The 143,535-nt window shown below is 52.5% G+C and overlaps 4 protein-coding genes across 4 annotated transcripts; 3 read left to right on the forward strand and 1 right to left on the reverse strand.

The window, feature by feature from the left end:
- The first annotated feature begins 7,189 nt into the window (after nt 1–7,189).
- On the forward strand, nt 7,190–27,543 carry LOC119092193 (plexin-B-like). The gene is made up of 2 exons (XM_037215170.1): nt 7,190–7,231; nt 27,005–27,543. The coding sequence occupies exon 2, from the start codon at nt 27,055–27,057 to the stop codon at nt 27,541–27,543; it is 489 nt and encodes a 162-aa protein (XP_037071065.1). The 5' UTR covers nt 7,190–7,231; nt 27,005–27,054.
- On the forward strand, nt 27,543–79,541 carry LOC119092194 (plexin-B). Its single transcript, XM_037215171.1, has 20 exons — nt 27,543–28,165; nt 41,586–41,759; nt 49,257–49,385; nt 55,872–55,972; nt 58,666–58,798; nt 68,383–68,754; nt 71,401–71,625; nt 71,981–72,150; nt 72,384–72,471; nt 72,867–73,115; nt 73,443–73,701; nt 73,972–74,117; nt 74,605–74,778; nt 75,034–75,186; nt 75,869–75,964; nt 77,784–77,977; nt 78,047–78,110; nt 78,277–78,461; nt 78,809–79,001; nt 79,497–79,541. The coding sequence occupies exons 1-20, from the start codon at nt 27,671–27,673 to the stop codon at nt 79,539–79,541; spliced, it is 3,645 nt and encodes a 1,214-aa protein (XP_037071066.1). The 5' UTR covers nt 27,543–27,670.
- On the forward strand, nt 78,866–83,330 carry LOC119091435 (plexin-B). Its single transcript, XM_037214228.1, has 7 exons — nt 78,866–79,001; nt 79,497–79,653; nt 79,987–80,200; nt 80,513–80,692; nt 81,323–81,526; nt 81,761–81,920; nt 82,347–83,330. Exons 2-7 carry the CDS (start codon nt 79,558–79,560, stop codon nt 82,807–82,809), a joined length of 1,317 nt encoding a protein of 438 aa, XP_037070123.1. The 5' UTR covers nt 78,866–79,001; nt 79,497–79,557; the 3' UTR covers nt 82,810–83,330.
- A 550-nt stretch (nt 83,331–83,880) lies between these two features.
- On the reverse strand, nt 83,881–90,042 carry mh (DNA-dependent metalloprotease SPRTN). The gene is made up of 6 exons (XM_037215172.1): nt 89,746–90,042; nt 87,119–87,395; nt 86,484–86,712; nt 85,309–85,543; nt 84,679–85,004; nt 83,881–84,276 (listed from the first exon to the last, which is right to left on the reverse strand). The coding sequence occupies exons 2-6, from the start codon at nt 87,388–87,390 to the stop codon at nt 83,881–83,883; spliced, it is 1,458 nt and encodes a 485-aa protein (XP_037071067.1). The 5' UTR covers nt 87,391–87,395; nt 89,746–90,042.
- Between the last annotated feature and the right edge of the window lie 53,493 nt (nt 90,043–143,535).

The raw sequence follows: 143,535 nt of genomic DNA on the forward strand, positions 1-143,535 counted from the left end.
CTTTGCTGGCGAGAAACACCGAGTACGCAGGCAGGCATGCCTGTCTGCATGCACTTATGTATATATGCAATCAACTTCGACGATCCAGGGGCACAATAACTGAAGAGCTTTGAACTTGGCACCTTCACATCTTCTGCAAAACGATGACCCCAATCTCGGCCTCATCTAACGATGATGTGCGAAAGAGGGAAAAGAAGACGTCTCGCGACATGGATTAAGAGCTGCTATTTGAGGCTAGTTATGAACGCCCAAGAACGCCCGAAACCCACGAATGATATGAGTATCACTGAAGGAGGAGTCATTTAAATGACTGTGGGACGCCTCTTGGCTGGGTCCGTTTTACACCGAGTTTATTTTGTTTGTACTGAGTTAAGGCGGATAATAATGACGGCGTGGTGATTTCATGATTGCATCGAGAACAGTGATCCGGTTCTGCACCGTGATAATGGGATGGCAACTTCGGTGAACTGTGCTAATGGCGCTAGGGTAACCATGCCCATAACCCTCCATAGGTACTGGAACGATTACAGGAGTGGTGGGGTAGCTGCAGTTGCGTTTGGAGCCCAGAACTACCATTCTTGATCACCCCTGTTAAAAGAAGTAAACTATTTTTGCGATGTGCGAACAAATGTAACAAAGACCGCTGTCTTAAACACGCACTTCAAACTGCAAACATGAACACGGCAGACGCCCCCGCGTCTACGGCGGCGCCTAGCGACTCCCGTCACCTTGCCATAACACACCGAGCGCTTCGGTACATTTCTGTTTAGTTTGGCTGAAAGGGACGAGCGATGCGGCGCCGACAAGGTCTTTTTTCAATCGTCGCACGCCGTTCATTTTGAAGTGGGCTCTTTACGAGCGGCCATTGGGAGGCGTTACGACGCTTCCGCGCCGTTTCCAGCATGATGTGTTGTTGTCCTGTCGTCGGAAATGGTCGCCATTAGGACCCGCTGGCGGTCCGATATCACCTCCAGGGCGCTGGCGCTGGCGCTGCGCTGCGAGCTCCAACACTCTCCAGTGAGCTCGCGACGAACAGGCGCGGACGGACGGGCACCCGGCGGCGGGTGATGACCGGTAGACTGCGCCCAGGCAGCCGCAGCAGCGCGGCTGTGTGCCGCCAACGTCCCGATGACGCCGCGCTCCGGCCGTATATCGATCTACAGCGGATCGCTATTGACAGCTGTTTTGGCACTGCCAGAATCATTTCCACCGTTGAAAACAAACAGGTCCGACCGGGAGATATTGCACGCCCGCCAAGGGGTCTGTTCTGTGCTTCAACGTCAGGTGGGACGGAACAGGACCTAACGAGGCAGATGCGAATTGCTTCGGGAGTATGGAAGGAATCGGCTTTATCAAACGGCTGTTTGGGAGGTTAGTTTGCTAAGCGTCAAAGTAATCCAGACTCTACAAAAGCCAATTTTTTTACGGCTGGCCTTGGTCGTTACGCAAATATTTTACACAAGGTTTCGCTTTGACGTAGGTGAACTAGCCAAATGGTAGCTGTACCGCCACACTACATTGTTTTGGATTGACAAGCTGCTTTGGGGGATCGCAGGCGTGTTCATTATATAAAACGTAAATCTGAACAGCTACATAGGAAAGTTTAATCTGCCTGGGAAGATCCCTCGAAGATCCGTCGAGCCAACAAGGAGAACACTCTTAGTTCAAAAATAAACTTTCAGCCCCAACAAAAAGCGAATGTCTCAAAAATTGTCAATTTTGCATTATGTCGTCGGCCGCAGTGGTGCGGAGCAAAACGTTGCTAGGCTTTATACCAGTAACGGTTAACACCCTGTGGTGCACGGCTACAGTACACCCCGCACTAAGGCGAACACATTCCAGATTACCGCCGCTTACAGAGAAAGTTCTCGTTAGAAAGAGGAGCGCCCAATAAAAGGGAAATATGCCGCAACGTTACGTGCATTGAAGCCACAAAGAAGTTTGTTGCATGGCCCACTCTGCTTAATTGAAATACAATGACAAGGCGAACATTAGCTTTGGTGGCAAAGAATGGACCGAAAGGGAACGCCAAAGACCGTCCGTCAGATGGGAGAAAGTTTTTCAGAAAGGGAAGCAGTCATAGATTGGACTGATGCTCCAGAATCGCCTGACAGGTCCTGCTGAATTACATACTTACGTAGATGTCCGCGTGTTAAGAGGGATTTCTACAAGAAATTACGATACGTTTTGTTAGCTGGAACATGAGTTTATGCATCTATTATAAGTTACGGGAACCCACTGCATGTTTATACTGCTGTTACATGCGCTTTCTATTACTTTCGCCCTGAACTCCCCTTTACGAGCTGTGGAGTGCCAGCACGCAACATAACGTCAAAAAGTTGCTTCTCTTAGTTCTTTAAAAGTTGTTTGATGGTGTGCATCTCGGTACCGAAAAAAACACGATTCTGGCGCTTGCTTGGCGGAGAAGTGGCGAAAAGCAATGACATCGACGACTTGCCGTAATGTTGTCAAGTTTTTATGGCTTATTGACATATGTTACTTATGACAGATGTAACGGCTTCAAAGCTCAGAGAACAACCGTCAGCTTTGCAAACAAACTTGCTATCAGCTGAGTCATAAGCTCGAAAGGCAACTTATACGCTTGATCCCACCGCATTGTTAAGCTGATGGGTTCAGTTGGGTCCTCGCTAACTGAGGGGTTTCGATAAACGTTTGAAACAAAGGTTTCCCTTGCCTTGACTCATTATCTTGCAGCCTACTGATGCAATTAGTCGACTGTTTTTGCTTTAGCTGCAGATAGCTGCTTTTAGGTTAAGAAGCCTGCCTCGGATAAAAAGTGCCGAGAGAGAATCGGGATAATGATCATTCAGCTAGACAAACGCCCTACTCAAAGAATGCGCCGGTGTGCGAGCCCTTAAGCGTTGTGAAACTAATGCGCACCACACAAACAGCATTAGGCGATCTTATGACATATTCAGCATCAGTTTAAAACATCGGCATGGATTGATTGCTGACCTTTCGAAAGGTCAACGAACGGTAGCAAAGTCAACTGAAACGAATCTGTCGTTACTCTCGCTCGCAAACGTCACATCCCCAAATGTTTGCCGGCACCGACTGGATTTTACACTTGCATTTCGGATGTACATTCCGTGCGTTGCCATAAGCCCAACCTTAATCGTGAAATGAATGCGTAGCCCGGGCCGCAGAAGCATAGAGAAAGAAGCTCCTGCCCCTTATGGTGTGATACGCCGGGCTAACATAGTTCGCCCCATAGTCTAGTCATAGACGCTCCATAGTTCGCTAGGGCAAAGTCTGTATCTTGCAACCATAAATCAATATCTACGTCAAGAAGAAGATCTTTTGGATTGATTGCGTCAGCGTTGAAAGTCCCCGAAGCTCAGCTCCAGTTATGCTATTTCAGTTCACAAACGCGTTATAAATGTGAGCCTCTTCCTAATCTGTTTTATAAGACAAATGGCATGCTAACAACTGATTAAGACTTGTCACTGAGGTCAGACATTTCTTTTCCGTTGCAAACTTTCCCTTACTCCCTAACGTCTCACTGCGACATCTGCCTACGGATGGGAGGCAGGCACCGTGCCAGTGCCAATCAGCGTGCTCTGGTCGTGTCATTAGGGGCAAGGTGGCTCTGCCATCGGGCTCACTAGGACAACGGCCAGCGCACGAGCACACTGTGCCAAGGTTCGTCTCCAGCTTCGTGGCTCTGCTCCTCGATTCAGGATGGCCTTGGGGTTCGGAGCGTGCCATTGGGTCGGCTTGGGTCGGCCCCCGAGCGTGCTGCTCTCATCGCCGCCTGGAGCTGGTCTGTCGCACGGTCGGACGCAACAAGGGCTGCGTCCGATGCCATCAGTCACACAGTTTTCCCTCTCTTGATTGCTTCTCCGTCTGGCAGCCCTGTGCGTGGCCAAACTCTGATGACGAACCCGATCGGGTTACCGTCCCCAAAACGGACCATTACCGCGCCGTTTTCACCACAAGCGCCTCGTTGTCCCGGCTGCCCGGTCGTCTGCCACCGGCCAGCAGTGTTCGGACGGCGCCGGGCCGTGGGCCAGGTGGCGGGGCCCCGCGCCACCCGCCGCCGCGCCGCGCATGACGGCGCCGCCACCGGGCGGGACGCCATCCGCCAGCCTCCGCGCCCGCCCAATAAATCTTCCGCGTCGTAACGACCGGCGGGGGGTGGGCGTTTTGAAGCCGCCGCCGTGCCATTTTTGCGCCCCCGAAAGCCCCGTGATTAAATTTGCCAAGCGCGTCTGCGCACCACCCGGGAACGCGCCGCCCGGCCTCGGGGTCACAAGGGGGGGGGTATGATGGTCGGCGGTTGCTACCTCGGCTTGCCGCTGGCCCCCGGGCAGCGGGGACAAAGCTTGAGTGGTTGAGCGCGGCAGGATCTGTGGAACAATACCATTGCTGACGTCATGGTGCAACTGGGATCGTCTAATTTGGATCGTACATAATTGGGGTGGTGCAATAAGTGAATTAATATGCGTCACGGTTACCTGCCGCCCCCGGTCCCGGCAGCAGAGTGTCGGGGCAGCTCAGCTGCAGGGTATCAATTTAGCAGGATGGTGCACTGGCAAGTTCCCATGCATAAAAACAGCCTGGAATCGCGGTAAGCCACGTAGACAGCTGCAAACCGGCTGTATGCTGTATGCTCGGGCAAACTTACGGAGGGCATGTTTCCTGCAGTGTCCTCGAAAGGTTTCTTTGCTTTGGTAAAAGTTTATGGACGGTTTTGGTTACCAGTGCTTCGGTGCCACTTGCAGGCATATGATTTCGTGTATATTGTATAGACCCTGCTGTTATTTTAGGACGCGACCGGCTGGTACAAGTGCAGCCTTCTTCAATCCTGCGGTGTAGTCATGTTTTTCATAGCCGACATAAATTCGTGACAAGTGGTTGTTCTCAAAGCATCGTCAGAACAGTTCCATCTGCCCTTGGAAAAGCTTTAACGCCAGACATGAAATGACGGTTGATGGGATCACCTGTTCGTGGACATCGGGAGTATGGATGGATTGCGCTGCAGGTGAATGCCTCCCTCATCGTGTACCGCTGTCCTCACTTATGAAGGTGGCGCCGGGTGGGCATGGTTAGAGGCAATGCCTGCGGACCATTAAACAATCTTTAGCCAGGCCCCCCCGTAATCCAGTTATTCCTCCTCCCCCACATGCCCATAATTAGCTACGCCCACCCCCTGAAGGCCACACAATTTCGGCGTGGATCCCAAAACGCCGGCACAAAAAGCCGGTGCCTCCCGGTGGTTCAACCGTGCCCACCAGCAGCGGCTTCGCGGCCACCATCCTGTACGCTGCCAGGATTAATCGAAAGACCATAGCTGAGCGTTCAGACGACCGGCTCGACCTCAGAGAGCAAGGGGATTCAGGCACAACGCGCTTGTCACGCCGTCGTTCGCGGCCATCCTTCAAACACACCGTTGGCTATGTTTGGAAAAGCTGGCCATTGCGAGGCGACGGCTGCCTTTCGAACTCGCCGCCATGGTGCCCCGTATACGGTGCGTTTTATTAGGAGCGACGAGAGCGCCACGCCGACAGAGACGGTGTTGGCAGATCGACAGTGGCGACAGTCCCGCGACAAAGATGGACTTGCTCTCTGGCACCCCATGTTTGAATATTGATTTAAATCCCGGCAAATGGTGCGCCACTGTTCCTCGGTGTCTTGAATAATGGATGACTTCGGTGCACGCCGCGAGGGGCCACTTGTTAAGGTAGCGTAGGCTTAGCCGACACAATCACTTCCAAATCGGCAGAAACCATGCGCATTGCTCTGCCGACGGGCATTAATGCAGCGACCTTTAAGATGGCCGGAGATGTAGGGACGCTATGCTAGGCTCCTGCTTTATGCTGATTCTGAAGTGTGCGTGGTCGTAATGCCAGCAGTTTCCAGAAACTCGGTGTGGTTAACTACGGAGAAAATCTCTCAGCAGTTATCTTTCGACGAAAATGTTTCGTCTTTGTACCGTGTCGGTTTTCTATGCGGCGACGCACCTTTGTTATTCGAATCTTCAGAGACAGTCCAAGTGCGGTGAGCGGGCGCAACATGCATCCCAGAAAGCACCCTCAACTCTGTGGACTTGTGCCTTGCGTGGGCACACAGAGAGAAGCAAGTAAAAGTTAACTGGAAGCAACGGGACAAAGAGACAAAAAGGAGCAAGATAAGCAAGAGAAGCAGAGGAAAAAGCCGATGTGGAAACACGGCTGTCAGAAAACAGCAAAGGCAGTGCAGGACCGCTTTCTACAGCACAGAATGCGCCTCTGTATTTGTCAGTATGACTGCACGCGGCCGGGCGCTGTGGGGAGCCAACAGGTATTTCCACGAGGGCCAAACAGTTGGAAGCAGTGAGAACAGAAAAGAAAACTGATGCTCCAGCAGCGTTCGGTTTGGCAGTTCTGAACTTTGTGGGGGTTACGGTAACCAAAAAGTGCTAGGCTACATTTTCGTTCCTGCGGTCGTGGCATGCGTCAATCGAATAAGGCATCTTTACATTGTTATTATCAATGATATGATAGTACTGTTATGTGATGGATTTACCCGTGTGAGAATATGGAAGCGATCTATCTTTGTATCAGGTATGTAATGATATGATAGCACTGTCTTGTGACGGACTTACCGCGTGAGAATATGAAAGCGATCTATCTTTGTATCACAGGCCATGGCTGCCATATTGCCCTGCCTCCACGACATGTTCTATTTTCGTTTAGCAAAGGCATGAGGCGCTAGTTTTTGAGCAGCGACCGTGACAGTGAATGTGACCAACAGCGCAATTTATAGGCAAATTTATGATGACATATCCAGACCACAACAACCGACCACAACATAACTGGATGAATGCAGACCAGTCTCTCAAATTTCCGAAACCAAATAACAGCGAACAGGAAGCCACCTGAGCACTCTGCATTTATCCTCTATTTGCCTGTCATATTTCAATCGGTTCACGGCGGGCGTGCCGGCCTCCCAATGTCATTACGGTCGCGCTTAACGTCTGGTGGCCGCGGTGCATGAGCTTTAGCGGCTGGCCGGCGGCCGCCGGGTGCCGGCCGCCCGTGCGCCGGCCGGCCCGCCAGTCTGGAGTCGACCGTGGAGAGGGGAGGTGCGCCACGTGCGCGCGCGGGATCACGTGCCGTGTGACCACCAATTGGTGCCCGACGGCGCACGTGCAGGCGCCGTCGCGCGGTCAGGGCTCTGAGCGCGGGGGGGCAGTGAGAGGCGACAGGGGGGATTGGTTTGCGTTCAGGTGATGTTGGCGCCGGGGGTGCTCATTGCTGGTGGGTTTCTGATCAACGTTTGCGGTGCACGCGGGTCGACCTGTACGTTCACACCTACGCAAGCGCTTCGTGCCACGGCAATATTTGGATCGATCCGGGTGGGTTTTGCTTGCCAGGCATTGGTTGTTGAGTCACGACATCTGAAAGACCTTTCGGCCCCGCCTCCAAGTAAAAGTTTTGTTTTGCCATGTGAATCAAATGAGTCCGATCATCCAAACATGCACTATCAACACATGTCAGTTAATGCTGGCGATTAGTGACGACCGCTTAAAGGTTGCCTTCCAACTCAAACACTACGCTAAGCAAATGACGCTCGGTGATCGCGAAGCATGGCTTTCTGGTCGTGTCGAGACTTGTCTCGTTTGATCGGTTTGTCCCTGTTTTGCGCGCCTCCAAGTAAATTTATTTCCGATTGTATTATATCTGCATATAGTGAGGTTTGTTAGCGTGAGCTATGTAATATAATGATACAATTATTTCAATTAAAACAACGATTACCTCTCGCAACATCGGCCAATTACAACCCGAGGTCGAGGGTGAAGCTTCCCTTCATCTCTTGATGATACTTAGTATGAAGTCTTACCGCCTTCCGCCTTACCGCCTTGAAGTCCCTTGCCGCCAATCAGTCAGGACTTCGCAAAGGATTTGATTTTTTACCGAGCTTGAATGCCTGCGAAGGAAATTGAAGGCCGAGGACAAGGCTGAAGTGACCCGAGGCTGGTGCGACACCATGTCACGCTCCTGGTCGCATGTCAAATGACATGGTGTGGCAATGCTGCTTGTTGAGGTTGTACTTGCTTGCTACTGCTCAGCGCGCTGTGATTCCGCGATGCATTGTAATATGTGCGATGAATTTACAGATTTGAAGATTATTGGTTTTGGTCCTGATAAGTTTATCCCGCTATTTCTGAAGTCTGTTGATTGCGATATGGATGTGGAAAGGGCCCCATTGGCCCACGTGATAGACGTCCGATGATTAGGGGGATATTTATGTAATTAAGCGTGATACAAACTGGTGTTTGCTGGACTAGAAGAAATGAGTAAAACCTTCGTTAACACCCGTGTTTGACTGCTAATGAATCATGGTTTAAGAACGACGGTTGATTTAGAAGGAGAACAAAAATTAAAGCACTGAAATCACAGGTGCTACTGAAGGACCACATTCTTCAATCAGATAGCTGATGCTGGTTTATTTTGCACAACACCACATAACTTCTATCTCCACTAGATATTCAAATACCACCACCAACTCGGAGAGTCGATGGCTTTGTATAGACTTTATCGATAGCCTAATCGTCATCGTCGAGGTGACAACTTCACCATGCAGTGAGCTGCTAACCGGCACTCCAGCGGACGCCGACGACATATCGCTATTACGACGTCGGCGTCAATGTACCTCCAGCCCACCTGCGCCACCTCGTATTTAATGAAAGCGTGCAGGTGCATGACCGCGGGAGCGCAGCACCCGCTGGGGCGACCCTCTGCCTGCGCCTGTTGTTTCCAAGATCGCGCCGTCTTCAATCACGGCAGAGCGTGACTCTGAGTCATTAGAGCCCCTCGCCCCTCGCATGGTCGGCGGGGCGTTCCTAGGCCGGAGGATGCCGACTCCCACGAGGTGCATATTAATCAGGCTTAAATTTCGGATTGGTCGGTCCCGAAGCCCTGCTCCCACCGAGGCGAGGCATGTTTCGCCCGCGGTGGTCTCGGACGACGGAACGGAGTCTAACTAACCCGGCTAATCTGTTTGCCATTCCCCCGCCCCCGGACGGAGGTGCAGTGTTTGGAGTCATGGGACGAATTGACCATGCTCGTCATGCCACTGCCATGGAAAGAAGTGAAACCCGGACATGCGGTAACTTCCCCCGTCACCATGCGCACGGAAGCTGCGCTCGTTTTCGTATGGAGCTGACGCGGTGCTGTGGACCATTTCTCATTAGCAGTAATCTAAAGTTTATATCACGGGTAATGAAACATTTGACGTGATTGTGAGCCTTGGGCGAAGCGGAATACCCATCCAGGGTTGTGACATCCCCAACGTCATACAGAAGACGAACCCGTGCAAGTATCAAGTTCACTGGCCAGGCGAGACGATGAAGCGAAAATGTCGTGATGCCATCTGTCATTGACAAGAAGACAGATATAGTTCCAAGCAGCACGACTGGCCCTCTTAGTGATGTCCGAAAGCATTGAAAGCTTCACCCTTCGCATGAGGCATTTGGTTCGGAGACGGACTTCGAGGAGGACGATCTGAGTGAAGCGTCTGTTCAGCGCACGGTCTCATAACTGCATATCCATTACCCATGAACCACGTGACCTCCAGATCCAGCTCGGCGATAAATGCGGCGTTTTACGGTTTCAGAGTGTCTTTCTCGGTGTTGGTCCGCCAATGCAAAGGCTTCTTAAACGGAGCTGGCAGAACAACAGCGGATGCTGTCGGAACTGGAAGCCCAGATATGCGTCTACGTCGTCGTGGTAGCTTTGCGAAAGGCTGCAGGTCTTCTTGTCAGTGATAACTTATAAATGATACAAGCGTTCTATTAACAATAAATGCGAACATGATAACAATAAATGCCTGACATATACCTGGTTTCAGAGTCGCTGGGGTACTCTTTGCCCTCTGCTTGGCATTACGGGCTAATGCGAGTCATGACGCATGCGATACGGTGGATAAGCGGGTCGCCACATGACATTCTGACAGCCAACAGGCCCACGTGCGCTGTCGTGCTGGTGACCGCCCACTCACGACTCTAGCACGTCAGGTGGATGCTCTGCTGGGGCTGTGTCTCGGAGAGACTCGCGGCTCTCCTCGCGCCCGCTCTCAGATGCAGCGCTCGTTCGAGCCATCCTCGCTCGACCAGGTTGACTGGAGCGCGGGCCTCCTCCGGCCGGTCCTGAGGCGCCTGGCACCGCCGCTGGCACCGCCTCGGGCCATTTGGGCAAGTTGGCTCGTTGGCTGGCCGTTTTACGCTCAACTGGTGTCCTTGTTCCGGTGATTGCCGGTCGTAGAGGCGGCCGGATGGGGTCGAGGTGCTCGGAGCCGCCGCCGACCGGGCATTGATTGCCGTGCTCCTCGCATCCGCCACGCTCGTAGCACCAGACCACGCGAAGGGATCTCAGTGTCCGATAACCTTGCTGGGGGTGCCCGTATTGAGTATATAGACCGAAATCCTCGATTTATGAGTCCAGCTGCACCCGCACCAATCAGGTGTGCGTGAACATTAATTATTCCTTAAACAAGGGAACTGGATTATTCCGTATCCAATTAACTCGCTGTCTACACCTATATCTGCGTACTTGCTTGATTATCTCCATTCAAATGCTGCAGACCAGACAGCTAGAGCCGTAAGAGTTAATCCAAAATTCAAATACAGCGCATATCACTTCCTTGCATGTAGTGTCTTTTTCTCGTTTTTACATGGCCATAGCTGGACTCCGCCGAGCGCGGTTCATGTGCTGGGGCGTGACCCCCTGTGCAACTACCCACATTGTCTGTGACTCATGCGGCAGCGCTGAAGACGGCCCTCTCCACCTCCCCCGGCTCCTCTCGCGCGAGACCGCGGCGCGCCCTTTCACCGCCCCGCGGCTCCCTCCGCGCGAGACCGCGGTGCTCCCCGCCGCATCGGTAGTTGACCGCAGCCGGCTGGTGCTGGTGCTTCACTCTTAATCTTACTCCCACTCACACTCGCGGGGCGCGTCTGTAGAACATGCGTCTGCATACGGTTGGGTCTTCGATGGGTAACCCGTGGGGTCTCGGGCAAGAACTTCCCAGGAAACGCTCAACCACCGTCTCGGGGACTGTGAGGCAAAGCCATCAACGATCTGTAGCTCCGAAATCCGTGCAAGTCCGGACATCCAATACATAACTCACAATATTTACCAGAACAATATCTATCAGTGACATGCATGGCTTAAAGTAGCAGCAGCAATTACAGGATGCCAGTAAATCAGATGGATGCCAGATCATATTCGTGTGTCGGGGCTGATGGGTTGCTCTACAGCCACGGGCAAAAGTTTGCTGTGGCCTTTCCCGCAGCACAGATGCATTGGATAGACTCAGTATATAACGCATGAGGCAGAAAGCCTGGATTCATCGCCTAATGAGTTTCAGTAGCGGTCTGGCACATGAGCCATGGGGGTTGAGACAGGTGAAAGGAACACGAGGGCATTGAAAAATGACCGGTACCTCGTTAGCGCGGTCCACCAACGACCATTAACGGGCGTTAGCGCGACCACCAGCGGGGACGGCGGGGCACGGCGCGTTAGGGCTGACCATTTTAGAGAAATTACATTCACCAATGGGGACCGACCCCGTTGCGATTTGAAAACTATCTGAGCTGTGTGCTAACTATGCAGAGTGATCATTCGACGTACCCAAAGTCCCATTTCAGCACTGCGAGCCTCGACAGACTAACCGCAAAGAAATGCTGGGTTCGAAGCCGCCGCTCAAAGACAAGTCACTTCCTCTAGTCACTGATTAAATGTAAATTAGCAATGTCCTGGATGCTACGCTTCTTTCTTCGCCAGTCATGCGGCAAAGCGTGCAAGCATGCATGCATTAGGAGGAGTCAGGTGGCACGCCTCCCGTGCAGGTACGTATGCATGCACGGTTCCGGTCTGAAATGTGATTGTCCGTCAGGGGCGGGGCAGCCCCGGGGCACGTCATGACTTCCGCCGGCGGCAACTTCAAAGGCGGCCTTCGTGAGACATGGCCACGATGTATCACGCCGGCGCGCTGTTGTTCTTGGGCCCCGTGCCGCCCTGTATATTTCCTTGTCTTTTCATGCTCAGCTTTGTATTTTATGTCTTCCTTTTCTTTGCCCCACTTCGTTTCCGGACTTCCTCATGTTCGGTCTGCCTGTCCTCCCTCCCCACTCTCCGCTTTTATCGCGTTTCCCCTTTCTTCCCGTTTGTTTAATTTCTGCGTGCGTGTTGTTCGGCCTCCCGCCACTCTCGTGTCTACCTATCTCACCCGGTCTTCCCACACTAGTGCTACAACATTTTTATATTTGCAAAGCCCGCGCCCGCCCCGTACCCAGATTTGGAAACCTGCTTCCTCCCGCGGAGCAATTTTTGGGAAGAAAGCAGGCACAGGGCCGCAACCATTGTTTTTATTCCTGGTAAATATTTTCAATTTTACCATAATTTATTTTCCAGAGCCAAGAACTATAACAATGCCACAAAGTCATGTATTGTTTTAGTTGAGTTTTTCAAAACTAGCAATGAAAACTCTTTGTTACAATTCCTGGCACATATGCTGGTACATAACTTCAACATGCTAATTGCTTGTTTTAGTAGTTTTCCAAAGCAACAGTTGCTGTTGAGGTTATCACATCGCATTTACTTCAAGGCCCAGAAGTCTGACTCATTGCAAGGGAACTTCAGATTCTCAGAGGGGCCAAAACACACAGTAATCTTCGTCAAAGACATCAACTTCTCCAAAGCAGAACAACATCCTCATAGCTCTTCAGAAGGAACTTCAAAATAATGTAAAGACCCAGACATTGAAAGCAAGGAAATATGATAACAGCGCTACCCTGAAAAACATTACTTAACTTGCACTTACCTTGTTTCATGGGATTCCTTTTATGTCCTACACAGCATGCATATCTATGTCTTTGGTAAATACAAAATAACATTCAAACCTCAAAGGTGGTTGGTAGTTGGAGCCAGATAAGTGCGGTTCTCATAATAAAATAATGCTACATGTACTGAAAAACGGCCAGCCTCACAAATTCATACGTGTCACAGACATGTAACTAAAACATTGCTTAGCTGCGAACTCTCACTTCAATAACAACCTTCTCCATTGCATACACAGCAGAGACTGAACAATGGCTGATATGTACATACATATATATATATGTGTATATAAATTTATGATTTTTGGGTACATGCTTTTTTGACGCTCTCTCCCCTTGCCCTCCCTCGCTCTCTCTCTTTCTCTCTCTGTCTCTCTCTCTCTCTCTCTCCCCCCCTCCCTCCCTCCCTCCCCTTCACGTGCATTATTTTCGTCATTCTGCTCCTTGACGCCCGGACCCTCGACCCTTTCTGGCCTCCCTGACCTCGCTCCGGTCGCTGGCCGCCTGCCATGGACCCACGTGTGAAGAACACTGCGTTCCGGCCGATCCAGATCCGGCCCGGAGCGTGTGCTCGCCTACTGGCGGCTCGCACTGTTCCAACTGTGTTCAACCATTACCGATCCCAAACCCACTTTTCTTAGCCATACAGCTATAAGCGCTGCATATGTTGCGTTGTTTCCTCCTTTTCTATGTTTGTCACATCCGGTACCATACCCCATATACGCCATTTTTGCCGCAACGGGTTCGTTTTGAGCTTCCAAGTTATGTCTGCCATATACATGGTTGGAATGTTAATCACTGAATATCTTTTGTTAGATGTTTGCCACTAGGATTCCGCAGTTATTTCGCTCGCGTCTTTATCTTATCAAAATCAGATGAGAAAAGAAGGCAACCGACGGAGCTTCAAAGAGAACTCTGATTAGGTCCAACACATTGATTGTGGCGAGAGGCGTGGGCGGGTTCGTTTGTAAATCTAGTTGGGCCTCATTTCAGCGGTGCCCTTCTTCCTTTATTTTTTCCAAACCCACAGTGCTGGTTGAGCAGCTTAGGCTGGATGCTGTCAGAAAATGTGTGAGCCGTTTTGGGCGGAAATGTCCAACCCAGAGATGCGGAAGCCCGCGCCCAAGTGATTCTGCGAACCTAGCGAGGTTGTCACCGTAAAAAGCAAACGGGTTCAGCACTGGCTGCGAACCGTTCGTCCCTGCTCCCGCAGGGCGGCTCTCCGGCGGCATTAACCCTGGATGGACCGAGATTGACCGGGAAATTACCGAACCGTCCTGCAAATTGACTGGCCGACAAGTGCCGCTGTAACTGCCGCCGCGCCCGCCGCGTGATACACGGTGTTGTTTGCGGACAGCCAGCGATTGGTCCTCGTTCGACCACGCAGCGCCGGGGGGCCGAAGGCGACAGTCGGTCCGCACCCACTTATCCTATCGCCCTGCGACCGGCAAGTGCGCCTCTTTCCCACGCGCCGCTCGGCCGAGTAATTGTCTAACTGTGCTGTAAACTGCCCCCTGTAGGCTACTGCAGCAATGTGGGAAGACACCGGAAGGGGGCGTCGGGATAGGGGGGGGGGGGGGTAATTACACGGCTCTCATGCTCCCGGCGCCGAGGCGAAAGGGCATATCTGCTTCCCATCGCTCGCCGGACAGCACCAACAGCCGGCACTGGCCGATTAGAACTGGACCGAGATGTGTGCCGGACACGCTCCGTAAAAACTGGGCACCTCCCACCCGGACGGCCGTTTTTCCCAGGGCCGCGCTGCGCCTCTCCGCGGCGCGACGCCCCGTTTGAATACCGTGCATAAATCATCTCTGCGTCGTCCATCACCACCAGATATCCATCATGTCATTGAATGGCGATCGATGCGGGCCGGCGGCGGGCGCGGCCCCTCAGCAGGTGCCGGCCGACAGATCGGACGGCGCACAATGGCCCGGCCGGCGGCGGCGCCGGGCGCTGCCGCGTGCTGCTGGCGCGCGGCGGCGGCGGCGGCGGCCGGCCCGAGACGGCAGGCACCTGTGGCCTGCGACCGCCGCCAGCTGGGCCGGACCGGGATGAATGGCCGACTAGCGCGGCAGAGCGCCGCCGCGTGGAGATGGTGACGGATAGCTGGCCCGCTGGAGAGCCGCCGCGCTCACCTGGCTGAGAGCCGGCCGTGCCGCCCTGGCTGGGAGCCGGCCATACTGCCCCGGCTGAGAGCAGGCCGTGCTGCCCTGCTGACACGTGGTGTCTGCGTTAGGCAGCAGAGGTGACTTGTGGGACAGGAGTCGAAAGAGAACCAGATCGAATCGGAGAGAATGCCATTGTTTTTGTTTGTTTATTTGTTTTTCGCGTAGATGCGTGGAGCACGCTGGGCAAGTACGCATTATCATTATTTTTGCGTTCCCTGTTATTGCTGGCTATGAGCTTGCAAAGTTGCATCGACGTATGCGAATTCAGAAGGAACGGTGGCTCGCTTCGGCGGCTCACTTCGGCGGCAAGTTGAGGGAGGGGTGCCTCTCTCAGCCGCCGCCAGCTATCCGAAATAAACCTGGACTGCCATCAGCTTGGCACAGCATGTGGCGCCGGCGCCGGAGCTGTGGAGGTGATCTGGTTATCATGATGTCTGGGTGAGGTCACATTAGTGGCCATGTCGGTATCTCCGTCTAATATGCGTAAAATCCAGGCCCCCGGCGCCGACAAACACCGTCATTATTCATTCGAAGGGACCATTATTATGCCCGGCCGAGGTACGAGCAGGCTCGTTGGAAACAGTCAGCCGCGGCTCTCCGCGCGGACCGACATAGTAGTTTCTAATTGAATAGCAAGTGATAGATTCGCGGCCCACCCGGACCCCATGACCGACATTAACATGCCATCGTCCCTGGGGGCCACCGTTAAACCCCTCCTCCCCCCTCCCCCCCGCCACCATGGGGCTGGTACGTCAACAACGCACCCTCGACCCATGGATCCCGGCTTTCGGTGTTGTTGCTGCGGTCTGACGCCAGGCGGGAGCGTCTCGGTAGCCAGGGGTCCCGTCGGCATGACTTCGCCTGTCGAAATAAACTTGGGCAGGATATACAGAGAAATAAACACGGCGAGAACGAGAAACGCTGTAGGAAGAATGACGGGGCTGATATCGGTGTCTGTTGAAAAAGGGAGCAATGTATACCGCGAGGGCCGTTTTTGTTTGAAATATTCATCGTCGTAGCTGCCCAGGTTTACGCCGTCTACACCTTTTGCCATTATCCTGCCCCAAGCGCGCCGCTGCAGGTCAACGAAAGAAGATCTCGGCTGTCTGTTAATAGGGGCTCAACCTACCCCGCAGTGCGTCAGGTGTCGTCGGCGAAGACGTCTGGTCGATGGGAGCACTCGCCGGCTCAGCGTCGCCGTGTGCGTCTCAGATCTCACCGGCGTCTCCGTGTACGTCTCATATCCCACCAGCGTCTCTGTGCGCGTCTCAGATCCCGCCAGCGTCTCCGTGCGTCTCAGATCGCTCCAGCGTCTCTGTGCGTCTCAGATCGCTCCAGCGTCTCTGTGCGCGTCTCATATCCGACCAGCGTCTCTATGTGTCTCATCTTCCGCCAGCGTCTCCGTGCTCGTCCCAGATGTGAACAGCGCCCACGTCCGGTTCTTAGATTCCACTACCGTACCCCTACGGACCACTGCCACGATTCTGCGGCAACCTCGACATGGACGTGTCGCCGGACTGCTTCCTGTGATGCTCAGCTTTAATATGCGCTCTGTTAGCCAGCTTCCGGGCGGAGCCTCTCCGGACCTCGGGTCGGTGGGGTCATCGGTGTGCTCGCTCCTTTCAGCCCGTGATTCGGTGTGCTCCGCAGGCGATGATGCGTTGCGCCCCGGCACATCGGAGGGAGACGCCATCACTTACCACTAGCATGTCTGACGCCCATATCATAAACATTCCAGATTCAATTCCGGTATAGTGGTTGGCTGGCGGCTGCTGGTCAGCAGGGCAGCACCGCGGCGCATTGGGTGGGCTGGCATTTCTCAGGAATGAGATACAGCCCTTATCTTCTGCGGACCGGCCCAAATCAAAATTCTGATCCGGAGATAAGTCAAATTATTCATGGAAATCGTTGATTTGTGGCGAGGCCTATAGTGTCCGTTATGGAGCGCACTTTCAGGGGCCCGCTGACTCTTGAGCTCAAGTCCTTCCATACGACTTACATACAGAATGGGTTGCCGAATCACGCTTCAGCCCACCTTCTGTTTGATAAGCTTTCCACGGAAAGGACTCAAAGTTCGATGAACTGGCGAATTACCTAATATAATAATAATAATAAAAACATCACGCCAGGTGAATTCATGACGTACATTGAAATTATTTGTAATCTTGAGGATATTAGATGCCTTTCTCGTGAGAAATTTCAATATTTGAGCAGGCACACATATGCTGGATTACTGGTTTCCAACGGAACTAAACGTTGTTGATAGATTTGGTGAGGATCTGTTGGCAAAGGCAGATCACGGGAGTGTTTCTCTTGGGTCGTGAGGTCGAAATGGTGAACGAGGCATTATTCCTGTTCTGTTTTCGTGAATTTGCGCACCTTTCATGTGGTAAACCTAATTGTTTTGTAAATTCATGCTTTTGCGGCCACATTGCAATTAAAAAAGAAGATGCATAAAGACATTCCTGTTCTAGCTCATTAATGCCTACCAACGTGCAGTATCGGATGTGAGGCAGATTGTGTGAGACAGGCAGATTTCGTAGGCCTGCTGTGAGATGGCAAGCTCCCACATGACCTGGAATCCCTCCGAGGGGAAAGGGTTGAAACTAAGTTCGTGCTCAGACTGTTGGTTAGAAGAGCAACCAGGGAACAGTCGCTAACACGGATTTTCATTGCACTGGAAGCGAGTGGAGTTGTTGTTATTTTCAGGCCGACTTTGCCGAGGGCTTTTGTACAAATTGGACGCCTCTCGAAAGCCCATTCCCGAAAATAGCCACAGCACAGAGCGATAACTTCGGAAGTTACCCGAGAAAAACGAGGGTGCTGATCGGTTTGGCGCTGGAGATAGGCGAATCGAAGCGGTGCAGTAGCTCGTTGAGCGCCGACCAGTGGACCCCACGCTCGGCGACGCTGAACGGAGTGTCGCTTTCTCGGCAACAGGCAGCCATCTACAGCAGGTATGAAGGCACTGTGTTGATCAGCTGCAAAATTTACCGGCAGCATGGGCGTGTTGCGCAATCGGGAAAGGTGTGGGACGGATTCGGTTTCGAATATGGCCGCTCCATGTTTGAAAAAGGCGCACATATAGGCGGATGTGATCACCGTGATCTGGTGATGAGGTGCTCTTATGCAGTTCCTCTCATTACTGGCCGGCTCCAGTAGGCCAACGACTGAAGCTAGTCAGCCAGGGGCCTTCCTGTAATCCTTTTCGGATGGGGGTCAGGTTTCCAATCAGAATACTATGTCTTGTTATACTTGTCTTCGTTGCTATGTTATATATATATATATATATATATATATATATATATATATATATATATATATATATAACAAAAATGCATGTGTATCTAATTACATGCTTAATACCTATAATGATAAACAATCAACGAACGTCCAGAGGGAAAATGCAACAGCTATGGAGCAAAGATCCTCCCAAAGAGGGACAAAGCCTCGCCCACTCGGTCAGCAATGCGTGACACTGATTTGGTGCAAGATGCGCGCGCTCACGTGAAAATACGCCTTACCCGCATTTCTACGTTAAGACCGCGGTGGCTGCGTAGCCGTCGCGCAGGCCCACACGGCCTGGCGCATGACGCAATGGCGCATGCTGACTGTCCGCCCGCTGCGCAGCGAGTTCGGGGCGGCCATCAGCGATTGACGCGACTCATGCTGACACGTGACACGCGTCTGTCAACCTTTCCCCGCAGGGAACGCTGACACACGGCGCTTGTCAGTCGGCCGTCTCAGCGTGAGGGGCATTAGAACATGACACATGCCAGTCGGTCGTGATTAACTGCATGTGGTGTCTGGTAACCAGTGGTTCCCGCGAGAATGATGTGAGCATGCCGGGAGGGTGACACACGACACCTGTTAGCATTTAACCCCGCGTGAGCGACAGTGGCAGATAGCCGCGCGTCAGTTGAATGCGCCTCTCTCTCTCTCCTCTCTCTCTCTCTCTCTCTTCTCTCTCTCTCTCTCTCTCTCTCTCTCTCTCTCTCTCCTCTCTCTCTCTCTCTCTCTCTCTCTCTCTCTCTCTCTCTTCTCTCTCCATATATTCTGCCGTGGATCCATGCACAGGTTTGATAGGACCGAGTGAAAAATTTCACCAAAACGTAGTAGGACTGGACAGCATTTTCAAATATGACAGGTCACGCGGATTAACCGGATTGCGGGACAATAAAATGGAAATTATAACTAGGTAGTCCCTGAAGTGCTTAGTAAAGACATCAACTCAGAAAGAAACTTTTAATCAGTACAATGCAGCACTTTCAGTTTCAAGCAATGCATAAGCAGGCTAAATAGCACATAACGCAGCCATATTTTCCACAAACAGATTTTCTGATCATCAAGTAACATTTTCAAGTTGGCAATCAATGAGTGACACTCAGAAAGGTTGTTATTGCAGACTTCAAGCTCTCATTCTTTCAAGGCAACTAAAAAGGTCTCTTGACCTTATAGCATATCTTATTACAGAGCTGCCTTTAAACAATTCCCATGATCCCAAAAAAACCAATCTTTAACTTCAGTAGGTTAACATTACATGTCAGAGTAAAAATACGGAGTGACCATGCTACCCTAAAATTGACCACTCATGCCTGGAATGAATATTTGCTACAATTTGCAGTACCCCTGCGCGATCACCAGAGCCCCTTGGAGAGTGGCTAATTTATAGAAGAGATGTCCAAAGCGCCAGCGTCATGGGAGATATCGGATGACGGACGACATTGTACCGAACTCTCGCATCACGTTTTGTGAACATGCGATAATTTTCTTTATTTATCTGGTTCAGAAGCACTCGCGGCGCCCGTGAGACGTTCCAACCCTGACCTTAAAACGCTTGCGTCATCTATTAAATTATTTATGCTACCCCCCCTTAGCGTGCTGAAAACAAAAAAAAAGATGCAAAGTGACGTCATCATTGTCAGTATACATGACAAAGTTGGTTTTTGACTGCTCAAACCGAGGCCTGATGCCACTTTGCGATGCACGATTACAAAATAAAGCATTATCGCACCCTTTCGAGTATGAGGAACAAAGAGAGATTTTGTAGCATCTGACATTTCAGGAATGAGGTTCAAAAACGACGCGACTGTCCCATTCTCCTGGATGAAAGCTCCGCAGGCACCTACTTACAGCGACCAGTCGCCCGCGCGTGGATTGCAACTTTGACGCAGCCGGGAATCTAGCAGGAAATCACGACCGCAGTTTAGGTTGTTTCATCAGTTGGGGGTGTCCGGGAACGGATATACACCTGAACTTTCAGGTATGAGGTGAAATGGTCGTTGTAAGTTTTTTCAGAAGTCGTGCTCAGTGGGAGTCGTCGTATACTTGTGAACTGGATGCCGCTGAAACTGTCTGGCGGCGAGTGTAGGTGTGTTGCACCTAAGCTGGAGTCTGGAAATGATCGATAATGTGATCATGCCTTTGGTTGTTGAATCCGGATGCGACTTTGCCCCTGCGATGAGGTGGTGCTTGTGAACTGGTGGTTAATTATGCGATATGGTTAGTAATATGACAAGCCTTGTTTTTTCTGATCTTCGTGCAAAATTCGCATTGCAGCTGCGGTTAAGTACCTTAGCACCCACCGTTTTATGACAACTTATCACACATTTTTCCAATCGAAATTAGCAATCGACATAAAGGTTAGATACCCAGACGAACAAACATTTGCTGTTAATATCATAAAAAAGGCATTAAATGTGGAGCGAATTGGCCACGGATTCGTTTGCCAAATTTAAGCGCGGATCGGCCGGCGGATTGGATCTAGACTAGCCGAGCTGGACTCGACTGGATCCTGAAAATTTAATCCGTTAAGTGCTCTGATTGCTGGCTCGTCACAGCCGTAACGTGGCCGCCAGGAGCCCGGCCCCGTAACTGGACACCAGGGTCTGAGGACACCAGGGCAGGCTCCAGAGGACACCAGGGAGCTCCAGGGAGCTCCTGGTATAAACGTCCACCATTCGTCCCAGGCAGCTCTTGGGAATTACCATTCGCCCTCCGCTCATAGCCACACGTCCGCGTTTTAAAAATTCACCGCTGGTCCGTGCGCTGACAACTGAACCCGTCCTCCGAATGCTCCAACGCTGCGCTGTGAGGCGATCGCGTCCGTCGCGCTGAGGCGCGCCACACTGGCGCTCCGGCCGTCCGCCGCCGGCAGACCCGAAGGCGCCGCGCCGGTCCGGCGCCGCTCCATTTGAGCGGAGCCGGCCAGCCGGTGACCGGACACCGGCCGTCCAGCGGGCCGAGACAGCCGGAGCGCGCGTCTGTCAGCGGCGGTCCGGTCGGCGCGACGCGGCCGTTCCCAGGCCATGAAGGTCAGGGGCGCGCCGCGCCTCCGGCCGCCGCCCACCTCCCGTCCATTTGTTAGCGCCGGAGGTGGGCCGCGGCCCGCCGGCCCGCCCGCCGACGCCGATACCTTCCCATTAGCGCGATCGGGTGAGAGGTCAGGGGTGCTCGACCGCCGGTCGAGGCTTTATGCGCGGCTGGTGTGATTCGCTCCTGCCAATTCACATTTGATGAGGGGGTGGAAAGAAGCAGTAGTTGAGTTCACTGAGATCCCCACGCACGCTCTTAGCTCTTCGACAAGAACTCACTACGATCGGCATTACTGTTCGGCACGAGGGGGTGTCACCTTATATTCTCTCGGGGTGCCCGATGACATCCTCTCCTTAAATGTTCATGCACTTAGGCGCCTTTATGCAGACGCCACTATTAGTGTTATGTTAATGTTATAACCACACAGTAGCCTGTAAGTATCCTGTGTTCATAATGTACCACCCTACAGGTTTTCATTCCAACTCGTATACATATTAGGTTAACGTGCAACAGCTGCAGGGTTTTTTTTTCACGCAACAGCACCTGGATGTGTGCCAAAAAATGCACTGCAATATGCAATGCGTAGCTCTTAAGTAAAAGGTAGTTGGTCCGCAATCACCTGTTTGCATAGCTTGCCATCTATGACGGTAGTTTCACCCACAGAAATTGGTTTGTATCTCCTATCAACTACTTCGTGACCTAACCCGATGTACGTATTGCTAAGCAAAGGCGCACGCAGGATTTTACAATGAGGGAATGGGTGGTATGGGCACAAGTTTCAAATGAAAACCGAGTTAAGCGTGCGCTGGCTAATCTTGGGAATTCACCCTTGACATTTGAGCGCAATTCAGCGGCCGAAAAGCAGGAAATAATGAGCTTTTGTGGGAAGTTAAGTTAACCTTACCGTCTGAGGCCCCATCCAGTTCAAAAAACTAACACCCCTCATCGGCAGCAAAAGCAGTGTCCATGTCCGGCGAAAATAAACACGCCAGCAACACGTTCGAAGAGTACTAGATCCGTCTCATGACCACCACCCACGCCGCTTGACTCTGTGGAAAGAGGCGCCATGCTGTTTCCGCTCGCAAGCCAGCTGTCAGCCGTGTGAGGCTGGGCGGCCGGGCCGGCCCGGTGGCCTGGCCGGTGGCCGCTGAGTCCCGGCGGGAGTCCGCGCCGCCTGCCTCGAGCGGCGGCGGACGAGCTCGGCCGTGTCGACAGTGGCGCCAGCGGGGGCGGCAGCGGCGCGGAGGTGAACCACGGGAGGTTTCCTCTGTTCTGTAGGCGCTGGGGTCTTCCCTATCACCAAGCGGAAAGCTAAGGGGGTCATGACAAACTGTCTTGTTACAGCTTACGCAAAAGAATTGGGGCCGAGAGACCATTGCCTTTTATTATTTTTCTCACAAAAGCTTGATATCAACTCTGCAGTGAAACGTAGCAACACACCACCGCTGAAAGGAATAATTGGTAGTTACGACTCGCAGTTTTTCAAAGTGCAACAGTACATTTGAATCTTAGTAGATCTGTTCCCAACAGTCATAAAGGCCGCACGAAAGTTCCAAAATGCCACGAAGATTCGAGTCTCCAATCCAGTATCCTCCCAATGCACCCGATGCTTCACCCTTGGGTGCTGCGGCGGCTGTCCAGCGTAGAGTGGTCTGGTGGATGCCTAAAATATACTTTTTTCTCATTTAGTTGATCCAAGGATGATATGTTACAGCACTCAACGCCTCGGAGTCTTATACTACATGTATTGTCTTTATCGGAGACCTGACATTCCGTCGACCCGTCTCAGAGGCGTCCAATTTCCATTTCCTTCATTTGATCTGAATCGACTCCAATCCAATCGCGGCGGCGCCGTTCGGTCCCGACGGACCGGTCGTCGGCGCTGTCGTCGTCAGGGCCGGCCTGGCCTCCTCGTGCTCGCCGTCGCCAATGGCTTCCCTTCGCGCGCCGCGACCCGCCGTAATCGGTCGGCGGTCCCGCACAGTCCGCCGGCCCGATAACAGGCGCCTCTGCCCCGCTCTTCCCAGCGCCGGGCAGCGCCTACAATAACAAACAGGGCACCCGAGCCGGGATTATGCCCGACACACGGCGGATAAACAGAGCCGGCCCGGATAAGATCGGGGCGGCCGATCCGTCGGCCGTTTAAACACGGCCCGAGATGGTGCTGACATGGCCGCCGGTCGGTCCTGCCCCTTGGCACCAGCCGCCTTCTGAGCGACGTACCGCCACCGGGCGGCAAGCGAGCCCGGAACCGAGGGAGGTCGACCACGAACCACGCGCTTGCTGTAGGACTGACGTCATGCTGCGCGGCTATTACAGCCGCGCGTACATGTAGCGGAGGATCTTGCTTATGCTTGCGTTACCACGTACTTCTGTTATCCGCCTACTCACTTCTGTTATCGTGACAGTGTAACCGCGTCATGCAGATCATCTATCGTTTCGATAAATCGTCGCCCTTTGTTCCATGCTGCACGTACTGATAGCAAATGACGCGTGCTGTTTGACCGGGAAACGGGTTTCAGCCCCAACCCCGTCCCAGAGGCCTCCGCACCGTCCAGCACTCTTGGACCCCATTCCTCCGACCGTGAGAAAAACACAAAATATGCGCGTCACAGTACGTGACTGGCCTGCCAGGCCTCGCGCCGTGCCGTCCCGCTTCACCATTGTCGGACGCCGTGGAGCTTTTTTCCGTGGGGACCGATGTCCCGGATAGCTGGCGGCACGCGTCAATCGGTCGCCGCGCCGCAGTCGTCGCGTGCCTCCTCTCCAGCGGCGTCACGGCGCCTGCGGACATTTTGAGCCGCGACTGAACGGCTATGGCTTCACGCCTATCCCGGCTAGCACCGCTAAAAATCGGGCGTTTCCCATGGGCGAGGGCGGGCTCGTGAGAGGCGTGAAGCGTTCAACGTCGCCGTGGCTTTGTCATGGCGCCGGTTGACGCACGTTATTGGTGATTGCGCCGGCGCGGTGCGACATATGGTGCCTCGTCGCGGTGACCTGAGAGCGCTGATTCAAGGTCAGACCTTGGCCGCGCAGAGGTGATAACAGACCGCCTACCCACGTGGCTTGTGACGAAACGTGGTCAGTTTATTTACTGTATTTCATGTTGTGTAAATAACTTTTTGTTAAGTGACTCCAGCTTTGATCGACCACAACTATCTGGCCGCTTTGCAGGTCGGCGGTATTGTTTGCCAGATAGCGCGGAAAATTTGGGTCCACTCGTCGTACCTTGGGTTATATTGATAAAAAAACTAGCTAGAAAAGCCTCTTAACGTCTTCCATGTTCCCTTGAAGTTCGTAGCACATCCTGTCGGTTATTGGTGATGGCTGGCAAACCGCCGTTTCGCATGTCTCTTCTTGCGGCGGCAACGCGCCGCAAGGCTGACATTTTGGACCGCCTCATTGTCAGCCCTGTCTTGTCTGGCTCGTACCCGCAGTTTTCGTTCGCGCTGAGGTTTTTCGGCATCAGATAACTCCGGACTGTCGGTGGTTTTATGCATAAAACATCACGGCAAGGGCTCTTCTGCCGGTTTCAAGTGGCCGGATAATTAGAGCTGTTGGACCAGACTGCGCTAAAGCGGACCATCTTCTATCCAACGTATGGAGCCTCCTTCAACGGACATGATCAATGTACCACCCCGCCCTCCAATTACACTGGTATCTAATTATCATCCAAGGGGCCTGGGCGGCTCGAGGTCGAATCAGTCCGGGAGATCAGGACGCATCCTAATGTATTCGTGCGCTCTTCATGCTTGTCTAGTGAGAATCAGAAATAGCTCGCCAGGGCAAAGCTGTTCAGTGGGATTTACTTGATTGAAAACCGTTGCAGCTGTGCGCTGTTCAGTGTTCGTTGACCAAGTGCGTGCCTTTGTTGAGATGGGATGCAACAGCTCACCATTTGCTGGTAGGAGAAAGGGGAGTCGGTTGGCTTCGTGGGGGTGGGGGCGTTTGTGCCCCTTTGATTTTGTTTTATATAACACCTAAACGACTGGCGCTTGGAATCACAAGCTTTCAATGCACGCCAACAAATGTTGAAGACACCTTGTGTCAAAGAAACGGAGACCGAGTCAGTGTCGGTCGGGTAGAGATGCCATCCTGAATGGCTGGTATTTATAAGTTTTGATTTTCGAACTTGTGTCATGTTCTCTCATGTTTTCGGGGCTGCACTTAGCTTATGGCTTCTGGTTTATTTTATGGAGTCGTGGCACATCAACAAGATTGGCTCAATCTATTCTGCATTACAATGACCTCACAGACTGGCACATAGACGCATGTGCGATATGCTGCCGTTCCTCGTGTACAAATGTGCCATTCGGCAGCTACATAGTCTTTTGACTACCGGGAACATCGCGAAGCAAAATATCCGAGACTGTAAATGTCTACGCAATGTGGATGTTCCGACCAAATCGAAACAATTGCTTTGTTTCGCGCTGTTTTTCATAGCCCTTATAGCAATCGGCGCGAGCCGCGAAATGCCGTCTCACACGTATTTTCCCGTGCTGACCAACACCTGAGCGTCCAGAGAGCTCTTGATGACTTCAGGGCCTGAGACAGACATCCCCACAGAACACTCAACACCTGAGCATCAAGAGTGCTCTTGATGACTTCAGGGCCTGAGACAGACATCCCCACAGAACACTCAACACCTGAGCGTCCAGAGAGCTCTTGATGACTTCAGGGCCTGAGACAGACATCCCCACAGAACACTCAACACCTGAGCGTCCAGAGAGCTCTTGATGACTTCAGGGCCTGAGACAGACATCCCCACAGAACATTCAACACCCGAGCATCAAGAGTGCTCTTGATGACTTCAGGGCCTGAGACAGACATGCTCACAGAACATTCCACACGCCAGTGGCCGGCAGACCGACTGTCGAAACGCTCCCATTGGCAGGTATTGGCAGGTTCTGTCGTAGAAGGTGAGGTAGACCTACAGCATCAAAACATCGGTTTAATCTGACTGGACAACACATGAACGTTGCACCAGCGGTCGGTTATGGACAAGACACTATAAATGATGAACGCCAACGCCATCGATGGTTGGTGGTGAGTGGTAGAAGCCACACCACCGACAGTTGGTCATGGGCGGTAGTGACCACACCAGCGACAGTTGGTGATGAGCGGTAGTGGCCACACCAGCGACAGTTGATGGTGAGCGGTAGTGGCCACACCAGCGACAGTTGGTGGTGAGGGCTAGTTGCTGGTAAACAGTTTTCGGCGACCGCATCTGGCTCCTTCGTTTCGCTGCTGGGGTTTGACGCCATGCCTGAAAGGGACACACGAACTTCCCGAAGAAGCCAGGCGTAATTGTGTGACCGCGCGGACGGCGTGAGAGTGTCTTTGTTCGTCTGATTCGTAAACAAGCGACAGGCCACTAACCAGCAGTGGCCGATGTCTGTGCGTCATGTTTGTGACAGCTAGCCTGCGAAGCCTGTCATTTGAGGAGACCACCACCCCAGGGCAAATTGGTGCGCCTTATCGGCGGATCTCTATGGCCGTCTAGACATGGGATAATAAGCACTTTACGGCCGTAGAAAACACCGGCTGCCGTTGGCGGTAATCAAAGGCGTGTAAGATGGCAAATGATTGGCTGGTGCGTGAAATGACATCGGACAGCAGCGCGAATTTGCATTTCTCTGCTAAATGGTGACTGATGTGCACTTCTGTTTGGTTTCAGACTATGGTGCGGCTGGCACCTAACTACTGGCGGCCTCCGCTTCCCTGGCGATGAATTTCCACCTCCGTCCGCTGGTGGCGCTCCTGGCGCTGTCGGTCGCCTCAGGCGATGACCCCGTGGTGACCCAGGTGGACCTGAGCGGGGAGGTCAGCCGACTGACCCACCTGCGGGTCAGTCCGGGCTCGGGACAGGTCTATGTGGCCGGGGTCAACCGGATCTACCAGCTGTCGCCAGCGCTGGCCCGACTACAGGAGGTGGCCACCGGACCCCAGCAGGACAGTCCGCAGTGTCCCGCCTCCGGGTGCGCTGAAGGTGTCGAGACGGCGCCCACAGACAACGTGAACAAAGTGCTGGTGGTGGACCAGGAGACAAGGACGTTGCTGGCCTGCGGATCCGTGCGGCAGGGAGCGTGCGTCAAGTACGAACTGGCGAACATAACGCGGCCCAGTCAACAGCTGCCGCATGCCATAGCTGCCAACGACGCCAACTCGTCGACGGTAGCCTTCATCGGACCGGAACACTACAACCCGTGGGGGTAACACAAACGTGTTGTATGTTGCCACTACCTTTACACTGGTGGGCAACTACCGCAACAACGTGCCGGCCATCTCCACGCGTAACCTCCATGATCTGGATTTTGCTGAGCGCTCCTTCAACAAACACTCCATGATGACCATCGATGTCAAGTACCGGGACCACTTTCTGGTGGAGTACGTGTACGGCTTCCACGAGGGCGACTACGCCTACTTCCTGACGGTACAGAGACGCTCCCACCTGCCCGGCCAGCAGGAGCAGGGCTACGTGTCCAGGATCGTGCGCACCTGCGTCACGGACGCCAACTACGACAGCTACGTGGAGATGACGCTGACCTGTGGTGGTGACAACCTGCTTCAGGCGGCGCGTGTGGCCGAGGCCGGCCAGGACCTGACCTGGGACGCCGGCGTTCTGGACCGTGACCGAGTGCTGGTGGTGGCCTTCTCGCCTAGTCAAGGCTTCACTAACGAGCCCCAGGAGCGGTCCAGCGTGTGCGTGTTCTCCATGAAGGAGGTCGAGCAAAAGTTCAACGAAAACATCCACATGTGCTTCAACGGATCGATGCAGTACCGAAACATGGAGTACATCTCCGGTCCCGTTCTCAACGGACAATGCCCGAAAGCCGGGGTAAGTCGTCGCTGAAATCATGGTGACTGTTGGTCTTATTGTTGACATGATACGCAAACACGCGCTTGACAAGAAATCTTTGCCGTTCTGTGGAAGGTCCGAGTCTCTCTTAAACTAAGACGAATTTATCCTGAAAAGGATCCTTGCTCGTAGTACCTGCTCGTGCTCCTATGTACGATGGTTCCAACTTGTACCCGCACGGGAGCAACGGGGTGTTCCGGCGGCCCCTCGCCACCGCCACTACTCGCTGCCTCCACCTGTAGCTTGTGCCGATGGTCGTCTGCCAGACTTGCGGACCATGAGTGACGGGTCGTTCTCGTCTCACGTGCCGTCTGCCGGCGCGGACGTGGCCGCCGGCGTCAGACACGCCAGTGCCACCGACGCCTGGCAGCTGCCGACTGCAAACTGGCATAATCAGAGGGCCGCGCGGCACTTCGCATGCATGACCCGCATCAGTGGACGGCGGCGCCGCGCTGCGGCAGCGGCTGCGCCGCTCGTCCGTGATATCGCAGGTGGACGTGCTCTGACATTATACACGGCGTTACCGCTGACTGACTTGGGCGAGCGCCGACTGCGCCTCACGTCCGTGATATCGCAGGTGGACGTGCTCTAACGTTATGCACGTTGTTACCGCTGACCGGCGAGATGCGGCGGCGCCTTACGCCCGGGATATCGCAGGTGGACGTGCTCTAACGTTATACACGGCGTTACCGATGACTGGCGAGCTGCGGCGGCGCACCACGTCCGTGATATCGCAGGTGGACGTGCTCTAATATTGTACACGGCGTTACCGCCGACTGGCGAGCTGCGGCGGCGCCTCACGTCCGTGATATCGCAGGTGGACGTGCTCTAACGTTACACACGGCGTTACCGCTGACTGGCGAGCTGCGGCGGCGCACCACGTCCGTGATATCGCAGGTGGACGTGCTCTTAAGTTATACACGGCGTTATCGCTAACTGGCGAGCTGCGGCGGCGCACCACGTCCGTGATATCGCAGGTGGACGTGCTCCAACGTTATACACGGCGGCACTGCTGACTGACGTGGGCGAACGCCGGCTGCGGTTGGACGGCGCCGAATGGTGGCCCAGATTCATTCGGTTGTTGCTTTTCGGTTTGCGAGCAGGTCATGTCTGGACATTCAACTTGTGTGTTAATTTTCACTTGTTCTGACAATACGATTTGTTTTAGAGGTAGCACGCGTGGCTACAGGCGAGCACCATTCGCGACCAAAATTTATTGTGGGGCGCCTAATGTGGTTAGTAACTTGTCTAGGCACTATGGAATAAATTGCGCCTCAGGTACATGCTTGGACTAATGTCTGAAGAACATGGGCGCATTTATGCGATTTGGACAAGGGCATTCATCCCGGTATTTATAGCTTGGATTCCGTTTCAATCGGCAGACATGAACGGAAACGGTCGGAATAAGACTCCCTCCCAGCACCGGTCTGGAGCAGGGCCTGCATCAGCCGCCGCTTAGTGTCCCTCAGCCGGGAGGCGGGTGTGGCGTCCGTCTGGCGCACCCGCCCCTCGTGCTGTCCGGTCGTCATCTGACGGGCCGCTGCCTGCGTGACATCAGCAGCAACGAGCGACAACATTCTCCCGTGCCCTCAGCAGTTGGCCGGAAATGCCCGGCCCCTCCCATACCTCATGACGTAACCCGTGAGAACCAAAAGACGGCGTTTTGAGTGACGGCGGTGGCGTCGGCGATACATGAGTCGGTCGCGGTTTTTATGGCCGGGTGGCGGCACGCAGTATTGCGGGACCATTTAGTGGTCGCGGCGGTAGTCGGGCCCTGCCGTGCGAGCCAAAACCACGTTTGCCACGTTCCGGTCGAAACGTTTGCCTGTGCACCACAGAATGTATGGAGGTAACTTCCGACTGAAAAACGCGTGCTGCATTCGTTTGAAGTGCATGTGAGACATGCGATGCTAGTTTTTGGATTCAGTGGAGAAGTGGCTCCCTCCGACTTTCTATTGAAAGCGATGAAATCGGCGGTCGATATCCATAGATGTGGGTTTGCCTTTGCACGGCATGTCCGGATCGAGCTGGAAATACTCTGACGGGGCAGTGGCAGGCGGATATGGCGCGGTCAAGATCGACTACCCTTCGGATGCTTTGGCCCGACAGCGCTTGGGGTATTCGTCTTTCACCCGCCATGGCCTGGGGTGCAAGTAGCCTCCCATTGATGCCTCATAATCGAATCGTCATATGCAGAAAAATAGGCATCCATGGCCCTGCTTAATTTCACTCCAGGAACTACTGATTTCACATTCTTCACGGAAATGGTGACGTCACAGATAAAACAATATCTTAAAAATTACGCAAGCCTTCAAACGTCTTCAGGGCCCTTTAGCATCTAAAGGCAACTCTAAGCTCATTCACAGTGTAAATTTCGGTTTGTGTTTGCATGCCAAATGGTATGCCGATGGCTTTGAGATGGTATCTCTGGTATTTGAGTATACAGGACACCGCCAAATCACGTGTCCGATTCGGATTCAGGTGAAGCGTATGCCAGACAGATTTGGACGAGGGCCGGGATCCTGGACCTGAGGATCGCTATTCCAGGAGGGTCGATCCTGCGCAGCTATTCGGAATGATGGACCTGAACCGCGACACAGAGGTGTAGCCGTTGTAGGTGCTGGGGGACATGCCCCCCCCCCCCCAGTATTCTTAAACTTGGATTTTGTCCCCTCCAGTTTTGCCTGGGTAGTGAACGTTTTTCGCGTTCTCCCATTCAAAATACCATCATTAGGGAAGACTGTTGCCCCAGATGTCAGCTTGAAGATCTAAGCTCAGAGACGTGGTTACACCCATGTCCCGCACCAAACTTTGGTTCTTCATCCCAGAAACGGCGCCGAATTGGTGTTTTGCCTACGCTGCGTCATATAATTGGTTGACAAAATATGTGTCAACTTGAGCTGACAGAAATGGGAGAAAAAGTTGTGCTCGGACGCATAAGTCTGCCCAAGGAAGTGCTATCCACAGTTACGTTTGTTTGGGAAGTAGGTAAAGGTAGGCGCAACCATTCTTTGTACCTGCCGTTATTTTTTTCTCGCTCTCCTTCCAAATATTGACTTTCCGGGCATGTTCCGTGTAGGCTGCGAAAAGTCGTGGCAGAGTCCTCTTTCTTCTTTTTTTGTCGGTCTGTGACCGTACATTGTTTGATTTGCTTTCCTGTTCTTCTATTTGTTCTTTCTTTTTAAAATCCATATTTGCTAAAACCGCATCTGGCTGTGGGTACGTTCAGTCGCTGGTTATTTCAAAGCGTTTCGTAGACGCAAGGATGCCAGCATATCTGCTTTTAAGTGCCTTGGAAACACATATTTACCGTTATAGGTGTTATATACATATATAACACTTATAACGCCATATGTGCTTTTAAGTGTCTTGTATCATAGCATCAGTAAATGCCAACAACCGCATTTAAATCGATGTTAAATTTCCATTAAAAATGCGCCTAATTCGGGATACAATCAGCGTAATGTGCATCGTAAAATAGCGCGCACTAATTTCATACCCGTTTGATTCCCACGTTCCTCCAATATTCCCATGCTTATTGTGGTGGGTCCCCTGCCACTGGTACTTAGGAGCCATCAGGCCGCCACAGAACTGGAGACGCGGGAAATCGCGTGAAAAGGTCGTGAGAATACCGCAATCACATCATAAGCTGGAGAGAAATGGATCACGATCAGAGCCATGGAATTTGACCTCCGTATTACGCGGTCGAAAATGAGAGCGTCACCCAGTACGAAATGAGAGAGAATATGACGTCAGTCCAGCCGACGTGGCTTGCGGATTGGTCCGGACATGCAGCCAATGGTCCGACGAGGCTTGTTGTTGTTGGATGAGGCTGTTCGTTGATTATGTTTACGGCTCCCGTACAGTGTACACAAGGGTGCCTGGGTATGTCATTTGTCATAGTTTGGCAATACCCCCGAGTGCTCTACCGGTGCCGCGCCTGGCTGTTGCACTTTCAAGGTAGATCGATCACCAACAGGAATTCTACGTCGAGTCACAAGCTCCTGTGGAGGGTGCACTATAAATTATGCAAATGGAAAGCATTATCCGATCATTAATGGTACTGAACAAAAATTGTGTGCGAGTATCATCACCGCATCAGTTTTATTCGCGTTTCTGTGCGGGTATTTTGCAAGAGCCGCCACTGTGTTTGCAAAAAGCGGTTTTTTCAAACGTGCTGGTTTGGCTGTCTTATGCTAATCGTGCACCGTGAGACGGAGTGCACCTGCAGCGATCTTATCTTATCGCTCACCAGCGCTCCCAAGAATTTGCCAGCGAGCAGCAAACTCAGCGGAGTTGTCCGCTGAGGTACATGGGTCCTATTTTGCTGTTCTGGTACGCTGTATTTATGCCCAGTATTTCTTTTCACCACATAACATTATTTGACATTGCTTTCAAGTTATGGTGCGCTTTTCCGTATGAATCTGACACATCCCAGTCATGTTTAGGTATTGTGAGTTTCCTTTCGCGATTTTCTCGCATATCTAACGTGCAGGCTGCAATTGACGCGTGGAATGCTCACAATGCTCCTCGCCCGGTGTGGAGTGTTGTGCTCAGTCTGAGCTAGTCAAGAATGACCTTGAGCCGCTGGTTTCTCAGGACTGCGAGTTGTTTTGCTAAAATAGTCGACCTTCAATATGCTTGAGACCATGGTCACCACCTGGAACCGTCGGATTCTGTCATGATATGTCCCAGTGATTGCTTGATCCTTTCGCTTACCCATTATCTTCCGGCGTATTAAGAGCATGCGACAGGGTAGCGCTTGCAGCATTTAAACGCTAAGCGAACTTTTGCGAAGCCGTTTGCAACACTGACACCCAGCGCTTGCGCGTCATGCACTGTTAGTGTGGACTCAATAAACTGCACTCAGACGGGTGGAGGGGAATGCCAAGCGCCATGTGTAACGTATGACATCATCGAGAGAGCAACCAACAACAGAATGCGTCTGAGGGAAAAGTGTTCACCCTCAATGTCTGTCTTAGACCCAAAGGAAGTTTCCACTCCCAAGAAGTCTCCCCTCGTGGTCGCCGGACGGTCAGCTCCACACGGGGGCCTCCGGGCTATGCACTCGATGCACACACACCGAGCTCACCAGGACCTCTGATAGCCGTCCAGCCCGACCAGTTGTCTTTTTATGACTTGCGGCACGTTCAAAAGAACTGCACGTCCAGACGTCGCTCGTAGGCTAACCTCGCACGTGGTTTAGTAGTGGTAGTTTAGCGCCAGGGAGTCCGCCTGTGTGAGGACTGGATGACTGTTAATTACGTTATGCCGCAGCGATCTTACGCACTTATAGCTACGCGTCGACGTGATTGATTCGCGTGGCGTCCCCACAGATGTGCGCGGACGCGGCGCGGGGCGCATATCGTTATCCTATTGTGCGAAGTGAAACTTGCAGTAATGCACTCAAGCGGCGCCAGCAGCATTTTGAAACACTTTTCCCAATGATTTGTCTTGTTTCCGAAGCTGGCGCGTGGAAATTGCGTGTCGTCGGTCCAAAGTTCCCCTTGTTTCCGAAGCCAACACGTCGAAATTGTGTGTCATCCAGCCGCGCCGTCGTTGCGTCTGGACTCACTGGCTAGGAAGTGGGTCGCATTGATTTTACCCCGCCGAGAAGTGCAATGATATTGTCCGCTCGGGCGTCCTGCCAGGGGGAGCCGTTAAGGCGGGTGATCAGTGTCGGCCACGATCGACTGCAGTACCGGCGTGCGCCCGTGGGTAGCGCCTGCGAACAGCCGCCGGTCGGCGGTAAGACGCGCCGCATGTTCCCATCGGATGTGCTCGATCACTTCCCGTCCGGTGGGACGGCAGTGACGCAGGTATTACGCCGGCGTGACGTCAGAGGAAGCTGCCGCAGACGCTCGTCAGATGGACGCGGACGACTGTCGAACATCGTGCGGAGAATCCTATGTGCAGTCCACAGAGACATTTTGTCAGCCGTGGCTGGTATTGAAGTCAGCTGAACGTGCTGCATCTTCTATGTCTGACCGGCTGGCTGCACGAATCTGATAGTATTTCCACAAACGAAGCGCTGCAGATGCTGCGAATCCGATTTGTGAATCGCATACCCGGGGTTAGGGCAGAATGCGGAATAACGATGACATTTGACGACAGCAAAGTTTGGCGCAAATGCCGCCGTTCCACTGGCCACACTGGTCACCGTTCCCCTGATGTATTTTCCACGTCCTCGCCTCGAAAACATCATGACTGACATAAAACCGCGAGTGCGTTCCCCAATCAGCACGACATTGTCCACATGACACCAGGGCTGCTTTAGGGGTCAACAAGAGCGGCGCGTTGCTGAGCGGCTCTTTCGACCTGCTGGCAAACCGCAGGCACGATTTGTGAAGTCCGTCCTAGTTGCCCTGTGCTCCGCCTCAATGACCTCAGGAGTTAGGTCGACCCTGATTCGGCTCCTGTAGTCAGGTCGACTTCGATTCGGCTCCCGGAGTCAGATAGACCCCGATTCGGCTCTCGGAGTCCGATTGACTCCAATCCGGCTCCTGGAGACAGGTCGACTCCAATTCGGCGCCCGGAGTCAGGTCGACTCCAATTCTGCTCCCGAAGTCAGTTCGGTGTGTTCTGCGCCCCGCCCCGCCCCGCTCCGACTCCGGAAGGTAGCCGAAGCTGACGTGTCTGCCGTCATGACGACTCCTGGGGTCCGTCGGAGCCTGCCCGCGTTCCGCCGTGACGGTCGCGGGGTCAGCTGCGGCCCATCCGTGCTCGTTCGTGACTGCCGACCGGCCCCCTTCACGTCATGAGCACTCGGACCACGTCACGCTACGGGTGGGAGGTCCACGGATCGTGCCAGTCCACAGCGGGGGCGCCGTGAAGAGGCGGGGCTAGCCGCACTGCCACCGGCACGCTTGCCTCGCATGTCACTCGCTCCGCACGGCAGCAGGCTAAAAACGCCTTTCCTTGTGGAGGGGGGGGGGGGGGAATTTACTTAATGGCTGCTGCAGAAAAGCCCAATCATTGTATGGTGCTGGGTGAAGTTTGAAAGAAGGGAGAGGGAAGCGTGTGAGAGGACACCCCTCCCCCTTTGCCTCCCTCGCGTCACTGCCTGAAATATCTGCAAGCGTAGCCAGAGTAGGGTTCGGAAGACGGTTGGTGAGGCTGGGAGCTTTGCTTGCTTGGGTGGTGCTGAACCGATCCAGTATGACAGTCTAATGCAGGCCACCTACACGCTCAGCGCGCGCGCTCTGTCCTGGCCGCTGTGGCTGCGTGAGAGCATTGTGTTTTCGCATATCATTCTGCAGAGAAAATGTCACGCTCCGCATATGAGCCTGAACGAAGCTGTTCACGGCCTGTTAACTGTGACTGTTGTTGCGAATTGTGTTGACGTCGTTCTTGTGACTTGCATTCAGCTTTTTCTGCAAAGGAAACGCTGCCATTTATCCCTTTTGCCTTACCTTCTAAGGACTGGCTTTTGTCATCGCGGACATCTGGCGTTCGAACGGGCCGTTCGATCCACGTGATTTAACGCCCTGGTGACCGACAATGGTTAGAGCACTAGCGCGAGAAGGAGACCAGTCGAGTTGCTCGGCATTTGCCGTGTAGCTTGACTCGAAACGGAAACATTTTCGACGGAGTCGGGCATGGTGCAAAAGTGAACGGGAGCCGAGCAGTTTTGTTTGCCATTTTGGTGTATCTGCAAAGCGTGGAAGGCAATGCGCTTTTTGCGATGTTATTGCGTATTGCATACAAGTAAACGGAAGCTGGGCAGTTTTGCCTGCTATTTTGGTGTATTTGCAATCCATGGAACGCAATGAACGGTTTGCAGTGTTATTGCGAATATCTTTCCAGTATGTGAGCACTTTATCCCCATTTCTGCTTTTCACGTGAGTTTTCCGTGTCTGCCGCTTCCTTGCCCGTTATCTCTCCCAGCCACTTCTCTCTCGTTTCCTCTGACCTGCGCTTTCCAACCACTTGATTGACGTCTTTCAGGCTGTTTTCACCGGAAGTCCCTTCTTCACTCGCCGGTCCAGCGTTCTCTGCGCATTCCTCATCACCCGGTCGCCCCCCCCCCCCCCGCCTTCAGACTCACACAGATCCCCAGCCAGGCCGGCCGTCAGGGGCCGCACCCCGACCCTTTGAACTCCGCCAGTTTACACAGCCTCCGCCGGGAACCCGCCGCCACCACCAACACCGCCGCCACCACCGCATTCCCGCTCTGTGAGTGGCGGCGGCGGCGGCGGCGGCGGCCCACGCGGCGCATCAGGGCGACGATAGGGGGCGCCATCAGCACGACGGCCGGCCACGATAGCATCAGCGGAGTCAGCCGATCGGCGGCTGGGGCGCGCACCCGTGAAAGGGGAGCCGTGGGCTTTCTCTGTCGGCCCAGCACGCACCAGCGGGCGGCGCCGCAGTGTGTTTGGGCTGCCGGCGCGGTGGCGGACGGTCACGGCTCATTGGGCAATATCCGTGCCGTGCCGGCACGGGGCCGTGCACACGTGGCGGCCGAGCAGATGGCCTTTTGATCACGCGGTTGGCATTGCAGCCGTTCTGCGGTGTGTGCGGTCTGCGGCCGCGGGTGACTCAAACGCACCTGCTCGCGTATTAGCTGTCGGGTCGAAGTGCGGTGATTTCATGCTTCCATGCCGTGCAGAATACAGGCGCGCAATCGAACCGAGCCAGTCTTCATGCCGCCTGCCGCACAGCACGCCCGCCATGGTCCCGGCCGAGCTGGGTCGTCACTGCGAGCGGTCCGAGTGGTTGTCTTGCCGACTGGCGCGTCCGATGGACATGGCAGACATGACGACCGCACACGCAGTCTGGTCAGCCGGTCTGCCAGACAGCGTCCAGTCCCTGTCTGCCGGTCAACAGGCAGAGCTGCCCGTTGACTCAACGGGCAGATTCGTCAGCGTCTCTCCGTCATGCAGCAGGCTTCTGTCAGCTCGTCTGCCCGTCAGCTACCAGACCCGGTCTTCCAAGCCGAAGACTGTTGCACGGTCGTTCGCTCGTCCCGTAGAATGACTGTGGGTCTCTGTCGGGTCACAGTGACTCGGTCCCAACAGTACCGGTCGCAGCCTGACGGTCCTCCGCCTGGCGGTCCTCAACTCACCGGCCGCCGCGGCGTAAAGCTCGCAGTGCCACACCGCCACCAGCGCAGTCTGGCCCGCCCAAGTGCCAGATCAAACCCATGGTCGCAAAAGCGCTCCGTCGTAGCCAGGTCCGAGTGGCGGGGTGGGAGCGACACCGGCGGGGTGCAGAGCGACACTGACGGGGTGCGGAGCGACACTGGCCCTGTCGCCGACAGGACTCGGCGGGAGCTGGCCCCGCAGAGTCCAACTGGGCCGAGCGAGCTCTCGCTGCGGCTGACCGGGAAAGACAGCGGCGTCACGACAGACGCACGGGTGAAGCGGCCGCTCAGAAGCGGTGCGTGCTGCCGTCCGGGTCAGGGGTCTGTGGTGCTCGCGGTCGCGGCTTCCGGTGCGCCTCGAACCTGCCAGATCTGCTCACTGGACCATTCAAGGTCGGCAAATCACCGCACTGTGTCATTCATGGTTGCCAGCTTACCGCGCTAAACCCGAACCAAAACGCCCGCACAATCTGTGCTGCCAAACCGTCGCACTGGGCCATTTGAGCCTGCCATGGCCTGCCGCCGCCTCTGCCAGGCGGGCCGCACGATCTGGCCGCCCCGCCGCTGCTTCTGTTGCGCGGGAGCATACCGGTGGCTCTCATTAACCGGGCCGGCCGCGGCGCGGCATGCGACCTGCCGCCGGCGCCCGGTGAAAGGCGGCTCTGTTGGCCGGCCCGTGGCGGCGGCGGCGGCGGCGGCGGCGATACCGGCGCACCGGCGGCGACAGCGGCGCGCTGGCGGCAGGTCGGCCGGCCGCAGGTGATCGGCCCGAAAACGGAGTGCTGATGGCGCGGTCGATTGTGTTGTCCCGAGACGCCGCGCCGGGCTGGAGCGGCGGGCCGTGAGCCGGTGTTTTGGTGGCACCACGCGGCGCCGGCGGCGGCCGCGGCGGCAGTCCGACGGTCAGCAGCACGAGAGGGCCGCTGATCAGATCTGCCACTCACTCGCGCGCCGCCACGCGAAGATGGGAAGGCGCCTGCATGCGGCGGAGAGTTTCCGATGATGCGGCGATTGCTTTTGGTGGCAGAGCTAATTTGCCTGCGGCACGATTCACTGCAAGCTCCACGCGCGCTTGATCCTTACATTTGTTTCGCTACGTTAGGCTATCCTGTGTTGTGTTTAGGATGGCGAGTACTGCGGCCTAGCAGCCTGGCCATCCTAAATGATCATCTGGTGCGGAGCTGTTGTGAGGCGTCCTTGAGCCTTGAATGGTTCAGGGCAGAGACCTGGCAGCCTCGTCCGTCCGCCGCGCGGAGAGAGGGTGCCTTGTACGCCACGGACACCTGGCCCGCTCGCCGGCACCACCCTTGCACGGGCTGCTCCACACCGGTGTGTTTGGGCCGCCGGCGCGACGCCGCTCTCTGGCACAACAGTGGTGAGAGTCCATCCGGTCCAGTTGGCCTTTAAAGAAGTGTTCCTCACGAGTCCGGAGGGCGGCAGGGCCAGCGTCCAGCTGCGCACCCCGCCGCGCTGCTGTGACCTGGTTCCGATGCAGCGTCTCTGCCGCGGCCGGCCGCGTCGCCACAAATATAAATTACGGCCGCTGCGTGAGTGATCATGGTCTTTGTCGTCTGTGGTACAGGACGAGTGCCAAACAATCGAGGAGGCTTTGGAAAGCCGCGAACTGACCCAGTGACGTTCTGACCCTGCCGTATCCATCGACATCCGGGGGGTAAACGGTAATGGGCCGGAACAGAAGTTGCGCGAAGAAGTAATTACCCCGTGATTCCATGTGATCCATGTGTTGTCTGGCGCTAACCTGGGGGTAAACTTATGAGCTACGCAGAATAATGTGCACCTGACAGGTGGTTATTGATGATATGAGATCTACTGCGCTTATTTTGAGAACAAACAAAAAAACTGATGCAGCCAATTTATATCCGCATTATTTTTCATCATCGTCATCAATACGCGCGTCCTTGTGTAACAAAGCGGGCCATGTCGGCCACCGCCATATCACGTTTTTATATATATTGGTTGATCACTGACTATATTAGGCCACTTTGTTTGTGTTTTTGCCGAACCCTTTCAGGTTTTGCTCTTAGCATACTTGGTTATCTAGAACTAGGCTTTGTAAACCAGCCCACGGATAGATGCCTTGAATGAAGACGCGACATCGCATCAGATAGGAGAATTCGTCAGGAGCTGGCGGTTTGACAGATCCCAGGGGTGACATCGCGTCGGTGTAACCAGGTCGTGTCGGGTCGGCGGGTCGTGTCGGGTTGGTGGATCGACTCGGGTTAATGGGTCGAGTCGGGTCAGTGCGTGGGTCGAGTCGGGTCGTTGGGTCGACTTGGGTCGACTTGGGTCGATGCCGCCAGGTCGAGTCGGGTCGATGGGTCGGGTCGGGTCAGTGCGTGGGTCGAGTCGGGTCGGTGGGCCGCCTCAGATCGGTGGGTCGAGTCAGGTCGGTGGGTTGAGTCGGGTCAGTGCGTGGGTCGAGTCGGGTCGGTGAGCCGCCTCAGGTTGTTGGGTCGAGTCAGGTCGGTGGGTCGAGTCGGGTCAGTGCGTGGGTTGAGTCGGGTCGGTGGGCCGCCTCAGGTCGGTGGGTCGAGTCAGGTCGGTGGGTCGAGTCAGGTCGGTGGGTTGAGTCGGGTCATTGCGTGGGTTGAGTCGGGTTGGTGGGCCGCCTTAGGTCGGTGGGTCGAGTCAGATCGGTGGGTCGAGTCGGGTCAGTGGGTGGGTCGAGTCGGGTCGGTGGGCCGTGTCGGATCAGTGGGTCCGTCGGGCCGGGTCAGGCGGAACGTCAGCGGGTCGGCTGGGTCGCGTCGGGTCGGTACGTCTGCCCCCTCCCCCCCTTGCTGCCTCCCCATGTTCCGCAGGTTTGGCACGGCGTCAGCCGGCAGCCGACCGGGCGCCGGGCGCCCTCAGTAGCCAGGCGCGTGCTGCGCCCCTGGCGGCTGCCGACGCGGGCGGGGACGGGCACCACCGCGTCCCGGTGTGTATTTTGGAGGGCCGGCAGTGGGTCATTCGCCACCCGGCTGATGCTGATGGACGTCGGGCGGGTGGCGCCGATTAGCTAGGCGCGCGGCTGCCCCGGGGCTGCGCTGCACCGGCCTGGTGTCTCGGCGCGAGCAAGAGCAGGTGTTCGTGTCTGACCCTGCTGTTCGCGCGGCTCGTCGCACCGGGGTCAGTTGGTTTTGGAACGGAAGGCCGGAGAGCTTTCCAAAACAAAACCCATGCGGTGGTGGCTGCTCTTCTCGTGTGTCACCTGCTTATTGAAGCTTGTAATCAGTACCTATGCTAAATGCAGGTCCTACTCTGAGTATCTTACGAATGTGTGCGTCGTCTTTTGCGGCACTGCGCCATTTCGCGAGAAGTTTGCTGGGAATCGTCTGGCAAAACGATGTTGCTTTGTCCGTGCCAGTATGAAGTAAATGCATATTCCACTGATGCTCATATACAATGTCGTAGTCATGAACGTAACCAAGCTTTAAAAGCTACCAGCCTAGTCTCCGTAGGTGCCATTTTGCGTGGCCAAATCGCAAAAGTAGACCAATTTGCCGTGACGTCACTGGGTCCGAACACCACTGATGCCAGTGATGGTGAGGTGACGCCCATGACGCCATAATCTTAATTTGCTCACCTCTGTGGGCAAGCTCCGTCACCTCTTGGCTGTGAAACACGCTGGCCAGCCGTGAGTCATGGTTTCCGGCATCAGGCCCTCTGACTCAGAGTCAGAGCGAGGGCCTGCGCGCGCGGCTGTTTCATGACCAAAAGAGAATGCTACGGCGACTGTAAAATATTGTACGGCACCGCGGTGATGCATTCAGTATGCACTGTGGGTCGTAAAACGCATGCGCTCTGCCGTAACATGCATTATTGATGGCTCGCGACGGTCATCCCTCGCTTCCATTGCAGATACCCGTGTATGCCTTGCTGCGGTTGCAGAGCTCTGTTGTGACAGGAATTTGCCGGACCGGACATTGGCTACGCGAGCTGTGATGCTGGTTGTACTGAAGAGATACGGCAATGGGTTCTGTCCGTTTTAACACACACGTACATTAACGACGCATACTTTAAAATGTTTACAAACCTCGTTATTTATTTAAAAAAGCAAAATCCTGAAATGACCATAATACCATGCATGCCATGCCGGTATGCATCATTCCAACTGTTTCCACAAACCTTGAAGCTTGCATCAGGGAACTACTCTCTGCAATAGCGCTGAATATACCTGAAGAGAAACAAGTTGCGGTAGTTTCGTAGCATTCCGCTTTGTGGACCGTGGTTACGCCGGTGTTTCGTGTGTTCATTAAACATATCTTTCTGACCGTCTCAGTGCACACCGCGTTCTTACCACTGCTATCATTTCAGACGACCGGCAACATCCTGCACTTCTGCTCGGTGGGTCTGAAGATCTCGGCCCTGCAGCCGCTCACAGCTGACCCGGTCATCTCGTTTGACCAGCGGGTGACCAGTGTGGCCGTGACCTCTACAGGTCACCACACCGTGGCGCTGCTGGGCACCGACCACGGATACGTCAAGAAGGTACAGTATTTCGCCAGACTCAGATGTAGCTGGCGCTGTCTATTCTCAGCCATGGCTCCAATGCAGACGAATTGGCTTATTTGACTCGTAAATTGTCAGTTATTGCCCCATCAAATAGAGGCGGTCAACTGCACCATTTTAGACTACGTCTGCAGTATTGATGGCATGCCGGAAGTGCTTCTCGGAACCTTTCGGAAGTTTGTTTTGGTTTGTGATGTGACTTTCCAAAGGGTTCGCCGGATTTCATTATGTGTACCGCGGTAAAACACCACGCTTTTGGCCTATAAAACTGTTTGCCTGTCAAATGCACGGTTCACTGGTGCATTATCGAGATGTATGTGATTAAAGACATATTTCAAGTATGTTGTTAGTTTGATCACTTTGTATCAAAGTCTTACAATCCAAATCAATCCAAATATCAATGATATTTCTAACCTCGATTATCCTCGATAATAGCGATTCGTCACTAGCTTGCACAACGTATCTGGAATGTCATTCCCGAAGAGCCTCCTGCATGCATGATCTCCGCGCATTCCAAAAGTGCCCGACCGGGCCGTACAGAATCTTGCCTTCCCTGTCGCCTTGTCCTGAAATGTTGCTGGATGTTGTCTTTGGCCCAGGTGGGCGGATGGCGCATGGATAGTGTGCGCATTGATTTGACGCGGCTATTTTTCCCAAACCAAACGGCTATCCTTGCTCCCATAAATTGTGTGCAGTGCTAATCTACGAGTACACGACAGCAAACTAATGTAAAGCAAGCAAAGGGATGACGGATACGGATGCGTCGATGACAAGGTGGTGAATGTAACATGAAATCGGTAGCCGGGTGGAGCAGAATGAAGCAGCTCTGGGACGAGGGGGAGGGGGAGGGGCACGGTCCGCCCGCCCGCGGTGTCGGCCTGTCCGCAGTATCGCACGGGCGTCGCCGCTTGGCAGGCGGCCGCCCGCCCTTGAGAGCCGACGGCGGCGCCGGCGATTTCGCAGCCCGCTCTCTCTCCCCTCCCTCTCCCTCTCTCGCCACCGAGCGGGCCGACGGACGCGCCGCCGCCGGTGCCAAGTCGCTGGTGGCGACCGGGCCGCCGTCGCGGCGGCTGTCGGCCCGGCGGCAGCGTCCGTCCGTCGGAGCGTCCCGGACCGGCCGGCCCCCCGCCCGCTGGAGTTGACCGCGGCACCGGGCGGCAGCCGCGCGCGCTTGCGGTGCAGATGTGCGATGTCGGCCTGAGTGGGGTGGGTGGCGACCTTTGGAACGTTGTTCTGAGCGAGGACGGAAAAGGCACTAGAACGGCCTACACCCGACCCAACAGGTGGGCAAGGCTCGGACAGTTTCCTGCGCGCATAGGTTTGATGGTAGTGGCAAAGAGACTGATTTTCCGGCCATCTTATTGGCTGCTCCTGAGAAGGCATTACACATGAACTTAAGCATCAGGCATGTTTGATCGTGAATGTATTTCAATTGCTTTTATTGTGGAAAACATCGACGGAGGTGACAGCAGTGACCGCACCACCTTAATTTTGCGATAACCCACGCAATACACCGGGTGTTTTACTTTTCAACCTGAAGCCACGCATCAACCACCTTTTGTTCAGCGTCAGGTGCGGCGATTGTTCCGACTTTGGACTTCGTCCGTGTTATGACAGCGGCCGTCATTCGTTCTCGGCCGCGCGACGTTATCGGAGTCCGGCTGACTCAGAGCGGCGAGCCGCCGCCGCGCCGCCGTCGACGGCCGCTTCCGGTACGGTCGGTCAGGGGCGCCCGGCGCCAGGACGTGACGTGTCGCCGGACGGGGGAGCATGGGGTGCCGTGTTCCGGCGCCTGTCGCGCGGACTGGCCGCCGCCGGCGCCTTATCTCCCCGCGCGCGCGCCACCGCCGGCGAGCACGGCGGGAATGTTAATTTGCGGCGTGCTCCGATAGCCGGACGCGGGACCTCACACAGAGCGGACATCTGGCCGGGCCTGCCCCGCCTCGCTGCGAGCCCCTGGCAGCGGTCACCGGCTGCAGGGAGCACGTGGCTGTCGCCGAACACAGCCGGGCCAAGGCCGAGGCGTGTCGGCGGCGCGCGCTGAAGTCAGCGCCGCGCCTCCATGCACAGACGCGCGCCTCTGTGCACAGACCCGTGCAGGGCAAACTATTCAGGACGTTGCGTCTTGTGAGGGCGGCCCAGTCGGGAACGGGCCTGCCTGTGGCATGCCTCATGCTCAGTTTGTCTAACTTTCCGAGCTTTGCATTCACCCGGCAAATCAATCATCGTTCGACCCCTGGACCCAAGCTATCCAAACTTCAGCCGGCTTGGGTGGAATCTCCCGCCAGTGCTGATCGTGCATCGCTGGAGTGAGCTTTGCTTATTGATCCCGATGATTCCCCAAACTGCAATATTCTTGGCTTTTGATGTACGAGGTCGTAATTTGCCACACGCCATCCCGGGATGATGAATTGCATTCCGCCGAAATGCTAAGATGTTATTATAGTGATAGTGTTTGACGCGGTGTCACGCCAGTGCCTAGACGGCTTGGCAGCATGGATATATTGGGCGTCGCTGATTTACCTTGGTTCTTGCCGCCTCTGGAATGGAATGATGGGGCTGCAGGCCGCAGGTGACTCCGGGTGCGCCGTGGCGCAGACATGACGCAGACACGTCGCTTTGCTTACGAGAGCCGAGCTGACATTTGGAATGCGCGCTGGTGGCGTCATTCCGCAGACGTGATTCCAGGGCACCAATTAAAACCGGGGCAGCTGCATCTCGTCCCGTTTTTACTCCGCCTGCCATCGATATTTCGGCGATGGTATGGCGCCATCGAGATTCTTGGGTGGCAAGTTTGGGTTGGACTTTGAGGAAAGTATTTTTGTATTGACCGTGTTCTGACTTCCAGTTGCTATTTGCTGTGAGTCGTCATCGACTTCTCTCGCGCCAGCCAGTCTTGAAAGCGAAGGATAACAATGTTGATGCCCTAGAGGCCTTGTACGCATATTGGGAGCTAAATATAGCTCTTTCCAAGTACCGTTCCAGCTATTACCTACTCTGTGTTCTGACTACCAGTTGCTATTTGCTGTGAGTCGTCATCGACTTCTCTCGCGCTAGCCAGTCTTGAAAGCGAAGAATAACATTGTTGATACCCGAGAGGCCCTGTAGGCATATTGGGAGCTAAATATAGCCCGTTCCAAGTATTCCAGCTATTACCTACTACTTATGTCGGCTACGCGATTAGGTGAGCAACAGACTCACTGTTCGGCCTCGGCCCCAGAGCCAAAATCACCACCCTCACTGAAAATGAGCCCTCTAACTGTTATTATGCTGCAGCAGCAGGTGTGAGTTTTCGGGTCACACCGCCAGCTGGCCTCCCGTCATGGGGTGACCCGCCGTCTGTTTATCCACCCTCTCGCTCCGCGCGCTACCCGACACCGCAGAAGAAAGGCCTTCTGATTGCGCTCCAAGCCAATCAATCACCGCTGACGCCGGGACAAGCGTGTACACGTTCGGCCAGAATGTAAATGGGGCGCCGCGCCGCGCCGGTCGGCGCCTCTGCGCTGCCGGCGGGGCGCTCCGTCGGCGCACACGGCGCGCGGGCCATGTGGTGCGTGTCGGCGGCCGGGTCGTGACGTCAGACGGGCCGGTCCACACCTCTCCGGCCAGGCCGGACCCTTGTGCCTGCTTTCATGTTCAGCATTCTCGGACCAGTTTGGACCGTGATGGACCGTGGTGTGACGTTGGTGTGAATCTTTGGTAACGTGAGAGGAACTGAGAAGTGCACGGGTGGACAATGGGTTTGCGTAATATCAACAGCTTCTCTGAGACAAACAGCTTCGTGTACTATTGTGTCCTCGCAGGAATTAATGCAGGCCTAGTTAGCTCAGTCGAAGTTTTAAAATTTATCTATGCCACCGCCAAGGGATACTTACTTGGCACTGACGGCAACGCGCCACATCTGCTCTTTGATGATAAAACATGTTGAAGCCAAATCAGGACTCTTCATTTATCAAGCCGCAATGTTATTTCCATTATTATAATATATCAAAGTCGTCTTGGCTGCGGACGGGAGCTGCGCGCCACTCCGCGTGTCTTGGACGTTTCAACTTCCGTGCGCAGTTTAAGCGCGTCGCTTTACCAGTTGATTGCGGACCCACGCCCATGATTCAGTCGTTTACACGATTACATCCCCCGAAATGAGTCTGATGTCACTTTTGCAAAAGCTGTTTATCACGCAGGCAATCTCGAAGCGTAATTACGTCCAGTCTGCAATTGATGCCCCCCGACGCCGTGGTGCGGCGTGCTCGGCTTGGCTCAGTGGCCGCCACCATGAAGTTGGAGAGAGCTGCAGTGGCGCTGGGCGGTGCATGCATGGCCCGCTGTGTTGCTCTTGGCTTGCACACCGGCAGTGGCCAGCAGAGCGTCTGCAGAGGAAATGTTCCGTGTTGAAGGAAGTAAAACCAATACATGTCAGGTGTTGCTTCTCAGGAACATAAATGTCGTCTGCGTTTGCTTTGGTAGATCTTGGCTGTGTTGTTTCGAAAGACGGAAGATTACCTACGGCCTTCTGCGCCGGTATTAATTTTCGGCGGTTCTTCTTCCAGTCCGACGTGACATCGGGGCCGAATCTCACGACCCGTCGTCTTGCGTGTGGCCTGGAACCTTGTCTCCTGTAGATAACCTGTGACCACCCGACCTCCTCCCTCCTGACAGCCGCCCTGTGGCGTCTCCTTCCTGCTCTGCCTGTGACCTCGCGGCCGTGACCGGCGGCCGGGTCGCCACCCCGCGCCGTCGTGCGTCACACGTCCGCGGCGGCCGGCGGGCGCGCGGCGGCGCTATTTCGGCGGCCGACGCCGCGCCAGCCGCGATCACAACAGGGCGCTTCTGGGTGGTCGGGCCGGCGCCAGCTGGGGCGGCGCGCGACGCCAGCCGATCGGCAGCGCGCGCCGCGCCGCCGCCGGTCCACCGGCCGCCGCCGGACACACCGTCGTCGGCCCGGCGCGCCGCGCGCCGGACGCAAATAGACAGGCGTCACGGCGCGCGGCTTCTGCCGGCGATGGATGGCCGCGGCCGGGTATCGCGTCCATCGGGGCCGCGGCCGCGCGTCGTCGCCGCGGGCCGCCGCCGCCGGGGCCGCCGGTCCGGCGCGCGGCCCGGACCACCCGGCCGGCCGTGTCGCAAGGCGCGCCGCTGCCGACGGCCGTGACGCACGCGGTGATAGCGGCGCGGCGCGGTAGCAGTGGTGCGGCGGGGCTCTGCTGGAGGGGGCTGGGTGAAGCTGAACGGCCAAAGGCTGGGTTGATTACGGCTCGAGGAGCGGCGTGGCAGATAAAACACGTGTGCACGTCTGTGGTATACCGTACTTATGACTTCCTACATAAGACGTGGGCTGTGATCTACCCATGTTGGGGACGGTGTACAGCCATATCTAGCCTGGAATGTAGTTCGTGGGGTTTAAATGCGGGTGGAAAACATGTCGACCTTAACGTACTTTACGGAAGTATATCGCGATAACACCCTTTACATGTCATCTTCTAAACGAATCAATTCACATTTCGATCCCATTTCATTCCTTGTATCTCCGCTATCAGATGGCTCGTTTGCAACTTGTCAGAATGAGACCAGCGGGATTGATTTAACAACTCCTAGTCGCTCTCTGCTCGGCCGGGGGAGAGGCCAACGGGTCCCGTCTCTATTTCAGTTTCCCCATTTACTGAATCCTCATTTCATCTTCCCGATCACCTTGCTAACAGCGCGCGCTTCCACCAAGAGGGCGCCGAGCTCCTCAGCCGCCTGGATCACAGATGCTTCAGTCTCCCTCGCAGAGGCTGGTGCGGTCTTCAGATGCGTGGCAGCGTCCGTCGAGGCGACAGACCGCGCCGGTGTTTTTTACTGAACGCGGAGGTTTATAATCATATACAAACGGCGGTACGACGCGCCGCGCAGCAGCGACGCGGCCGACAATCCGAATTCCGCCGGTCGGTCCGAGGATGACGCGGTCGTTATATCGGGATCATAAGGAGGGAAGTTTTGCATACTGCTCCGAAAGCTTGATTGAACTGCTCGTTATATCACAGATTCGTCTCGGGAGGGTCGGCTCCGCGCTCCTTTTCGTGGAGGGTTCGAAGCACTTCTGAAGCGCCCAGCTGCTCGCATCTGACCGAGTCGTCTCTGTTAGGCAGATAAATTCTGTTTGTGAACTCACTTGAAATCACTGTGCCTTTCCGCTCTGGATAATGACAGGATAAACGTTCACAGCACATGGTATCTACCGGGCGCTGCTCAGCTGTCGAATGTGCAAACTTTCATATCACAGGTGTGGGTGGTACTATCTTACAGGCCAAATATTCGACACAGCAAATGATGACAATGCTAATGTGTGTGAACAACAGTGTTTGTGCGGTCACTACTGCTACTCAAAGTTTGCACGTGTTCCATCTGAATATAACATGTTTAGATCAAATAAGATGTTTTGGTTATCTCTCGCGCATGCGGTTTGTAACAACTTAAACGGCAACACAAATGCAAGCATAAACGCATCGACGTGCAATGAAAGCATGCACTTAAGGACCCGCGTGTGAATGCTGTTTTTTTCAAAATTCGGGAGCAGGCCCGCGATTCCGTATTCTTGACTGTATGTGAGCTGGCACCAGCCGGCTACCACGCGTTCTTTGGAACAGATTCGCTCAGGGTCGAACGGGAGCTACCGGCTTGGTGGAACGTTAACATGTCATAGGACCCCGTGGTACAGATAACAACGGTATGTCCGGCAGTGTCGAAATAAGGAAAGTATGCTTCGAAAGAATGGTTGGAATGTATTTTGCTGAAAAATATTGAATCCTTCCCGCAACCCTCTCAGTGCGACCATGTTGCTTGACATTCCAGATTATAATGTATGCAAAGAGTTCTTTGCATGCATTGAATGTTGGATATATGGTGGAAACAAAGGCTCCGTTGAGTACTTGATCCTATCTGAAAATTTCTGGCGTCGCTGAGTGTGCGTATTATTTTGCTGCGGAGCTGTAGACCTATGTTTAGCTATCCCCGGTTGTTGTCGCTCTTCAGCGCTTCTCCCTTGTGCGTCTCTCCCTCTTTCCTACCTCTCACTCACTCACTCACTCACTCACTCACTCACTCACTCACTCACTCACTCATTCACTCACTCACTCACCCACTCACACTCATTCACTCTCCTCTTACTTCTCCTTGCCATTCCCCAGATCTGTGATGTAAGGACATGCATGCTCTGGCAAAATCCCAGGAGTTCGGCAGGATTTACTGCACCAATTTACCGATTTTCGTCAGATAACGCGGCGCTCTCTCTACTGTCTTTATCTGACCACGGATCGCTATTTACCCGGCGCTGCTGTCAAAGGAGATGTCCGGCACTACTGCCTGTGTTGAATGTCCTGCCCTCTGCGAATGGCGAGTGTCCTGGCCTCGTGTAAATGGCGTGTCATTTACGCCAGAGTGGCTGGAGAATATTTCGGGCTGTGGTCTAAATTTTTCACCACGATTCGGCACCCGTTCCAGGTTCTGGTGACGTCAATGGACACGGCGCGGGCATACGCTGAAGTCGCTGTTGACCCGGGGTCATCCATCCTGCCTGACATGCACATGGACCTGGCTGCCGAGAACGTCTACGTCCTCTCTGAACAGAAGGTGAGCGCCATTGGCTGTGCAGCTGGATGCACAATAGCTATCAGGACTCTAACAGTAACTCCAGGAATGCGGCAGGAATTGTGACACCCAAAGGCGACGTGCGCACGTATTCGTGTGGGTATTTGCGTACGCCCGGGCGTGTGTTTGTGTTTCAATAGCTCTAAGGCGGAACCTTATTAGCGCCGTATCGGTAAGTGCTTGCGTGTTTTTCTTACTTCTCTGCTCTGTTGGTTGTTGTAGGTGCGGTTTGGTTGGTACGTGTGGGCGGGGCCACTGGCCACTGCTGTATGAACGGTAACTTCAGAGTATTTGCATGTCCATCGGCACCAATGCTAGTCCATGCAACGCTAGTGTTTTGGTGACGCAGCACATCGAGTCGTTGACCCAGTGCAAGCCCCGTCGCGCAAGCGTGTGTGCTGGCGCGAGCTACGCCGATGAAGGATTCTTTTGCTCAACATTTGTTGGGAGATTTGGGGCGTGATGCCGTCATATTCCGGCAGGACGGTCTACTTGAGCCGATTGTTGGATCGTTATATGCAAAGCGTGCGTGCTACGTGCCGGTTGTTCCTGCCATCCGCCATCATCCATGACGCCTTTAATGGAAAAGCTGAAGGTTGTTGTATTCAACATTGCACCCCATGTTACGAATCCCCTGATATATGCCTCAACGCGGTCGCTGATATACCGTGCCTGAATACCTGGACGGCAGTTGGCACACGACTGTACTGCGGGTGGCATCAGGGCGTGGCGCGCGCCCGCAGGGTTGGGCATGACACCGCCGCCAGCCACGCTTGTGGACCCCTGCGATAGGCCAGACGGAAGCCGGGGAAAAGTCGCAGTGTTGCGCCCCGTTCGGTCCGTTCGGCTGCTGCGTGTGATGACCGGCCGGCAGACGACCCACGGGAGCGATGGGTGCACTCTGTGTGACGTCACCTCCCGGCGATGTGGCAGCCGGCAGGGCGATATGGGCACGAGGCCGCAGCATCCCACGCTTGGCGCCGGCTGGGTGGCCCGCTGCGCCGAACAAATAGCCGGTCAACTGCGTCCGCCGGCACCGTTAGCTCCAACTGCTGGAGACGACAGCGGGTCTTGTTCGCGTGTAACAAGAGCGGCGGCCGGGCGGACGTCGCGCTGGTAACTTTATAGCGCTGCGGCTGGTGGCCGCGGCGTCCGCCACCGTCAGGCACCAGCTAAGCGCCGGCGCCCGGCCGCCGGACCAGCCGCGCCGCCGGCGCAGAGGGCGCCTCCGGTTTCGCCGCCGCCGCTGGGCTTGTCCAGGAGCGCCGAAACCCGACGCGTCCCCGCTGCCGCTAATCGGCCTATTTGAATAACAAAGGGGCTGTCGACGGGCTGGCGGCGGCGCGGTGGCCGCTCCGGCCGGACGATCAGTCGCACTGCCGCCGCCGCCGCCGCCGCTGCCGCCGACACCCCTCACAGCCCGGCCGTCGGCTGCCCGGGCGCTGGCGGCGGACGGCCGCCGCTACGCCCCGCCCGGCGATTGCCGCCGCCGCCGCCGCCGCCGCTGCCGACACCTCACGTGTCCCGGTCACCGGTCGCCTGGGCGCTGGCGGGGGACGACCGCCGCCACGTCCCGGCCGGTGGACGCCACCGGCGGCGCCGTGCGTCATTTGTTGGCCCGTCGGAGCGGGGATTAATTACAGCGTCCGGCATTGTGTGGCCGCGCTGTTTGCGGATGACCGGCATTCTCCGGCGGCCGGCCCTGACACCGCGATGGATTAGTTTTGACACCTGGCTGGCAGCTTGACAACCGCCCAGATAGGCAACCTGACTGCGGAGTAGACTCGCGTGCTGAGAAGATACGGATGGTGAACCGAGGCAGGCAGCCGTGGTGACGAGGCTCTGGGGCTGACAGGGAGGAGAGCCCAGGGGTGTCCACAGCGCTCCTACCCGACGGTGCGGAGTACGTGGGGCCAGGGCCCCACCTCACTGCGACCTGGCCGAGGGCCTCACCTCACTGCAAACTGGCCGAGGGCCTCACCTCACCTCACTGCAAACTGGCCGAAGGCTTCATCTCACCTCACTGCGAACTGGCCGAAGACTTCACTTCAATGCGAACTGGCCGAGGGCCACTTCACCTCACTGCGACCTGGCCGAAGGCTTTACCTCACTGTGAACTGGCCGAAGGCTTCAACACACTGTGAACTGGCCGAATGCCTCACCTCACTGCGAACTAGCCGAGGGCCACCTCACCTCACTGCAAACTGGCCGAGGGCTTCACCTCACTGCGAACTGGCCGAAGACTTCACCTCACTGCGAACTGGCCGAATGCCTCACCTCACTGCGAACTGGCCGAGGCCACCTCACCTCACTGCAAACTGGCCGAGGGCTTCACCTCACCGCGAACTGACCGAAGACTTCACCTCACTGCGAACTGGCCGAAGGCTTCACCTCACCGCGAACTGGCCGAAGGCTTCACCTCACTGCGAGCTGGCCGAAGGCTTCACCTCACTGTGAACTGGCCGAAGGCTTCACCTCATTGCGAACTGGTGGACTTATGAAATGACACAACCGATCTGCACTGTCAATTACACCGAAAGATGAGTATTGCGTTGCTCAATTCAATAAGCATAAAACGGACAGGGAAATGAGTTGGCTTGATACAAGATCGTCATCACACATCCAACGAAAACGTCGGTCCGTCACTACAGACATCCTTTTTGAAATGCCGCTCACGACCGCTCGGCGAATCCATTATTCATGTGAGACCAGGTCCTCAAAATACACTCATCATCGGTTTTAATATCCCAGGATGAATATCTCGGTATTGACCCAATCGACTTCTTTCATACAGCTCAGCTGTCCCGGCGATGACATCGTTTAGTGCGCACGACTGTCGGTGGGACACCACACTCTGCTGGAGAGGCTGCCTGTGGGACACCACAACCTGCTGGAGAGGCTATCTGTGGGATATCACGCCCTGCTGGAGAGGCTATCAATGGGACGCCACACTGTGTCGAAGAGGCCGTCTCTGGGACACCACACGCTGCTGGAGAAGCTGTCGATGGAGCACCACACCCTGCTGGAGAGGTTGTCTGCAGGACGTCACACCTTCCTGGAGAGGCTGTCTGAGGGACGTCACACGCTGCTAGAGAGGCTGTCTGAGGGACTTCACGCCCTGCTGGAGAGGCTGTCTGTGGGACGTCACACCCTGCTGGAGAGGCTGTCTGTGGGACGTCACACCCTGCTGGAGAGGTTGTCTGTGGGACGTCACACCCTGCTGGAGAGGTTGTCTGTGGGACGTCACACGCTGCTGGAGAGGCTGTCTGTGGGACGTCACACCCTGCTGGAGAGGTTGTCTGTGGGACGTCACACCCTCCTGGAGAGGCTGTCTGAGGGACGTCACACCCTGCTGGAGAGGTTGTCTGTGGGACGTCACACCCTGCTGGAGAGGTTGTCTGTGGGACGTCACACCCTCCTGGAGAGGCTGTCTGAGGGACGTCACACGCTGCTAGAGAGGCTGTCTGAGGGACTTCACGCCCTGCTGGAGAGGCTGTCTGTGGGACGTCACACCCTCCTGGAGAGGCTGTCTGTGGGACGTCACACGCTGTTGGAGAGGCTGTCTATGAGACGCCGCACCATGTTGGAGAGGTTGTCTGTGGGACGCCACACCCTGCTAGAGAGACTGTCTGTGGGACGTCACACCATGCTGAAGAGGCTGTCTGTGGGACGTCACACCCTGCTGGAGAGGTTGTCTGCGGGACATCACGTCCTGCTAGAGGATGTCTGTGGGACGCCACACCCTGCTGGAGAGGCTGTCTGAGGGAAGTCACGCCCTCCTGGAGAGGTTGTCTGTGGGACGTCACATCCTGCTGGAGAGGCTGTCTGTGGGACGTCACACCCTGCTGGAGAGGCTGTCTGTGGGACGTCACACCCTGCTAGAGAGGCTGTCTGTGGGACGCCACACCCTCCTGGAGAGGCTGTCTGTGGGACGTCACACCCTGTTGGGGCGCTCCGGGCATCAGTCGGCCAGGTCTGCGCTGAGGAGTCTACGGACTGACGACTGAGCAGTCCACGACACGTGGGCTGCGGCGCGGGCCAGGACATGCGGCAAGCGGCAGCCCCTGCCGTGCCCACCCGGCGCGCCCAGCACTCGTGGGCTTTACGACGTCGTTACTTTTTGTCCGACTGTCTGAGCACACTTCGGCGTCCGTCAACTAAAACAATGGCGCGTTTGAAAACGAACTCCTACGAGAAGAGTCGTTGAAAAACGGCCCCGCCGTTGTAAAAATGTCGTCATTTCTCGCTCATCAGACCAACAGTTTGGCTTTGTTTCCCGGAGGACACCCTATACGTTCCATCTGGCATGCTCACCCCTTGGCATACTTACTTTGATTGATGGGTTTTTAATGCCTCTCGGGGAGAATACGACTGAGACGCATATTTATAGGACCTCCTGCCACGCGTCGACGGGAGGCAGATGTGGCTTCGGGGTCGCCTCGCCCTGCGACTCCTGGCCGCGCCTCTATATCGCCGTCTGCTGACTGTCTTAAACTCGGCATCACGTCTGGGTGACTGTCACAGCCCGGCCTCCATTGTCATCGACTGTCTGGGCAGCGTTTCCGCTCGAGCGCCGCTCGCAGGCCGGCTCACCTCGTCCGCTCGGCTGGACATGTCACTCTGCCTCACCAGCAGTGGCGCGTGGTGCGATCGTGCCGCCTGATTAGCTGCGCCATAGCCGCGGCGATATCTTGAGCTGGCCGCCTGGTGGCGCTCGCCCACGAGTGCACGAGGGTAGAGTGGAAGGAACGTTACCTCATTCATGATGCGTCATATTATTGCGCGCGGCTGTAATGCGGGGTGTGACTGTTGAAAAGGTAGTTATTCCGTAACGTTTTATGCTAGCACCCAGCGAGAATGACAATATACACAGCCGTGCCACTGGTGTGTCCTGTCGGTCAGATTCTTCAGCGCTCCCATGTTTAGCGAGACTGTGGCGAGGGCGGTCGTGTCCCTTCCCTGTACGTCGGTGTGTTGCTGCTTATGGTCTGGCGACGAGCGGGCCCGTAAGACGACGACATGGTTCCACGCCATGTCCCACAATGACCTCCGGACTGGTCGGACATGCCAGGCCGTCTCCGACCGGCCCCACGGCGAGCAGGAAGGAGGTACAATCCTCGCCGCCCTCGCCACCCGGCCTTCGCGCCAGCAGAGCAATCCTAACCTCGCTGGGTTGCCACCGAAACGACAACGCCGATCGGCCGGAGCGGTCCGTCCCCGGGCTCCCAGCGGCGGCGGTTCCGCGGCTGCCGTTCAGGTCGCGCTGCCGTCTCCGGCGCGGCCGCGGCCGGCCCGACCTCCCCCGGGCTCCCAGTGGCGGCGGTTCCGCGGCCGCCGCTCAGGTCGCGCTGCGGGGCGTGTCAGCGCGCGCTGCCGTCTCCGGCGCGGCCGCGGCCGGTCCGACCTCCCCTGGGCTCCCAGCGGCCGCCGCAGCCGCCGCTCAGACCGCGCTGCGGGGCGTGTCAGCGCGCGCTGCCGTCTCCGGCCGCGGCCGGCTCGGTGTAAATCAGGCGGCCGCGCCGCCCGGCTGTTTATTTTGAGAGGGGATCAAGCCCGCGCCGCGGCGGCTGCCGGCCACGGGCGCGCCTCTCCGCCACCCGGGACACGCCCGTCTCGGCGCGCCGACGCGTGACGGCGGTGCGTGACGCTCCTGGAGGCGACTGGGGCGGCACGGCACGGGCAGGTCCGATGTGAACGCGCGGCGACGGGACCCGCACCGGCAGGCGCCTGCCAGCGCGGCGTCCGCGCGCGGGTTGCGGCGATACTGGTCGAACGAAGGCGATTGGTGCCTTGACGCTGTAAAGGCGAGTAGATGTGCCGAGCGGTGTTATGCACGACATTCGTCAGTTTAGCAGGTGTGCATGGTGATCCGCTTGATGCAAGGTTGATTCGCTTTGCCGGCGACATCTTGGCAGTTCACGTGCAGGTGCAAAGTTGCAGGTACAGGCTGTTCTGTGACGATCGCCTCCAATTTCTTCAGTTGGTATCTGCCCACAGCGCCAGTTAAGAACAGTGCCCGACACGGTTTCAGACTGGCAATTTAATAAGGTGGCGTCAGGCCGGACCCCAGGAGGAATCTATCACCAGTCAGGCATGATTGAGAAGTTTTGACTGTCTGGACACTGAAACTTGCCGCCAAGAACACGACTTCGCCATTAGCGATGCCAGCCACTGGTGGCAGAACGAATCTTTCCGAGCGATCGACAGCGGAACACGACCTTCTGGCTCCAGGAATGCAGAAGTTCGGGAGCTAACGCTGCGCGCTCACCACGTGTCCAGCCGCGTTTTCAGCTGTCCGCCACGTGTCGTTCTGCAGGCCACGCAGGTCTTGCCCTCCGATTCTAGTCTTCTGCTGTCCTCGTGACGTTGCGTCTGCTGTGTCTGTTGCGTTCTTCTGCTCTTCTCGTGACGTTGCGTCTGTTGCGTTCCACTGTTCTTCTTGTGACGTTGCGCCCGTTGCGTTTGCAGGTGACCAAGATGAAGATGCAGACCTGCGAGGAGCACACCAACTGCTCGCAGTGCCTGCAGGCTGTAGACCCATACTGCGGATGGTGCTCTCTGGAGAAAAGGTGCGTCCACTGGGCATTAGGCTAAAACGGTGAAGGTTTCCGGTGACTTCTCTGTATCGGTACCGGTTAGCAAAAGCATGGCGCAGGTCAATGCTGACATAAACCAGTTGAAGGTATATTCCCACACAAGGTCAAGATTTAACAGTACGTCCGCCACGCTAGGTAGTCGGATCAAAATGGAAATCTGAAGGTCATTTTCCAACATCCGTTCCCTTCAAGTGTAAAATAATATTTGAAAAGGCTTTTATTCCGACGATTTTTTCCTTGTTTGCAGGGATGGCTCATGGGTGACCACCATTTCAAAAGTGTACTCATTTTACGTAGGTTTCAATTCTTTTTCGCAAAACAACTATCTCGAGCAAGACTAGTCCTAGTTTTCATGGTAAGCAACACAGTAGTCTGTAATACTTTTTCGATCGAAGAAAGCAGCCCCAAACCCTCTAAAAGACACCCAATCCTTCACTGCCAGTCTGGATGGGGCCTAGTGCGCTGCAGATTAACGACTTTATGAACGTGCGGTAACAGTCGCTATGCTTCGATGCGGCTAACTCGAGCGTATGTGGGGTAGAAACCGCGGGCCCGCTCAGAATTGTTGTCATGAAAAGATATTTCGGGGGTTATAGGTACGTACAGCTTGTGGCGAGTACCTCGGGTTGTTTGGATGCTTATGGAGAATGGCAGTGACAGGTTATGGCGAAGATCTTGAAGGCTTGAAAAAGACGCCATCGCAATGAACTGTTAGTAACGTCCGCTTCCATGACCGGGCGCCATGAACTTCAAACAAATAAATATATTTTACTTTGCACGATGCTAGTGCGAACATGGATCGTATTGCAAACGATTGCTGTGCCGGCCGAGCCGTTTATTTCAGTGGGTTTGCTACCTGGCTCCTCCAGAGATAGGACTACCGCATGAACCACCTGGCGTTGATGAGGTCCTTGCCCGACCCTACCCAGTGCGCTGGGCCGGACGCAATGGATCCGCCTGACCACCCCGAGTGCCAGATACGGTGGTCTTAGATCCGAGCAGCAGTGGACCCGGACGCAGGCAGGCTCGGATTCGGACACCGCAGGTCTGACCTCAGTCAGGCCGGGCTCGACCTGTGACCTCACGGACACGACCGTGACGCACGAACCCCACGTCGCGGTACCGGACGCCACGGGCTCCAGCGGGGCGCAAAGGTTGCAGCCCCTCCCCCCGTCCCCATCCCCGTCACGGCGGCAGTGGATGACTAAGTGCACCAGCATAACGACTAGCTGAATGGCCTTTTAACGTGACTTCCATGGGCACATTGGCCAGGATTAATTCTCCAGCGCGCTCGCTCTGACACATCCCATTACGCTGACACTAAGTTGCCCCTATTATGTCGGCAAATAGCGGGATAAAATGGCAGCCTCTGTTGGCATTGACCGCCGCGGGGCACGACAAATCGTCTGCGCGAAGCCAGCGACGGATCACGCAGGAGGTATACGACAGCTGATCGCGCCCACGGCCGGCCGCCGACGCCGACCGCTCGGCAGGCACGCCTTTGGGCACTGATGCCGTCGGCACGCCAGTAAATTCAAACCAGAACGTGCCTCGGCGAGCGGGGCGCTGTCGGGGCTCTCCGTTTACCCACTGTATCATGTTCAGGGTTCACGTGACGTGGCGCCGATCGGTTGAGTTTGAACGTGACGACGCCACCCAGATGCTGCCGGAGCGCCCGATCGCCTCTTGTATCCCGTCGCCGTGCCCGCGGTCAGGGTATCCACGCGTCGGCGTGGTGTGTAAAAAGCGGCGGGTCCACGTCTGAATCTGAGTTCAGCTTCTTGCCCGCAGCCGTTGCGATGAGTCATGGGTAATTTCAGTACCAACAAACACGCCGCAAAAAGCGAGCTCCGTCCGCCGCTTTGGAGGCCGTGCTCCAGGGCCGGGCAGACGCGCGCGGCTCACGGCGTGCCCTGAGCGCGACCGGGGAGTGGGGGGAGCGCAGGGAGCGGCGTGCGGGGGGCGCCGGCGGCGGCACGTCTGCTCGCTACGTGCCATGACGGCCACGCCGGGGGTCTTCTTCCTGTTTCCCCGTCTGGCCGGTGAAGCAGCCGGGACGATTATCCTTTCCTGAGCTCTGGACGTACGCGGACAGCTCGAGACACGCGCTGATCGTGGTGGCGCCCGGAAGCGCCCCTTTGTCCTCATGGTCTGCGGGAGTTTCGGCGAGGCCCGCCGCCGCCGCCGCTGGCGCGAGCGAGGTCGCCCCGCGGATCCGTCTGTCTGTCTGCCGGGCCGACGGGCCCACGTCTGGCCCGCCCGGCAGCCCGGCTGATTGTTTTCATATTCTCCGCTGACGGTGCGTGAGACGTGGGAGTGGGGAGGGGGAGGGGAGGGGGCGACTGAGAGTGGCAGGTGAAGATGAGCTCGCAGTATACGAAGATGGCTGGGAGCTGTGAAGATGAGATGGTGGATCTGGGTGGTGGTGGGTCTAGTGGGTGGGTGGCTAAAGGGCATGGGTGGCTGAGTAGGGTTTCGCGATGGGATGAATGCTCGTTCCGGTGTTCATCCCAGCGCGGCACCGCAACAACGTGCAATGTATGTTTTAGGTGCTTAAACTGGGCATGCTTGTATAACATGAAAACACATGCACGCGTACCATAATGCCATATGCACATTATTTACAGAAAATGTATTCTGAGGGGTGGCGTTGTCTCTTGTTTCAGGTGCACGGTGCGGTCCGAGTGCAAGAAGGCCCTCTCCAGCTCCCCCCGCTGGCTGACGATCGATGCCGGACAACAGTGTATCGACATGGAGAGGATCGAACCCAGCCAGATCGCTGTCAACCAGCAGGCGGAGGTTAGCGCGGTTCACATTAGCAACACGCTTATTGGGGTTTACTAACACACTGCAGTCTGAATTCGATCCGCAGTCTGTCCTGTCTGTCGGTCTGAGCATGATGTTCAGCCGGCAGCTCGACCCAGCAATTTTCGGTTCCCTGCTCCTACCGTTTTGAAAATGCATTTTGCGTGCCTGCATGCCCAGTACTATCAGCTGTAATCATCGGGATGGAAATGTCAAACATTCACATCCTGATTCTGGGTTACTTGGGCGCAGCAAACCGCTTCGTTTGCCGTCATCAGCACATCATACATACTTTCTGTCGGCGCTCTTATTTTTCGCGGCATCTTCACGTGGCGGTGGGACGCCCCACCCAAGGAAGCACTCGACTTATTTTTAAAAATAATTATCATATTTTTCCCCTCGGGACCATTTGACCCCAAGAGGTCCGAGAGTCGGAGAGCTTGGCTTCTGACGCGGCACTTCATACACAACCCTGGCCTGTGCAGAAACACCTCCCTCCCCCGGCCTCCGATGTCACGAGCACAATAGAAATGTTGTGTGCCCTTGCGCGTGCCCTAGTCTCCGCCCCGACGGGGGCCGTTGAGGAGGTGTTCGAGCGTCGGCTGGCTGCTGGCCGGCCGGGAGTTGGAAACCATGTGCCCGGGGTGGTGCGGAACTAGCGCCTTGTTACCGGATCTTTTGCTATCCCCGGCATATCGAACCAGATTCCAGTAAATCTCAGGGTCTTCACTGGATTCAAACGGAATTGGACTTTTCGCGCCATAGCAAATGGCGCGAACAAGGCACAGAAAGGCAGTGCGCCTTCGCATTCTGGATGCACATTGCCGTGCTGAAAGGATTCGGATACTTCTTTACCGTATAGTGTGCCCGTACATGAATATCACACTTAACCCTTCATGTAAGACGATAGCTACCGCCACCATAACCCAATATATGTTGGCCGAGAGGTGCGTTAGGAGACCACACAGGGAACAGCGATTGGCGTGAGGGCACCGGCATAGGTCAGGTCACGGACGAGGTCCCCGAAGTAGCTCAGGTTGGGTGCACGTGGTGTTCAGGTCGGTCGGACACTGGACATGAAGTGGCAGAAATGGGTCATTTCAGGTGGAATGGGGTCACGGCACCGGGTGAGGTCGGTTAGACGTGAGGTGGCAGTGATGGGCAGGCCGGGTGGGTCGCCTCTCCTGCGTAATCTCCTTCCACCCGATCCTGCGGTCAACCCCCCCTCCCCCTCCTTCCTGCCCACACGGTCAGCTCTCCCCGGAGCCGGCTACGGTCCGCTGACGGGGCGGCGGGCCGCGCGACAGGTCACAGATGGCGCCACTGATGGCGGTCCCGCCCGCCGGCGCGACGCCCGCGGCGACGGCGGCCTCTATTGGTGCGGCGTAACCGTGTGTCGGCGGCGGCCAAACACGCCTGATGACCCCTAATGCCGCCAGATTGGACGGCGGAGCAGGGATTGTCGGCGAATCGCTCTCTGGCAAACGCGCCAACCGGCGCTCCGCCGCCACAAGGGGATTTACTCAGCACGGGGGAAATAGTTCAGTTCAGAAGCAGCAAGTTTCAGATATCTGTCGTCTGATGTTGAGCAATTTGGTTGATTGATTGTGGGTATATAACGTATCTGGATAGGACCGTCATGTATCATTTTATAAAGGTACATACCATTACAGACCTGTTCTTGATTCTGCTTTAGCGAAACTTTGAGTCGACTCTGATTCCAATTGAATGAAACATGGCCCGATTTCATAGTCGATTCCGATGTTGTCGATGTTGATAAGAGTTTAGGATATAGCCGGTCCTACATCCTTCATAAGAAGCTAACCAAAGTTTTTGTGACAACGAAACTTTATATACGGCTGCGCTCAGTTTTGTGCACTTAAAGGAGCAGTTCATCAGTTTTGTTACGCATTTTGGGTAATTTTTCGACCTGCTCCCCCCAGTTACGCTATGTTAGCGTAACGTCCTAAGCAGGAAACGTCCGGTTGGTTCTCAATTGAGCGAGAGGTACGAGATAAAGAGGCATGTATTGCTTGTCATAGGAAGCCTGCGGGATAAAGCATTAAACAATAGCATGATTTGCAATCACACCTCAGTGTAATGTTTGGCTGTCAAATCCCCTCCCTGGTTACGCTTTGGTTGCCTGCTATCAAATTGTCCCTCCACACGTGATGTAATATATGGGAAGCCTTATAATATGCCCGTCTGTGAATACATCCTGGTGCCTACATCTCTTGCCGAGCCAATCTAACGAAGTTTTGGTTGGCTTAATCCCGACCCCGAATCACAAGAAGATTTCAGAGTCATCGGTATATTCGGTTTCGGTTTCAGAGTTATCGGTGTCATCCTGACTGAAGACAATTTTTAATATATTCAGAAGTCTATACTGGCGTCATCCGAATCAAAACTTGAGCCTGCTTGCCAACTACCAATTATCTGATTCTTCATCGTTTACATCGCAAAACTGTTTTGAAAAGAAAGCAAAATACACTTTTAAAACTTAAAGTATGTTGTTGCTTTTCAAAGTCGTCGTCTGAAACAAAACGAATTAACTGATGTCCGCATAAATAGCTCAGATTAACCATTCCAGGCCTTGCAGATGTCTAGATTAACGGTAGAATAAAACATTTATTTGGGCCTCCATCACTCCTCAGTGATGGCACCAGTGACGAATTGTCTGGCGTCAGATGTGTCAGCATTTGCATCCCAATCAAGACAAACGAGCATCTAATCTTGCATCATTGAGCTTCAGTGCCCAGCTCATTCACGCAGCCAGCCCGGGCTGTGACGGCTGTTTGCATCGCCTTCCGACGTCATGTATCTTCATTGGAACGCCTGAGCGGTCTTTCGGATGAAGACTTCTGGACTGAGCGCTAAAGCCAGGCGTTTAGCCGGTGCCCGCTGTCCGAAGCCACGGGCGAGATCACGTGCATTTCGGTTACACTCGCGAGCGGATGGTGTCAGTAAACTCATTAGCCATCTTCACGTGCTTGCGACTCCTTTGTTTCGATATGCTGCCGTTCTGGTCTTGTAAGCTAATTACTAAAAGTTTGGTTATTAAATTGCGTGATTTATTATTACGCGTTTTCACTCAACACACTGTTGTGCATTTTACTTAGATATTGTTATTGTGTCGGACATCGTCTCATATCTACTGAGATCTTTTTCTCGTGGGCTAGTGTGTGTGGTAGGCCTTAATTAGCAGGAAGTGTGACAATTAATGCATCTTTTCTTTTTTGGCCGCGCTTGCTGCAGGCCTGCAATAGCAGGGGTAATGGCACGCCAGCGTAAGCCAAGTGGGAACTGGCCTCACTTTACACCCCGACTGGAGACCTAAAAAATTGGATTCTGCCATCATTTGCTAGGGCTGACAATCGTTTTGAATCACGCATTTTTATGGAAGAAGCTCATTTGCGCTGTGAAATCTAAAGCATTGGACTTACCGCAAAAGCAACATTTGTTGTGGGAATGGCAAGACTGTATGTAATCCCTTAAATAGCTTTCAAACTCAAACTAACGCAGCTCAGCCTATCTTATTTGTTACAAAACCCCATACAAAATATTAGTGGCAATCTATCACTGGTGAGGTGTTCATATCATCGAAATGAACAAAGCCCTGTTGCATTTGTGAAAAGACCAGAGTGGCAACGCGTGGAATGTGCCCATGGCCTGGCGCCAGTCGATTAATAAACTGTGGCATCATTGATACTTAAGTACGCTCAAGAACGTGCTCTCTGTTAATAACGCAACACTCAACACGTCTAAACATGCGTCAGAAAAGCGGACTGCCTCGGATCGATGCTCAAATCGTACTCACCACATGGTGATGCCGATAGACGTCCTTGGCGAGCCCATCAGCCCTGCCGCACATTCTCCTCATCTTCGGACTAGCTGTAAACCATGCTGTCAATGCTAACATTAGGGGCCGGCATGAACCAGCTGCCGAAAAAGGTTGCTGTTTACCCCGTCTTCAGGCGCAAGAACACGAAAGACTGCTGCTGCTGCCCTGTTCGTTGGGTAGAGATTGACTGCGTGCGGCGGCCCTGGAGCGGGTGCTCCCTGTGATCTGATCTCCACGTGGTGTCACTTTCCCTAGGGCTGCCAACTCGCTACGGGCGGGGGCGCAGGCGGAGTGGGGCTTCCTGTAACGATAACATTATCCGCTTGAGCGGCACGGTCCCGCCGGTGCTCGAGCCCTCAGGAAGCCAATGTCTTTCTAATCACTGCTCGTGGGTTCACGCAGTTTTCATCAAGACGGATGGTGATTCCTCAAGAGTTGTTCTGTATGGGTTGTTAGGCATTTACATGCATGCCGTCTGACCAGGCCTTCGCCTCCAACGTCGCAATTTCTCCCTTTTTCGATTAGCGTAGAAGAGTCAAAATGTCCTCAACTGTGGAACAAGTGGAAAACACGGGCCAAACTGGACTCAGACGCCGACAGTCCTGTGTATGAGCAACAAGAGGTCAACAGACTCTGAGGGAGAGAACAGAGTGAATGGTGCTGGCAGAAATGTGTGGGTGATGTGCTCAGACGATCACATCCTCTCTTGCGCAAACTATGGACCCGCTCATTTGTTAAAAAAAGACCGATACCAGATCAAAGCGGTCGGAGCGAACGAAAACGTGAAGTCAACAGCACGGTGTAAGTGAGCGTACCGGCCACAGCGCATTAGGATGTAAAAACTGTCCGGCCTAGCATGGCTGTACCAGTAATCGTCCGGAAAACATCTTATGCCACCTTCTCTCCGAAACCTTTCTCTGAGATGGGGCGCTGTGGCCTGCACTGAGAAAGAGTAGGTCGTGTAAACTGCATTGACTTGTAGTTTTGCTCAATTTGACCAATATGCACGCCAAATTTCTGCATGTTTTGCAAGCCTTTGGTCACAATTGCAAAACCGCAACTTGTTGCAAATTCTCCGACGTTGTTGATCAAAATTACCGAACCTGACATGAACCACAGTCGGCCATTTTCAAGTGGTGCTACTTGTGAATTAGCGCGCGAATTCTACGCAATTAAACCTTCGTGTGTTAGATTATCATGGTAGGTAGATGTGACAACGTATTGATGAAATCACACATTGAAGCTGGCTACGCAGCGGCTGGTCCTACTAGCTTACTTTTTGGAGTCGTCGACGTGCTGATAAATGGCAACTCTCACATCTGCTATCACCTGACTCGTCCCACGCCACGCAAGGTGTTCTTATGCTGTTTTAGCGCCCCGGGCTGTTATGTCGTGTTATACCACTCTGAACTGCCTCGCAGGATTGCGTCGCTCTGGATCTGCCCCCTCGTTTTGCTCTGCGGGGTGTCACCTTGTGCCGTATCGCTCGGTAGCTGCCAAGTGTGCCGCCATGGAGCTGCCGCGACGTTTCCTTTCTCGAAAACAGTTCAGCTCCATCGCTTTGAGATTTATTGTGGAACAGTTAATTTGAAATCACCCGTAATACCGGGCCTATGGCCGTATTTATGGCTGCCGGTGGTGGAACCGGTGATATAAGGCGAAGCTGTCGTTTTCGCCCTGACTTATTCTTCGCTCAGCGCACACCTATAAATACTGCGGCACTCAACATCGACGGTATTGGCTGTCGGCCAGGACGAATGATGCCGGGTTATTAGTCGCATGTGATCGCTTTGTATTCATAGAAGTGTCATTGCTTCGGTGTGTTTCTGCCGCCACGCACCAAGCGGCTGCGGCCCGTGTCCTGGGTGGCCCACATTTGCTTTAAATGGTGTTTGACAGAGGAGGCGAGCGAGAAAGGCCAGCCTGTGGTGTCAGCCCGGTGGTCCCAGGGGGTGGCACCGTGTGCTGATTGGGTGGCCTGCGGATGGGCCGCCTCACGCTGGCAGGGCTAAGGTGGTGTGGCTCATGTCACAGTAAGGGAACTACTTCAAGATTTCGGACGGTCTGAGCCAGATAGTAATGTTCTGGTTCTGCTTTCTACACCGTCTGCTACTGCTTCATCAGCTTTACAGCCTGCGAGTGTTACGGCGCCGAAGCAGCAAAAATAAGCTTCGGTACGGATCAGAAGCGCCAGTTTAGTCCCTCAACACTGAAGCAGCACAAAACAGGACAAGAGCAGAAACGAATCTGATTGAAAATCTGCCGGCCAAAACTAGCCTAGCCAATCAGCCATGAACATGAGTTTCATGTGGACCATCTACACGTTGGAAAATTTCCAGCAAGCATCAATGTTGTGCTCGTTTGCTACAGCTGTACAAAAACCCTTGGAAGCGAGTTGAATGTCAGATATGGCGTATCACCATTATGTGGCACAACTCTGTCCAACACTTCAACACTCCACTGTCCACTGTCCAACACTGTTGGTGACGTTTCAACCACGTCCAACTCATCTCATGTACTCTGGTGGAACTCTTGCCGGCGTGTTTTTGCTTTTTTATGTCCACGGAAGCTGCTGGCCTCACCATACTGGCCCAGCCGGCTGGATGAGCGGGGAGGCAGCCTCCAGCCGCCAGCAGCAGCTCAGACGGCCCCTTGTTAACCGGCAGTTGGTGAACCGCTCAGAGGCGTCCGCCTGTCTGCTTCAATGCCAGCGGGCTGAAGTTCGCTGCGGGGGGCACAAATTAGGGGGCTCCCTCAATGGTTCAGCTGGCCTGTGAGGACATCGATGAAAGCCGAGGCCGCCATCAATAGCGCTTGGATTCCAAAGCGCGTCGGGTTGGACGCGGTGTCCCGTGTGCGCCATTGTGCCGATGGTCACAGGGGAGGGGAGGAGCTCCAGCCAAAGCCAAGCAAACCGCCGCCCGTATCTCCGCTGCCGCCGAAAGCATAGATATATGCGTTTAAGAGGTCTGGTCAAAGACACTGGCATTCTCTGCCTTGGTCAAACAAAAACTTGCATTTTTTACGAGCATCGTGATACTGTCATTGCTAATTATCCCCGCCGGGTTGTGGAAAATGGCGGGATCCAGATAACGGCTTAAGTTTGACGGCAGCTCTAAGGCATTGCACAAAATATATTCAGACGTTGTACGTTGGAAAAATTGGTACATTTCGTCGCTGTGAAAACAGCACGCATATTATATGTCAATGCCGGTTTTGTCTCTCAGTCTTCATCTCTTCTACCCTGCGTGGTTGTCCACCTATCTTGAATCCTGTCAATTTGGAGCGGATCGGATCGTCGGATTAACAACAAACAGTAGCGGATCAGCGGACGGACGGCATTTCTTCCATTTTGTGCAGCTCTGGCGTCCGGGCCGTCAGCGGCAGCGCCTGCACGCCTCAGAGGTCCCCTCGATGCAGCGCCACCTGTCCGGATTAGGGGACCTCCGCCGCCGCGTGCCGGCCGATTCGGAGGGCCAGCTGATTGGGTTTGGTGGCCGTACCCAGCCGGGAGCAGGTGGCCAGGCAGGCGTTTCCGCCCTCCGCCCCCGTGCTAATCCCAGTCAGGGGTAGGGGACCACTATGCGTTCGGTCGTGTGTCCTGATGGTGCCGTGTCCAGCTGGCTGGTAGGAGTGAACGTTACAGTGACGGGAATAGGAAATTTGTCACAAAATTCGGGCAGAAGCTGAGTTTTTGATGACCGGCTTAAGCTTACTGTCATGCCTATTTTGGCATTGGCAGTGTTCTCATCATCAAAAACGATTATGCGAGTTTTTGTCGATAACATTTATATTCATATAAATCTCATCTCACGTCCGGCTTGCTGACGCCAGGTCAGTTCTTGAAAATGCGCCGCCGCCGGATGTCAGTGCTGTTGTTGGGTCGACTTTCATCCAGGCTCGTCTCAGTCGGTCTTATAGCAGAGCGATAGACATAGAAAGCAATTAGTGGCGGTTTATAAACATGGCTGTTATAAAGCTCCCATTTTCTGTTCATATTTGAACCAATTCAAGGACGAAATAAATCAAACCGTGCTTAATAATTTGCCACATGATTCATACAATCAACACCAAAGGCGCCTTTCTGACAATGCCATAACTTCAAGGGGCAGACTCCAGGGCGCCCGCGGGTCCGCTCTGGCCGGACCCGCGGGCGCCCCAGCCAGCCCGTGTCTCGGCCGCCGTCACGCTCCGCTCCCCATCCAGCAGCAGGTGCCGCGCACGGCCACTGATCCGCAGACGGATGCGGCGTCTAACTGCGCTCGTCGGAACAAATGAAGCCGAAAACCAGGCTGAATCGATGGCAACACGGTCGGATTGCGAACTGACGAACGGCTGCAGCGGTGGCTTTCTGGGAGAGGGCGTCGGTCCCTGTGGATCCCATGGGTGTATGCCGGCGCAGACCCGGGGTTCTCGGGTAAACCCACGCTCGCCCGGCGAAACTAATGCAGAGTGTTGAGAGACTGCCGGACGTTTCAAACGGAATCGTATGGAGCAATTACCTCGTTGGTAACCACTTTTTTGTGGCGCATGATACTCTGCGTGTGACAACAATGAGTCCAGTTAAGTTGATGCAGAATTATAAAACAACAGCTGAACAATGATACGCTCGTTATAGATCGTTCGCAAGTTCCTGTTTCATATTGAAGTGATGAAGGCTTATGATGTCCGGGCGCTGCAAAAAATTACAATGCGTCACTTACACGCGGAATAGTGGAATGTATAAACATACGAATAAATTGGCAACTTGGTAGATGGTTGAGCTCATTAATGGATTAATAGGCGTTTGTGCAATGATTGATTTTCAGTCATGCTTTGCAAGACATCAGAATGTAACAATGCACTGGAGAGGTTTGTACAGTACAGCATCTTATGTGAAGTTCACCGCGGTGAATGTGCGTCAGCTGCATGAAAAATACTGTCCAATGGTTTACAAAAGCTTGTGTGCCGCAGCTGTGCACATCTTGTACGATTTTCGTCACGCTGCGGCAAAAATCGGTAACTATAAGCCTTTCTTCTGGTCGAGTGTTCGGGAAATGACGCTCGTAATATTTCATGTTATTATGCAACTCTTTAACGGCTGACTGCCAGACAATTCTGGTCTGATCATCTCAAGCGCCTTAGATGATCAGCGCTCAGCGCCTGTTTTGTCAAAGTTGTGGCGTCCTTCATGTTCCTCCCGTGTCATCCATGCCTCAGCCATGTTTCTGTTCACGCCCATGCTGTCCACGCTGTCAGTCGTATCGTGACCGTGACGGTACACTGACGCCTGCCTCACCTGTCGGCCACCGCGGCTGTTCCCGGCGCCGTCCCCCCCCCCCCCCCTCATCAGTGTCGAGCCGCCTCCGACGGGCGACGTGTCGCTTCTTGACGGCACGGCTGGCCATGAGTGAGGTCAGCGCGCGTCAGACAGCAGCACGCGTTGGCCGCGGCCGCGCCGCACCGAGGCGCCGTGCGGCGCGCCGACGCCCGCGCTGTCCTCCGCGAACCAGGCGGAACCAATGGCTGATCGGTGCAGCTCGCTGCGGAGGACGCCAGATGGCTGGCTGGCTGGCTGGCGCCATCACCGTGTGGCGTCATCAGCTGTGCGGATGACGCGGCGGAAGGCCGACTTTACCGCGCGCCTCTGTGGCTGGGCTTGACCCCAGCATTGGGATGGCCGAGCCGCTCCACTTCGGTGCGCGGGCGGCGACCTACCTTGGCGAGCGTCAGCTGACGGATGTGCGTCGGTTCGCAGATCTCGCTGACGATCCGGGCGCTGCCGCCGCTGCCGGCCGGGGCCAAGTACCTCTGCGTGTTCGGCACGGCTCCGCCGGTCGACGCCGCCGCCACCGCTGACGGCCTGCGCTGCCGGGCGCCCCAGGTCCGCCTCAGACCCTACGTGCCTCTCACCGCGGACCACGTGACCGTGCCGCTGTCGGTCAGGTCGTCCGAGACCAGCAAGGACTTTGTGACGCGCCAATTCGCCTACTTCGACTGCGGCCGCCACACGGTGTGCGGCGACTGCGTGACGTCACGCTGGCAGTGCAGCTGGTGCGTGTACGACAACAAGTGTGTGCACAACACCACAGTCTGTCACAAGGACGTCGTGTCTCCTGGAACCACCGAGGTAAGCTGATTTAAAGTGTTGCATGGCACGTGCAAACTGCTGCATTGCAAACCGTTTGGACAAAGCCTACCGGTCTAAAGATCTCATTTGTAGCTAGATTCATGCAGGTCAGGTGGTAAGATTAGTTTCGAGAATGTGCACGGAATTTCAGGTAGGCTATCCTCGGTGGGCCCTTGTGGCTTTTTATTGGCCAGATGTCTTTATATCTTTACGTCAGTGCATCACAGTTGGTGGTTTTTGATCTGTGAGTATAACATATAATCAGACCCGCCGAGAATTAGTAGATATATACATTGTGAATGAAAAGATATAGCTAAGGATATTTCAGACTATGCTAATGCATCCATCACCAAATTGGTCAGTCTGGCATGCTCATGCATCTCATGAGCCCCATTCGCGCGGCTTGCAAATGTTTTGTTCGTCTGCATGCGCCTGTCAACATATAAACGGCCGTCCACAAGTTACTCTATGTATTTTGGCCACTTGCAACCACCTTCCCGTCGTATCTTTCAGTGTTTTAAACAACCCCCTCGCTGGTTACGCTGTGTTAGGCGTAATTTCCCAAAAAGAGAGCGCCCGTTTGACTCATCATTGAGGCAGAGGTGCGCTTTTTATGGACGGTCCCAAAGCCCTCTTGCGTGTGGTCACTGTGCCGGGCAAAAAACGCAATAGTGATCTTTTGAAGATAAATCGGGATATGTTAACTAACAAACAAGTGAGCACGTGGTTTTCAATGGATCATTGTGGTAAAATTAAGTGCTGGCCAATGTTAGGAAGGCCTGAAAACCCCTACAAAATTACCGTACATTCCGTCCAGATTTTATGCAGAAGACCACGCCGTCCTTACAGCGCACTTTTAAACGGATTCCGCTGCAGCTCGATGTTCCGTGTGGACACCGGCAGCGGCGACACGCACGACTGAGCGACACCTCGAAAGCTCGTTTGAGCTGTTACGTTCGGAGTCAGCAGCTGCCGGTGCACTCCACAGTCGGCCATCGGCCATAGTTTGTGGGGCACTGGTTGCGCTTTACGGAAAACGTAGAATGCTTGCTTTAAAGGGCGTTTGGACGGGTTTACTGCGCGGAAAGATTCACGGCGCGGTAAACCCCCTAAAGCCAGCCCAGCGGAACAAACCGCCAGCGGCTGGCGGCAGCGGGCGACCAACTGACGCCGCTGGCGCCACCTGGCGGGCTCCGAGCTGATTGTCAGTCGAGGGACGCACGCCGGCTGACTGTGTTAGCATTCGGGCTCATAGCTGTGTTAGCCCCGGGTGTCAGCCCCGGGTGTCAGCCCGCTTACCATGTTAGGCACCTGCCGTCAGCCGCCGGGGCTCGCCCGTCTGTCACGCGCCTCTCTCGCGTGACTGTCATACGGGCCAGCGACGGCTTGGTGAGGTGGTGAGGCATCTGACCAATCGAGGCTACCCTCCCTGGCCGCCACAGACAGGTTGCCTGATAATTCGGCCGCCGTATGCGGAATGCGCACAAAGCGGTGGTGAGCTCGCGCTAGTAGCTGCGGTCGCAGTGTATGTGACGTCACGCTTTGCATGTGACGTCACGCCAGGCCTCACCCAACCGGAGATGGACGGTGTACCGAGCTACAGCCAGCTCGCTCACAGATACGGGGGCATACAGTGCTCCGCGATCACGCTGGTGCGGAGGGGTCGTCCATTCACATGACGCTCATCAGGCCGGTCCGCGCAGCTGTTGGTTGTGCATTTAAGAATGTCGAGACTGGAAACGGCGATTGAAGGTGGCGGCGAGTTAATTTGAGATAGCCTTTCTTTCTACGAAGGTTTGCATTACGGCGTGCTGGAAATATGTAATGGCGTCCGGTCTAATCAAGTCAGCCCTTCATTCAGAAAGCATCCCACGTACGACAAATCTCACCTCCAAACTACGATAAGCCACTTCGTGACAATGAACTGGACGGGAAAATGCGTTCCTTATTATTACAACTTAGCTCAATTACGAGCAGTATTGTAACAGTCGGTGACGTCACTACACTGCTCTTTCTACCATTAGGACTCCAGGACCAAACCGTCATTAATTTTCTCTCGTCACGCCCTCTGTCGCGCGTCGCCCGCCGCTGATCTCGGGCCAGTGGTCCCGGCGAGTTCACGTCCTAGCCACCGCATGAGGTACACACCCCGGCTGGGACGGAGATAAAGTCACGCGGCGTCCGTGAGACGCTGACGCGAGTCGGCCGGTGTGCAACTTTCCAGCCAGAGGGGAGAGTCCGGCCTCACCGGCCTCGGTCGTCCGTTGGCGGTGCCCCTGGCTGGGTCAATATACCTCCCGCAGGGCCGTGATGTGGTCCGAGGCCGGCGACAATGGATTTCACGCGGTCCGCACCGCCAGCCGTCGGTGAACGACCCCCGCGGAGTCGCTCGGTGCCGGTGTTTCCGCCAGAGCTGCGGAATTCGGGGTAGTTCAGGAAAGCGTAGCCATGCTAGTTTACTGACTGGGCGCTTGTCTTCATTGTTGCCGGCTGTAAGTGCTGCGAAAGAGATGAGATAAGTAGCAGCACTTACATTTCCACTTTGTTACGCATTTCGTTTGGCTTGATGGCCGTGCAAAATGGCAAAGTGAGCCGCATTAAGTGGTGTTCAAAAGTGCACCTTCTTTACGAACCTCTTTTCCCCAGTGGCAGAACCCGGCCGAGCTGGGCTGTCCGGCGGTGGTGCAGCCCGGCCAGCCGATGCTGGTGCCCAGTGACGTCAGGCAGAGCCTGGTGCTCGAGGTGCGCAACCTGCCGCCGCCGCTGGCCGGCCAGGCCAGCTACACCTGCGTCATCGTGGTGGAGGGCCGCACCACCCTCGTGCCGGCACGTGTCGACGCCAAGCGCTTCGTCGTCTGCGACGGCGCCCGGGTAGGTTGGTGGACGTGATCTTGCCGAATACGTCCGTCAGTGTCGCGATGACTGCGCGAATGACGTGATTTTCTCGTAAAAGCTTGAGTTGTCTGCTTGATTGGCGTCAGGGTCAGATGCTTTTTACGATCATTTCATCCGTTAAAGACTGACTGGCACCGAGCGCTCTGACGAAACCCACATTGCGAATGAAAGTGTTTGCAATACCAAACGCGATGGAGACTGCGCAGAAATAGGCAACCTCGGGCTATTGACCGCAATAACGTGCCTCTGTCAAGGTCGGAAATTGGCGATAGGCTTTGCGATGCAGTGGAGTCGTGGCATGTGTAACTGACATTCTCTCCCGTATCTGCAGTATTTTTACCGGAGTAGCAGCTCTGAGATATCTGCAACCGCAACGGTGAAATGGAACTACAATCACCACGTTGGCTCCGTCAACTTCACTTTATACAAGTGCTCGCTGCTGGCAACTCACCAAAACACTGAGGACTGCTCTCTCTGCCTGACGAGGGACCCCAGATACAGGTGAGTCGGTGCCGTTATCGTTGCACACGTATGGACTATCTTGCCTAGGAATAGCAGTGGCAGACGAGACGAGAACGAAGTTGAATTTCATTTTAAAGAAGTTCAAGTGCGCCCAAGAGAAGTTTGCGCAAGACAAGTCATGGCATGAATCTTAAGGTGAACTGTGTCAGTTTCGTTGAACATTGCTGCCAAACAGCTGACAGAAAGTAATCCCATGTCGTTCCGCTTTTCAGGTGCCAGTGGTGTGGCGGGGAGTGCCGTTTCAGTGAGCAGTGCCGCCAGACGGCCGTCAGGGAGTGTCCCAGGCCCCAAATCGAAAAGGTATGTGGTGGATTATTGCCAGGTGTGGATGGTACCGACATCCTGGAACCACGCTGCGTTGTTCGTTTTTATGTCTCTGAGCAGTGCTGTGTTTGTGATGCAGTGGACAGAGCTTTGGCCAGAGGCTCGTTTAGGATATGTGAGTGGTTTTCTTCACCGCGTTTCCGGATAGCTTGGTTTCCTGTCATGTGCCATCGAGTAAATGGTATCCTCGGCGAACTACTACAGCATGTTGTCCTGTAGAAGCCTTCGCAGCCATGCGAGGGCGGCATACTTCTTACAGTCGAGGGCCGGTATATGTCCCTTCCGCCGTCAGATATACCCTCACTGGGGTCAGCCAGAGGGTGACACCCTGCTCACCATCGAGAGATGATATTGATTCTTTCTGCCGTCAGATACACCCTCGCTGGGGTCCGCTGGAGGGCGGCACCCTACTTACCATCGAAGGCCGCAACCTCGGCCTTCGCCGGAGTGAGGTCAACGGACGGATCTTCGTCGGCCGGGCGCCCTGTGTCCTGGTCAAGTACGAGGTGTCGGTCAGGGTTGTCTGCCGGACCGGCGCCGTGGCCAGCCCGTCGGTGGAGCCCGTCAAGCTGGGCAACAACGCCGGCTTTACCATCTCCACCGCTTCGTTCGAGTACAAGGTACTGTGAACTCTGGAGAATACACAAAACATGAGACACAGAAAGCCGACGAATTGTTGCAAGCATAACGTGTGTGACGTGCAATTCATTTGTGTCGGATTATGATTATGATTTTCATGATTTGAGGCCAAAAGATTGTTCAACGAGTGAAAATCAAAGATCGGGCTTTAAAAATGTTTTATCGTTTTCTCGTAGGCCGCGTCGCTTGGCTCGTGTTCCTTAATACGAGTCGACTTGTTAAGACCGTAGACAGAACACGCAGGGCATTATTACCTGCGACGTACGCATAGCTTCTGAATGTCGCACACATTCCATTATTGTTTTCAGCCCATTGAGGTAGTCGACATCCACCCCCGCATCGGCCCTCTGAGCGGTGGGACGCTCCTGACCCTGACTGGGTCAAACCTCCACATCGGGTCAAACGTGACGGTGACACTGGGCGGCCTGCCGTGCCCCGTGGTCGCTCGGCCTGCTGGCGTCACGTGCAGAACACCGGCCGTCGGCGAAGTCCGCCGGGTGGACGAGATCGGTCTGACTTTAGACGACGCCAGACGTACGCTTCGGGTGCCGTACAGCTACACGCCAGGTGAGCTGAACACACGATGACTTGGATCACAGCAGGGTGGAATTTATTAACATCAATGCCCTCGCCAATGGTATGCGGGCCGATGGGCCTGTTTTTGCGCGTGTTTTCAATGCGCTTAACTCTCCTGTCGACGTTAACCATTGGAGAGTCTCCAGTCCGGCGTCGGTTAGCCAATTTTGTTATCATAAGCGTGTGAACACGACAGACAATTGCTCAACGTTCGGGGCGTTTGGAGAGCGGGAGCGGTACTTACTGTTCCCTGTGTCGCAGACCCATCCGTGCTGGACATCAAGCCGCTGAAGAGCTACACCTCGGGTGGGCGGCCTCTGACTGTGCACGGCCGGCACCTGGACTCGGTGCAGGCGCCCCGCATGATAGTGTTCAACGAGACACACCGGCGGCCAGTCAATAGCACCGTGAGTTGACGTGATGACGAGTTTTTATATCGGCGGTGAAAGGCAAACAAAGCGGCCTATAATGGCCGTAGTGACCACCCAGCGTCATGAAACCAGACATCTGCGAATGGTAGCAAACAGCCGAAGATCTGGACGAGGGCACATCGTACCCCTTGGAAATGCTGTAAATCAAATATATTAATGAAATGCCGTAACATTATTCTATTTTTGTTCTTAATCCACGCGCAGTTCTGCCATTCCCGTTCGTGGCACATATCTAACAATCAAGTTGTGGCTCTTTCCACAATTCTGCGAATGCTACAAAAGCCGCTCACACAAAGACTCATGAAATGTTATCAACTTTTTGAAACGCTTCGAGGTGTGCGTAGAAGTAGCTCTCAAAATAGTTCTACGTGGAGGTGTGCGTAGAAATACTTGGACAGCTCTGTTTGGTGTTGTCCGGCGACCCGTCTGACTGTCCGTCTGTAACTGACGCCTGGTTGGGCAGCTCTGCCTGGTGCTGTCCGGCGAGCTGATGGAGTGTCCGTCGCCGGCCATCCCCCGCCTGTCCGGCGAGCCGGGTCCGGCGCCGGAGCCGCTCCGTCTGGCCGACTCCCGAGCCTCCCGGATGCACCGGTCACCCGACAGCCGGCCGACCGGGCCTCGACACCGGGAGCTGCAGGTGGGTACGCACGGTGGCACGTGCTCAGTTTGCCAGCGTGTCGTGTCTCTTGCAATGTTGCTCCAATAAATATTAAATTATTAAAAGATATTAAAAGTACGCACAATAATTCGGTGAAGTTTGACAGATCGGAATGCTCCCGCTGGTCGTGAATTTTCGCTAAGAGTCGCGTGCAGATGAAATGAGCTAGTTGTCACTGCCAGACGTCATGCGGCTTGTGTCGAACCGGACATGGCAGTGCCTCCCCTGCTGCAGATCGGCTTCCTCATGGATGGCGTGGAGCAGCTGCGGAACATGAAACAGTTCCGGCCCGACCTGGAGTCAACCATCATCTACGTGGACGACCCCGTGTACTTCCCGTTCGCCAAGGGCGTGAAGGCTTTCAGTGGAGACACGTTGGTCATTGAGGTGGGTGACCGCTCACCATCAAACAGACTGGTGACGCCCTGATGGTAATACGCGTTCAGTAGAGACACGTTGGTCATTAAGGTTGTGACCGCTCGCCGCCAAACAGAGTGGCGACGTCCTGATGGTGATGCACGTTTGGAAAGCTGAAATGCACCGTCAAATGTACCGACAAGATGTTAGGCACTCACCCCTATTCATGGGTTATGACGATGGAGCATGTCGCACTGACAAGAACTTGACACCATCTAGGAAGTATGTTTCGGCTGTGTGCATATGCAGACAAATGCACGATATGTTTGCGCATGCACGCATTCATTGATCATGTACGGGTAAATTCATGAAATATGCATGAATGGGGAATACTGAAACATATGTTTTATACTATTAAACTTAACTTAAATATAATCTGTAAAATTTGCTATGCATCGATGCGGCTAACCTTCGATTGATTCGATCAATCTCGAATTAGTTTTGTGAATACTTCTTCTAACTTTCATCATCCATATGTTCTTGGATAGATCATTCATCTTTCACTGTTACTCAACTTTGGGTCGGCATTCTCGTTGACTGTGTTTGTATAACACATAATTTTATTAATGTTTGAAACAGTGGAGCGGATTTCACGACGCCACTCTGGCCACCGGGAGCGACTTTTGTTATGCCTTTTTCCTTCCTGCTGCAGGGTCGTGACCTGAGCGCGGCCAGTGACGAGCGTGACACGGCGGTGACGGTCGGCGGCCAGCCCTGCAATGTCACCAGCCTGACGGCCAGCCAGCTGGTCTGTGTGCCGCCCCAGCAGCAGCCGGCCGGTCAGCTCGGCGCCGACAGCAGCCAGCTGCCAGACGTCGTCGTCAGCGTCGGCAACCTCCGGTTCACGCTCGGACAGCTGCAGTATGACGACGACGGCGCCTTCAAGGTACAGCCTGACGTAGTCCATTTAGCCAGACACACAATAGCACTGGAAGTGTGCAGTGATGCGCGCAGTGCAGACCGATTACATGTGGACCTGTTGTGTTGATTGCTGTCGCCGACATGGTAATTGATGCTAATGCCATGCTAAATAAGTAAATGAATTCCGAACGCCAGCATGCATAGGTATCAGAATCTGTCACGTCATTCCCCTGCATGTTATGGCTGGCTATGGTGATGACTGTTGTTCCCTCTCTTTCCCTGTATGCTTCATCATTACGCCCCTTCACATCATGCTTTGGTGGGGGGAATTTCTTCCGCTCGATCAGATGAGCCGCCCGACTCTGCGAGCAAGGCCCTAGTAAATAACGGGGGAGACGTCCGGAACTGCTGACAAGTGATATGGGGCGATTCGTCGCACTAAATAACAGCACGCGACAGGCATCGACTGGCGACCTAATGCTCGCAAATCACTTGGATTGAGCACCGTTGATTCGTGTTGTCTCTGCAGGGCTGCCATTGATAAACAAAATGGATGCGACGCGTTGTTTACCGCTCTAAGCCTCTGTTGATACGTGCCGGAGCAGAAATGTCGATGCAGCTACGCGGCGTGAATATCCACATATCAAGATGATCGTGTGTCCTAAGGCCATGCCTGCCAATCCAAACCGCTTCTGACGCATACCTAAGCGGAAATTCCGATTGACCAGATGCCCACCACGTTAAATAAAGTTAAGGTTTGTAGGGCTCCACACACCAGAGAGTCTGTCCCGAACAGCTTTGTTCCTCCGCCCCCCGCCCCTCCCTCCAAGCTCTTGTGGTCATTGCGGTGCGAGTCGTGGCCAGCCATTGAGTGGTGCCTGCCTTTCTCTGGCCCCGGGCCGCCTCATTCCCAGTGGATCGAGGCGCTCTGAAGGAACCCGTCTCAGCTCACGACACAACCATACATTAGATGTCACGGCAAACGAGAATGGCTCGCGTGGTGAATGGCGCAAATCTCGACACATCAAGGGGTTTCTGTGTCTAGCCCAAGGAAAGGTCGTGGCGGGAGTGGCCTGGGCATTTGAACTTTGCAGTGTTTCGGGGAAGTTAAACTGCCTTTGAAACCCTGAGGCTAGGTTTGTAGTGTGAGAAGTAGATGTCTTCCTCGCATTTTAATCTGCTGTCAACTTTGATGAGACTATGCATACCATATGAGCCAAAGCCGACTTCAGCAGAACTTCGAAATGACTGTCATATTTTAACTGCTCGAAGAAGCTACAGAAATCTTGAATCTCGTATTTGTTCATTTCGTACTCTGCCCGTAGAACCCATCGTAAAAGACTACAAAGTATTCGACTAGTTAATCATTTAGCACACCTACTTAGTGAATGGACTTGAAACACTTTTCAACATATCCAACGTTTCTTCGACGAGCAAAATGCGTTCCTTTGCCTTGATTACCGTAATTGTTAGACATGCTTTCTATTCTGCGCCGGCTGTTCCAGATACTCGTGTACTAACAGGCCTCGCTGGACGTCATGGTAACACGTGATATGATGTGATGAGAATTCACCTCTGTTGAGTTTCTGACTGATAACGCTTGGATCTCTTATATGAAACAGTCCTTCAGTTCCACGCGTACCTATCAGCAGCTGAGCCTCATTTGCTGCACGTGACCGCTATGTTCTGTTTTTGTCTGTCGCCAGCTGGGTGCGGACGTGATCGGCGGCATCGCGGCTGGCGCCGCCGTCCTGGTGCTGGCCTCGCTGCTCATCCTGTTCGTGTACCGGCGCAAGTCGTCCCAGGTCGAGCGCGAGTACAAGCGCATCCAGATCCAGATGGACACGCTCGAGAACAACATCCGCTCCGAGTGCAAGCAGGCTTTCGCGGCCATGTGCACGTGGGACTCGCGGCGGGGCGGCGACCCTCTGGCGGCGGCCAGTCCTGACCTGCAGGCGCAGCTCAACAGCCTGGCGGCCAGCTTCAACCCCGACGAGGTCGACTGCCTTGATCAGAGGGAGTTCCTTATCAAGGTCAGTGGGCCTCATCTATGTAGCTCAATGAGTTTCAGGATTGCCATAACTCGATGCAAAACATCTGCTACCGGCGAACCCGCGCGATATTTTCCGTCTCCGTGTTCTCAACAGGACTGCGCATGTGGAGGCAACCGAGTGACACCGCTCTGTTCATGTCGTGCAGGTTCTGTTCCCCGGCATCGCGGATCATCCGATCCTGAAGCACCAGAGCCCCTCGTCTCCCACCAGTCCTCGGACCACGCTCGATGTGGCCATGCTGCAGCTTGAGCAGCTGGTGAGGAACCCCAACTTCCTGGTCACCGTCATCGACACCATGGAGCAGCAGAAGGACTTCTCCATCAGAGACAGGTAAGAATCTGCTGTCTTTGTTTGTCATGGTCTGTTTTTAAGAAATTATTTTTCAAGAACTGAACTTTAAGAACATAATTGATGAGGATGATCTTGCATGTTATCTTGTATACTTTCAGAGATGATCATTTGCATATTCTTGGCTGCTTTAGTGTGACGAAACCACAAGCAAATGAAAAACAAATTTGAATTTGTATGCTATTATGAATGTGTGCTCAACGTAGTCTGTGAAGGTCTGGAAGGATCTTTGTCAAATCTTATTCTCAAAGTGTCGTTGACTTCGCCGCTGACGGTGATCGTGACGACGAACACAGAGCTCATGATGACGATATACTGGCCATTTTCAGGGTGACGGTGGCGTCCCTGCTGACGGTGATCCTGATGACCAACATGGAGTACATGACGACCGTACTGCACCAGCTGCTGGTGCGGCACATATCCAGGATATCGCGCTCCAAACATCCTCACCTGATGCTGCGCCGCACCGAGACCGTCATGGAAAAAGCTGCTCACAAACTGGATATCCGTCTGCCTCTACGGGTGCGTGTTCATCAGATGTCCAGCCATGGTTATTCATATGATGTGACGCTCTAGTTTGCATACATTCGTTGCATCCTTTGTCCGACATTGTCATGTTGTATTCAAAAATCGAGTCTTTGTCAGGAACCCCGATGTCCACGCTATGGAATTTTACATAGTACAACACGCGAACGTTTTGCTCGTTTGGTCTCGGTCATAATTTTTTAGCTTTAAAATGTTTCACCCTGAGAGCCTTTTGGTTTTATCGTAAATAATCCCATCTGTTCAGTTGGGAGTCGCCGACGCATGCCATTAATACTGTCTACCGAAAAATAAGAAAATATTTTATTCAGCAACCACGCCTGACTGCAAAACAGTCTTCACCTGATCAAAAACTATCATGCAAAACAGTCTTCACCTGATCAAAAACCACCAGCGGCATATTCGTCGCTACTCCTGATAACTTGGTGCCAGTGATATGTGCGTACCAGCCAACGCATGTGATTCCGTCCCCAGGCATATCCGGGATCGGCTGTCCTCGCCGCTGTACCTGCTAACTAAGGCCATCAAGCACCAGATGTCGTGCGGCCCGGTGGACGCCGTCACGCTGGAGGCACACTACAGTCTGGCCGAGGAGAGGCTGCTCCGGCAGCAGGTCGAGCACAACAGCGTGGTGAGTGGCGCACCCATGCCCAGCTTGCTCATGTCTGACTGGGGGGGGGGGGGGGGGGGGAGCAACACCGAAGCTGAACATGGAGTTCATCAAAGGAGCAGTTCACGCGAGTCCGACCTGTCCAATGTACTCGTTCAACTTGTCGAAGGGTGAGACCCTGCAGTGTAATTGCTTGGTAGGAATGCAACTGAATAGTTGACACCATAACCAGTGCAGCCGGTAGCCACGCGCAAAAGTGCATTTTTCTGTCCGGAGAGTTCCCTTATAGCCTCTCTATCACGTTGAGTGGCAACGGTCTCACGCAGTCGTCGCTCCCTTTTTCACAAACGACAGACGCTGCTGGTGACCACTGAGGAGACTCCGTACGAGCGGATCCCGTGTAACGAGTACCAGGGCCAGCCCCGGCTGTACGAGGACGTCAGTCACAAGGTCAATGTGCACGCGCTCGACTGCGACTCCATCAGTCAGGTCAAGCAGAAGGTCATTGACGAGGTGTTCTGCGGCCTGCCCGCCTCGCAGCGGCCCAGCCACCACTGCGTCGCTTTAGGTGAGCTGGCAAGTGCTTTGCCACGTATGAAACGTGTAAGAGTGACGGTTGTTCAGGAAGGCCTGCTTGCCATGCGTTGTGAAGGTTTTGTAGGCAGGAGTGTCTTTATGGGCATTGCACTTTTTCTCTTCGTAGTTTACTGATGTGGATGCTCGTCCCGTGCGGGCTGTTTGGTTTATGTTGTATGACGTCACAACCATCGGATTCGAACGCACACAAAACTCTCTAGTCAAGAAGGGCTCATAGCTCTTACTTGTCTTCACTGCATTGTGTCGTTAAGTGTATACGTCATGTACGCTGTTTTGTTATCAGAGTGGTACCGTGCGGACGGTCAGCGGACTCTGCTGGCCGACGAAGACGCCACCAGCAAAGCTGTAGACGGGTGGAGGCAGATCAACACCCTCTCCCACTACGGCATCTCAAAGATTGCCACCATGTACTTGGTTCAGGCCAGGGAAACAGTGCGGACCAAGAAGTACCACACACCCGGCTGTAAGTGGATACTTTATTTTAAACTAGTCCACATTTTTCAATTCCTTATTTATGTTTTTCCTCGGCATTGCTTAGTACGTTGCTGACCGTGTACTTCACGCGCGGCTGTCTCGCTCCAGCTGTTGAATCGCTTGAATAAGAAAAGTCGTTCGATAGGATATAACGCATGCATGACATAAAATGAAGCAGCTGCTGGGCCAGCCGTAGCGTTCCCTCACGGGCGCTATGGCACGACAGTATATGCACAATACGTGACAGCATGCAATCAGGCTGCTTCATGACAACGCGACAATGCCATTGGTGACTGCAAAGTTATGCTTGCGCATGACAACGTGACAGTTATTCGACGAAGTCGCGTGTAAAGTGGCCGAACTTTGGCCTCAGCGCTATCACCGGGTTTGGTCACAATGAGTGGATATAAGACTTTGTGGGAGCTGATATAACGGTTTATTTGTGTTTGTTGAGCTTATGCCGTTTATTGTTGTTTGTGTGTTATATTATGTTATGCGTGTGGAGTGATTTGTTATTTAGATCGATAGTTTTGAAGATGAAAACCATATTGTGGATTATCCTATCTATGCCATTTGATTTGACTGTTTCCCTGACGAATCCACGTCTCCTGTGCCTCAGCCACGAACAGTTTCTCCCTGCCGTCGGCCCTCTCTCCGCTGGTGAACACCAACATCTACGTGCGGCCGGGCGCCGAGATCAAGGTGTACCACCTGGTGCGACCGGAGGGGCCGGCCGGCGGCGGCGGCAGCGGCGGCGCTGGCCAGGAGACGGCCGCCCGAGCCGTGCCGGAGGTCTTCCTCACCCGGCTGCTCGCCACCAAAGGTCAGTGACGGGTGGTCCGCGAGATACAGGCCTGTGAGTGTTGAAACAGGGAGAGAGCGAATGGTGAACGTGGAATTCGAGATCAGTGATGCTTCTCAGGAGAATAAGTACTGTGGTATGTAGGTGTCTAGAGTTGGAACTGGAGGAAGAAGCTGTCGTACTTTTCTAGACCTGTGCGACCATAAGCGAGGCTGCGAAGCAATTGATCATGATGTCACCGTTGTCCGCCTGCAGCCATGCTGCAGCGCTTCATCGACGAGATGATGTCGAGCCTGTTCGTGCTTGACGACGAGCCTCCGGCGGTGGTCAAGTGGCTGTTTGATGTGTTGGACGAGGAGGCCGAGAGGGAGGGCATCGACCACCCGGAGATCCTGCACGCATGGAAGGCCAACTGGTAAGAGCTCACTCGATTCGGCATCAGGTGCACAGCTGTGATTGCCGCTGCTGCAGCTTCAGGGACAGACACCGAGCAGTGTGACCATTCCTCGACGTCGGGTTTATCTTTGCTCAGCCACCATATCCCGCCCAATCTAACAGCCGCATGACTGTCTGCGCGAGTGGAGCCCCAAGCGAGGTATGATATACACTATGTATATCTACTGTATGCACTACACTACACATAAACTACATATGATACTCTACAGCGCAGTGCATGCGGCAGGCAGCTAGCACATTAGTGTAAGTGGCCATCGGTGTCAGCGGGAGCTGTCAATATTGGCGAAGTCTCATTGGCAACTGCAGACAATCAGCAGCGGTTCAGGACTCCTTGCTGTACTATTGCCGCCAGATTGTACAACTGACGCTGTACAATTTGTTTCAGTTTGCCGCTGCGTATGTGGGCCAACCTGATCCGGCGCCCGGAGCTGATATTCGACCTGGACAAGTCGCCGGCCGTCGAGTCCAGCCTGACTGTGATATCTCAGAGCCTTGTGGAGGCGTGCCTGCCCACGCCCCACACCATCTCCAAAAACTCGCCGTCGCATAAACTCGTGTTTGCCAAGGACATCGGCCGGTGGCAGTGCTCGGTGGGCGAGTATTTCGAGTCGGTGCGAAGCCGTCCACCGGTCAGTGACCAGGACCTGAGTGTGTTCCTCCAGCAGCTGTCCCGCAGCCAGGCGGCTCAGTTTGACGCGATCGCCGCCCTCAAGGAGCTCTACATCTACATCAACAAGTACAGGGAAGAGATCGCTGAGGCACTGGACAACAACCCTGCTTGCCAGCAACTGTTCTTGTCCAACCGTCTTTCAAACATAGCCGCCAGCTTAGAGACGCCAATCTGCTGAGTGCGGTCACCACCGCCCTCGGGCGACTCGGCAGCGCAGCGGATGGCACGGGCCTTGCTTCATTTCCCCGCGCGGAGCTGATAACGCCCCATATCTCTGTGTTTGTGCACAATTCAGGCGTGCGGCCGCGCTGGCACTGTGCAGCTTCGACCAGCAATAGCAGCCGCTCTTGGTTGGCTGCCGTTTGATGGCTGTCGGCTGCCGCGAGATGGCCGTCGACTGCCGCTCGACGCTCGTTGGCCGCCAGGGCCTGTGTGACAGGTGGCGCCACCTGCTCAGTCGGCCGGTCGCTAGTCGGATCACCAGTTCGCCTTGTGGAGGGTATCAGGGTCGTGCTGAAGTAACTAGTCACGGCGTGGCATTTGCCGGCCGGCGTCCCGTGGCTTGAGACGCATGGTGTGACGTCACTGCACGCACTTACCTCCGCCTTGAGTCGCATCGATTTGTCGCGGCGTTGGCGATGAGTGTTGTCAAGCAAATGCGAATTTTGTATAACGACCGCGTTGTTATTACTGAAATAAATGCGCTGTTTCATGCAGACATGGCCTCTTGTTTATTAACCGCAGGAATTCAAAACGAGACGACTTGCTCGAATGCCGCTGGAAGCACCGGTGTCACTGGTTACTTTGGGCAGGGACAACGGCAGCGATTTGCATAGTTTATTGAAATGCCGAAGTCCAGATTTGAACGTTGAACCCCTTTGACCACGACCGTTACTTTCGGCGACCGCCGTGTTTTCCACAAGACCAGTGTATAAAGAATGGTCAAAATTGACTCTGAATTTTTTCCAGGACGCAACTTACCAGTGATGCGAATGATCTTTTTAACGTTTGAACAAAGGTGAAACTCAATAACCTGTTGAAAATCCAGGTCTGCATCGCCTTCGCGAAAACACATCACAACAAATCAAACACATTTATTTCCGAGCTAAATACTTCGTAAAACGCGCATTCGCCAGGAAAACACGATAAAAAGCAACAGTATAGCCACGCGCACCCCTACATTTCAGCACAACAGCATCTCGACCCATGAAGCTATCCGAACTAACGTTCAGGACCTTCACAGCCACCTCTAATCATGCACTAGATCATCATCACTCTCGTCATCTTGAATAAACTCCATAATCCTGTCCGATAGACGGTGTCGCCGTCTGTCGTAATCCGCCTCGTCGTCGCTGCTGCAGATGATGATCGGACCGTCCAGAATGTCGTCATAAGAAGTGCTGGCGCTGCTATTCGGAGACCGCGCGGCGGCGCCGATGTCCAGCGGGTCGTCGTAATCCGCGCCGCTTGCCGCACCGAGCAAGGCAGCGCCATCGTCGGGCAGATCGTCGTAAGCGGTGCTTGTGCTGCTCGTCGCTGACAGCGCCGCGGCGCCACCGTCGCCGAGCGAGCCCGACAGCTCCAGCGCGGGGGCTTCGAGGCTCGACTCGAGCTCGTCCGCCGCCTCGGCCAGCAGTCGCTCATCCTCTCCGTCCCCGTCCCAGGCCGCGGCACGCTCCGCGGCGTCGTCCGCCGGCTGCGCCGTCAGACAGTGGTCCACGTGCTCGTTGATGGTCCGCAGGGGCACGCTCCCTCCACACACTGGACAGGTCACGTCCGCGTCACCGTCTGCGTCCGGCCGCTGCCCGCGCTCCGCCGACCCGCTGGTGGCCAGCTCCACGTCCGTGAAGATGCCGGTGGGGACCGGGCCAGGCAGCGCCGGGCGCGGGGCGGCCGGCGCCGGGTCCCGCCTGTACCACGGCACGGCACGCGCGCCGCCCAGCCGGTTGCCGCCGCCCTGGAACGACTGGAAGGCGGCGCCGGCGGCGGCGACGGCGCGACCAGCCGGCCGGTCGGCGGCGGTGGCGGGGCTCCGGCGCGGGGGGACCGTGATCGTGCCGCTCCGGCTGGCCAGCGCCGTGCCGCCGCCCACACAGGCCGGCCGGCCGATCCGGGTGCCCACGGCAGGTCGGCTCGGCCCCCCACCAGCTGCCGGCCTCGCTGGCGACCCATGCTTCACCGGCGCCCGCGACGGTCCAGGCTGGGCGCCACTCTTTGGCCTGGCGCCACCGGCACCCAAGACACGTGACGGGTCCTTGGTGCGGCGTGGGGCTCGTGGCGGCTTTTGGTTGTCCGTTTTCTTCGTCGGCCGTTTCACTTTCCCCAAGCCCATGAAGTTTCGGATGTCCTGCAGCTTGTCCGGTGCAGATGAGGCTGCAAAAAAACGATTGACCAATAACCTCCCACAAGACGGTTGGTTGATATTCGGCACTGGCAGGCGATAACACGGAGGCAAATGCGTGACCAAACGCACACCAATACACTGCAGGTAGCGCCCCAGCAGCCATGACCCCAAATCTGCATCCGAATCCGTGATTAACGCTCAGCGTCCAGTTTGCGAACGGCACCCGCCGGGCAGACTAAGGCACCGTTGTACTGTGTCCGAGCGAGTCACGTCCCCAGACGCTGTATCCCTGCCCGACATCGCACAGCGCGACAGACCAGCACTCCAACGCACCGGGCTCCTTCTTGGCCTTCTTCGACTTGCCATAGCCCTCAGGCTCGCGGATCTTCTCGAACGTGCCGCCGCACGTGGCCTGATGCTGCGCCCACCAGAAGTCGCTGCGGCCCGGCGCCCGGTTCATCGAGCGCTTCACGAAGCCGAAGTAGGGTCGACGCTGGCGGCAGGGGCCCGTGCAGCGCCACCAGTGGGTTAGGAGGTGGGCCACCTCGTCGTGGAAGGTATGGTACACCTGTCGACACAGAGGCGACAAGATGTCACGAATAATATGCGTCAGCAGAGCAGAACCTGACGAACAGCCCACGCACGTATGCGTCGGCATTATTTCTCTTTTTTTTCGGAAATTTTCCGTTTAATTTGGGAACGGGCCATGTGCTGCACTCGACTTGCACACGTACACACCAAATGAAGTGCCTCTTATACACAAATCAGCGATAATCGAAGCCCAACGAAGGCAAGGAAAACGATTTCTTATTATGACCAAACGAGTAGTTTGCTTCCTGTTCGCATTTTGCACTCCAAATTTGCGGAATGAAAGACTTTGCCCGACCAGGCATTATAAACAAGTTTGTGTACTTCCAAATACTTTCTGCACGCCGCACCAGACTATGCAGTTATCAGCAGCATATTATCTGCCTATAAAAACATCTTTGACAGGTTGAACATTGACTGTTACATTTGGATATGCACACTGTTCGTTCAAGCCAACCTGCCAAGCCGCACTGCAATGCCAGCACTATAAATGTGACGTGATTGGCTGTGAATGCGGCAGTGTACATACTGAATTGGTCTCCACAATGGCGCCTATTAAAACGGCAGCATCACATGAGAGGATACCGTGTCGCCGTTCGCTTGGCATGTTCTGGCCGGACGCAAACTCGCAATAGGCTCCCCAACCATCATTGAACATGCGAAACAAACAGGACAGCGACCGCCTCCATAAAACGCAAACCTGTCCACCTATTAGATTCGGACCTTCAAGACAGCACAAACAGGCCCGAGTGACGGCCCGAACCGCGTGGATCTTTGTGGTGACCTCTCCAGTCCCATCGATGCCGCCCGCGACACGAAATCGTCGACCGCTGAGGCCTCCCGAGCACCTGGGCCACGGTCGTCCCAACACCTCGGGAACGCTCTCCTCGCAACGTCTCGGGGGGCGGCCGGCTGCTCACCGTGATCTTAGTGCCGGCGATCTTGTTAATGCGGTGCATGTGCCGGTGGAACTCCGGTCCATGCTCCTGGCGGTTGTCGCTACAGCGCGTGACAAAGAGCAGCGCGTGGATCATCTCGTGCAGCAGGGTCTGCACGAGGTCGCTGCGCGGTCGCAACGTCAGCAGGGGCCGGCTCAGTCGCACCGAGCAGAGGCCGCTGCCAGGCTGGTAGGAACAGACGCCGGCGCAGCTGGAGGCACAGCGGCCGCGGCCACGTGTCAGGCACGCGGCCGCCGCGGCTGGCCGCCGGCAGCCACGGTGGGCGGCTGGCAGAAGGCGCGTGCGCGAGCATCGTCGGCAGCGCCGGTCGGGAGGGGCTGACCGGGACGCCCTCGACAGGTGTCGCAGATCGGCGGGATACTGCTATCTGACGTTACAAAATGGTCCCACGCAAGGCCACGACAGCCTCTTACCTAATCTCAAATGGCGTCTGAACTGACAATTGGTTGCAGGAAATACTTTCCAACCCAGATTGCAAGAGTTATCGTGGTTGTTCCGGCACGCTGATACGCCAGTGACACGCAAGAACGTCGTCCATGTTCACCGAGCAGCGACAGCACCCCGCTCCTCACCGTTTTCTTGAACTGCAGTCTCACCTGGTCATCCTGGGACTCCACTTTAGCTCCACACTACCCAGCTTGCCCCAAAAGAAGTGCTTGTCAAAGTCTCGGAACAGCTGGTAAATGTCCGGTGTAGGATCCATCAGCTCATATGCCTCGTCCACCAGTGAGGTTCCTGGAGCAGGCAGCACTGTCTTGATGGATGTTGGCACTGGCCCTCGCCGATCCCTGTCCCTCTCTAGAAGAGATTCTTCCTCCTCTTGCAGGCGCAAGGCCAGGGCATAGTCTGCGTCAACCATTGCAGCCATGGTCTCTGTCAAGACAGAGAACAAAGTGATTCACTAAGCACTGACATGGCTGTTTTAAAAGCAAGCCAGGCTGGTGGTGCAGTGATTCCCTGTATGGGTACATGATTGATAACATGTTTTTTGTTTGAAAAAACACTCTTCAGTTCACTATATGCACATCCAAGATCAAGCTCAAAGACATCATAAACATTGTCCAATGGGAACCTACATAGGGATCCTGGGGCACCTGCCAACTCACAAGGACATATATTGTGCATACCACATCAAGTCAGCCTGCAAAATATACTAAAGCAAAGCTCTACAGCATGAAAAATGCATAAGAATAAAACTCCTTTCATTTTTATTTGATAGCAGATGGAAAGATGAACATGGGCAAGGTGCTTCCCAAAATATCTGCATACTTTTCTGGGGCCTGAGTGAGGATATATAACCCAAGGGTTTGGATAGGATTCTGGGCTGCCAAATGCCTTCCATGCAAGAGTACATACTCAATGTTTGGCACCTAGTTGAACCAAAAGAAGTAAAACACAGCTGTTCCAATGCAGGTTCATGTTCAATAAATAAGTCAGCACACAACTTGTTTGCACAAGCAAAACTTAAATAAAAATAATCAGACATAGCCTACTCCATGGACAATGACACCATCATCCACATGGTACACATGATGGGATAATTATTCTCCAGCCTGTTAGAAAAATAGCAATGGATTTTTTTACATGCAAAAATGAAAGTCAGGAGCCTTGCTTATGCAAACAGCCATGACTTCTGAATGGAATGGTCATTCAAAAACCATTTTAGGCCTGCCCTGTGACATGTCGCCATTGTGGACCATTACCTCCCTTGTCTGGCAGCTGGGATACCAAGGTTTGAGCTAAACCCATGTAATGATGAACCTCCAGCCACCTAGTTACCAATTACTGCAAAATCAAAGGAACATGCCAGCCACTTTGGCACACAAATACTTTGCCAACTGCCCAACTATGATGATTAAGCACATCTATATCTCATCATTGTAAACCATGAGATCTTAAGAGTTAAGCATATCAACTAAGATAGCTTACCAACTCAGATATAACTTTGTTGGCTTGCTGTGATGGTCACATTAAGAAAAGACTGGATGTGGGGAGTAATGCTTGCAATTTGTTTAGAATGAATTCCCTTCATGTCCCCAGTTTTAGGCATGTGGCACATTCATAACCAGTAATACATTTTTTGCAATCTTGGCACAGCGATCAAATTTGCTGAAATAGATACAAAATCAGTGGTACTCCAAAAAATTGGTCTAAAATAATATTTTACCAATCACATAGCAACAGCCTTCAAAGCTGTTTTGTATGCCACCATGTTTTCCAAACACCTTCCCCAAAGTTTGCACAAAGTCTTCATGCTAGCACTAATGAATGCTGAAAATGATTGGCTGCTACTTGAAGCTACTAAAGGCCTTGGCAAATTTACAAATATAACTAAAAACATGTGTTTTTACTTAGCAAGGTATGCTGACTGAGCACCACAAAATGCAAAGTACAAGGAGCCACCAGAGCCTTTGCTGGATTAGCACCTCATCTTACCCTATAACAGCAAGCTTGGGACATGCCCAGAACTCACTGCCTTCATGCTCGGGAACAAGCCAAAAAGGCGTATTTGTCTATATCTATCTGCACCCACACAGGACTATTGGAAATCAAGGCATTATTTAGAGGTAACAAGATCAGCTTTCACTGGCCAATCCCCATTGCATTTTTACCTCTCCTATCTGTTGATTTTGATAGCCAGTAGCCTAAGATCACGAATTTTACTCCAAGGGTAAGTTGATGGAATGCTGCTCTGTGGCCCTAACTTGTATTTAAAAAGATTAATCCATGGGGGGTAGGGCGATGAGCTGTGGACCCTAAGGTTTCAATGGTCACAAATCTGGGCAGAAACCAACATGTTTCTGTCCTTTAAATACAATCTACTTGATAAAACAAAGGAAGCCCTTCAGCTGTTGGCTTTTCAGCAGTTTGAGTTCAAAGTTATGTTGAGTGAATGATCCTAAATAATCCAGGTGCTGGACATACTGGTTTGAAACCACCATTGCCCTTAAGCACCCTTATATTGGTAGTACTTACAGCACCTCCTACTGGACTGCAAAAATGGCACAGCATGCTGATCATGCCCAGTGTAGCAGTAAAACTAATAGTTTTGTGACATGTATGCGATAAATCTGAGCACTCAAGAGTTCAGATGGTCACCACTTGCCAATAAATCCAGCTGCAGCAATAATCTATTTACATTTTATAATGGTGTAAATGTACTTTCACGCACACACACTGAGACATTCTCCCCCAGCAATATGAAAAATAAGCACAATTTTACCTGGTCTGAATTTAGCACACGCCAGCGCGACGCTAAGCCCGCAGATGTCGCGTAGGACTACCCAGCGGCAATAGAATGCTTCCCACCATTTTTCTCTGTTCTAGGGCCTTGCCTTCTTCTAGGTGGTTCCCCTGGTTCCCTACACACACAGCTCAACCGAACTCAACCACTTCTCTACCAAACTCCGACGAATGCAGACGAAATACCCACGGGTAACGCGAGAAACATTACATGGCCTTGCGAGAAAGTGTGTGCGTGTGTGTGTAATTGGGGCTTTACGACGCGCTCAGCTGCTGAGGCTATATGGCGTCGCCTGCCCCTCACCCTGGCAGGAAGGGCGGGCACCGCTTGCGAGAAAGCGAGAAACGAAATAGCGTCATTTATGTCTTAGCTGCGCCATAGATATTTCAATTTTGGTCTCTTCTGGAACGGTCCTGCATGTGGGGGCGGATCCAGAAATAATTTCGTCAAAGGACAAGGGAGGGGGCGGGATGGGGGCACGCAACATTGTGGGCACCCCATAGAGTTATGCCTCCCCCCAAATAAAAAATCCTCGAATTCCCGTCACCGAATTTCAAGATTATTAGTATGCTATTCTTATACGGAAACCCATCTAGCTGTGCGTATCCCTAGAAAACCACGCGTGCGACGCGTGCACATTCATGGCGCTTGTCCATTTTCTCCTGATCATGGTGAATCCTGTCATTCTGAGGCTAAGTTTTTCGGAAGAAGTGGCAAAGCAAGCTAAAGTTGGTCACAAAATGCCGTCAAAATCAAGCCCGAACTTGATTCCCAGCGTGTTTACTTACGTGCCCGAGTGTGCCCGAGCAGTTTAACAGATAGGGCCCCTGGCATGAGTGTGGGATCCTCTATTCAAATAGGAAGGTTTCAAGATCCAATGTAGATTACCCCGAACGATCAACTGTGCCAGAGCAGGTTATCAGGAGGGCCCGACAGGAGCGTAAGGCCCTCCATTCAAACAAGAAGTACCCAATACCCAGGGTGGAGGGCTTCCAAATAATCTAAGTTACCCCTGCCGGTTTTCAGATGGCCCCTGACAGGGGTGTAGGGCCCTACATCCAAATACCAAAACTCAATATGCAGAGTCCCCGAACAATCCCCCGTGCCCGAAGACGTGAACAGATGAGGTTCGTGACAAGTGCGTAGGGCCCTCCATTCAACGTGAGTGTGCCGGTAGGTTACCCATGACGAAGGTTAAGGGCCCCTGAGCAATCGAGAAAACCCGGGCATGTCAGCAGTCGGCAAATGGGGCTATCGGCTGTAGCTTATGGAGCAATTTCGGCTGATAAAAAGAATCCATAAAAGGTTCTTGACTGACAAAGTGCGCGGCACGCTAGCAGAAAGGCCCCCAGCAACTGCCCAGGGCCCTCCTGTAGCATCTATCTGTTGTTTTCATCCCACGTCATTCCAGATTCTAGCCCTCGCTCGTCTGTGCTCGCGCATCAGCACCACGCGCAGCCCGCCGACGGCACGCGACCCAACGCTGCTTCGCGCCCGTCGCCATTACATAATGCTGCAAGCGGCGCCAGACAACGTCGGTATGCAGACTAACCCTAACAAACGCGGCACCATGCGATGATTATCAGTGCGTGCAGTCGCGGACGACGCCCCACGCGACTTTCACCCGTGCGCCACGCGCCGCTCACGCGCTGCCGAGCTGTACCTTACAAACTGTGATCACGCGCTGCAGAGCTGTCCTGTTAACTATGATCACGCGCTGATCATGCAACGCGTCTGCTCGGCCTCGTGAACATCCAGGCCGTGTGCGTCAGCACCAAGGGCGGGGTACGTCCAGGCGATGGTATGAAAAGGGCCCTGCGTGGTCCTGTTTTTAGTTAAGCCCGAGCCTCGGACCCGAGCGCAAGCTCAGAGCCCAGGCGCCGCCTGTACTGTAACTGATGTGTCGTTATCCCAACGCGGCACTGCCAGATAACCCTTTGTGAAAAATTTAACTTTTAGGGCGTACTACACTGGTGCCGTGACCCGGACAGACCGTTGAATGTATCGCATGCTTGCAAACTTCCAACAGCGAGGTGTGCATGTGGGCTCTCAACTACCGATCGAACCAAGGCCCAGAAGAGGCAGATTCTGCACAGCTGCGGAGCTAGACGGACTCGCCAACGGCCCCTGCCTGTGCTGGACCGCACTCAACGACGTTACAAGTTTCAAGTACGAATTTTCAGCAGTCCAGCACAGGTTATGTGAGTACCATAAAAGGTATTTCGCACAGAGGCGTCACGCAATTCAAGACCATTGCTGTGAGTGCCACCTGAACAGTGCCGCCTGCTTTTGTTTCATCTGTGGGTATTGTCATCAGTGCGGCTGCGATTTGGCGACCACTTCCACGCCGAACTTCCACCGCTGCACTTGTGTCCTGTGCCTGTCTCGTTGCTGCGGCATCAACGGCGCAGCCATCTGCTGTCTGAGACGGGTACAAGAAACCCACAGAGTGGAAGTAGATGAGAAAGAAGGCCGCAGGTGCCCGCCAGAAGCTCCCAGAAACGCCACGTATAACAAGACGTCCATAGAAGCCCTGAACGAAGCGCGCGTCTGCTCGGCGACGTGAACATCCAGGCCATGTGCGTCACACCAAGGGCGGGGCACGCCCAGGTGGTGGTATAAAAAGGGCCCTGCGTGGTCCTTTGTTTAGGTAAGCCCGAGCCTCGGACCCGAGAGCACGCTCAGAGTCCAGGTGCCGCCCGTACTGTCAACCGGCTGTGTCGTTATCCCAATACGGCACTGCCAGGTAACCTTTTGTGAAGAATTTAACTTTTAGGCGTGCTACACTTCGAGCGAGTGCCAATAAATCCGAGGCAACGTAGTAGGCTCGTCAACGATCGGGTTGACCCCGCAAGTGGACATATGGGGCCTGCGGGAACAGCGTAAGGCCTCTAGACAGCAAAAGCAGCCCTGAGACATCCTAATCACCACCTTCTCAATCAGTGAAAAATAACTTTTGTCTATTCGTGGCTCTTCGCCCTCGCTTGTGACTGTTATTGGTCACCTGAAAGCCCAGGGACATCCAATTTTGTTGCGTTCCGTGTGAAGACAACTGCGTTTATTCGGCCGGCTAGTGGCCCCTCGGAGCCTATGGACCCCTTCGGGTCCAACGGGGGGAGAGGGGAGGAGGGTTCATGACCCTGTGGCCTCCCCTCTGGATCCACCCCTGCCTGCATGCAATTGCCTGCGTGGCTTCCGTGGCTAGCGATCCGCCAATGAATTCAAGCACACGGGCGCCAAGATCTTGCGCAGCCTTTTCGGTGCCCAGAAGCAAACTTTATCGCCAAATTGGTGTGGTTGCCATTGGTACACCACTTGGTGTGCTACTTGTAGAGGCCTTTATGGTGTACACCGAGTCACGTGCTATCGGTAGCAGAGAAACGAAACCATTCACACACTGTTGACCTTTCGACAAGGGTTTCGTCGATATACCAAGCGAGCAGCAGATTCTCCACCTAGAGTCAAAATTTGAAGGAAACTCAGTTGTTTATGTTTTTAGGCCGTCATGTCTAAAATTTGCATTAAAGCTAACCATTGACCACAAAATTTTGTTGTTACACGTAACTGTTGATGCCCCTGATGGAAAATATGTAACTACATTGTTTTTAAAAACCGTATACTCTGCCAGTTGCCTGAACGGTCCTAGTGAGTATCCAGATGGATATAACCCTAAGGGTGATTCGATCATACATACACAGGACACTCGAACACTGCGCGACATGTCCTCTCGTGAGTCAGAGACTCGACCGACTTAGACACATTCTCGCCAACAACAACTACAGACTCACTGGTGTAGACAACCTCCCAAACACTTCTACTCACATGCAGACAAACTGAAGGGCAACTAGTAAGCGCTGACGTTGAACTGCATTACCAAGGCAGGATGTCAGCTGCATGCAAGGCTGAAGAGAAAGCCTTTCGCGACATTATGAGATGAAATGTTTCCCAGCAAATTCCGACGACGAGAGCAAGCTCACAATTTACCACAGAACTCCCAGAATTTCGAATATAATTATGAACAACAGCCCGTCCATAAATAATCCACTACTGAAATAGCCGACGCTGTGTGCGAGCTCAGCTGTTCCATCGACGACGGCGCGCGTCGAGCAAACTCGTATATCGGCCACATTACGACCACATCCAGACTGTCCAGTCACTACCATTTGTATACCGCTTCTTTGTGGAAGGTGGAGGCAAGAATGGAGTCGCACGCGTAAGAATGAGATGGAGCGGAAAGTGGTTGGGAAGTAAGGGATCAGTTGTCACAGTTCATTGGAATAACGGAGCGGCACGGGGCGATCCGGTGGACTAGTCTATGTCTGAGGCGGTGTGGTGACTGGACTCATGAACATGTGTGCGCCATTGTTGAAGTCTGCCATAGAATGTTTGCCTACCGCGGTGGAATGGAATGGAATGGAATCACCTGGAATTCCCGTGGGGACAGGTGTTGGTTTCTCAGAGCGGGTTCTGAGCGTTTAGATAAGCAGGTATTAGGCAATTGGTAGGTATTTGTGTGTGCATATCGAAAAAGTTTCACGGTAATCGCTACGACGTGAAGCTGGATTTAAAGGAAGGTCTGGCGCGGGGAACTGAGTTCGATACGTAAAGCGCCGAGTTAAGCTGTCGGGTGCCATAATTAATTTTTTTCTGATTGAGAGCGCACCCGGGAACAACGAAGTTGTGCTGATCTGAGCTACGAAAAAGTGTCCTGCAGTGCAGCGACCAGGGAAGAGCATATCTTCGTATGCTGTGTAAATTCGGCGGAAAGCGACAACATACCTCCAACACTCCATTGAAGTAGGTCATTTTTGTTTTATTTTGTGATGTGACAGATCGTGGGTCTGGTCAGACAGGAGGCGAGGGCCCTTGAATAAGCGCACACCTCACTCGTGTTTCCGTGGGCTGATGGCTTACTCAATCGGACTTCTTCGCTGTGTAAGAGGCGTAGGAGGTGAAGCAAATGCATTTCTGGGGATGACGTCCGTTGGGACCTGACGGCCCGGCAACAAGGAGGAGACTCGACATATCCGTGTGTGCACACTGGGATGGCGTCATCCAAGTCAACCCCAGGCAACGACAACAGGATGCGCTCATTTGCTGACGCTGGTGACCCGGCCTCACATCGCGCGGTAGTGCTGGTGTCAATGGCCCCCTGGCACGCTGTCGAGGTGGCCTCTGCAGCCGCGGAGGCTGTCGGAAGAGAACGCTTTGTGCCCTCCAGACCACTCTTGTCCCTGGAATCGGGCTACCTGAGATGAAGTCTGACTGACGATGTAAGCGTTGCCCACGCTCGGTGACGGCGTTTTGCTCCGGCAGCCTGGAACGACGGTTGACTATGTATGTGGTGATGTCTATTTCTAGATGCATGTGGTGACGGGGTCTCTCCTAAACGAGCTGTGTTGACACACGTACGGTGAAGATTAATGCCATGGAAAAGAAAAATAAGTTTATTAAACTGTTATTGTTAGAAGCCTTAAATGCATTTTATGTTGCTGTCTATATCAGAAGCTTGGTCTTTATACTTGCACAGGTGTACTATTTTTTGGAAGACCGGAAAGACTAGACACATTCCCTTTATTGAAGATGGATGGATCACTGACAAAGAATGCTTGTCATAGTGCTAGGGCATATCAAACCTTTTTGAGAGTTGATTGTGCACATACAGGTTTCTATGAGATATGACCTGATTTTCAATATCATTCCCCATCTTTATAAAAGCGCCATAAGCTAGGTTGAAATTATAAAACATGCCTGTCAGAGGCCCCCTGGCACGCTGCCGGGGTGGCCTGTGCGACCGCGGAGGATATGATTCAGGCATGCCTGCCAACAAAAAAGTTGCTTTGGAATTTACGCTTTTTAAAACCTTTTGCAAAGCTGCATAATAGGATCCTAAAAGATTCTTAAACAAATGTTAAACTATAAAATCCTACGAGATCTTCGATCAAAACCCCACAAACTCCAAGATCCCAAAACATTTTTTGAAGAAGATGGATATATCCAAGACCCCAGGGGACCTATTGAAACATTTTTTAAAAACCCAGGATCACAACAGATTCTTCAAAAAATAGTCCAGCAATGTCCAGGATCCAAGAGGATCCTTCGACAAAAAATTAAAAGCAGTATCCTAGAGGATCTACGACAAAATGCCGAAAGAGATCCGGGATCCTAAAGAGACTGGGTCCAGATCTTAAGGATCAGGTCCCGGGATCTTTTGGAAGATTTTGCTACTCTTGAAATTTGATGAGCTTTGACTCTGATGATCTTGAAAATTTCTGACGAGCCCTTTCTCGATGACACAGCCGTCGCCGGAACGGACAGAAACGCGACGTTGTGTAATCCAAAATGAGGAAGTATGACTGTCATTGACAACGCGTAATGTCAATAGCCCGTTACCAGCACACCTCTGCCATCCCCAGCACGCCCGTGCCGCCACTCCACAGGAGCCGCGTTGATCGCTCGGCACACATCGCGGTGCTTTGCAGCAGCCCAACAGCAGTCCGTGGGGCGGCCCGTCAGATGCAGCGTCACGCGACATTCAGCCTCCGGCGCGTGACCGGATGACCAGCGTTCCCATGCCATTCGGTAATGGAAAGAGCGCTGGCGCGCTGCCCGGCAGCTGCCCCGCGGCGCTCACGGCAGACAGATCTCTGCAGAGCCAGGCTCCAGCGACACAGGTCAGGGCGTCCACATGCCGGTTCCGTTTTTTCTCAGTCAGTTGAGGTCTTGCAAACATTGCTTTAGGCCGTCGGGATCAGCTACTTGAAATTGAAATTCCCAGCGATTCAGAAGGATATGGAGAAACTTGATATTTCCGACCCAATCCAACATGCCTGATCTGAGAGTGATTAAATGTAAAAAGGTGCCGTACTCGTTTTTTAAAAGGAAGCCTCAAGACGTGATCGTAGCTACGTCTTACGCACTAACGAGTATTACGTAGCGAAGGCGCGCTGTCTTACAAAAAAAACAACTAATTACTTTCTGAACCTAAGTTCACATGAGACGAGCATTATTTTGCTTTCAGGACAGCGCGTAAAACACACTGGTATAACTTTTTTGTGCAGACTCTTATAAGATCGCATCTTACATAAAAACATTCACAGATCAATTTTCCTCTCACAATTCCCTGTACCGGTACGAATCATCAACACCCACCAAGAACGTTTTCCTTACGGACGGACTGCACAGGTTTTGGGCCGATTGAGACGTGGATCTCGAACACGTCGGCTCACCAGCGGTGCCATGAAGACGGTGTCCGCGAAGCAAGTTGGTGGTTGGAATCGTCCCGTCATCTCTGTTGGTCCAAAAATTACCACTAGGCTTGATACAGCTGCCATTGGCGGCTCGCTCCTGTTCTCCGGGATAACCGCGCTTCACTTCTGGTGTGGTGCTACTTGATAAGCGTAAGCATAGCTCTAGGTCACGTTTCACCGCTGGTTCACAAAAATAAGCAGAGATCTGCTCATGCGGCACACGGCATCCGCTGGCAGTCGAAACAGGCTCAAATGGCCCTACCGCCTGCCGCGGCCGTAACCGTTTCAGATTGCCCCAACAAGTTGGAACCGATGCTGTACACGCGTCAAAAGATGCTCTGCTGGCCTGGGACCCAGCGTTTTATGTTGCTTATATCTCGATTACCCCTTGTGTTTTTCCCCATTCTTGGAAAAGGGTTTCGGTTCTTCCCTGTCACAGGTCTGGCATTCGAGAGACAGGTAGGAATCGTAACCCCCCGCTTCCTTTCGCCTCTTCCACAAAACGTGCAATACGTCAAAGATTACAGGCATGCAGCTCTAGACTCAACTCGCTACTCATGACCTTTACGCCGTTTCATCAGGGACGTTAAACGTTGCTGCTGCCCAGCGAACGCCTCGGTCAGCGCCATCGGCTGGGTGAATCGCCGCATCAGCTATACGCATGTCGTTCCAGTAACCTTTTTGGCCCTAGTAAGTGTTGGCTGTGGACTACGGTGTTCTTTTGACCGAGCTGCAATGACATGGCGTCGGTGAGAGGGGGTTCTCGCGTTACATTGATGGGCGGCGGTGGGTGGTTAGGGGTGGCTGTCTATCCATCCCTTGCCAAAGTGTTGCTCATTGTTTTCTGACTAACCCCGTCCACCGCAATATCCCACAAGCGACCTTTAATCTTACCTGCTAAATTTTCGTTTGGCGTCTTATGCCCACGACAGCCAAGTCCTGGACTCTGCTTACATTTACAGCCCGTGCGCCTCGAAATCACGGCAGCGAGAAACTCCATTGCCGTCATTTCACCTGACAATAACTAACTAGTAAAAAGAAACAGTTTCTTCACAACTAAATCCAGGTTACTGGAGCTCCTCCAGTATCTTGGAGAAGCTCCAGGCTGAATCCGACCAAGACCGTCCTTCTCAAAGGCCGTCTTTCTTTCTTTCCCTACCAAGACCGCCGTTCTTCACCGTCCACGAAGAGCCTAGGAGTCGCCTGGACTGATCGGCAAGAGCTACTGGGAGGCATATCATCTTGACACAGGTGGAACCTCGTCCTTATTATTGTACCTTATTGCTCACTCTCTGTTACCTGGCAACCAAAAGTCCTCCTTCAGGTCCTCGACTTCGTCCTCTTTTCTCTTACATCCGGTCCCATCCCTTCAGTCTTAAGTAGAGGCCTCCACTCTAAGGCGTAAGGCCTGAAGAAGGTAATATTTGCTTTACCTCAATCCACCCGTTAACCATGGGCCTCTGTCAGTGCCAAGCCTGCTACTCTTTCGTAATCGCTCGTACCCAACCGCCACCCACCTACAACCATGGAAATTTTTAAAGAACATTTTGCAACGAAAATTTATTTATTTCGTTGGTGATTGCATCAGTAGTAGCACTGAAAATTATTTTGACATTTTGATTTTATTTGACAGAAGCGCAAGCAGCATTATTATACATTAGTTATTGAAGTGTGTACCCGGCAAAGCGTAAATATTATACCCATCCCCTTACCTATACCTGCGGTCTTCCACAAATCTGTATTCAGTCCAACCCGCTGTCCATTTCATATACATGCCCATTGGTTTTCCGTAGCCGTGAAGTTCTTAAGCTTGAAGCAGCGCCGCAGCCCTTCACCTCAGCCAAGTTCAAGAGGAAATGATTTTCAGTGCCAGCTCAGAGCTCACTGTGTGGTGCGTGATCGAGATGAAATGTCACTGGTCAGAGATGCGCTGGGCTGGCGCAGCACGTGTGGATTGGTCAATGACCGCGTCGGCACGTGGCGTTTTGGACTCGCAGTGACCACCCCACTCTCGCGCCCACAGTGATCGAGTCACCGCTCAAGCCCCGGTCAACAGTGTGTGAGGATACCACGTGGTCGGCAACAGCCGGTCCTTGCGAGCTCTTGCCTTCCTGATGGCGACGTCGGTGGCATTTTCATGTCATACGGCCTGGCGCCGACCTTTGGTTATTCCCCTCGCTACCTGACCGAAAAAATAAAACATCGACCGGGTATATTGTCAGCGTATCTCATGCAATGCTAAATGAGCAACAATATAGCATATTCTTAAAGCCCGAGGAACTAGACAATAAAGAAAGAGAACGTTGACTCGTGCTTTCTTTGGAGACTGCCGACAGTGTGGTAGTCAAGCTGCGCATCTGGTAAATCAGAGGTACGGGTTCGATTCTACAGCCCTTTCTACCAGGGTGCGAGGCAGACGACACCATACAGTCTCAGAAGCGTTGTAGAGCACCAATCACACTCAGACACACGCAATGCTTTCTTTGGAATCCTTGGCAGGAGCTCTTCATCACAACCGTCGCCCTAGCTTGATGCAGGATCTGTTGTAGCACGCTTGGAATCTTAACACGAGTAATAACATCAGAACAAAGCCATTTTTCCGAACATCGTTACTTGCAGACATGAATATGGATCAGTAGGCAGGCAAAACTGTTTCTGCGTAACATAATGCGCAATATATCAGCCCCAAAAACGCTTGATATGTTTTGGTGACCCTTACAATAGCATTATGGCAGAAAGAGCATCACCGCATTACATCACGTTAACTCCGTCCATACGCATCGAATGCACGCATACTAATAAGCAAAAAGGCGCGAAAGTTGTTGCGTCCCGTTGCGTGCAATAGTTTTGCCAGTGAAATGGCTATGACGTTCGCTGAAACGTGACAGAGTAATTGCTAAAAAGAAAAGCACCATTGAATTGAGGACGCGTTAAGTGATGTCCTGGGGAGGGGGGGGGGGGGGGGGGGTGAGCGCTCAAAGTGTCCACAGCTCATAATGTCCACAGAATAGTTCTGCCTGCACCCACCAGGGTAAAAACTTTCGCCCTCATGGGAGAGACGCGTCGCTAGGCGCTGTGACGTCATTTCCTCCGAATTGGTATACAGTCTACCACAACGGTTGCGAAGTGAGTCTCCCGCGGTCTCCCAAAGCCCGAATCTAAAGAAACCCGATTGAATAGAGGCATATTCTGAATAAGGGGCCTGAGGGAAAACGGACTGAAATTAAGCCTACTCTGCGCGTGGCAGATATAGGCCAGCGATACCATAAGCTCGATCTTACATGAAACCGACAGTCGTGTCTGTGGCTCTACTGGGGCATTCATGAGGCACGCGGTACGGGACAGAACTGGTGTGCAAAGAGCACGTGGTGGTGGGGGAGTCAGGCCGAGCATGCGCCGGCATGTAACCGCTCAGTCGTCTGGAGCGGTCTGAGTCATGACAGCTGTGCTATGTGTGCGGCGCGACTTAGGGAGCTATAGCTAAAGGAATAGTAATGTTGAGCTTGGTTGCTACAGCATGTCGTTGGAACAGTAATATGTAGCCATAAATCATGCGGGAAAATTGCACAAAGACCGTTTTCACAGTGATTGAAAGGGTCGGCAGCATTCACTTGGTCCTTTTGTTCCCATGCCCATCCTGGAATGCTTTTTCCATGCTTCACACGTCCTGCTCCTATATCGAGTCCGATCGATGCACATATTTTAGGGGTGTGTCGCCAGCAATGGCTGCAGCAGTGTAGGCGATGACAGCTATAGGTAATATATGTCCCCCCTACCCTACCCCAGCTCACAGCTATCTTTGTACCAAGGGAAGCAGATCTATGAGCAGGTTACAGAGCAAGGGCCGGCGTCCAGCTCATAGGTAGATATACATCCGGCGCTTGCCTGAGATCACTTGAACCTTTGTTATCGAGAAAGAACGGATATGTAGGTACTCATCAGCCGCAGCGTCGTAATCTTGCGCTGGAAAAACAGTCTTTGCTTAGATGTGCAAGAGCGTCTTCAGAGGTCAACGTGGGAAACAGGGTTGCAGCCAGAGCCTTGGTAAGAGATGGGGACACAGGGATGATAGAGGTCGCTGATGGTTGAAACCCCTCCCAAAAAATCACCCGAAGGGCAGAGTCATATTTAAGAGGGCACGATTATCTACGTTTGATGTGTATTTTTAACTTTTTTAGAGCAGAATCTAGAGAAGCTAGCGAATGGGCCATTCTGTTCGTTTCTCGTAATAAATTACCTGAACGAAGCGGTAGTTAACTGACTGCACGTAATACACAACTGGCGCTATTCCTTTTACAGCGGTGAAGTGGACTCTCCCAAAAGCAATTTAACACAGAGGTTTTGCCAGTCAATTTTGCTGGGTTCTAGAGAAATATTGAAGACACTGTGAATGTTGGTAGCGAGTGAAATGGGGCAAACATTGTATTAACATGGTCATACGGTGTTTGTCTAAGACTGTCCATCATTTCAAGTCGGAATCGATTACTATAAAAATGGACTGCATAATGTTGCATATGCGCGCTCGCAAGTTCAGGTGCAAGGGCGAAATGCGCTCGCAAGTTCAGGTTCAAGGACGAAATGCGCTCGCAAGTTCAGTTCAAGGGCCATTGACCCACGGGCCCAGGAGCCCGACCAACGTAAATAGCGGGCTCATGCCTTGTCCTTGCTTGGGAAATTGGCCCTCAGATCCAGACCGACACGGAGCACGCTGTTCGGTACTAGTGGTTCCTGACCGACACAAAAACCTTCATCGACTGAAGGTTCCCCCACCCCGAGCAGCGCAAAGAGCCCTCTGACTGGCATTTGGGGCCCGGCACTCAGGTCTGGGACCCCTCATACGGCCTCGACAAGACTTTCGTGTCCTTAATCGGTGTTCGCGAAGGGCCCAAGACTCCTCAGGACCTAATAAGGGGGGGGGGGGAGAAGCACAGGCTTTCATTGCCTCCTGTCTTTCAGTTGTAATATGCTTTTGGGTGACCTTATGAAGAGGCTTTTTCTCGCGAATGGGGTGCGCCTCGCTGGGTGTTTTCCCGACCTGTCATGAAATCCATTCGGTGACAGGTACCATGCAAAAACAGATCATTCTGGCGAGGGTCGGGACCTCCGTTCACCACGTGCAGTTGCGGATCCAGAGTGGGGCCACGAGACTATGGCCCCCTCTCTTAAACCCTGAAGGAGGCCATGCATGTCGAAGGGGCCCATAATCGATTGCATGGGCGCAGATTCTTAAAACAGGCAACGCCAAAAATTGAACGTCTTTGTGCATACAGGCTGCCACGAAATCGAAAATGAAATATTGTGCCGTGCGAAAATAAAAGCCCCTTGAACAGAAGACATGTTCTTCGCCGATTGAAAGAGTGGTGACTGGGGAGGTTTTAGGGCTTATTACGCCATCCAGGGGCCCTGCGCTGTTGCCGAAGGCCTTGCATGTCCACTTGCATCTGTTGTGTGGCTCCAGCTATGAGCAATTTGTCATTCCGAGCTGCATATTACTTGGAAGGCCAGTATGCTGTCGGCTCGAGCAGACTCAGCGAGCGCAATGCCACATAACGGCGCTAGCTGGGATGACCGTTCCATAAGGAGCAGGGGTTCGACTCGTTTTGCAGTTATGAGCGTTCACGTTGTACTGAGTTCCCCACCTCTTTTCACGTGCTGAAATTGGTACTTGGTCGATGCTACTGTTGCTTACATGATTAAAGCTGTTCGTTTGTTGAGAAAGAATGCACGTCATTTGACTCAGCGCGTTTAGCACTACGAGAAAAACCGTACTTTCGAAAAAATACGCTAGTGGAAGAGGAGGGGTCTCAGAAAGCTAGAACGGCTAAAGATGTCCCCAAAACAGCAAAACTTATGTCTTGTCGGCTCTGGTGCACTTCCTTTTCAACGCAAAAACGAAAAATGAGGATCGAGCCCTCCTAAACTTAAAATGATGCTTTACCCGTTCGAGCTTTCCATACATTCAGAAGCTCTCGAACTCCCAAGCATCTGGACTTTGGTGTGATATGATATGGTATAGTTATATTTGAACTGTGAATGTGCCCCGCACGGTTTTAAAAAGTTACATCCGCCGGGGTCGCACAAGCAGCACTACCTGCAGTGGTTGGTTACGTGTCTGTTATGGACGCCTTTTCTGGGACAGGTAACAGCTAGTCAGTTTTTCAGGTCACGCTGCTTATTTTGCGACATATTTTGCTTGAAAAGCCCTTCGTTTGCTTAACATATGTTCCGGTCGATAGCTTTTCCACAATTTTATGATATTTTTTTAGCGATCAAAGTTTGTTTTATTTCCTTTCGTGTGTGCTGTGTTCTGCTTGTCTCCCATCGTCTGTCTCGCACACGGCTCGCAGTCTGCGCCTTAATCAAAAGTCACTGATCTTGTGTTGCTTCAGGGTCCGAGAACCTTGCCTTTCGGGCTAAAGGTCGTTCTCACCATTGGGAGGCAGCGGTGTTGTTATCACGGGATCCGGTTGAGTCTACAAATCCGGTTGAGCTGCTCGTTATTCTTTTTACGCTTTGTCGAGACGACTTCGCTGGCGGTGATTGCTGCGGGTCTAGTCCAGGAGTCACCGATGGTAACTATAGCTGCTGCGGCAGCTGGTGGGTGACGAAACGTCCTGGTGACTTCCCGCCAGGGTTCAGGGATTCAGCTGACGTAAATGTAGTGCGGCTTCGTAGGTGGAACGTTGCCCATTTTCCCAATCCTGACGTTACGGCATGTCCCCCCGATGAGACATCAACCAAGGACCTGGTCGCATGTATCACTGCTTTTGTGGCACTCGGAAGTAGATATTACCAGAATGATCGGAAGGATTGGGAATCGGCCGATAATAGGTAATTTAATAAACAATTGTTCCACAACATTCTCAGATATCGTGAAAGACTGCGCATGTGACAGCTCGGGTCCCTGCAAGCACCTGCCACCCGCGTTGTTTACAGTGGTTCCGTTGCAGGCTACCTCCGCTATTTTTGTTTATCCACCCTCTATGCTGAATATTTCCATTTCTAGGAAGACGACACGCAGTCTCCTTCGTAAAAGTGAATAAAACTGCCTTCTTGGAGCATCTACAATATCTGTGTCCTTCACTTATGGCTTTTCATCTTGCTCGGGGAGCCGACAAAAGGTCCATTAATTTTGAATCTGTAGTAGCTATAAAAAATTGTTCGTCATTTGCTCGAGTTTTAGCCATTTTCGTGGTGTTGTTAATTTATCCGTGAGTTTTAGGTGTTTATTTGCATTAACTTGCTTGGTTATAGCGCCTTTCTTAAGTTGTCTGATTACAATGATTATTTCCGCAATGACCACGTAGACTGTAATGGACGCTACATAACATCACAGTCGAAACACCCGAAAGCTCCTATTTCTGTCACTAGGAAAGATGCATAACTTATTGTAATATACAGCACAAGATGTACTTCGTGTTAGAATCTTGCATATCTTCCACAACATTGGTTGAGAGCCAATTGGTGGCAGTTAAATCTGGAAATCGTGCTCAGGAGCGTCACACATGAACGACTCGACAACCGTATTTTCTTGGCCTTGAACGCCGGATGGCCAGTTGGACGGCAGGTTTTATATATCATTATGTCATGTCATTTCATGACATGACATAGTCATGAAAGCCTGGGTACCTTGAGCTAGTCTGCACGAAACAATCTGCACAACCTCGTGGGCGAGTAGCTAAAAATCTGGAGGGCTTTAGATTCTAAGAAAGGCAGGGCTGTGAGCGGCACCGAATGACATCCGAGATAGCTATTTCAGTTGAAAACCCCATGCAAATGAAAACCCCATGCAAACCCTAAAAAATGAACACTCCCTTTAAGCACCTAGCACAGTGCCTGGCTTCCTCTGACCGTGCTGGGGACGGCGGCATTGGATGGCTACCGTCGCGTGGGTTCCATCCGTTATGTGCAGGCTATGTCACAGATTGTAGCTTAGATGATTGCCTCACAACTGCCTGATACCTTTTGGATGCCTAAATATATATACAATTTATATTCTTATAATAACTATCAACACTTTCACAGCCCACCACCCGCATATTCAGGCTTTGCATGACGATGAAGAGAGAGAGAGAGAGAGAGAGAGAGAGAGAGAGAGAGAGAGAGAGAGAGAGAGAGAGAGAGAGAGAGAGAGAGAGAGAGAGAGGAGAGAGAGAGAGAGAGAGAGAGAGAGAGAGAGAGAGAGAAAGAGAGAGAGAGAAAGAGAGAGAGAGAGAGAGAGAGAGAGAGAGAGAGAGAGAGAGAGAGAGAGAGAGAGAGAGAGAGAGAGAGAGAGAGAGAGAGAGAGAGAGAGAGAGAGAGAGAGAGAGAGAGAGAGAGAGAGAGAGAGAGAGAGAGAGAAGAGAGAGAGAGCAGAGGGGAGAAGAGGGAGAGAGAGCGAGTGAGGGAGGGAGAGGGAAATGTGTATATATATGCATATATATAATATATATATATATATATATATATATATATATATATATATATACACATATACATATACGTCTTTAAACGTACAAAGATATTTAAAGACGTATATGCATAAGCCACATACGTTTTTAGATGCACACACACACACACACGACACAACACACACACCACACACAGCACACACACACACACACACAACAGTCAACACACACACACACATATATTATATAATATATAGATATATATAATATATATATATATATATATATATATATATATATATATATATACATATATACAAAAAAAAGTCTCTCTCTCTCTCTCTCTCTCTCTCTCTCTCTGCTCTCTCTCTCTCTCTGCTCTCGCTCTCATCTCTTCTCCTTCTCCTCTCTATCTATCTCTCTCTCTCTCTCTCCTCTCCTTTCTCTCTCTCTCTTCCTTTCTATCGATCACAACTGACGGACAGCACTGCCAATCTTGAAACGCGCAATGGAAGTGAAAGCCTTATTCATTATTGTTGGGTGGTCGGCGGTGGGAACTACACATATGATTGTAGCTAATGTATTCGTCTCTTTGTGGTACTTTCATTATGGGTATATTTTATACGCATCAAAAAAATAATTGGATTTCGCCTTTCTGCACTTGGTCATGCTTCATTTGTGTTCTCCGTGCTCAAAAATTTCCCTGGGAAGGTAATGCACAATTCCCATCCTTAAAAACTTAAAACTTATTTCCTGCGCCATTTATTGCTCCCGACGTTGAGTGCTATGTTGTGTTGGCGGCAACGGAATTCGATCCTACGCTTAGACATTGGGGTATGTGTGTGGGTCTACAGTCACCCTAAAAGCTTTTAAAGGAATTCCACGACGCACACTTTTGGTTCCGAAAATTGGTAGAAAAATGCTGAAGTTTTACTTCTATGCGCTTTTTTGCAAACATCTGCTCAAGATTTAGAAGGCCGTGACCCCATTACCGTGGCTGTGTCCTTTTAACATTTTAACATGGAACTCGACGGCCTAGCCGTGCAATGTGTGCCAATGCTGTAGAATCAGGATTTTCCGTGAAATTGAAATTGTCCATATGCGCAGTTTTTTGACACACGTACTGTTCAGTTCCGTTCTGTTGATTGGTGCCATTATCACTGTCCTAAAAGAGCTGCGTTCTCGTCCGTACAGCGCATACAGCTATCGATCTCACTGGTTTCAAAGGGTATCCTTTTATTAAAAAGGACCATTGTAAGAAATGCCAAACGCGCTTTTCATGATATTAGCAGAGAAGCAATATACTGATCCAAGTACATGCAGAGATGCTGTTTGGAAAACCGAAAAGGTCTTCGGAGCGAGGCTAGACGGTTCAAACTATCAGTCATGTGACATTCAGACATAAACCACAAGATTCGAAGTGCCAAGACTTTCGTGCTTTTATGACACGTTTTGATGCCAAGTTGCCTACTGCCTGTTACGTGCCTTTTGGACCTGAGCATGATCCCTAAACCATCCAGCATACTTCAATGCAGATTTGTTTGCGCCTTCGAATGCTATACATAATTCTCGAACAGGACGCGTTTAGTGGTGTGGCGTGGCGTGACGCGAGGCGACGAGACGTTTTTGTCTAGCCTGCATTTCAATTATTATCAGTTTCCCATCTCTCTGCCTGGCGCGGGCGACTCGACCTCGGCCAGTGAGTTTGGGATATTCTTACACCACTGGGTCACATTTGGTAGATAAGTTACCTTCTTTTAGCGCAGCGTGACGTTTTCGACACCTTACAGATGTTCCGTGGCTAACTCGGGGCACTGACCTTTGCTGATAGAGCAGGTATGGGAATGTGCTTCACGTTGGCATCGCAAATATCCTCGGAACAGCTACTCATCGTGACACGCTTTCACATGCTGCGGTAAATGCAAGCATGGGCCATTTCCCTCCCATAAGTTGATAAGCAGAACAGCCATTCACCTTCATCATGGCTGATGTGCGTCAGCGTTCCTTTCTGTCCCTGGTGCACAACGCTGGCGTCTGGTGTCGTATCTCCGATCTCGTGCTCGCGGTGCACCGAGCCGGCGCCTTGACTGCTGGAGCACCCCACTCATGTCCGTGTCACTGCGGCCTCGTCCGTCGTGGGCATGTGGGGTCGACTAGGGTGACAACCTGTGACATCACAGATACCTGCGGCACGTATGTGACCAGGTACCTATGATACAATCGGTAGGACCAAACAGGCAAAGGCAAACAGAAGAATCAGCTGATTCAGCCCATCGATGCATGGCAGCGCAGCCACGGCCCATTCTCGTATAATCTCGTCATACATCTATTGGTAAGCTATGTGCTAAGCAACATCATCATCCATGCATACCAGAGCAGCCACGGCCCATTTTCGTATAATCACATCATACATCTATTGGTAAGTTATGTGCTAAGCAACATCATCATCTATCGCACCTTGCGCATGCGATTGAGAACCGCCCATTGGACCGATACAAGCGGCTACCAAAACGCGCGGGCCATCGCAAGGCGCCACCCTGGAACGACCACAACTTACCGCACTCACTTCGGCCCCCGGCTAAACCAAGAGCGGGCTTCGGCAGCGATGTGACAGCCCCGCCCGCTACGGTGCGTCACAGGTGGAATGGACTTTCCGAAGCACCTGAGTGGAATTTCATTTGTCAGTGAAGAACGAGTCCCCTGGAACCCGTTTTGGATGGGTAACGCTGTCCATTGAGACCGGCATCTGTGACGTCATGCGTAAGTCGGCTAGATGCCCTATGCAGAACGTGATGAGCCCAAATATCGGAAACTGGTGTAATCGGCTGATTCAGCCGATGCACACGTATGTAACGCAACATTAGCTCAGTTGGATGTAGTCACACTGACCAGCGGTGCTGGCAGTCCCGTGATCTCAGTAGGCGTTTGGGAAACCTGAGATACGGGGTTCGATTTCCCGCAGTGTCAGCCCTCCCTGCCAGGGTGAGAGGAAGACGATGCCATCTAGTCGCGGCTCGTGAGTGCCCAGTCATAAGGCTCAACTGAACATCTGCACAGTTATAAGCACATCACGGGAAACGAGTACCAAAGTCGATTACACCATCTGCATGACACCAGGAGCTGCCCACTTGTTCGACGTACACGTCCTTCAGCATGTATTAGTCGCCGCCTTTTGAAAAACCACAGCATACCGCTATGGACATAACCACGCCATCATTGTGCCTGGAGTCTATTCCGGGTTTGGGTGTTATTTTGCATGGGCAAAACACAAAAATGGTCTAATTTGCCTCCAGGTTTGTCACGTCCGGACTCCTCCAACCACAATGGCGGTAACACCCATGCTTACCCCCACTTACTTAGCTCTCGTTCAGGTTAAATTGGGGTTCGGTACGGACGTCACCGCTTGTGACGCTCCTCCTTGGCAACTACGTCACAAGACGAATGGGCCTGCCCGAAGCAGTGAATAGGCTTCCAAATGCAATTGGAGAACGGGCTCCTGGAGGCCAAACAGACGCTTTGAACCTGAGCGCCTGCGTATGGGACATTGGCGACGAGCGACTTCAAAGCGTAGGCGAAGGCGTGTGTGGTAAACGCGTGTAAAAATTCCTTTGAAGCTTGAAAACATTTGGAGCTCGCGCTAGAAGGTCGGAACAATACATCGTTGCCGACGAAAGATCGGCGATAAGTAAGGGTCGAGGGACGAGCAGTTTTTATCAGTGTCGTTGAGGCCAGGACTTGAGCCCTGGTAACTGTTAATGAGGTGAGCTATGCAAAGTTTGCAGATATCTTGAGTGTGACCTTAAGCCTAAAATGTCAGTAGCCGGTGGTAGATTACGGTTTTTATTCACATCACCGCTGCGGGAAGGTTAGCCCATTTCCGGCACAGTAAGTGTCATCGACGAGATACCACAGGACCCAATGATATAGGATATCAAGCATGAACGCCTGGAGTCGCGGCTGCCCATCGAGCCCCGTCTGACACTTCAGTCGGCCGTAGAGCTAGCTTGAGCTTAAAGCTGGCTGCACCGGTAGCTGAAGCTCGCAGTTGGGTGGCACGCGGGCGAGATCAGGTGACAGCGTCCAACGTCAGCTACAGGGTCGGGGACGACCCAGTGACCCCAGGTCCGATGTTCCCGGGTCGAGGAACGTGTCCAGTGGCGTGTTCTAATTGCCCAGTGTCACCATGTGGTGTTGTGCCCATCCTGCTCCAAACGGTGCTTCGCTTGTGGCGAACGCGGCCTCATCGAGGTGGTCGGCAGTGGAGTCAGCAGCACCAGCTCCAGACGTCGGGTGAGGACTCGCTGCACCCGGCTGTGGTACAGTGCAGATATGGCCATGGTGGTGCAGAGGCACCGAGCCGGGGCATGTGGAGACCCCAGCAAGATGAGACGCATGTAAAGTTCATTGTGCTGCCCAGGGTGAGTGCTCGGCGGTCGTGTGTGATCGCGCAGGTAGTACTCGATGGCTGTACGGTGCCTGTGGAGATGGATGCTGGGACGGCGCTGTATGTGCTCTGACTCTGTGCTGGACAGCTTTGGCCGAGTGGGGGACTTGAAGTTAAATCGTTCTCGATAAAATGTGTGGTAAAGCGCGTGGTGATAAGTGACGAGCATGGTGAGTAATACACCAGGCTGCCACTCGTGGAAGTGAAGAGCAGAAGGCCATGATCATCTGACCGCAGTTTTCTGAGCCAGATCAGGCTTCACCGTCCCATCATTTATCAGATTTCGTCTCAATGTCGTATGCGGCTCACGCTGGACAAGTTTCTGGGTATCTCACCGGGGAATCAGGCTCCTTCCGCGGCGCAGAGGTCATCATCGAAGTGGATCTGGACGTCCAGCCGCGCTCCTTCCAACCACACTGGTGGTTGGAAGGAGGCATAGGCTCAGGCAAGGCACAGCTCCACTGGTGTGACGTGAAGCTGTCGTCGCCGACAAGGACTGTGAGGCCTAGCCAGTGGGCCGGTCCTCTTGTTATTGTTCTTGAGGCTAACGGGGAAATTCGTGCGGAGACCGCTGTTTGGCGGCCAATAAGACTGCATGCCTTACCGCAACTGGGGACATGCACTGAAAGCTGTCTGGATACATTGTTTTCTAAAATACCCTTATTGCGTTATCATCTTATATTATTATAATGTATGGTCATCTTTACGTATTACATTCAATTGTATTATATATGATTATTGTTATATTCTTATATTACACTATATGACATTATTATACCGTACAACCAGCTCATTCTAGACCAAACAACCGGGAGTACCTGATCTATACTAAAAGATTTACTGGGGTCACGTCGGTTGAGTTTTAGTTATGCATCAGCCGTTTCGCTGTTCCAGGGTTCGCTCAATACCATGCTGGTTAGTATACGAAACATCGACGTCTTATGGGGCGATCTAGTGGTAGCAGCAGTCGCTGTGGAAGATCATAATGCATCTCTTCGGTAAATTCTGCGGCGACTCGGTGATGCCGGCAAACGGGTTAGTTTGGGAAAAAGCAGCTTTTGGGTTGGAAAGTGTGACCTTTTTGAGCGCCGGATTAGCAGCGGGGCTGTGGAGACCACTGGTGACAACAGCGATCATCCGTATCGCCCCAGAGCCTCAGACTAGAGGTAAGTTAGAGTATGGTTGGATAGTGAATGATATTACACGAAGTTCCTCAACAACTCGGCCAGTTCTTGGGGTCCTCAATAGCCTGGCCGGTGCGCTGTCCCCGTTCTGCCTAAAGGCGTCGACCAGAAATGATACTGAACAGCCACAAGAAGCACTGCTTTTGAAAGGAAGCTGTATAGATTGGTCGAGTCGAGTCGGTGTTGAGCCATTTGGATCCAACGCTCCCAATCGCGTTATTTCGCGATGCGCGAGCAGGAGCTTAGGAGATATGAGGAGCAGGAGCTCTGTTGAGCCAGCTAACGAGCGAAGGGGAACGGCCCTGCGCCATTCACTCGCGCTCTCTGAACGGTACAGATACGCAATATTCTCAGACTGATAGGAAAGCGTCGTCCCGTCACTGGCGTAGGCAGTCCCAGTATTAGATGGCCGGTCAACTCCATAGCTCAGAGAGATCATAAGCTTGTTGTTGGGGGTCATTGCTGAGCAGAAATCCTTACCCGCGTCAGCTTTTCAAAGAATGGTGCAATCGGCTCTTGTGCTCGGATTCTACGGCTACAGACTCGAGCATCGCTCAAGCCCTAAGCATGCGTATTGTGACACACTCAGGCCGACGAAGGCTGCCCCCGGTGGAGCAGGATACACAGAACCGACGTCCTAACCGCCTGAGGCGCAGCAACCATGTCCGTGATATTTGGATGTTGATCCCCAATACACAGCCTTCGGCCTCGCGCAAGGAAATGTCAGCCGTCTCGACTCACCACGCAGTGCTATATCTTGCCTTGGTCAACAAGAAATATCAAGGTAACATATGCGTAGCCAAGGAGGGCGAGGGCAAAAGGGGTCATGCCCACCTCCGCTGAGGCCAGCGAGCCCCTCTGGCCTTTGACTTTTAGAGGACACTGTCGACCTGCTGCGAGCCTCAGCCACCATTTGTCTAGGGCCTGCTGACCTGAAGAGGGCCTCTATCGGCAGTTGAATGACCCTACCAACCTGTAAAGGGCCATTTTGCATCATTCAGGGCTCTGTCAACCTGAAGAGGGCCTTTGGCGGCTTTGATGTCTCCCGCCGATTGTAGACGTTCCCTTGCCAGCCTGGCCTCCAGCCCGCCTTTATACGGTGTGGGCAGGATAGATCAAGGGGCTCATCCAAGGACGCCGGAACCGGTGTGAGGGGGTGGGGGGGGGAGGGAGGAGGGGCAGTGGGGACACCTTGCCACATCCAAGGAATTATGCAATCCTGTAAAAGTCCATTCTGACTCGTCGAGTGATCATCCCGTCATATTTAGGATCCATTCTGAGTATAATAGGGCACGTCTGAGCCTTTCGAGGCCCATTCTAATCTGCAAGCGCCCATTGCCGGCTGGAAAGCCCATTCTAGCCCTTAGAACGCCCATTATGAGCTGAAGAAGGTTCATTATCAGCTGAAGAGGGTCCATTATTAACTGACGGGGGGCATTTCGGGGCATTCCGGCTTGTACGTGGCTCATTTTGACCTGCAGAGGAGCCCATTCAAGGGCCAATTTTGGCCTGCAGAGGTGCCATCCTGGCCTAGAGAAGGTCTGTTCTGACCTGTGGAAGGCCTGCTACCGACTGCAGGGGTACATTCTGGTCCATACAGGAGCCCATTCAGGCTTGAAGAGGGTTCATAGTTGACTCGGAGTACCCACTTTGTCTTGCAGAGAAGATATTATTGGCCTTGGAGGGTCCGTTCTGGCCCGTAGAGAGCCCATGCTGACCTATAGACCCCATTTTTGACTGTGGAGAGCCCATTCTGACCTGTAGAGGGCCCATTCTGGCCTGTAGAAGCCATTCTGGCCATCCCAGTCTGTAAAATCCGCATACCTGAGCGTTTTACATATAATTTATGAATCCACCTTTTACTTGAATAAATGCATCAAGAAAGTGATTCTGACGGCAAAAAGAAGGGAAATTCGGCGGGTTTTTATCGGTGCTTACGTATGTGAATTTTTGCCCCACTTAGCATAAAGCATCACAACATACTTTGCCTGACTCACTCCAGATCTGCCATTGAATCCAACCTACGGGCCGCAGCAGATACGTCTGTTCATCTTTTGTGCTTGTGGTAAATGATAACACAATGCTACCTGACAGACGATAGATGTAGGTACCGCATCAACAAGATATGCAATGCTTTCCTAAACAAACAGGTGCTGGCCGGCACCATACCAGCCGCCGAAATAAGAATAGGTAAGCAATGGCTAATACCGCAGCTCCACACACATATAACCGCCTAACGTACTGCCACATAGCTCTAGGTTCCGTCTACCGTGGAGGTGGACGCCAAGTGCGGCGCAACCAGGGAAGGGGGGGGGGGGGCAATGGTCAGCCGCTGCTCTTAGGTCCATGGAGATGTGTCGCCCGTCACCACCGTCATGCATCGGGCGCCATCAACACCAGCGCGCCCTACGTGCATCGGGTGCTCTCAACGCCAGCGCGTTCTGCATCGGGTGCTCTCAACACCAGCACGCCATGCACGGCACATGGCAGCGGACGGCCGTCTGGCGCTGCCAGGAGAACCCGGATGGTCCGCACGTGAGTCCGCTGATGATCACGGCCTGTCTGCGCCCCAGCAGCGCTGCATGGCACGGCCCAAGCGTCAGCGAGAGCTATGCCTGAGAACCATGAGCCTGTTTCAGCACAGCTCGGCTCTGCATGAGTCAGGTGACAGGACAGGTGAGGAGAACGGCAAATTGTAATGCACCGCAATTGTAAATGTAAGCAATGAACCACTGACAAGTTGTTTATCTACGCATGCCCGATATCGTTAGCCCTGCCCATTTATATATCTACGCCCTGTGGAGATGGTCAGGAATGAGAATCCGGTCGCGAAAGCAACAGCGACCGCAAGTTCTGTTTCATGCGCAGGTGTGGACGTCACCTGTCCGCTTCCAGAGCCTTTCAACACAAATGAATTAAGTTCCGCGGCACATACATAAGCCTACTTGGTGTGAGCCACGGCATTGTAGCCTGCGACTTGGCCTGTTCTTCCTTCGCCAAAGTTCCACTCATGAAGCACTCAAATCTCCACACACGAACCACTCAACTTAATCGACAATGAAAGGTCGCAAAGGAAAGTTTGGCCCGCGAGAAAGCGCCGATAACTTCTGCCGATGACCGACACCCGAAGTGAATTCAGCACTCAGCCGGCGTGACAGGCCGTCTACGAGCTCCCCCCGCCCCACACACACTGCCTGTCGTCCGAGAGCGGACGCGGTGCCGGCCGCCGGCGGAGCCCGTGCACTCCCACACCGGAGCGAGCGGACGGGGATGGCGGGCAGCCCCGCCTCCGCTCCCCCCCGCGCTCGGCGACCAGCAGGTCCCAGTCGTCCCATGAAACAGAGGTGCTGGCGCGGCGGGGTGTTCGAGCACTGGCGCCGGGATTTCTGCCGAGTAGGGAAGCGCTGCGTATTTGACATTTCAGTCGCACTAGGCCGGCGCGGGGCTACCAAACGCGACCTGCGTGCTGCTCACAAATTAGGACTTTTGAGAAGGGCATCAGGAGTTTTACCAATCCTGTGATCTAAAGTGGAGTTTCTAAGTCGGGTTTCCATTGAACCTGTAGCGTGTGATGAATCATTCAAACGTGCATAGCTGAATCAGGTGTTGAATGTCAAAAACCTGTGCGAAGAACATCGCGTTTTAGCCTTTTCCAGTCTGTGGTTTTGGCTATGTTCTATACCCACGCAAGGTCAAAATAATCGTTCAATGGCTTAAATGACAAGCTTAAGAAGTACTGTTGAAATACATCGACGTTCATACTAACATCTCAAAATGTGGAACGTAGTCGCAATCTGAAATAAGTACGAAAATGTTGAAGATAATGAGATTCTAGCCTGCCACTTTTCATGGAACATTGGTTACAATAACAAATATTATGCTTTGTATTAGCTTCTTGCTGATTCCGTCTGCTCAAGGTTTTGATCGACGAAACACTCTCCCGAAAGTGTGCAGCAGCCTTTGACTATTGTCGTCATCATGGATTACTTCAGATTGTCTCTTATCCGGGCACTATCAGATGCTGTTGATCTTCTCTCCCCTCCTCTCGCTTCCAACGCCACCTAGTAAAATCAGCCGGCGGCCGCCCACCGGTTTTAATAGGCTTAACGAGTACTTACAAAACAGGTATTTAGCGAGTCAATACTTGTTTAAAGCAAGTATTGACTCTGTCGCCAAATGCGACAATTATAGTGAAAAAATATTAGACAAGTATAGAGGTGAAAGTACTCGTATACGCATTAAAATAAAGATAACACTAACATTTTATTGGATGGATTTGACAAGATTTGATTTTCCTGCACGCCTGGCTTTTTGATACCGGAGCACACGCGGGGGCTAAGCCCATAACTTATCGGTTCTTTCATAAAAAGTCCACCCGACTATACATCAACGTCCATTGTAATGTCGATGAATCATCTGTTCAGCTGGCATGTTACGATCTGTAAGGGAAAAACATCAGCTCTCAGGGGGCGGCACAACTGCAGCTCCTACGCTGAGGCGGCCGTCGCGCCGTTTAACTCCTGCTGGTGTTCTCAGGGTTTTCTGTCCTGAAGATCTACAGCTGACGTATCCCACGCAACAGGGCGCATGTCAGGTTCGCCACTAAAATTCACGCGGTTCTTGTACCGGTGACACGTCATCCGAGCGATGCGACAGCACTAGCCCGGTCTGGATGGTGGTGTAATGTTATCACCATCGTCTGTGGCAGGCCGTGGTGGCTCGCTGGAGTGGCCCAGCGTCTAGTCAGCAAGTGAGAGACGGACGACTCAGCATCGTGACATTCCTCGCCCCTCACCACATTCTTTTGCAGACTGATGCACCGCGATCAGCACGAGTATGTGTGTTTATGGTGAGTAAATCCATTTGCGTAATGACTTTTCAGGTACTCGAGTGGGAAATCCAAAACAGCGGAAATAGTGCAGGCCAGGAGAAGTCACGCGGAAGGGCAAAGCAAGCACATCATTCCAGACACTAACCAGACGACGTTACATCCGGCGGTGCATCGAACCTTTTGGGAGCTTTCATAAGCCACCGACGATGTCGTCAAGAACGGCGTTCAAAGCGTTTGCTGCCCGGTACGTGAATATTTGTCCACCCGTTTCGATACTGATTCCGGGTACGTCAACATGATTGCCATTCTAGGTGCTCCGACGCATGGGCCGCCGCCTAGTGACGTATGGCAGGGGGCTGATGGACCCACTGCAAGGCATAATGCTCCTTGACGGGCAAAATGTGTGATATACAGCGAGTCTTTTGTGAGAAATCACAATTGTTCCAAAATAATTGTACAAATGTGATTGTGAGGTTCATAAATGACATGACAGCACGCGTTTCCGAAAGTAGGAAAGCATTGTTCATATGCACAAAGCAGTTACATAGTGTGATTTGTCAGTGCTGCGTGTGCTATGCACAATATTTTGGATATGAGCAAAAACAAGACAATGTGACTTTTTACGTTTAGCCCACGCCATATTTCCATCGCCGAAATCCATTGGTGTAGGAACAGGGAGAGGGACAGGGAGGTCGTGACCTCCCACTTTTCAATGTAGGGGGGGGGGGGAGCCGGCAACGGTAACTGGCCCCCACTTTTTCAGACCCAGGTTGGTTTTAGTTTATTTTCGCAATACCTTAAATACATATCAATCTACCTTGTTCATCAGCCATCTTCCTCAAACCGCACTGAAAACAACCGCTCCATGCGGGAAAATGACAGCATCTTATCCTATCATGTCGGCGAACTGATAGCTTTAGGGGCAAGAAGCCCCTCTGGCACCAAAGACTCAGTTTTATCTTTTTATGTAGCCTTGGTCCTTCTGCATGGCTGCCTGCAGTCTCCTCAGCATATGTTCATGGTATTCAAAATGTTATGATATGTCCCTCTAAGGGTCGCCGGACCGAGCAGGAGATCCGACCCCCCCCCCCCCCCCACAGGGGACGGGGATCGTATCGTCAAAATGGCAGCCGGAGTGCACCACGCGCTGGGACGCAATGGCCCTTTAGCCCCGGACCGGTAATGGTACTGCGCCCCTAGTGTCCTACTCACGGTCCCCTCGCCCGGAAAACGCTAGGTTCTCAGAAGTGTTGAACAGAGTGGATCGAAATGAGATCAAAATAAAAAAAGGCCGATTTTGCGTCATCGACAAGTGAAACAACTAACATAAAGCAGTTTTAGACCCTGCACGCTCGCAAACTCAGAAGCAAGAACAGCGATGGCCGGGGGTGCAGTTCCGTAAAATGGATCGTCGTTGGCCGCTGCAGGCGGCTGGGAACTGGCTGCTGGCTCCTTGCGCGTGAGAACGACCGTCGTGGAATAAGGCTTCCGGAAGTCTTGGAAAATAAATTTGAGCCAGTTTAACATTAGAGAGGGACGTATGTCTCTAACAATTTTGAAGATGCCTTCGGGTCAAATTAACACTAACAGCAACACGAAAAATAGAGATTCTACCCTTAATTTTCCAGTTTCACCACTAGATTCCAGCAGCGTGAAGTGGTGCTATGAGGATGAATCCGTCCTCATCATCAATTAAAAAAACCGCAGAGATAAAATATACGTGCGGTCTTCTTTCCAAACGCACGGATGTTCTAAAGCAAATTGCTTCTTTTAGGTGCGTTATCTTTTTCGTGTGGCCGTTGGCCACCGCTTAATGTCAGCATCGGGACCAACGCTTCGCGGCCTATGGAGACTGCAACGCCCGGCGTCAAGATTATTGCAAGATTTGCAGGCGCGCATGTTCAAAATCATGTTACATGATTCTTCGGACTGGATGTTGAACATTTCAAGGCAAACATAGTTCAGCCGTTTCAATACAAATTTTGGATTCCATTTCGATACACAGTCTACCTTCAGGTGGTCCTCGATATCTCTGAACAACACGGAGAAAAGCTGGCAAAGCTTCTGAGTTCTATCAGTTAGGAAAGAGTTCACTGAACTACCAAAAAATAAAGATCACAAGTGGTTTATTCCGTGCAGTCGTTCAGCGTCTGATTTCTGCGGTTTATTAGCTTCAAAGTGCAAACGGAGTTGATCTCCTGGTGTCTTCTGGTTGGTAAAAATAACAATAAAGTGAAGAACAGTGCCCGTCGTTAACGAGTGAGCTTTATTTGGAAATTAACGGGGGGGGGGGATTTTACCATCAGGGGGCTTTTTTCAACCATGTGCACCCTCGGCAATGCTCGTTAACAAGTGAGCAATGTCCGGTGAATTTTTGGAGCGGGGTCACCCTCAGAAGCACTTTTGTCAACCTTATGCTCCCCTTGGCAGGCTTTGGCTACACCACTGCCTGCATAAAAGAGCAGATCAAATCGTTTACGCTGAATGAGAGCCAAACGAGTTCCCGGCAGACCAATTCATGCTCAAGACATGCAGCTTCCCGAAGGCTCACCTTCTGCTGTGGTGAGGTATAAGGGAAGATAAGTCGGAAATCGATACTGTAGCAGGTGTCCAATCTATGATTTACACACCAATAAGTAGTAATGCTGATCTATAAACAGGCAGAAGAGCAGTCATACGAACAGATCGCAGTCAGTCATGCGGGGACCCCCGAGCCAGGGCAGTAGGCGCCGACGGCGGACGGGACGGGCGGACAGGGCTCAGAAAACAAATATCTGAAAGAAGGGCCTCCCATCTGTCATTTCTGTTTGTTATAGGAGAAACTCCGGTTTGATGGTTTTCGTGACAATGCGTTTGGCAGTTGACTTCGAAATTTGTTCCCTCCTCAAAAAAACTGCGGCAAGGAACAAACCATCCTAGGAAACTGGATAGTCGTATTCGCCGAATGACATAGATGAGTCGAATAGGTAATATTATGCACCATTGGGAACCAGTTGTAGAGTTATACCTTCATGGCAACCATGCCATTTAATAATTTCCCAAATTTGTCACATATCACAGAACTTAGGAGTGGGCAATGCTCTCCACCTCTACCCCTCCCCCGGTCACCGGGCCTGTTTTCCAAGAAAAGTAAACCCTGGGTCTGCCCCCCCTCCACTTTTTGTAACGTTCCTACGCCTATGCCGATATCGAAGGTCAAATAGATGGTGCGCAGTTAGAGCAGGCACAGCCTTCCAGCATTTTCTCGAAACATGAATAGCCTGGCAAAGTAATTAGACTGACTGCCGCAATATACACTGAAACCAGTCGTAATGATTTTTTTGGAAAGAGTCTCATGAAAATACCTCCGAGCGCATTTGAGAGCCTCCACCAGTAGCTATGTTGGCTTCTCTTGGAGCATCTCAAACACTTAACCCCTTCACAGATCTCAGCCAGAGGATCCGAGAACCTCTGATCGTGAGCAAAATCACCCAAAAAGGTTTCGCGTAAGTTGCCGGATGAAGGGGGCACCTGGCGAGGACCTGCGAAGTTCTTGGCGGAAAACTCGTACAACCCTTTCGGGCGCGAAGGGTACGAGTTCAGCAACCATCTTTCGGTAGGCTGGCGTAATGTTCACGTAAGTGTTATTTAGCATAATTGGTGAGTGAGTTTTGTGCGTGCTGCCCAAGCCGTGCTCATTTGCTGTCATTTAAACATATTTTGCGCCTTATGGTCGTGGTATCATTCAACGGCAAGTACGGGCATCACGTTGCATGTCCCTTCTTGCCGTTGAATGATACCGCGAAAAGAGGAAATGCCATACCGTTGGTGTATAGTATTTCTTCTTAGCCCTTTATCAAAGTGCTGTGCGTTGTTGAGCCTGGATTGGTTTGCGATCAGCTGTGTGGGCATGATTCTTGACATAAGCCTATTTCGTGCAGCTGCTGAAATGGGCTTAGGATAAGTGATTAACCAATGACTGAGGTAAAGGTTTCTGTCATAAAACTATAGTGTGCCGCTGGTCAATATAGACGGGGAACAATCACTGCATTCTCATCTGATGCCACAGAAAGCTTAGCACCAATTGCGAAATTTCCCCTGTTATTTGTGTAAATTTGTGGCTGCTTAGCAATCATTTAGCGATAGCAAACGATGGCTCGAGAAATTGCTGTACTTGCCTTGTCATTTGACACACTTTGAGCTCTGGCAGAAACGACGGTTAAGATGGGATGTTTTCGGCGCGCGCGACGCGGACGTGGCAGGCCTGGCTGTGCGGACGCTCGGCAGCCGGACCGGCAGCGCTGTAGCCTCAGCCGGGACCCCGGCGGTCACCGGCCCGGACGCCGAGCCTTGAGAGGTCTGCGCTAAGCATGTCCGGGACGATGGTCTGCCCTTTCGCTGATCCTCGATGACCTGGTGAGGACTTACGTGCGCTGTCAGTAAGTGCGCCGCGCCCGGCCTCGGTCATCCATTGCGTGATCCTGTCTCGCCTGTCTTGCAGACTGACAGAGCGGTCGCCGGTGTTACTCCCCGGGCCGAGCCTGGTGTCGGTCTTGTGGCGCCGTCTGCCGGTCGGACTGGGTACGCCTCGTAGCGTCAGTGACGGGTTGCGGGTCTGGGTTTCGTACGCGAAGCCGTCGCACAGAGCGGGGTCCTCCAGTGCTGGAATCAGTTAGTCCAGGACCCTATGACCTTGCTAGACGTCACAAGTGTACTCGGCACGTAATGGTGAACAGCTGGCACATGCCTGCCGCAATTTGCTAAGCTCTTTGAAAGGTTCGTTTTGTTGCCGCAAGCCCTTCAATACTTTGGTTGGAGTATTACAAGATTATTTCTCCCACAAACAGACCATAATGTCAGCTCCAAAGCTTATTGTTCTTTAATTGGCTGGTGTCCCAGCCGAGCCCCTCTGGCTGGAAAGCCGGGAGACAAAAGTTTCATCAAGCTTTCTCGGAAACTAATTGCCGAACTTGGATAAAACATGCACAAACGGAAGATATGGATGCAGCTCTAAAGAACTAAAACAAGAAATCATAACGGAAAGAAAGTTCAGTGTCAAGTCAAAGGCCTGCATACGTTCTTTATATTACAGTTTTCGAAGGTTGTGTCAACTGAAGCGTCCGTTTGATCTCTTTAAAAAGTATATGCTCTCTGCCTCAATGAGGATGCTATGTTAGTGACATGTTGATGCCATGATGGGATCAGATTAAGGTCATGACATATGTCAGCCTGGCAATTTGGTTTATTTATATAATCAGTACTTCAATATTATTGCGTCTGTTTGCCAACGTAATGCATCTGAAATGTCAGCTACAGGTTTTTTGGTCAGTACGTAGCCAATATATAGGCTGGACGTCAAGATAAAGTCATATAAGGTCATCATGACATGATGTAAGTTAGTCATGTGAAACACGTTTCCAGACTTCTCGTCCACAGGAATCCAATAAAACCACTTTTAATCTTGTATCGGGTCATCTAAGTTCCCAAGGAGATTAATATCTGCTGTTTGTCTCAAGCTACTTTTGCCTTTGATATATATTTAAGCGACATGGACAGAGTCAGGAAATTGACGATGAACTTGCTGCACATATAGATACCGCTCTGGTCATTTCCTGTTTGAAATATAAATGTGATAATTTTGACTGGTAAAGAAGTTTCTATTTGCCGACCATAGAGAGGGAAGTAAACATTCTCATAACAACTTAACAGCGTCTTGCGTACAAAGCACCTTTATTTATATAAGGTGATTGAACACTCCAGTACGATTTCATCAATGCCTAAGGCGGCCACACAATGTCCTGATTAAAGCATCGCAAAACTGGAATACAAATAGAAGACATGGTCACAGCATCCCTATCCTAAACAGCAGTCACAATTCACACCGTTGGTGGCTTGCGGCATGCTGGCACAGCTGCTTGCCACATCTCTGCTCAGCAACGCGGTCCTTCTGGCGGTTCTTTTCAATGGGAGAACGGCTGACCTCCGCCTTTCCACACTTTTCCCTACGGCGCCTATCTCTCAGCATTTTATCACTGTCCTGGCAGGTCAGGGCAAACGAGTTGGGGACTGCATTTCTGATGACCTTTCAAGGGAGGAAAATGTAACCTTCATGATACCATCTCTAAAACTGGACCCATACAGCAAGTTAATAGGCACGGACTTAAAAACATATAACGAAACAGCTTTAAAGATGCAATGTTTAGTCACTTACATGGAAAGCATTTCTCTTTCTCGACATAATGCTGCTAATGTGCACTTACATACCCGAGGCAGATGCTGCGATGATTGCAATGAACATGAACAATGAACAGAACGATGCTGCAAGAACAAAACAAGTCAAACGAAAGTTTGTCATCATTCTCATGTTGATTACACGAGTTTATAGGTACTATTGGTAGTATCTTTATGTAAAGGTAACTTTATAATTAATTAGTGGTGTCATTTTATACAATTTAGGGGTTGCCCTGCTTTTAGCTTGAGACCCCTCGATGTTCCTCTGACTGCCCAATGCATATGAGCAAAAGCGAGAATACTGAGTCAATGAAATGCAGCAAGTGTTTGAAGTGCCGGTCCCCTCGGTACGTTATCGTCATAATTGTCACAACAACATCAGCTTCAAAAAGATGTCATTTCTCAACATCCGATTTTGGACCCAATCTATGGTTTCAATTTTAAAGGAAATGTTTGACATTTGAAGATCTTGAAGGAAGTATCAGATATGATGAAATAAAATCACTTATAAGTATTGGTATGCTTTTAAAGGACTGCTCTAGACAGCACAGTTCTCTGTTAAGTAAATGTGCTCATCAATGCGTCATGGTTTGATTACGTCATCGTATATTGTACGACATTGATTGAGAGCCAGCTGGTGGCCGTTATATCTGCAAATCGCGTCACAAACGCAACATGTGAACGCTCGACAGTAATATTTTTATTGGCCTTGATCGCCGCATGGCTTATGGAATGGCAGAGTTTGAATAACGTTATCATGACGGCATGAATGCCAAGGTGACTTTGAACTGCTCTCCCCGACATACATTTCTCCATGTTCGTGGGCGTGCAGCTCAAAAACTAGATGAGCTTAGTTCTTTGAAAGAGCAGGATCGTGAACAGTATCATAAGGTCTTTAAGACGGCTATTTCAGTACAATACGCCGCGTAAATTTGGAACACTCCTTTTAAGTTTATCGTCAGGCACGCAGATCAATGGCCTAAACATGACAGCTTTTAAGCAAAATACAGTGATTCCAGGCAGGCACAAGCAAAAATCACTATCCTGTGACTTGATTTCGCTAGAATTGTGTCCGTGTCATCTCAAATAAGCGCACAACTTGCTTGGAAGCAAAACATGGTTGGCACAGCTAAGAAGCAACCTTACGCTAGAATCACGAGAATAATGAAAAAAACTGACTGTAGATAAGACAGGAATATTAGCCTTATTCCTCGGAAAAAACCAGGATGATGAAATGCAGTTAGGTTGATATTTCGGCAACATGTCTTTCTCGTAACAATAGCAGAAGTGAATTGAAAACAACTTTCTTTTTTGATCTTTACAATGTTTGTTTCCAAGCTTTGCTTCCAAGCAAGTTGTGCACTTATTTCATATAAGAGATTATGATGTTCGACCGCAGAGACGGAGATCCCATGCCGCAGTGAAAATATCGGGACCAATGACTGTATGATAGTGAGGGTCAGCACAGTTCCTACCGACCGCGACCGCATGCCGCGGTCGGTAGGAACTGTCCTGATCCTGTCTGCCCCTGCCTGACCCTGTCTGTCGGTCTGTCCTGAACTGTCCATCCTGACAGCTCCGGCGGCGCGCGAGTGGCCGACCCAGCTCTCGAGCGTTCATGGCCAATGCCACGCGTACCTGGCCGAGGCAGGGAAAACGCAGAAACACCGCGCCGATGGAAGGTCGGCTGGCCGCGACCTGACGAGACGGTGACGTGAGATGTCGCATGCCAGACGGTCGGGCTGTTGTCGCGATACGTCGACGGAGCGTCCGGTGTCGGGATGAGCGGCTGGGGCGACGACCGGTGACAGCATGCGCACCGATGCCCGCATCACGAGAAGTCTCACGATGTCACTGTGGATGATGTTGCTGGTGCTGGCGCTGATCGCCCACGGCTGCACTGTCGTCCTCGCGACTCGGAACGGAATCATACGGTCTGCGCTCAAGATCACTTACCCTCTCACGAATCAATCACGGGCCAGACCGCCGTATTGGAGGGAGTATCAGTGGAGATAATAACATGGTACCAAATCTTCGGCTTTAGGGGGGTGCAAAGTATAGCAGTACGCGATGACCTGCATCGACACATCATATGCAAGCTATAAACGCGTGGCTGTAAGATTGCAAGATTGTCAGGGGTGCATTCTTGCATGACAGATGTGACGGATGAAGCAGATCCTCAACATTTTCACAGTGTGACACCGTACCATTCTTAGCCAAGCCGTATGAGGTGACCAAATTACGGCAATTCCTGCTTCCTGTGATCCGCTGCTGAAGTATGGTTGAACGGACCGTTGTTGGCCCGTCACGCCGCTGCTGTGCAATGCCTGTATACTCTGGTTTCAGTGCGCGTCGGTGAGGTAGTTCTGGCACCATACTCTTTAGAATTTCCAACGGTGCTTAAGCCTATGCAGCAAAGACGGATGTTTTCTGTCCCACGACCTCCCTACGCTCGTCTCCTCGCGTTTCCAACGCAGCAGTGTGGGCGCCGTCGGGCACTGTTGTCCGGCCACTGTATTGAGTCACAGCACCCAGCACGCTCGGACTACAGTCAAGAAACGTCTGCCAAACAACGCAAGAAGTTTTGTCGGCTTTGTTCGGTTTTCACCAGATTACTTCTACTTCGAAAATAAATCCACTGTACTGAGTTTGACAATGGGACCTGGCTCAACGGAACCTGACTGCAATTTCACGGCGCTCCGGGCAAAAAGTGGGCCGTTTTCTGAAACATAGTGCATTATGGCGAAGTTGAAAACAGATTTTCACAATGAGTGCAATTCATATGCCGCAGAAAATACGTTAACAGGAAAGTGCTTCTATTCTGCTCGGTACGTTGCTTTCATGCGTGTAATGCGTTTAAGATATGACGGTGTAATTACACTCCGGTGTGAAGGCGGGATGTTGATGAGGAAAGTCTGACTGAAGGAATAAGGGTGTGTGAGGGGGGGGGGGGGGGCGAGAGGAGCTCTCATGGGCTTGCATTAAGGGACCCAGTTTCTACAGACTCTAAAGATGTATTCGTTTCCTTTCTTGGAGCCTCTGTTATAAGGTGTTATTTACGTGGAACTGAGTGCGTCTCGGGCTTGCCTATATCGTGTCTTGTTTCCCCCCATGCCTGATGGCTCCGTATTCCAGACAGAAAGTTCAACGGCCCGTGTGCACCTCTTGGGTGCGTCGCTGACTAGATCTAATTGATGGTGACAACGGCGTCATACTCAAAACATGTCTTCATACGGAAAGTCATACTGAACCCATTCCCTGTCGGCAGTGTTAGGAGCTGAATTCAGATGGCGATCCCGTCAAAGTTAGTGCTCTGAAAGTGAGCGAACTTTCGCAAAAGAACATTAAACATGGCCCCTCTAGATCCGAGCTCATACGTCGCCGGGAGGGGACGCTAGCGGTCGCTTCGGGGTGCACGTTAGGACTAATCACGGGGAATTTTAGGTGAAGTTGTTGTCGACGGTTTCCGAACTACACCCGGCTGATGATTGGCAGATGCTTGTTTTCGCACGCGTCCGGGTGACCGGTTGAATGCGACACACTCAGAGGTGGGGGTGGGGTAATTTGAAACCCTGGGTTCTTAGAAACTAAAAGAGCTAGACACACCAAGTTTGCAGGATAGATAGGATTCAATGTGACCTCATCTGTGTTCAGTATAAGGCTGGTAGGGTTCGACTTATGTTCGTGGTCGTGGTCTCAGGCCCTCAAATCACCTAAGCGAATCTAAGGTCTCCGGGCGACGGCCGGCGGGTTAAAGTCTCTGTCATATTCGACAGGTTACACTGCAGCCCAATCTTTCACGGTCGATACCTGGCAACCAAATGCTCCGAGGCGACACAACTGCTATATTGATCAGGATGTGATTATGTAAGGATATAATTGTACTCTTTGCAGTTTCCAATTACTTGTTGCTTGACTTTTTTTACCTCTTCGTCTGTTCTCTTCATTGACATGTGGCATATCGAATGTCGTGGTTTAAACCGGCACAGTCCATACAGACCATACAGCCCTACGCTTCATGGCGAACTACTAAGGCTTGTAGAAACATCCCTCCGTGCCCCTTCAGAGTGGGGCATGGGGAAGGTTGTAGGGTAAAGATCACAAGTTAAGCATCATCCGAACGGTTGACAATCGCCCTCCGCTTACCAGTTTTGGGGCAGCAATGCCTGCGCAGCCGCGTGGTGGTTGCGTCATGGCCATGGCTACTCACTGACTACATCAAGCGCAGTTTCATTTGGCGCGCACTGTGACCGCCATTATCGCTGAGGTGCGTCGCTGCTGAATGGGTGCGCGACGGCGCGTTCACCACCTCCGCAAGTTTCTTTGGAAGGGGGTAGTTTCATGCCCACTTAATGTGGATATTAAAGTAGGGAAATTACCAAAGCATTGCTGAACGTCCCGTTCTGATGAATGTCAAGCAAGAGTGGTAAGCGTTAGCATGTGTTAGCTTCTATTAGTGTTAGCGTGCGTGCGCATAAAGAAGTTGCTGAAAAGGCAGCTTTCATGCGTCGGACGTACACATAGTGTGATTTTAAACCTTTAAGAATAGTAAAAGCGCGCTATAACTTATACATGGGTGGTCAGGGTGGTCAAAATGCGCTCCTGGTGCACACTTAAATGTACAGGATAAGGCCTATACCTTAGGCTACACAACAAGCTAGAGTCGTCCGGTTCGACGAAATGCACTATCAAAGCTTTTAGATGACGTAACATGACGTCAGTGGGGGATGGAAGGATACCGCAATACTTAGCGGAAATTGCGAGTGGAACAAGCAGCTTTCACGAAATGAGCACCCGCAAAACCTTTTAAATGCTATCTGCCAGCCAATGTTCATCAAGCGATATATTTGCGTGACCAGGGTTTCAACTAGCATTTTCTTATCTGGGGCTGGGGGACGGGGGCGGAGATCAGTGAGCAGAGAACCCAAGGAGGTCATCTATGATGCTGATGTAAGCATTTCGGGCCGTAGGTCTAAAAAATAAGCGGTATCCCCCCCCTCTCCATTTCCCGCCTGGCCGCGCTCCTGCGAGTGACTCGTGGCTAGCTGCTCCTGGGCTTGGGCTTGGGCTAGCTAGCTACCAAACCCTCACTCCGCGATGGATAGATAAAGTTGTCACAGCTAAGCATACGTCAATCGTCAATTTTTATAACCTTTGGCTTTGAACCATGTCAGATTATTGAGCCCTCAGGCCGCGTCCGATTATTCGATAACGATTTTGCTGTTTCCAGTTAGTTGGCAAGAAATTGTGTCTTAGGACAACGGGGGGGGGGGGGGGGAGAAGTTCACGGAAGACTCTCTGACAGCATTTAACAAAGATCCAGGATATCAAAGGATATTCGGCAAAATTTCGACAAAGATCCGGGATCCCAGAAGGCCCTGGATCCGAATCATCTCAGGGATGCGATCCCGGCTTTTTATCTTGGCTCATGTCTGGCTGCTGTGCTCGATGTAAGCAAGATAGATCTGAGCCCCTACACTCGTTCCTCGGAGTTTTGAGTTCTTGTGTGTAAGATGATGATGCAAACATTTTGCTCCGGCGCAGGGCTGCGAAAATGAAGCGTACCATATATCACAACTCTCATAAATATGAACATCATTGCATCTAGTTGAGGGGTAAAACCCCCCACCACATTCACCACGGCATTCGTAAAGGCCTGTAATGAATGTTAAAGAGGTTACTCTGTGCATACATGCAATGCTTACGTGCGTGCTATATGAGTTGATGCTCGAAGCCTTGTCTTTTATCTTATCTATCTTTTATATATTAAGAGAGAGAGAGAGAGAGAGAGAGAGAGAGAGAGAGAGAGAGAGATAGAGAGAGAGAGAGAGAGAGAGAGAGAGAGAGAGAGAGAGAGAGAGAGAGAGAGGAGATGAGAGAGAGAGAGAGAGAGAGAGAGAGAGAGAGAGAGAGAGAGAGAGGAGAGAGAGAGAGAGAGAGAGAGAGAGAAGAGAGAGAGAGAGAGAGAGAGAGAGAGAGAGAGAGAGAGAGAAAAGGGAGAGAGAGAGAGAAAAGAGAGAGAGAGAGAGAGAGAGAGAGAGAGAGAGAGCGAGAGAGAGAGAGAGAGATAGAGAGAGAGAGAGAGAGGAGAGAGAGAGAGAGAGAGAGAGAGAGAGAGAGAGAGAGAGAGAGAGAGAGAGAGAGAGACGGTATACCATATACCGTCTCTCTCTCCTCCCTCCCTCCCTCTCTCTCTCTCTCTCGCTTTCTCTCTCTCTCTCTCTCTCTCTCTCTCTCTCTCTCTCTCTCTCTCTCTCTCTCTCTCTCTCTCTCTCTCTCTCTCTCTCTCTCTCTCATGACTGACCTTATTTTACCAGGGAGTTCTGACTAAACCAACACATCAAGGAAAACATGGCATGAGAAAGCATATCACGCAATGCTTCAAGACAGCTATCCGGGTACCTGGAAGATTTGACGGTTTTAACATAGGAACGAGTGACGTAGGCATTTGACGATTTTTACGATGCGTTTGACTGTACGTGATTCTTCATTACCACTAAGTTGATTACACCTGGGGGCAACTCAGCAAATAGCTCACGCTATACGTGCGCGTGCTGAAGTTTCCAAACGTTGGGAGAGACGAGGGTACGGCAACATCTGCAATGAAGCTCATGACCGGAGTTCCAATATCAGGAAAGGTACGCGGGGCAGCATAGACAAGATAAGTCATCTCAAAGCCTAAGGGAAATTTTCTGCCAATATTGCCAGGATCGTTTCCATGCAAGCCTCCCACTTCTGTGTGTTGGCGGCGTTTGCTGTCATTCTTCCAGCGTTGATGTCATTCTTCATTCTTACCGGCGTTTGGTGTGCCGCTCCTGCATTTGCCGCCTGTCAGGAAGGAGGGGGGGGGGGGGGGGGAGGCAGATGATGATGCGGCACCGTGCTGGTCTTTTAATCTGCTGTCAGAAGCCACCCCCTCCCCCTTGCTGCACCTCTGGCCTAATGAACAGTTTCTTGAGAAGGGTGCTCCAAATGCTCACGCACGCACAGGTCAGCTACAGGCACCTTATTACATGTAAAGCAGCTGAACGCCCGCTGAAGCTCACTTATTCATGTAAACAATCGTTAGTGGCGCCAGGCTGACACTTCATTCTGTAGACTCCTCCCTTGGTTCGCCCTTTCGTGTAAATCCTGCAGAAGAACAAGCCCACCGAAAAGCTTTAGTAGGAAAATAAGAAGGTTGCGGCATCTCCTGTTGATTCGTTCAATATCTTTCCGTTACAAGCCGTTCGCAGTTAACGCTGCGATGCCTCGGCAGTTTTTTGGCGTCTGCATGGTCCCAAATGGGTGGCGGTAAGTTAAAAGACCATGTCATCGGGCTAAGAGACGTCACCTGAGTGACGGTTGCACCAGAGGCAACGAAAGTCTGCACGTGTTTATAATTACTCTTTGGATACATTTTTCCCTTTCTTCTCGAAACCATTTTGAAAAGATTCCTCTGGTAGCCAGTTGCCGTGGTGGTCAGACTCGAGAAGTCGATCTGAGGAGGCAGGCTACCGCATCAACTGCGTCAAGACGCCTTTTACGTTCACGAGACTGCGTCGGACGTTGACAAGTCACTTGTCTCAAAACTGAGGAAGCACAGAGTTAATTTACATGGGTTAAACAGTCTCCACGCGAGTATTGCCTTCACATATGGTCGGTCGGCAAAAACAGTGGTAGCCAAACACGGTATCTGCATTCACCACAGCATTATCTGGGACGAGACGGAAGTCCTTTAACGAAATCACTATTTTCGGAACCCAAAAATGCGTAACACTTTATTTTCATAACTGAACAGAGAAAAATTAAGAGGCTGATCAGCTCGGCCAGCGAGCCGCGCATTCTTTAAAGCTAGTGTAAGTACCTGATCGCAGCCTAATGCCCCCTTTTCAGTCGAGCAAGTAGCACAACATCTCAAAAGCTTTGCTTTCTAAACCTTGAACCATTTGCACGCACAGCGGTCAGGTATAGCTTTCTTTCCTCTACAATAACAAACTTACCACTCTACAATAACAAACTTACCATTCTACAATAACAAACAAGCTCCCCTCCTCCTAGACCAACACGCGACGCATGCACTTGTCCACTGCTTAAATCCACGCCGCACGCTTGGCAACCCCATACCTTGCTGGCCTAGCGTCCCGACACGGAGCCAACATCGTCTGATGCGGAAGATAGGGTGTAACCGCGCTTGGAACAGTGTGGATGGGTTGTGGCAGCCGACCACGAGCGGTCGAAATGATTTCTGACATCGACGACCTGGTACATTACATTTTGTGTATGTTTGCCAAACACGAGGTTATCGTATTTTTGCCGGGAAATTTCATTAGTGATAGTTAGCCGAGAGCGTCTAGCCCTTAGCCGATAGCCGATGGGACAGGTTTCCCGGTGATCCCAGCAATGTACCCAATAAAAATGGCCCACAAACCGCTTCCTCATATGTAGCGCTTCAAGTGCAACTCACAGATGAACTGAATCACTGCTAGATTTGGTTGTGGTAACTGAATCACAGAACGCAACTCAGAGATGCTGTCGAATGGTACCGAGCACCACGGATTGGGCCGTCAGCATACATTAGTCACCACCACATTAGTCAACCCCAATGCGTGTGACGGTTCATGTGCGGATGGAAACTGGATGGGGTAGATCTTTGCGCAGCATTTGAAGCGTGAGAAGTGAAGCCCTTTTAACAGCACTTTCACCACGATGCTTGGCGCGGAAGGTTCTCTCAGGACCTTTGCGCTGGGTGAGCCGGACGTCCCGCCAGTGCCGGCCGACGCGCTGGACCTGATGCAGCAGCGTCGCACGGCTGTCGACAGGGCTGCCTTGGTCGATTGGAAACCCCTGAGCAAACAGGTGCGAGCGGCTGGTGGAGCTATCTGGGTCGGGTACAACACTGAGCACACAGGTGCGAGCAGCTGGTGGAGCTGCCTGGGTCGAAGACATGAACCCAAGCAGACAGGCGCGAGCAGCTGGTGCAGCTGCCTGGGTCGAAGACATGACCCCGAGCAGTCAGGTACGAGCAGCGATGCAATGGGACAGCCGTGATCACGTGCGGCAGCACGTGGACACCCGCATTGCGGGCCGCCTAACGGCCGAAGCGCCGTTGCTCAGATCGTTTCTGCGAAATGCAGTGCCGATCAACCAAGCGTGTTTGGCCGCGATTGCGTTTGGTGGTAGTGGAACGCTGTGATGGTGGTGAGGGCAGTCAGTGTTACGACGGCAGTTATCCTTCGCCTCGTCATCACCCACCAGGCCTCTACGTGAGGACGACGCGGCAGCCGGCTGCGGACTTCACCAGTCATCTGCCGCTCCGCCATTCCACCGTAGAGCCGTCCGCCGGTGCTGACGCGCTGGGTAGCGTGCCGGTGCTGGCACGCTGGGTAGCATGCTGGTGCTGGCACGCTGGGTAGCATGCCGGCGCTGATGTAGTGGGTCGCATGCTGACACTGACGCGCTGGGTCGCATGCCGATACTGACGCGCTGGGTCGCATGCCGATACTGACGCGCTGGGTCGCATGCCGGTGCTGACGCGCTGGGTCGCAATGCCGGTGCTGGCGCGCTGGGTCGCATGCCGGTGCTGACGAGCTGGGTCGCATGCCGGAGTCGCCGTTGCACCTGTCGTCTGTTGGCATTCTGCCGCGCACCTGTCTGCCTAAAATCTGAACAGTTTGGGGGTGCAGGATTGTTCTGCCTACGGTTTAGTATTTGTCCATCAGTGTCTTGATTGAGTCAAATTCCATAGTTAATGTGCAGCCATGACTGAGCCAATGGAGCAACCAGACATGAAAGACCGCTAGCTTGTAGCAACTGCTCCTCTTGATGCTTGTCCCGTTGATAAATTTTCGGTGGCAGCCCCTATATTTCCCTGGGAGGGTCGTTTTAGAATCAGACAAAACCTCCTATTGAATACACACACGATCGTGGACAATGAGAGGACCACCGCAAATTCGAGACAACCCAGCATTCGGACAAAACGCCTTGCAAACTGGCAGAAACTCCAGCGTGTTGACAATTTGTGAAGCTTCACATTGCTTATTTTCCGTTGACGTACGCCATTGTGTCTGACTGAGACACGTTCGTCATCCTTCACAACTACGATGATGACGTTCACCCGCGATTTCTGCCGCTCTGTCTCAAGGGAGAGGTCCGGGACCCACACGATCCCCGCCGGGCCTGCGGTCTTCGCAGTCACGCTGCGCTCAGTTCCGCGATTTCGTCGCCAGGACTACCACCTCGAGGACTGCCCACGACAGGCTCGGGGAGTTTAGATTTGATCTCCAGGAACCTGGGGATGTTCCCCTGATTACATTTCGGGAGCCCGTCTGCCAGGCTTTTCCGCGCAGCGAGAGCAGCATTGTGCTCTGTAATTGCTTCTTAGCCAGTACGCCGAAGGACTATTAGTTGGACATTGTGTAAGAAGGCGCGACCACACCGCCACAGCTAAAAAACGTGGCTGCCAAGACCCACACCGCAATGTGGGATGAACAACTCTGTCCAAGTGCGCCAGGAGGCTACGGTCGGGTCATAAAGGTTGGACCAAATCATTGCTCGTCTGAAACAGCTAGAGCCACGCCTGCGTCTGCTCCTACCCGGTTGACGGTGAGCATCATAGACTGCCGGCGCAGGGTAGGAGAGTGGTCGGGCGGGCCCGGTGATGCAGCAACAAAAACGCCCAGTGGGGGAAGTTCACTGCGCCTGCAGCCGCAGTGTCATCTCAGCATACAGACACAGAACCGCCGGCCACCAGAGCATCCACAGTCACGGCACGGCTGTCAGCTGTCAGTGGCCGCCGATCACCAGATCACCCGCGGCCACGGCACAGCTGCTAGCGCAGAGGTGACGCACGCCTGATTTGTACGCTTTTTCGTGTGACAGGTAGAGGTGCCTGTGATTACCTGGCCTTAAATTTGTGTGTTAAGGTCAATATAAATTTGTATATCATCGCATGTTCACTTATTGCTATTAATCGTGACCCATCTGAGTCCAGCTGCTTCTACTGCTTGCGCGAGGTTAAGCTGTCATTCCGTTTTCTATTTTCACCAGCACAGATCAAAAGGTACGGATGGAATGGTGTTTAATATGTTATGAATGGCCGGGGAGGCTGGTACCGCGGGGTCGGTTGTGTAGAGGGTATTTAGAAGAGCTGGAAAGCTCCCGCTCCGGTAAAGACTGACTTTGGGGGGAGGGAGAGAGAACGTTCAAGCAAGTCAGCGCGATTGAGTGCCGCGTGGGCTGAGTTTCACGAATCTGAGGAACCGCTCCAGGAGCGCGGTATACGAGTTGGCAGGCGATGTGTTGCGCGAATGGTCTGGAGCATGACAGCGCTTAAGCTGGTGATAAGGAACTGAATCTGGAGCACCAACGTTTCAGTCAACGTTGCACAGTGCGCGCGGTCGCTTGTGGGTGGAAGCAGTGCTACTCGGGGGCGATCAGTGTCCGTTTATTACATCATTACATTTTTAAGACGGTATCACTTTGGACCGCAAAATCATTCCGGAATTATTCATGTTTTCTAATTCGGCTGATGGTTTGTAAGTAATAAATGAGTAGGTATCACGTCCAACGCGACATAAACGCCAAGCAACCAAACCCGACCTTTTTTTCACGGCAACGCATTTTCTTACTCCATCACCAGCGTTTCTTAAGATGATCCGGTGAGGTCTAGTTAAAGCCTGAAAAGCATAAAACTAGAAATCAATAGCGTTTGCAACAGCTGGATGGCGATGACTTCCTCCTGCGCTCTCGATTCAAATGACGTAGCGTATTGGCGGACAGCGTGAAAAAGAGACGTTAATAATAAACGTTCTGGAAAATAATGAGCGTTGCTGCGTTGTTTCCGAAAGTGAAAGCAGTATAATGGAGGAGTTGACCGGGGTTGTGAGAAATCCTAGAATAACCTGGATAGCAGAGATTTGTGAACCTTTACCCGGACAAGCCTCGATCTGGGAATGTCTGTGTTTTCTTCGATCTGTGAATGTCTGTGTTTACTTCGATCCGTGAATGTCTGTGTTTACTTCGATCTGTGAATGTCTGTGTTTACTTCGATCTGTGAATGTCTGTGTTTACCTTGATTTTTGAATGTACATGTTTACCTCGATCTGTGAATGTCCTGCATTTACCTCGATCGGTTAGTGCGTATGTTTACCGCAACATCTGTAAATGTATATGTTTACCTCGATCTGTGAATGTCTGCATTCACCTCGATCGGTGAACGCGTATGCTTACCGCATTCTGCGAATGTCAATGTTCACCTCGATCTTTGAATTTATATGTTTACTTCAATCTGTGAATGCCTATGTTCCCTTCGATCTGTATCTATGTTCATCTCGATCTGTGAATGCCTATGCTTACCTCTATCTGTAAATGTTTATGTTTTTCTCTATCTGTACATTTCTTTGTTCATCTCGATCTGTGAATGACTGTGTTTGCCTCGATCTGTAAATGCCTGTCTTCACCTCGATCTGTGCATGTCGGTGATTACCTCCATCTGTAAATATTTGTGGTTTCCTCAATCTGTGAATGTCTATGTTTGCCTTGATCTGTGACTGTCTCGATTGACTGATTGACCTCGATGTGTGGATGTTTCTGTTTTCCTCAATCTGCGAATGTCTATGTTTACCTCGATCTGTGAATGCCATTCAGTATGTGTTAAAGTCAACGACTGCAATATGACAATGATAATCTTGTTCAAAACATCTGCAACATAGAGTGTGATGCGGGGGTCCTGAGCTAATTTAGTTCTTTCCATGTCGTTTGGGTTTATCTTAACACTCGTTAATTTTTTGTTGGTGGGCATTTTGCACTATTGATACCACCTTCAAATTATTCCGCAATTAATACATTTATGTTGCAAATTTATGTTCTATTTAGATTGCCATTCAGCTCAATACGTTTTGCTCCGAATAATTAAGTTCTAGATTAATCCTAATCATGCTGGGTTCACCAAAATTTGGCACGATCATTGGGACAATTCTGATTCTAGATAAGACAGTTGCATCAGCCTTATTCCTCGGAAAAACCAAAAGAATGGAGATATAGTTAGGCTGATATTTCGGCAACATGCCTTTCTCGAAGCAGTAGCAGACGTGGATTCAAGAGTGCCTGCCGATGATTTTGTTCGATTTTTCAGATTTCATTTGAAAGAGTAAGCCATGGTTTTATAGCACTCCGACATTCAGGGGATTAAACAAAGAGCGATTGACAGCCATTACGAAGATACAGTGCCTAAGAACTAGAATGTCTGGACCTACGTGTACATGCAAACGAATGCAGGCAAATAGGCGTCACGCATCACGCTTCATTTGAACACGCAAGCGAGTTGAAGTAAACAGGTATCACACATTGCGCACCAATTAAACGTGCAAACGATTTTAATTGAACAGGCATCCTACATCACGCGTCAGGCATCACTTACACATACTAAACGATTTTAAGCCAGCATACATCATACAGAGGGGCCCATATCACGTTCGCATAATTGGCCATGATGAGCCCTGCATGTTGAGATTTGGTCGTCGACTTTTTATATGACTAGATTCACTTATTTTCTTGTCTGGGTGGTCCAGTGCTCTGTATATGACTTTGAGCTCTAAAAGGGGCATGGGGTCCACACTTCTCTCGATTTCAGCCTGGGTGTGCTTTGCGAAAAAGTGGTCACCGAAAGGGGTATTCCCTGTTTTGTTTTTAGCGACTCGCAGATATTCATTATATCTCAAACGAATAGCGCATGAACTCCCGGACATAGACTGCATCCCTCCAATGTTTTCCACACAGTTAACACTTAATTTCGCAAGCCACAATTCTTTCGTGCAAACCCCTTGAAACCCAGAACTGCATAAATGACATCTGTTGCCATCCGAGCACTGAAGACTGAGATGGAGGATTTTGCCAGAGACTTTTTAAGTTTATTGCCGTTTTCCAGGCTATGCGTACGTGTAGTTTTAATTTTTAAACAATGCGTTTGATTTTCCAAAGCAAATGGTCATCTACGTAAGGTAGCGCTAAGAATCGTTTTCCGATGGGACGTGTTCCCGCCTCCTACCCCCCCCCCCCCTGCCCCCCTTACCCCCCCCCATCCCCACCCCCCCCTACCCCCGCATGCGCTCTAGACCGTTTTACTTCTTCTAACATTCTACCGGGGAATTTTTTCATTCTTGCGGGGAATATCCGTTGCTCAACAACAAATACCATATTTTGTTTATTCTCTTTCCTTCCTTTTCAATACCTGATGAGTTGTTTAGAGCCCTATGGAACATATTACAAGTTATGTTGTGCTTAGGGAAGGTTAGATGCGCAGATTCGCAGTGCTGCATGATACCAGAGCTGGTGGGCCTGATAAAGACTCTGTTTCTAACGTTGTGCGGTTGTTCCTCCCTTCCACCGTCACTAGCGTATCCAAATATGGGAGCTCCTTTCCGCCTCTCGTATCCTCCATCGTAAAAGCTAGATTTGGATGCTGGTTGTTCATGAGCTCTAAAAGCTCTTCAAGGGCACGCTGTCCGTGCGTCCATACCCCAGCATAATCTTCGATGTATCTGGCTAAGAAAGTTGGCTTTAATTTGGATGGCGGCCAGGGCCTTCGTCTCAATTTGGTCTGAAAATAGCATCGCCAGAGGGGGAGCGCATGGGCTTCCCCATTGCTATTCCCAATTTTTGTCATTTCCGAACGAGAAAACGTTATCATGGAGACACTGTTCTAAAAGACTGCAGACATCCTCTTTTGATATACCGAAAGCATCAGTTCCATGGAAATGTTCGTCTACCTTAGCTTTCACGGCAGCGATAGCCTCATTGACTGGTATGTGATATGAATTGACAACATCTACACTGAAGAAAATGCTGCTTTCTGGCAACCCTTCTGCCTGCGAATGATAAGAAGCCTTTTAAAAAAGTCTCTGGTGTCCCACAGATGAGTGGAAACAAACCTCAAGAGAACCTCAACAAACCAATATCAATTCTGATTCTGAATCGAATCGAGCACAACATTACTGTTGGTGGGCGCGCGTTACAAGTCAAAAGGATTACATACAAAGTTATCTGTCATTGAACAGGCAACTCGGTTGACTTCCGTTTCACCGTTTTGCATGTCTTCACGCGCAACAGCTACATTGCAAAACGGCTTGCTTGGGCTTCTGCCTGACAGATGGCTTATTGGACTTGCTTCCAGTCCATTCACCAAAATGCAACCATTTGCTTGCCCGCTATGTCATAGTACTGCATCGTTGGTATAAAGTGTGCGTCATTGGCACACAGCTGCGACCATGGCATCGAATCCCCAGAGGTCACATATTGTGCTAGAGGAGATGCCATTACGATGTCATGCTCCTAATTGATGGGCAGCCAGCAGTTTTGGGTGTATTTTATATACCTTTGGAACATAGCAGCCGGGTTTGTGACGGGCTCCTCTTTGTCACAAACCCGTGTTTCCCTGTCGAACTTGTTACGTGACGTCACTAGGACCGATTCATTGCGATCGATGGTACTTCCACGTTTTCACTCCAAACCTGCGGAGCCCTTTGTTCAGTCTCTGCCCCCCCCCCCCCCCCCCCATGCCCTCCTCCGCCGCCTCCCGCACGGATGAGAGAGAGGTCTTCTCCCTCTCTAGCTTGTTTATGGCTTCTTATCAAATGGACTGATTACGCCGAAATTCAGGATGGATGGATGTAGAAACAATGCGTTTTCAACGAATCTAGAGTTTTTGCCATTTTGTTATGCCTGGTCTTTATCAGACCCCTCACCAGGCTCAGTGTGGAAAGACTGGGACCGAGTAGCAAAACAGACGCGCTGCGCGGCCACCAGAGGCACAATCGTCAGATTCTTCAGTTGAGATGCTCTTCCTACACTTGCCACACAATATTATGATCGCATTAGAGCTGCTACTTTTGAGCCCACAGGCCCGGAATGCGCGGGCACAAAGAGCACGCAGGATTTTAGCGGGTAATGCAGGCTACATTTCAGATGTTGGCTAATTACCCCACTAGTGCTTTCTTAACCACAAATGTACCTATAATTCACTAAAAATTACATTTCATTTTAAAGGTCTCTAGCTATGCGATGGATGCCATTTCATTACAGGTAGTCCATGAGATGCTGTAGCTTTAAGAATCGACTAACATGACTTAAGAATTGCCCAACCTAAAGTTAGGTACAAATCCTTAGCATTCCTGTCCCATTGATGGGCTGCTGCTTGAGCTCCCAATACAAAACCTGCTAAGCAATTTTCCCCGCTCAGCCCCCATATTTTGGAAAACTTAGACTTCTGGATTTGGCACGCTACTTGTTAAACGAATCACAAGTCACAGAGAAACATATGTGCGCAAAAATACAATGGTTTGTAAGCACATCTGATGGATGCAACAACGCAGGACATATTCAAGCATCAAACGCCACCCAAAGCCTGGATGGAATTGAAATCAGGATGTATACCGGAGATAAAAGGGATTGCATGTGTTGGCTCATCAGCAGTATCTTTAAAAACAAGTCATAATTTCAGATATTAGAATGAGTATCATACAACTCCACTCAGTATCAGTGCATGTTAAAACAGGTGAAAAAATGCATTTTTGCAGATGTATAGACCTTCTTGTGGTGACCCTCATATTATGCTACGGTGAATTATTTGTACCTGGAATGGCAGCTAAGGTATCTTTGTGTTAGCCATGACAAAAAAACTAAAGTGGTGAATTTGTTCATGGTTTCTTTACAGCTTCTTGTTTTGGCAATAATAATAATATAAGGCTGATTATGTGTGCCTGGAGTAAAAGAATTAGGCTGGCGGGCCCACGGGGTATGTCTTGGAAACTTGCCGTGGGGGCGAGTGTGAGCTTTCCAATTTGGGTATGAGCAGGAGCGGATATTCCAAAGCACAGAAGTGGCAGCTCTAACTCGTAAGGCTGGACCATAATATCATGCGAATACATCTCGCCCTATCTCAACAGCTCGACGGATTTTGTGGACAAAGTCAGGGTTGACAAAATGTTTCCTGTCACCGACGAAATTTGGAACAGCCTAAATTGCCAGATTTTCAGGTGCCAAATCTTCAGAAACTACTGTAACACAACTATAAATGCAACTGAACCACACAAAGCAAAAATAAATGAAATGCAGCGCTTCATAACCATCGCATTTGCTTCGCTTCAGAAGTTCCATCCGCTCAAAGAGCCCTTCGCTGCCAACATCAAAAGTCCCGATGGTTGGGGCGTAGGTCTTAGTGCATGAGTGGCCGGCGCAGCAGCACTGGACCGGCTGCGAGCCGATTCCTGACAGGCCACATGTCCGAAACAGAAGCAGCCTCGTAGCACCATGGTGGCTGTGTTTCCAGCACAGGGAGGCCACATGTGCGGTACAGGAAAAGCTGATCTCTGATGCAGGAGCGGCCGTTCAGCAATGGAATGGACACACCTTCGGCACTGGCGCTGCTGCGTGTCCGGCACGGGAAAGGTAGCATGTCCCGCACAGGAGCAGCAGCATGTCTGGCACAGGAAAGGCAGCGTATCTGGCACAGGCGAATGAGCATATCTGGCACAGGAGAGGCAACACGTTTAGCAGAGGAGAGGTTGCGTGTCTGGCACAGGAAGATGCTGTGTGTCTAGCACTGGAGTGGGCGCGTATCTGGCGCTAGAGTGGGTGCACGTTTGACACTGGAGCGGCTGCGTGTCCGGAAGAAAAGAGACCGGAAGTCCGGCACAGGAGAGGCCGCAAGTCCAACGCATGGCTGGTGAGCGCTGACGCCGGGCCGCGAAGCGCCTGACTCTTGCCCTGATTCGCCGTTTTTCATAACATGGACTGACTGAGGAGGGGGGGGGGGGGGGGAGATACGGACCCCTCAACAGCTTTCCAACTTTCAAAGGAAGGGTCTCGCGGAAAAAAAAACAGCGGATAGGCCTCAAAACATCTCGCAAGTGGCAATAAGTTGCATGTTACTGGGTCGATAACTGACCCTAATAGACAACGCCAAAGGATCAAACTTTCATGGAAACTTAAGTTTTGAACTTAGCATACCATAATGTACGAGACCATGCCCCGTAACGATGCAGAATTTACATGAACATTTTTCTACACATTTATTTATGATGTAGGGAATATGGATCGGTTAATTTGTAACGGCGTCGGCATGTCGCACGCGGTCCGCGGAATTGCCGCCCGTCGCCCTTAAGCACCTTCATTTAGCTCTTGATACAAAGCAATAACGTCAAAAACCGAACCGTTTTATCTCACGTCTGTCAACCGGTCAGGTCGCTCAACCTGAGGTACGACGGGCAGTGTGCGATGCCCTCACCGGCGATACTCGGCCTCTTAACCCAAAAGTCACTTTTCCTCTTGGCAGCAGGAAGCCCCGGACAAATCCTTGACATGCGTCGCTTCAACGTCCTCAGTTGACCCCTCAAGGTGCAGTCCGGATATCCACAAGCGAGCCTCCTAGATCGACAGGGTTTTCTAACGCTACTTCCAGCAACGCCCAAGCAAAAAAAGTCGTGCAGTGCCTCAAAGAAAATGACAATTGGCCACGTCCTTCCAGCTGATGAGCTTCTCACGACACGCACACTACCAACGACAGCATACAGCCTTGCACCGAACGCGAATCTCAGCCACGCGGCAAACGTTCGAGGCAAGCTGCTTCAAGTGGCACGAAACTTTAAAACACACCGCAACAGACTGATCATGCCCGTCGCAAGGTGCTGAGGTCAGCCACGATTCGTACCAGCAGTAATGCGCCTAGTTGTTTGGTATCTTATGCTGTTTAGTATGTGAAATGAATCTTGGCTGAAAAGTCTGTGAAGAGCATTGATCTGAGGGACAGTGGAAAAAACACTGTGTCACCACTGGTCTGTGACATCAGCGCTGACATAGTTTGTAGGATATTTCTACCACCTGCTTAAAGCTATCCTCACTAACGCTACTACATCTTGAAACATTTTGTGGCTCCACTTGCTCATACAGTGAAACATCTCTGTTTCGATACGTGATCTACGCAAGCTCACGCTGCCAGCGTTAGCGGGTACAGACCAAGGTAGGCTGACCTAACAGACTAGGCTGTTAGGATTCGTCTAGCTGTGATGGTTTGTTGCAACTTGGTTCTATGTTCGCAATTTCGTCAGTAAATAGCTCGCAAAGCTGTTTACTTTTGTCACCGACGATATCCTGCAAACCGGCAGCTTTTCACCCGTGAACATGGCAAGCGCGTGCGATCTCTAAACATCGGTGCGCAATGCCCGGTGCATGTTTGCACGCCATCGACGCTCCCAGGGCGCGGCACGTTATCGCATCAGGGACATCGTCGTCTCTGGGAATGGGGGACTGGACCGCCTCGTCAACCCTAATCACCCCCGGGAGTCATCGGCGAGCCGAAAGCGGAGACGCGATGCCCGTTGGTGCATGTCCCTGCGAATGTCGCGACGACGCGGGAGGTATTGCGCCAGCGGTGGATAGCTCACGCGCTGGTTGCCTGCTCAGCCTGCGGCGCACAGCTTAGGATACAGCGCGGTATCATTTTGAGCACCCGTAGCGTACTGATGCGTACTGATGCGCACAGCGTACTGATGTGTGCACACCGTTTGATCGGACACCAAGCCTCAGTGCAATTCGCATGCACGTTTGTCATGAATGCATATTCATCCATGTCCGGTTTGATAGAAAATCTAGGTTGGTGTTAAGTGTATGGTGAATTGACCACACCAAGATGTTGATGTACGTGTGTCTTGTATTGTAGTCATTGTGTTGTATACTCTGCAACGTGAGCAGTACGTAGAGTGACGACCGAAGATCAGTAAGCAACGATCCCCTTTAGAGATAGCTCCTAGCGAAAGAAAATGTGCATCTTCGCTGCAACGGAAATCCATGAGTTGGCGTCGATACTTTAGCTACAGTGCTAACCCGCAGACGCTGTGCCTCGTTGTGACCCACGTGGCTACGACCACTTCGTTTGCGAACAGCTGGTAGAAGAATGACGCATTTTCTGGCGGTTGCGACTCGCAACGATGATGTTGGAATCTGGCCGATGGCATGACCTCATAGGTCACCTAACGGGAATGGCGTTGTATGACGTAGATTGCTTGGCAGCCGCGGTCCACATTTACAGACTGAGTCATGCCCGTCGTGAGGCTTCTACCTACTGGTAAACCAGCTGCGATGGCTTGGCTCGCCTCACTTTAAACCCAACAAGAAACTTATGAGTGTGTCAGCCATAATTTACATGCCTGCAGAAATGATGGGATGGTGTCTTTGTGCACATATCGGCGGGTAAAGAGCAGGAACGTACAATCGATATTGTCAGAAGCAGGCAGCTGCGCATAGAGCCAACGTGTCGAGCTATGCCCAACCTGCTCCAGAATACCTTACTGCCGTTTGCGGTCCTAGACGGCGTTTTACTAGAAGTGCGGATGATCCGGGCAAAGAACACATTATTGACAGACAAACAACGCAGCGCGAGTTAGCAATTTAGACGGGAGGAAGGGGGGGGGGGGCGAGGGGCGGGGGGAGGGAAGTAAGCAGATTGGTCGAAAGCTGTTTTCAGTTTTTAGATGCATCAGTACAAATAAAGTTGTCTGGATATCACTGCAACAAAAGCAAGAAAGTGCAAAATGATTATAAAAAAGGCAAGTTCGTACCTTTTACTGAGAACATTTTTCAATGAAATCTCTGAGTCCATCGAAACCTAGTCGTCCAGTACGTGCCCGTCTTAGTCGTTCGTATGTGTGCAATATCTCAGCGTCTGCTTGAGGTTTTCCATAGCGGTTTTTGCTCGCTTTAGCCTGCTTACTTCTGTTCCATTATCCTGTGTCGTGTTTAACCAGCTCGGCTCAGACCAGATCTGAAATAACTATTCATAATGAGCTCATTTAAGCATGCACTCAAACTCTATGACAAATCTGAACTTAACTGGACGTCATTAATCGTATCAAATATCTATTGTTGTTGATCTCTTTGTTACCCGCCCCTCGATAGAGGCGGGCAACAAAACGGTCACGTTTGGTATTGATTGCTACTATGAAGCATCAAGTCATTGCATATCACGCTAACTTACTAATTATCTAATGCTCTTCGCCATTAAATAGCGATGGCCTCCGTACGCTTTTTGCATAGCGTGCGCCTGTCTGCCTGTTCCATTTTGTGTAACGCCGTCCACCGACAAACGGAGGGGCGCTGGATGGAAAAAATTGGACACGACGCGCGTGTGCCCGAGGCAGGTTTTCATGTGTAGATCGTGAGCAACTGTGATCCAGGGTTTGGGAGAAGCACGCAAAGAAGGGATTGTTTTAGGCCCATTGGTTTGCACGGATGGCCAACAAATTTCACTGATGACAAAGCCGGTGAATGCGTTCGAAACTGTGGCCACATCGGCAACCAGGGGACAAAGCGAGAAGATATCGACACGTTTAGGTAGATGCTTGAACGGGGAATCACGTGGCCCTCATTCTTAGGATTAGATGACACATGTCACGTGCATAGAAGCGGCCAAAATGGATTTGTCCCGTCT

The sequence above is a fragment of the Pollicipes pollicipes genome, unplaced genomic scaffold (assembly GCF_011947565.3).
Source record: "Pollicipes pollicipes isolate AB1234 unplaced genomic scaffold, Ppol_2.1 Scaffold_3447;HRSCAF=4054_pilon_pilon_pilon, whole genome shotgun sequence".
Lineage (NCBI taxonomy): Eukaryota > Metazoa > Arthropoda > Thecostraca > Pollicipedomorpha > Pollicipedidae > Pollicipes > Pollicipes pollicipes.

Bases quoted from the DNA above. Each gene is read 5' to 3' on its own strand.
- LOC119092193 (XM_037215170.1), top strand. From the start codon at position 27,055: ATGAATTTCCACCTCCGTCCGCTGGTGGCGCTCCTGGCGCTGTCGGTC.
- LOC119092194 (XM_037215171.1), top strand. From the start codon at position 27,671: ATGATGACCATCGATGTCAAGTACCGGGACCACTTTCTGGTGGAGTAC. The intron at 49,386-55,871 runs GTGAGCGCCATT...TTGCGTTTGCAG, and splicing joins ACGTCCTCTCTGAACAGAAG to GTGACCAAGATGAAGATGCA. The intron at 58,799-68,382 runs GTTAGCGCGGTT...GTCGGTTCGCAG, and splicing joins CTGTCAACCAGCAGGCGGAG to ATCTCGCTGACGATCCGGGC.
- LOC119091435 (XM_037214228.1), top strand. From the start codon at position 79,558: ATGTCGTGCGGCCCGGTGGACGCCGTCACGCTGGAGGCACACTACAGT. The intron at 80,693-81,322 runs GTAAGTGGATAC...CCTGTGCCTCAG, and splicing joins GAAGTACCACACACCCGGCT to CCACGAACAGTTTCTCCCTG. The intron at 81,527-81,760 runs GTCAGTGACGGG...GTCCGCCTGCAG, and splicing joins CCGGCTGCTCGCCACCAAAG to CCATGCTGCAGCGCTTCATC.
- mh (XM_037215172.1), bottom strand. From the start codon at position 87,390: ATGGCTGCAATGGTTGACGCAGACTATGCCCTGGCCTTGCGCCTGCAA. The intron at 86,713-87,118 runs GTGAGACTGCAG...CTGTGCCTCCAG, and splicing joins TGGAGTCCCAGGATGACCAG to CTGCGCCGGCGTCTGTTCCT. The intron at 85,005-85,308 runs GTGCGTTGGAGT...GTTTTTTTGCAG, and splicing joins GAAGGCCAAGAAGGAGCCCG to CCTCATCTGCACCGGACAAG.